Below are 144,179 nucleotides of genomic sequence, written 5' to 3' on the forward strand. Positions count from 1 at the left end.
TCCTGAGCTCAAGAAGTCCTCCTGCCTCAGTTTCTCAAAATGCTCAACAGTTATTAAATAAAGGTGGAGCATCCCTGGCCTGAAAATCCAAAATCTGCAATGCTTCGGAATTTGAAAACTTTTGAGCACCGACATGATGCCACAAGTGGAAATTCCACACATGACCTCACGAGACAGGTAGCACAGATTATTTAAAATATTGTATAAAATTACCTTCAGGCTATGTGTAGAAGATGCAAATGAAACATAAATGAACTTTGTGTTTAGACGTGGGTCCCCTCCCCAAGGTATCTCATTATGCATATTCCAAAATCTGAAAAAATTCCAAAATCTGAAAAAATTCCAAATTCAAAACACTTCAGGCCGGGCAGGGTGGCTCACCCCTGTAATCCCAGCACTTTGGGAGGCCGAGGCGGGCAGATCACCTGAGATCAGGAGTTCGAGACCAGCCCGGCCAATGTGGTGAAACTCCATCTCTACTAAAAATACAAAAATTAGCCAGGTGTGGTAGCACACATCTGTAATCCCAAGTACTCGGGAGGCTGAGGTAGGAGAATAGCTTGAACCTGGGAGGTGGAGGTTGCAGTGAGCTGAGATTGTGCCACTGCATTCCAGCCTGAGTGACAGAGTGAGACTCCATCTCAAAAACAAAAACAAAAACAAAAACAAAAAATCTCCACTCCGGTACCAAGCATTTTGGATAAGGGAATAAGGGACACTCTACCCGTTCCTGTCATGTGTTAGGCACTGTGCTCCCCACTTTTATTTGGTAATATTATTGGCTTTTACAGTTGAGGAAACTGAGGCCCAGAAAGGTGTGACAGCCACAGTCGCAGCAGTGCAGAACCCTGATGTGTCTGATTTTATCCAACACCCTGCTCCGCAGCACTGTCGGGTGAAGGCATGCACAGAGGCTGGAATCCAGCACTCACTGCCTGTTCAGAGTCCCAGGACAGGCAACTCCGAGTCAGCACTGTGAGGGCTGTGAGAAACAGGGCACATTGCCGCCTGTCTTTCAGGACAATGCAGTGTCGCTTCCTCTGGGATCAAGTCCAACAATTATTTCACTTCCCAATCTCCTCTCCCAGTTTATTAACAGACTCAAGTTTTCTTTATCAAAACAAAACAAAACAAAACAAACCCTAAAAAATAAAAAAAATAAAAAACCTTTCCTTGACCTTGCTACACCTAGAAGCAATCCACTTATCTTCAGCTTTTCCTTGCTCAACCTCTCTTAAAAGGGGTTTACACCAAGGCGAGGCACCGTGGCTCACGCCTGTAATCCCAGCATTTTGGGAGGCCAAGGTGGGCAGATTACTTGAGGCCAGGAGTTTGAGACCAGCCTGGCCAACATGGCGAAATGCCATCTCTACTAAAAATACAAGAATGAGCCAGGCATGGTGGCGCACGCTTGTAATCCCAGCTACTAAGGAGGCTGAGGCAGGAGAATCACTTGAACTTGGGTATTGGAGGTTGCACTGCACTCCAGCCTGGGTCACAGAGCAGACTCTGTCTAAAAAAAAAGGTAGGGCTGGGGGCGGGGTGGTTACACCAGCTGCCATGGGTAGGGTGGCCCTGGGTTACCCAGGATATAGGAGTTTCCTGAAATGTGTGACTTTCCGTGCTAAAAAGGGGACAGTCCTAGACGCATTTGGACAGTTGGTGACCATAATACCAAGAGGATCCTCTGCTCACTCTGGGCTTATGTTCAGATTTAACATTAGGAATCTGCCTTTCTTCTCCATCCACTGAAACCACCACTAACACCCAAACTCAGTGGGTTTTGTTGTGTTTTCTTAGTTCTGCAGTATTTGATATTTGACTGGTGAACTTTTCCTTCTTGAAATTCCTTGGTTTCTTTCTTTACCCTCAGTAGCCCCACAACATTATAATTTTATTTCTTCTAGGCCAGGCGTGGTGGCTCACGCCTGTAATCCCAGCATTTTGGGAGGTTGAGGCAGGTGGATCACTTGAGGTCAGAAGTTCAAGACCAGCCTGGCCAACATGGCAAAACCCCGCCTCTACTAAAAATACAAAAATTGGCCGGGTATGGTGGGGTGCTTCTGTAATAGGTATGGTGTACAGTATGGCCAGGTATGGTGGGGTGTTTCTGTGCTACTCAGGAGGCTGAGACACGATAATTACTTGAACTTGGGAGGTGAAGGTTGCAGTAAGCCGAGATCACACCACTGCACTCTAGCCTGGATGAAAAAGTGAGACTCTTATCTCAATAAATAAATAAATAAGCAAATAAAATATATAAGCCAGGTGCGGTGGCTCACGCCTGTAATCTCAGCCCTTTGGGAGGCCGAGGTGGGTGGATCACGAGGTCAGGAGCTCGAGGGCAGCCTGACCAATATGGTGAAACCCGGTCTCTACGAAAAATACAAAAAAAAATTAGACAAGCATGGTGGCACACGCCTGTAGTCCCACCTACTCAAGAGGCTGAGACAGGAGAATCGCTTGAACCCAGGAGAGGGAGGTTGCAGTGAGCCAAGATTGCGCCACTGCATTCCAGCCTGGGCAACAGAGCAAGACTCCGTCTCAAAAAAATAAAAATAAAAATGAAATAAAATAAAAATAAATATATAATTTTCTTTCTCCTAACAATTGCTTCTCCGTCTCTTTCATTGACTCCTTTGACTACCAAATTCTGACATCAAACTACATGGGATCAGGCGGATCTGGGTTCAAGTTCTGGTTCTTTACTTGTGAGTTCTGTGAACACGACAAGTTATTTAATTCCCCTGAACCTTAGCTTTCTGGTCTGCAATACTGAGATAACAACACTTACTTACACTGTACCATAACGACTAGGAGAGAAATATTTAGAATATTTAAGGCAGCTGTTGGAAGAAAGCAAGTCTCATTAAAAGGAAGTTATAGTTACAACTGTGGTTCATCATATCTTAGGGTTTCAACTTTCATTTCCATGCAACTTGACAGACTGCCGCCTCAAGTGCCCTTTCTACTTCTATGGCCTAATTTCTAACTACTGCCTTTCCCAGGTTGTCTTCCAGGTCTATCAGTGAAAAATATTAGGGGACGAGGTGGCTGGCGTCTCTAATCCCAGCACTTTGGGAGGCCAAGGTGGAAGGATCGCTTGAGCTCAGGAGTTTGAGATTAGCCTGGGCAACATAATGAGACCTCATCTCTACAAAAAATTAAAAAATTAGCCAGGCATGGTGGCATACACCTGTTATTCCATGTACTCAGGTGGATAGGAGGATCGCATGAGACCAGTAAGTTGAGGCTGCAGTGGGCTGTGATCATGCCACTGCACTCCAGTATGGGTGACAGAGTGAGTTCCCATCTCAAAAACCAATTTAAAAAATTAAAATTAAAAATATTTAAGGCCAAGCGCAGTGGTTCACACCTGTGATCCCTGTATTTTGGGAGGCCGAGGCGGGTGAATCACTTGAGGTCAGGAGTTCCAGACTAGTCTGGCCAACATGGTGAAACCTCGTCTCTACTAAAAATGCAAAAAATTAGCTGGGTGTGGTGGTGTGCACCTGTAATCTCAGCTACTTGGGAGGCTGAGGCAGGAGAATTGCTTGAACCCAGGAGGTGGAGGTTACAATGAGCCAAGATGGCGCCACTGAACTTCTAGCCTGGGCAACAGAGCAAAACTCTGTCTCAAAAACAAACAAACAAAAAAATAATTTAAGGCCAGGTGCGGTGGCTCACGCCCATAATCCCAGTATTCTGGGAGGCCAAGGTGGGTGGATCACGAGGTCAGGAGTTCGAGATCAGCCTGGTCAACATGGTGAAACCCCGTCTCTACTAAAAATACAAAAAGTTAGCCAGGCATGGTGGTATACGCCTGTAATCCCAGCTACTCAGGAGGCTGAGGCAGGAGAATTGCTTGAACCCAAGAAGTGGAGGTTGCAGTGAGCCGAGATCACGCCATTGAACTCCAGCCCAGGAGACAGAGCAAGACTCCGTCTCGAGAAAAAAACAAAAAACAAAAAAACCCCCAACAATTTAAGACCAAAGCCATCATCTTCCCCTGAAACCAAATCTAAGAAACAGTGTCTCCTGCTAGGTAACAAGATTCTCAGGAATCAGGTTGAAACACTCCTGGCTAGCTTTGACTCATTCTCTGATTCTCCTCTCTCCCCATCCACATCTAATCAAATCTGACTTATTTTCTATGGGATGTTTGTGGATTTTCCTTCCTTTTATTGTGATTCTCAGTGCCACTGTTCTCCCCGCTTCTGCCCACCCCCTAACCCCCGGCTCCCATCTCAGTGTCCCATAAGCTCGTACTTGGGCTATTCCAGTAGTCTTTTTATTGACTCCTCAACCCACAAGATCTTTTGTGCCTGCTTCTGCCAGATTAATTTCCTAAGGCAAGACTCAAAAAGACCTTCAGAAACAAATAAGGCACAAACTCATTAGTCCGACTTTCAAAGCTAAAGGTTCAAGACTTTTGAAAATGACTTAGCCCACATCATTTGATTGCTTAATAAGTGCTTCTTGAGTGTTCAGATTCAAGCAATTCCTTGAGAAATACTATGATTATTTCCTCAGTTCAAATCATGATTGGCTGATCATGCCTGTAATCCCAATACTTTGGGAGGCCAAGACAGGGAGGACTGTTTAAGGCCAGGAGTTCAAGACCAGTCTTGACAACACAGTGAGACCCCCATCTCCATAAACAATAAAAATTAGTCAGGTGTGGTGGTGTACCTATAGACCCTGTTACTCTGGAGGCTGAAGCAGGAGGATAGCTTGAGCCCAAAATTTTGAGGCTACAGTGAGCCATGATTGCACCACTGCACTCCAGCCTTAGTGGCAGACTGTCTCCAAAACATTAAAAAAATCAGGATTTTGTCCCCACCCTCCAACAACATTCCTGTTTGCAAGTTCACCTGTAACCTTTCACTCCCAAATCCAATGCTACTCTTTTTTTTTTTTTTTTTTTTTTTAAGATGGAGCCTCGCTCTGTCACCCAGGCTGGAGTACAGTGGTGTGATCTCAGCTCACTGCAACCTCCGCTTCCCAGGTTCAAGAGATTCTCCTGCCTCAGCCTCCTAAGTAGCTGGGATTACAGGTTGGAGCCACCATGCCTGGCTAATTTTTGTATTTTTAGTACAGATGGGGTTTCAACATGTTGGCCAGACTGGTCAGATGATCCGCATGCCTTGGCCTCTCAAAGTGCTGGGATTACGGCATGAGCCACTGCAGCCAGCCCCAGTGCTACTCTTCTTTGCATTCATGCTATCCCAACTCTTGGCTGTAGGGCCTCACCCTCCTTTACACATTTCCTCTCCTCTGCCACAAGGAATGGATCAAGAATGGTTCCAAAGTATTTGGTCTGAGCAACCAGAAGAATGGCGGTCCGAATATGGGAAGGAATGAGCTGGAAATATAAAAATGGGATGCTTGATTGAGGCTATAGAAAAAGGCTTAAGAAAATGTTAAGAAAGACAAAATCTAGAGAAGGCCATGGGAGTGTATGGTTAAGATAGGGTAGAGACAAAATATTAAAGGTGAGGAGATTAAGAAAATGAGCCACGTGTGGTAGTACATCCTTGCGGTCCCAGCTACTCCAGGGGCTGAGGTAGGAGGATCCCTTGAACCCAGGAGTTCAAACCCAGGAGTGTGAGGCCAGTCTGGACAACATAACCAAGCTTTCACCTCTAAAAAAAAAAAAAAAAGAAAGAAAGAAAGAAAAGAAAAGAAAAGAAAAAATGAGGCTGGAGGCTGGGTCCAGTGGCTCACACCTGTAATCCCAGCAGTCAAGGTTAGGAGTTTGAGACCAGCCTGGCCAACATGGTGAAACTCTCTCTCTACCAAAAAATACAAAAATTAGTTGGGCATGGTGGTATGCACCTGTGGTCCCAGCTACTTGGGAGGCTGAGGCAGGAGGATCACTTGAGCCCAGAGGTGTGCAGTGAGCTGAGATTGCCCTGCTGCACACCAGCCTGGGTGACACAGCAAGACTCCATCTCAAATAAATAAATAGACTGGCTGTGTGGCTCATGTCTGTAACCCCAACACTTTGGGAGGCTGAGCTGGTGGATCACCTGAGGTCAAGAGTTCGAGACCAGCCTTGCTAACATGGAGAAACCCCATGTCTACTAAAAATGCAAAAATTAGCCAGGCATGGTAGCAGGCACCTGTAGTCATAGCTACTCGGAAGACTGAGGCAGGAGAATCAGTTGGACCCAGGAGGCAGAGATTGCAGTGAGCCAAAATCACACCACTACACTCCAGCCTAAGTGACACAGCGAGACTCCATCATCAGAATACTAATAAAAAAAGATGAAATTAATATTAACATTGTTAGTTTCTCATCTTCACACCCCATTCAAGTTTTGCCACTTAGGTCAAAAGGATTCAATTCCAAATCGGCATTATGTTTAGTTTATCATGGTCCTTTAATCTACTCCATTATAGAAAGTTTCCTTGGTCAGTGCCTCTGCCAGGCGGCCAACCGTCTGAGAAGTGAGGAGCACCTCTGCCTGGCCGCCGCCTCATCTGGGAAGTGAGGAGCGCCTCTGCCAGGCCACCCCATATGGGAAGTGAGCAGCACCTCTGCCTGGCCGCCCCACCGGTCTGGGAAGTAAGGAGCGCCTCTGCCTGGCCGCTGTGCAACTTTCCAAGTGTGAAGCGACAGCCTTGCGTGTGAGCATTTCTCTCTTCCCCAAGTTTGCATTTTCGACATTAAAGTTTACTTTTTAATTAAAAGTTTTAAATTGTAGAAAAAATATATATATATTTATAGAATATATATATATTTATAGAATATATATATATATAGGTTCCTTGGTCTTCTATTGACTTTTATGACCCTGATAGTTTTGAAGCTTATAGTTAGCTTATTTTGTAAAATGTCCTTCAAATTTGGGTTTTTCTGATATTTCCTTGTGATTAGATTCATGTAGCAGGATGATCACAGAAGCAATGTCATGTACTTCTCATTGTATGGTATCAGATGGTGCACAATTTCAATTTGTCCCATTACTGATGTCAAAACACAAAATCATTAGTTTAGTTATAGACCTAATTGGCTTTTATTTGGAATTTATGAGTTGAGATAGCCTCTATTCTACAAAATGGAAGAATAGATTGGCAGGGGGCAATAGAAAAGTGGATTTTGTAAGGTGAGAACAAGGAAACAGAACAATAGAAACGAAGCTGATTGGCCAATGTTAAGTTACTTCAGGTTACTTTTTTTCTTTTTTCTTTTCTTTTCTTTTCTCTTTTTTTTTTTTTTTTTTTTTTTTTTTTTTTTTTTTTTGAGACAAAATCTCACTCTATAGCCCAGGCTGGAGTGCAGTGGCATGATCTTGGCTCACTGCAACCTCCTCCTCCTGGGTTCCAGCGATTCTTGTGCCTCAGCCTCCCCAGTAGCTGGGACTACAGGTGTGTGCCACCACACCTGGGTAATTTTTGCATTTTTAGTAGAGATGGGGTTTCGCCATGTTGGCCAGGCTGGTCTCAAACTCCTGGTCTCAAACAATATACCCACCTCAGCTTCCCAAAGTGCTGAAATTACAGGTGTGAGCCACCACACCCGGTCCAGGTTACCTTTTTGCAAGGGTTAAAGCAGAGGGAACTTCCTTATCGTGCTGGATGAAACTGGCCTGTTTAGGGATTTGGCTATTTTTCCTCCTGATTTCTTGGAAGGTCAGATAAACAACTTAGTTTTGGCTTGGTTTAACTCCATTTTGGTCTGTTGGGCCTAGGGTAGGAGCCCGGTCTAAACAATGCCCTCCTATTAAGTTTTATTTAATTAACACTGATGATGTTCATTTTGTATAATTTTTTTAAAACACACTCTAAGAAACCAGAATAATGTTGTTGTTTTAGAGATAAGGTCTTGCTCTGTCACTCAGTCTAGAGTCTAGTGACATGATCGCAGTTCACTGCAGGCTCAAACTCTTGGGCTCAAGCAACGATGGTGTTCAGCTGGATCACATGATTACTGTGGTGTCTGCCAGCTTCTTCACTGTAAAGATACTCTCTTTTCCTTTATAATGAATAACTGTGTAAATCTCCCATCCCTTCAAACTCTTAATTTACTCATGTTTTAATGTACATCTGCATGGGCTCATGATCTTTATTTTAGCAAATAGATTATAATTTGTTACTACCATTATTTATTTAATGTTCAAATCCTGACCACACTGGCCAGGGGAAGCCCATTCAAGTTCACTTCCGTGTCCTTTGACAGACCCTCATCACTGTTGGGATACTGTCTTGATTTCTAGTACAAGATGTTCCAAGCTCATCGTGTGCATTCTCAGTCCTAACTCTAGAATCAGCCAGCTCTCCAAGAAGTCCTCATTCCTTTTAGTGAAAAACAATATTTAGAAACCAGATCTGAGCACTAGGTGTGTTCACTGCTCTTCGGGTATTGCTGCTCTCAGCACACGGAGCTAGGGAATAGAAATATATATGCATATATACACATTTAAAACTATATTATTCATTGATCTCTATGTATGAAAAACTTTAAGTTTTCACCAAAGCATCTAATTCCAGTTCAACAGTTTAGAATTTATCCTAGTTTTCTCCCTTTCCATAGAGACTTGACTATCATTATCCTTATCACATTCATTTATTTGATCAATCTTCTGGAGTACAGCTAATCTCCCATCTCATTCTCCCATGTGACAGGCTTTCTCTCCTGTTTGAGCCCTGACTCCCCATGCCAGAGACTGCCCTGCTCACCTCTCCTGGGCACTGACATTCCACATCTCTTCACCTGGCATCCCACTTATGCGTCCTGCCCAGGCTCTGCTTCCTCATGCTGGACCACTGTGGATTCCTCTCTCTCCCAACTATGGAGGTCTACCATGCTCAATTTACCTAAAAAATAGAGGGAAAGGGAGAAGAGAGAAGGGAGGAAGCAGTGTAAGGAAAGTGAGAAGTGGAAGGCAGATGAAGGAGGGAGGGGAGGGAATAGAAGTGGGGTGCGTAGAAGGAGAAAGGAAGAAAGGAGGAAGAGGAGGGAAAAGAAAGAGAATGAAGAGGGAGGGAAGGGTCAAGAGAAGGGTGGAAGAGAGGAAAGGTGAGGAAAAATGTGTAATTTTTTATCTCTTTAAAAAAGGCAATGGCTAGGCTTGGCGTGGTGGCTCATGCCTGTAATCCCAGTACTTTGGGAGGCCAAGACAGGTGGATCACTTGAAGTTAAGAGTTCGAGTTCAACATGGTGAAACACTGTCTCTACTAAAAATACAAAATTAGCTGGGCGTGGTGGCGCATGCCTGTAGTCCCAGCTACTCGAAAGGCTGAGGGAGGAGTGTCACTTGAACTAGGAAGGTGGAGGTTTCAGTGAGCCGAGATTGGGCCACCGCACTCCAGCCTGGGGGTGACAGAGCTAGACTCTGTCTCAAAAAAAAAAAAAAAAAAAAGGCAATGTCCAAGTGCAGTGGCTCATGCCTATAATCCCAGCACATTGGGAAGTCAAGGTGGGAAGATCATATGAGTTTGAGACCAGCTTGGGCAACATAGTGAGATCCTGTCTCTAAAAAAAAAAAAAATGTTTAATTAGACAAACATGGTGGCATGGGCTTTAGTCCCAGCTAATTGGGAAGCTGAGGTGTGAGGATCCCTTGAGCTCGGGAGGTTGAGGCTGCAGTGAGCCATGTGGGCCACTGTACTCTAGCCTGGGTGATAAAGTGAGAGTCCGTCTCAATCAATCAACCAATCAATAAAAATTAAGGCAAAGGCAAATATGGTAAAATGTTAAAGTTTTTTTTTGAGACTGTTTCTTGCTCTGTCGCCCAGGCTGGAGTGCAGTGGTGCGATCTCGGCTCACTGCAACATGTACCCCCTGGGTTCAAGCAATTTTCCTGCCTCAGCCTCCTGAGTAGCTGGGATTACAGGCACACACCACCATGCCCGGCTAATTTTTTGTATTTTTAGTAGAGACGGGGTTTCACCAAGTTAGCCAGGATGGTCTTGATCTCCTGACCTCGTGATCCGCCCGCCTCGGCCTCCCAAAGTGTTGGGATTACAGGTGTGAGCCACCGTGCCTGGCCAAAATGTTAAGTTTTGACAAAGCCTCAGTAATGGCTACATGAGTGTTTGGTGTTTTTTTTTTTTTTTTTCTTTTTTTCTTTCTTTCTTTCTTTTTTGTATTGTCTGTGGTTTGCTTTTCAAACCGTGTGTGATAAAAGTTTCCTTCTTCTTGAATTATTTCCATTCCATTATGGACTGATATCCTTGTAAATATACTAAAAATGAATAACTAGAAAAGTGAAATAGCAAACCAAAGACATGTAAAACATAGGCTCTCCAATTTTTATTATTAGATTCAACAGACATAAGATTATTCTGTGAAAGTGCTCTGAAATTTTCTAAATGCATTCTCTCAATTTCTTCATTTCTCCATTGACCAATAGTAAGAGTCATGAGAAGCACTGTCTGCTAGCAACCCACAGTTTGAGTAACACTGTAGTCTAGATTTTTTCATGCTCAACATATGACCTTTAAAAATAAGATAAAAAACAGGTCAGGTGTGGTGGCTCACACCTGTAGTCCCAGCACTTTGGGAGGCCGAGGTGAACAGATCACGAGGTCAGGAGTTCAAGACCAGCCTGGCCAAGATGCTGAAATCCCATCTCTACTAAAAATACAAAAATTAGCCAGGGGTGGTGGTGGGTGCCTGTAATCCCACCTACTCAGGAGGCTGAGGCAGGAGAACTGCTTGAACCCCAGAGGCGGAGTTTGCAGTGAGCCAAGATGGTATCACCGCATTCCAGCCTGGGCCATAGAGTGAGACTCTGTCTCAACAACAACAACAACAACAAAAAAAGATAAAAAACAAAGACTAAGAGCCTGGATTCTACTTTGAAAAGTCACACCTATGTTCATGAATTTGTGGGTGACTAGATGAGGCCTTCTGCAGGCATTCATTCCATTGCCAAAGCATCCTGCCAAAATAATGGTGTTTAGGGACTGGTAAGTTGCCCTGACCTTGACTTCCTGGAATCTAGGGATGAAAGAAAGGAGAGACAGAGTAGACTGGGAGAACCAAAGGGACAGAAGCCCAGGCAGACAGAAGCCCATTAGAAGGCTCCTTACAGAATACAAAAACTTCTAAGCAGAGAGAGGAGATGAGCAGGCCGTTGTAAAGAGATTACTTTTAAAAAACTGTGTCTGTGTTTCTGGATCTTCCCCAGACAAGGCAGTCTCCTTTCCAGTCATTCCCGGTCCATGAGCCTGAGTAACTTGGAGTGTTGGCAGCTACTCTGAAAGCCTTTGGCTCCACTTTTTGCAGACAGTGACTACCCCCTGAGAGCCTTGTCTCCTGTCATCCATGTGGAGATTCTGCAGTCCCCGTTGTTCTGGGATCCTGTAAACAAAATCACAGTGGAAGAGGGGAGATAAGGAACAGATGTGACCAGCACATCTGAAATACAAAACAAAGCACAACAGAAAACAAGGGTGCTGCACAGTTTTTTCCACAGTGGGGATCAGGTTTCTACGGGGTTTGACTTTGCTTTGGCACAGGGCGCTCTGAGTGGGTAGTGAGCGTGCTCAGCACAGGAAGAAACGGGCTCTCTGTGGTGTTCATTTTGAAGGTTTATGTTTTTAGAGCAGCCATTTTGATTTGAAAAATGTGTCAGCTTAATGCCCTCTCCCCAGGGGCCTAAAAGGGGCCTAAAAGGCCATTTCTCTAAGTGTGAATTTCCCAGCAAAATATTTACTAGATTTTTGGGCTTTTTTTTTTTTTTTTTTTTAAGTACAGTTAACCTGGAATTTTCCCTAATACTTACAAGTGGTTTTTTCTTTAAATGAACCCTTTAGCTCAGTCGGGTGGAAAATATTATTCTTTATATTTCCTCTGCTGGAAGGCTTTAGGTTGCATTTTCCTTCCCGCGATGGCATTTTTATTCATGCTTGACAAGTCACTTTGACAGGTGGCCCTGGGAATTCTCTAGAGGCCAGGATGAGGTCTGGATACCATTCCTGGGTGGTCTGAGAGCAGGGTATTTAAAGCTAACTTTTCACATTCTGGGTCTGGAATCATTTCTGAATCCATTCCTCAGAGCTCTGCTGCTTGTTCTATGAGACTTCTCCTTCCAGTGCATGAATTGGGATTTGGGCTGCATGTGCTCATTAAGAAAACCCATGTCACTTGTCACAAGCGTAAAAAGAGTGTTTCAAATGTTCCTGGAAAACTTTCAGCTGGTCCACATCCATGCCTAGGTCCTTCTTATAATTTCCCATATTCCTCCCTGCCTGGGTTGTCCTTCGGAGTTATTTCTGAGGCAGAATGACTGCCACGGGTCAGCCAGTCAGACTGGCTGCCTGTAGGTAATGGGTAAAGTCATTGATGTGGATGATTAACTGACATTGGGGAAGGGGCTCGGGGATGAGGGAGGTGTTCCTAGGCTGGATTTCTATTAATATGGCCAAGACACAAGATTTATAACAACCCTTCAAGGATTTAATACCCTTTTGTGAATATGATCCCAGAGGATCTTATTAATACAGAGGCTCATTCTGAAGCGAAGAAACTCAATGGACGTAAAAAAGCAGAGGGGGAAAAAACCTAGCCTTTATTCCCAAACATTTACTTAGGATGGATTTTCTTTTTCTTTTTCTTTTTTTTTTTGAGATGATGTCTCGCTTTTCCACCCAGGCTGGAGTGCAGTGGCATGATCTCAGCTCACTGCAACCTCCGCCTCCCGGGTTCAGGCAATTCTCTGCCTCAGCCTCCAGAGTATCTGGGATTACAGGCACCTGCCACCACGCCTGGCTAAGTTTTATATTTTCAGTAGAGATGGAGTTTCACCATCTTAGCCAGGCTGGTCTCGAACTCCTCACCTCAGGTGATCCGCTCGCCTTGGCCTCCCAAAGTGTTGGGATTATAGGCGTGAGCCATCGCGCCTGGCTAGGATGGAATTTTTTTTTTTTATGAAGCCCCATTCACATGTAATTTCTTAAATGTTTTGAGCTTATTTATCCTAATTATTTTTTATCTTCTATTTTTTAATTGACAAATAAAAATTGTATGTATTTATGGCATACAATATAATGTTTTGAAATTTGGAGTGTCTAAATCAAGCTAATTAGCATATGCATTACATTATGTTATTTATTATAATTTTTAATTACAAAAAAATGTTTGATGTCATCAGTATGGCTATGAACATACATAAGTAAGCACTTTGAGACTGTTCTGAGATCTTCAGGATTTTTTTTCTTTCCTTCCTTCCTTCCTTCCTTCCCTCCCTCTCTCCCTCCCTGATGGAGTCTCACTCTGTTGCCCAGGCTAGAGTGCAATGGTGCAATCTCGGCTCACTGCAACCTCCGTCTCCCAGGTCTGAGTGATTCTCTTGCTTCAGCCTGCCAAGTAGCTGGGACTACAGATACCTGCTGCCATGCCTGGCTGATTTTTGTATTTTTAGTAGAGACAGGGTTTCACCATCTTGGCCAGGCTGGTCTTGAACTCCTGACCTCAAGTGATCCACCCGCCTCAGCCTCCCAAAATGCTGGGATTACAGGCATGAGACACTCTGTTTTTTCCTTTCTCATCTATTTTGTGAAAGAAGGTAGTCTTAAAGCTATGGCACTGGGCAACACCGACCTCAGGGGATTAAGGAATGTTAACCTGCATTCAAAACAATATCACTCTTCTTTAAAATAAATAAATAAATAAATTGAAACAGGGTCTCACTCTGTTGCCCAGTTTGGAGTGCAGTGGCATGATCATGACTCACTGCAGCCTAGACCTCCAGGGCTCAAACAATTCTCCCACCTCAGCCTCCCGAGTAGTTGGGATTACAGGCGTGTGCCACCATGCCCAGACAATTTTTGTTTTTTGTTTTTGTCTTTTTTAATTTTTTTGGTAGAGACAGGGTTTTGCCATGTTGCCAAATGGGTCTTAAACACTTAGGCCTAAGCAATCCACCACCTCGGCCTCCCAAATTGCTGGGATTACAGGCGTGTCTGGCCACAGTATGACTCTTAAGGGAATGAAAAGACAAGACTGGAAGAAATTATTTGTAAAACATGTATCTGATAAAGAATTTAGGCCAGGCTCAGTGGCTCATGCCTGTAATCCCAGCACTTTGGGAGGCCAAGGTGGGTGGATCATGAAGTCAGGAGTTCAAGACCAGCCTGGCCAAGATGCTGAAACCCCATCTCTACTAAAAATACAAAAATTAGCCAGGCATATTGATGGGTGTCTGTAATCCCAGCTACTCAGGAAGCTGAGGCAGGAGAATTGTTTGAACCCGGGAGGTGGAGGTTGCAGTGAGCCTAGATGGTGCCACTGCACTCCAGTCTTGGCGACAGAGCAAGACTCCGTCTCAAAACATATACATATACATACACATACACATACACATACACATATACATATACATATACATATACATAGAATGTAGATACATATACTTAGAATGAGCAAGACTCTGTTTCAAAACATATACATATACATATACATATACATATACATATACATATACTTAGAATGGTAAAAATATATTTAAAAAAACACTGACACCACCAAATGCTGGGTGAGGATGTGGAGCACCAGGAACTCTCATTCATTCCTGGTTGTAAATGCACAATAGTACAACCATTTTGGAGGACAGTCTGGCAGTTTCTTACAAAGTTAAACGTTCTTACTACATGATCTAGCAATTGTGCTCCTGGGTTTTTACCCAAATGAATTAAAAACTTATGTCTACTCAAAAAGTTGCACATTGATATTCATAGCAGCTTTATTCATAATTGCCCCAAACTGGAAACAATCAAGATGTCCTTTTAGAGATCAATGAGTAAATTGTAGTACATCCTTAAAATGGAATGTTATGCGGTGATAAAAAAGAAATGAGCTATCAACTCATGAAAAGACATGAAGGAAACTCAAATGCATATTTCTAAAAGTAGCTAGTCTGTAAAGGTTACTTTATGATTCCACATATACAACATTCTGGAGAAGGAAAATCTTTGAGGCAGTACAAAGATCAGTGGTTGCCAGGGGTTGGGGAGGAGGGAGGGAGGAGTGGATGGGTGAAGCATCACTGTTACAATGGTGGATATGTGATGGTATGCATTTGTCAAAACCCATAGAACTGTACAACACAAAGAGTGAATCCTAATATAAACTATGGCCTTTGCCGAGTGTTGTGGCTCACACCTGTAATTTCAGCATTTTGGGAGGCTGAGGCAGGAGGATTACTTGAGGTCAGGAGTTTGAGACCAGCCTAGCCAACACGGTGAAACCCTGTCTCTACTAAAAATACAAAAATTAGTCAGGCATGGTGGCACACACCTGTAATCCCAGCTACTCGGGAGACTGAGGCAGGAGAATTGCTTGAGCCCGGAGGCGGAGGTTACAGTGAGCCGAGATCGCACCACTACACTCCAGGCTGGGTGACAGAGTGAGACTCCATTTAAAAAAAACAAACAACAACAACAACAAAAAACTATGGCCTTTGTTAATAACAATATGTTCATATTGGTTCATCAATTGTAACAAATGTACCACATTAATTCAAGACATTAATAATAAGGAAAACTAGGGGAGATGGGAGTATATGGAAACTCTTTGTACTATCTGCTCAATTTTTATGTAAACCTAAAACTGCTCTAAAAAGTAAAGTGTAATAATTTTTTTAAAAAGAGACTTAAAATGATCAGCTTTCATGATGAAAGGAAACTCTATCTTCTACTATATCTCATATCTTTGCTGGTTCCTCAAGGGCCCTGGTCTAGCTTGTTCACCATTATATCCGCAATGACACATAGATGCTCAATAAACACTGCTTAATCAGTATATTCAAAAGGCTTAGCCATTAAAACCTGCTCTTGGCTGGGAGCGGTGGCTCATGCCTGTAATCCTAACACTTTGGGAGGCTGAGGTGGGTGGATCGCTTGAGGTCAGGCGTTTAAGACCAGCCTGGCCAACATGGTGAAACACCATCTCTACAAAAAAAATACAGAAATTAGCCAGCAGTCTAATTTCTGGTGGCAGAAATTAGTGGTGGCAGTAACCTGTGGTCCCAGCTATTTGGGAGGCTGAGGTGGGAGGATCGCTTGTACCTGAGAGGTTGAGGCTGCAGTGAGCTGTGATAACACCATGATCAGCCTGGGTGACAAAGTGAGACCCTATCTCAAATAACAACAACACTTTTGTTCTCATCATTTTATACTCTGTTTGAACAGACAGAGCTTGACCAAGCACAAACCACTGTATTAATAGTTATTATGTATGGAACATTTAATGTGTAACAGCCATTTTTCTAGAACCTTGACATGAAGTACTTAATAATTCATTTACTCCTCATAAGAACCCCATGAAATGGTACTTGTTTTCCAGATAAGGAAACTTGGCCATAAAGAGTTTAAATAGGCCGGGTGCAGTGGCTCACACTTGTAATCCCAACACTTTGGGAGTCTGAAGCAGGTTGATCACTTGAGATCCGGAGTTCGAGACCAACCTGGCCAACATGGTGAAACCCCATCTCTACTTAAAAACACACAGACACACATACACAACAAAAATTAGCCAAGTGTGGTAGTGCACGCCTGCAATCCCAGCTACTTGGCAAGCTAAGGCACGAGACTCGCTTGAGCCTGGGAGGCAGAGGTTGCCATGAGCCGAGGTCACGCCACTGCCACTCTAGCCTGGTTGACAGAGCAAGACTCCGTCTCCAAAAAAAAAAAAAAAAAACAAAGAGTTTAAATAACTTGTTCAAGGTTACAGAATCTGTGAGTTACAGAGACAGGATTCAAACCCACAGAGTCTAGCTCCAGAGGCCACACTCTTTGACAACTCACTACAATAAAGCTGTGAGAATAAAGATGTGTACCTCCTCACTTAAGGAGATTTCAGTATAGGATAGTGAGGCATGAAGACTAGACTACTGTGCAGAGGGCTGATCTCTGTCCTCTGAAGGGCTCACTCAGCACAGCTCTAATGGATACACCTCAGCGGGGTGGCTTGTTTATCTACATCCTGAGCCTAGTTTTTCCTTCAGACACTATCACAGTTGACATTACTTACTGATTGTTTCTTCTGTGTTTATCATTTCCCCCAATTAGACTCAAACCCCTTCAGGTCAGGGATGACTTCTTATAATTGGCTCTCTTCCTGCATGGTGAATGGTTGTCTTAGTCAGTTCAGGTTGCTATAATAAAATACCTTAGACAGGGTAATTTATAAACAACAGAAATTTATTTTTCACAGTTCTAGAGGCTGAGAAGTCCAAGATCAAGGCACTGGCAGGATCCTTGTCTGGTGAGGGCTGCTGTCTGCTTCCAAGATGGCGCTTGTTGCTCTGTCCTTACATGGTGGAAGGACAAAAGACCCAGGCAGCTTTCTGAAACCTTTTCTATAAGGGTATTAATCATATTCATGAGGGCTCCATCCTCATGGCCTCCTCACCTCCTAAAGTCTTTAGCTCTTAATACTATCACATTGGCAAATAAGTTTTGACATATGAATTTTGAGGGACATATTCAGACCCTAGTAGTGGTTAATAAATACTTTTGGATTGATTCACTGTTGGAATGACACTGAGTAAGAGAACAAATTCAAGTCCAGTTTTGAATGAAAATAGAATTCAAAAGTTATTGGGTTTGTTTCTTAGGATGTTTGGTAGCAGATTTCCGCTTTATTTACATTTGGTTAACTGTGAAATCATAGTGTTTGATGTTAGCCATACCTTTGATAGCCCATTAGGGGGCAAATGCTTGTGTAAACCATTCATACAAAAGCAGAGAGGGGTCCCGACTGGATCCCAGAGTTAAGGGGTCAGGAATCACCAGACTTAGTAGAAGGGGTCAATCTTCGGGGAGTTGGAGAGCTATGTTTTAGCCTAATATTGTTACTGGCACTGTGTCTGGGGTAGGTCATTTAACTTCTCTAAGCCTGTTTTCCCATCCATGACATGAAAGGTCACTTTTCTGGTGGGGGTGGACAGAGTCTCGCTCTGTCGCTCAGGATGGAGTGCAGTGGCGTGATCTCAGCTCACTGCAACCTCTGCCTCCCTGGTTCAAGCGATTCTCCTGCCTCACCCTCCCGAGTAGCTGGGATTACAGGCACAAGTCATCATACCTGGCTAGTTTTTGTATTTGTGTAGAGATGGGGTTTTACCATGTTGGGCAGGCTGGTCTTGAACTCCTGACCTCAGGTGATCCACCCACCTTGGCTTCCCAGTGTTGGGATTACAGGTGTGAGCCACTGCACCCGGCCAACATGAAGATAATTTTACTTGCCCTTCCTACTTCACAGGCTTTTTGTGTCAACTGAGATTTTGGTAAGTAAAAGATCAGGATGTTATGTAAATTGAGAGAGAACATGATAGTAAAGGATAGTGATTAAATATTTTGTACTTCATTTGACACTAATTCTGCATTAGAAGCTTATTGTTTGAAATGGGGCATTGGCATAAATCATTTTTTTGGTGTTGTAGGATATGTTAAGAGCTTCTGGAAGAGGGTTTTGGTCATCTGGGTTAGTTGTTGAAGAACACCAAGTGAATGTCCTCTTTTCTCTCTAAATAAATTTCCCTCTGCTGGACATGGTGGCTCATGCCTGTAATCCCAGCACTTTGGGAGGCAGAGATGGGAGGATTGCTTGAGGCCAGGAGTTTGAGACCAGCCTGGGCAACATAAGGAGACCCCCATCTCTACAAAAAATGAAAAGAAAAATTAGCTGGGCTTCATAGCACACATCTGTGGTCTTAGCTACTTGGGAAACTGAGGTGGGAGGATCGCTTGAGTCCAGGAGGTCAAGGCTGCAGTGAGCCGTGATTGCACCACTGCACTCCAGCATGGGTGAAGAGGAAGACTTGTCACAAAAAATAAATAAATTAATTAATTAAATTAAATAACATATATAAAACATCTAGCCCAGTGTCTCGCATGTAGTAAGAGTTCGCTGGTTGCTGTTGTTTCACATGACAGCCGTGTTAGGGTTATTTGCATGTATGCCAGTCAGTCCTATTTGGTTATAAGTCCCCTGGGGGCAGGCTCTGAGTGTGCTCATCTTTGTCTTTCTTCTTCTGGAACTGAGAACTCCCTGAAGGCAGAGACCATTTCTTTTCCTTTTTTTTTTTTTTTTTTTTTTTTTTTTTTGAGAAGGAGTCTTGCTCTGTCACCCAGGCTGGAGTACAGTGGCACCATCTCAGCTCACTGCAACCTCCACCTCCCGAGTTCAAGTGATTCTCCTGCCTCAGCCTCCCTAGTAGCTGGGATAACAGGCATTTGCTGACATGCCCGGCTAATTTTTGTATTTTTAGTAGAAACGGGGTTTCACCATGTTGGCCAGGCTTGTCTTGAACACCTGACTTCAAGTGATCTGCCCGCTTCAGCCTCCCAAAGTGCTGGGATTACAGGCATAAACCACTGCACCCAGCCCATTTCTTATTCTTGTAGACATTGTTCTTAGCAAATGGCAGGCACATGATAAGCAACATAGAAACTAGGTTGAAGGAGTGAATGAATGAATGAAGGAGTAAATGAATGGACGGAAACCACACAAAAATAAAGCGAATGGAAACCCAGGAATAGAGTGTGATTCCATATGCCTGTTATTTTTGCTTGAAGTTAATTCTCAGATCTCTGCTGGGATCTTGGCTGACATGCATTTGCTGGAGTTGACTGGATTATATAATTGCTGTTTTCTGTCTCTACTGTGATTATGACTCAAACAGTGGATACATTTACGGTGCTACATAAATAATAATTATTTTAATTATGGTTTGACCTGTACAACATATTCTAGCAATGTAGCTGACTGTGCATTTGTGTATGTGCTCCTCTGAGAGTCCTGGAGAAGACTCCTATTATGAGGGTACAAAGGAATCTCCCCTCTATGCACATGGTAATTTTACAATTATAACATGGAGAAGTACAATACCACTGTAATTATAGCAAGTTTTTAGAACAAAATGGCTTTGAAATAATATATAATCTAACTGTATTGTACATATGTAGTATAAAGTTTAATTTGCTTAACAATGTTTTATTTTTGGTGCCAGGAAAAAATGGGTGTATGGCCATTTTTCAGGCTTCCTATAAGAGTACGAAAGTGACTTATAAATTTTAAGTGAGACTTAAGCAACATAATTTGTGTAACATGCTTAACTAAGTGCCTAGCATGTAGTAAGTGCTCAATAAGTATTAGGTAACTGAACTTAACTGACAACAAGGATAAAAAAAAATAGGTATAATTTGGCCATAGTGTATCTAAGTAAGCGTTCGATATAAATGATGGTGTCTCTGCATTTTAAAAATGATCCCAGGGAACTCGGATTTGGTCCACATGTCACCTGTAGACCCTCATCAATTCAGTGAACTTTTTTTTTTTAATCCCACTTGTAGTGCACAGGGGACCATGCTAGACACTGGAGGGGCTGAAGAATGGTTTAGGCCCATGGGGTCCATGGGTAGGATACAAAGATAAATATGATAATAACTGCTGCTATGAAACTGACAATGTAGTGAAAGAGACAAGACAGTCACGGAATAATAGAACTCTCACTGAGCACTTAGTACATGCCAGGCAGTGCTCTATGATTTTACTCAGGAAAAATCGTTTAATCTTCATACAGATGAGGAAACTGAGGCATAGAGAGTTAAATAGGGTGTTACAGATAAGAAGCAGGTGAGATTCCAACTCAGGCTGTCTGATCAGAGTCTACACTCTTGACTGCTACATTATGGTTTCCCCTTTACACCTCACACCTTTAGTGTGCAAATAGCAGTGATATGAATATAATTTGCAGAGAGGGGTTAGAGAACTACCGTGGGAACATTACAGCCAAGATATTGGGACTACTTCTCCGAGGAGTGGCATTGAGTAAGAAAGAATAGCTGCTTAGAGGTTTTAACTGACAATCCCCATTTCCACCAAGTCTGGGGTAGACTACTCCTATGGGGTCCCACATCAACTATAATTACCCCTATTGGAGCCCTAAGTACATTTTACTGCAATTGCCTGTTTATCTGTCTCTTTGGCCATTAAATATATAAGCTCTTTGACCTGCTTGTACATATTTGTATCCTGAGCATCCAGGAGACCCTCAAGAGTTCACTGAGGGCTGGGCAGAGGGCCTTGCACCTTTAATCCCAGCACTTTGGGAGGCCCAGGTGGGAGGACCTCAAGCCCAGAAGTTTGAGGCTACAGTGAGAAATGATCATGCCACTGTACTCCAGCCTGGATGACATAATGAAACCTTGTCTCTTAAGAAAAAAAATTACTGATATGACCTGTCACCTTTTTTTCCCCTGAAATTAGATATTTTACACAATAAAATGAATACATTTAATTTAAAAGACCATATGCCTTGCAGAAATGCTCATTTTTATAGCGCTAAGATGTGCTGAGCATGTAACTCAGGATTTGAAACAGTTTTGTGGCTAAAAATCAGTAGGATTATTGGAGCAAAAAGTAAACCTTTTAAATGCATACGTCATGGAGGATGAATGTTTCCCAATTATCTGGAAAGTTAATATGGCATTTTAAATGAAAATAACAATAAATCCTGCTCCTGCTGTCATTTGAACGCTCTGTGCTTTGCTATTCTATTCACACATAGAGGATGTTCAGCCTTTCCAGTCCAGTAGGAAATACATAGCCGTAGTTGTCAGATGGGTGCTATTTAATTGAACAGACAATAGAGGGAAACCAGGTTCACACAAGAGAGGATGACCATACTTCAGAAATGAACAAAATTAACAATTTATGATAATTAATGTATTCTCAAATTCCTTCCCAGGAATACTGTTTTTCACATTATCAAATTCTGTCTCCATTGTTATTGAAATGTTAGAATATTAGAAGCATATTCTTTCTCACACCAAAGTTACTGGCTTCAGGATATGAGCCAGCTGGTTTCTAAGGGCTCTGTCTTCTGGAAAACATTAGGGTGCTTTTTGGAGACATGGAGGGCTATTTGTTTATTTTTAAAATTCATTCATTTAAAATTCATTTAAAATTCATTTAAAATTCATTTAAAATTCATTCATTCATTATTTTTAAAATTCATTTCCTAGGCCACGTGTGATGGCTCGCACCTGGAATTGCAGCACTTCGGGAGGCTGACGTGAGTGGATCATCTGACGTCAGGAGTTCGACACCAGCCAGTCTGAAGTGGGAGAATCCCTTGAATTTGGGAGGTGGAGGTTGCAGTGAGCCTTGAGCCCACCACTGCACTCCAGCCCCAGCAACAGGGTTAAGACTCTGTCAAAAACAAACAAACAAACAAACAAACAAACAAACAAAAAATGTATTTCCTAGAAGATCCAAACCCTCCCCCAGGACTTAAGCCACACTCTCCTTCTTCAAGAACCCTCTTTGGGTTCCCCTCTGACGCTTTTTTCTCGAGGCTCCTGGCTCACAGACAAGCTCTGAGCTGCCTGTCTATTCATTGCTTGGTCTGCCACTCAGCCCCTCGCGAAGTCCACTTTCGGCCATGTTTTCCATGTATCTTCAGTGAGTGTCAAAATTCCATACCCAAAGGTGATATTTGACATTATTTTGGCTGGGCATGGTGGCTCATGTAATCCCAGCACTTTAGGAAGGTGAGGAGGAAGGATAGCCTGAGGTCAGGAGTTTGAGACCAGCCTGGATGACATAGTGAGACTCCTGTTTCTACAAAAAAATAAAATTAAAATTAAAATTAAATGGGCATGATCATTCATGCCCATAGTTCCAACTACTAGAGAAGCTAAGGCAAGAGGATCGCCTGAGCCCAGGAGGTCAAGGCTGTAGCAAGCCATGATCACACCATTGCACTCCAGCTTGGGTGACAGAGCAAGACCCTATCTCAAAAAGGGTCAATGTACACATTGTCTGAAATACACTGGATTCATTCATTCTTTCTTTCAAAAAACATTTGTTGAATGCCCAGTATATGCCAAGCACTGTCTGGCAGGCACAGGCATTAGAGTGGCTTATGAAGTAATGAGGCTCCTTGTTTTCATGAACTTTATACTCTAAAAAGAGGAACAAACAAATAAACCAAGAGATCAATATGTACCTATAAACTGTGGGTCAGTGCCATGTGGTAGTCCTATGATGAGAATAAGAACAGGAAGGAGGGGTCAAGGACTTCCCTCCTAAGGACAGATATTAAATCTGAGATAGGAGGGGTAGGGAGGAAGGCTAGTGAAGAGGTGGGAAAGAAGGTGGATGGAGGAAAGTTTTCCAGGCAGAGGAAAGCAGTCTGCAGATCCAGATGTGGGAAAGAGCTTGATAGATCTTAAGAAGGAAAAGACCATTGTAGAAAGGAAAAAGAGTGGTATGAGATGACATTGGAGAAGGTAGGCAGAGCCACATTTAGATGTCTGGGTTTTGTTTTAAATTCAATGGGAAGCCACTGATGGCCACTAAGTAGGAGGTGACATTAATCAGATTTACGAAAGAGCATGCTGCCCATGAGAATGGCTAAGATTAAAAAAACATCAAATCTTGGCAAAATACAGAGCAAATGGAACATTCATATCTTTCCAGTAAGAGTATACATTGGTATAAGTACTTGGGAAATTGGCAATATCTACTTAAGTATGCATACCCCATGCCCAACAATTTCATTCCTAGGTATATTTCAACAGAAATGCATACATACACTCACCAGAAGAAAGGCATGAGAATGCTCATCGCAATATTACTCATAATAGTCAAAAGCTGAAAATTACTCAAGTATCCATCAAGAGTAGAATGGGTAAATAAATTGTGGTAAATTCATACAGTGAAATACTTCCCAGGAATAAGACTAAACAATCTGCAACTATAAGCCACAACATGGATGAATTTCATCAACAAAATGTTGAATAAAAGATGCCAGGTACAGAAGAGGATGCATGGGATGATTCTACTACATAACGTTTTAAAGCAGGAAAAAGCAATCTTATGGTGTTAGAAGTAAAGATAGTGGTTCCCCAACCCAAATGCTCATCAATGACAGACTGAATAAAGAAAATGTGGTACATATACACCATGAAATACTATGCAGCTATAAAAAAGGGTGAGTTCATGTCCTTTGCAGGGACATGGATGAAGCTGGAAATCATCATTCTCAGCAAACTACCACAGGAACAGAAAACCAAACACCGCATGTTCTGAACACATGGACACAGGGAGGGGAACATCACACACCAGGGCCTGTTGGGGTGTGGGGAGCTAGGGGAGGGATAGCATTAGGAGAAATACCCAATGTAGATGACGGGTTGATGGGTGCAGCAAACCACCATGGCACGTGTATACCTATGTAACAAACCTGCACGTTCTGCACATGTATTCCAGAACTTAAAGTATAATAATAATAAAAAGAGAGTGGTTCCCTTGGAAGGAGGTAGCATGGAAGGGGCATGAGTGGATGTCTGGGATGCTGGTCATGTCTTATGTATTGATCTGGCATTGGTGACATGAGTATCCTCTTTTACGTAAAACCACTGAGTTATACAATATACGTTATATTTCAATAACCTACATATAACTTGCATAAAAAATAAGACTTTTTTTTTTTTTTTTTTGAGATGGAGTTTCACTCTTGTTGCCCAGGCTGGAGTGCAATGGCGCAATCTCGGCTCACTGCAACCTCCACCTACTGGGGTCAAGCGATTCTCCTGCCTCAGCCTCCCGAGTAGCTGGTATTACAGGCATGCACCACCACGACCAGATAATTTTTGTATTTTTAGTAGATACAGGGTTTCAACATGTTGGTCAGGCTGGCCTTGAACTCCTGATCTCAGGTGATCCATCCTCCTCGGCCTTCCAAAGTGGTGGGATTACAGGCATGAGCCACCACACCAGGCCAAAAATAAGACTTTATGTTTTAATAAGGGTACCCTGATTGCTGTGTGGAGAATGAATTGACAAAGGCAGGAGTTGATGTAGGTAAGCAATTGGAAGGTGATTCCTGGAGAGAGGAACCTCTTGAGATTAGATTGACGCTGTGGAGCAACAGAGGAGTGGACAGACTTGAGAGACTCTTGGAAGGTAAAAATCAATAAAACTTGCCATTGACCAGGCACGGTGGCTCACGCCTGTAGTCCCAGCACTTTGGGAGGTCAAAGCAGGTGGACTGTTTGAGGTCAGGAGTTCGAGACCAGCCTGACCAACATGGTGAAGCCCAGTCTCTACTAAAAATACAAAACTTAGCCAGGCATGGTGGTGCACACCTGTAATCCCAGCTACTTGGGAGGCTGAGGCAGGAGAATTGCTTGAAGCCAGGAGGTGGCAGTTGCAATGAGCCAAGATCATGCCGTTGTACTCTAGCCTGGGCCACAGAGTGATAATCCACCTCACACAAAAAATTAAAAATTAAAAAAAATTAAAGCTTGCTATTGGCCTGAATGGGAGTTAAGAAAAAAGGAAGAACAAAGTAGACTACTAGATCTGGGGCCTGGGCTACTGAGTGGTGGTGTTATTATTTGAGACAGGAAAGTCTAGGGGAGAATCAAGCTTGGGTGAGAATCTACAGTTCAGGACTCAAGGCTTCCCATCACGTCTATTGGTGCAAGGCTGATTTTAGAGGAAATGGAGAAAATCAAAATGACTCAGGACACCTATAGCTTTGCCAGCTTTGACAAGGACTCTCTGGACAAAAAGAGGGAACATTCACATTCAAAAGAATTTTCTTCCTAGGATTTCACAGTCTCTCCTCCAACTCTTCTCCACTCCTTTAGCTCTGGATCTGACAAGCAAACTCCTGCCACCAGAAAAGTGATGAGGATATCCTTGCATTCCTCTCTCTTGGCCAGAAAGTGGAACATTCCCATGTCTTCTTTTTAGGTCAGGGAGTGTTGCAATTAAAGAAAAGACTTTTCCTAGGATAAGAAGGAAAGGAAACAAAAGTACCAGCCAGAGAACACAAAGTGGACGGAAAACGAAGAGTGTTTTCTGAGCTGCCCAGGTTCTGACCCAAACAACACAATGTTGAAAGAGCTGCGATGCTGGAGCTGCAGGGTGCAGGTGGGGGTGTCTGGGGCAAGGCAGGAGAGGGCATCGGGGATCCTGTATTATATGGTAGGCATGGTAGGCTCTGCAGAGGATTCTGGCACTCAAGCTTATAGTCATTGAACACCTTTGAATAGCACAGTGTGGTTCGCATTTCAGAAGGATCCTTATGGTAGGACTGTGGGGGGTGAGGAGAAGAGGTAAAAGATTGGAGTTGGGAGATGTAGTTAAGAGGCTGTGACCATAGTCTGGACAAGCGAAGGCAAGGACTTGAACTAAGGCCCTGGAGGCAAGAAGGAATGAAAGAAAGACCTGGTGCCAAGAATGATTTGGGAGGTCAGTCTGGAGATTTCCCAGTTTAGGGAACTGGGCAGATTCTCATGGGGAGGGGGATGGGTTAGTCAAGGACAATGTCCAGGCTGAAGGGACCCTTGGAACTGTGACATCAACAACTGAGATAATACAGGACAAGAAGGAGATTTACAGGAGCTTGAATAGGATTTGTTGACTCCTGTGATCTGGTGAGAATCTAAATCCTGTCTCGCAAAAGTTGTCATTGTTCTGGTCAATCGATGCCCCACCCAGGCACTGAGTCACTGGTTCCATGCATTTGTTCATATGCTAATTTGTTCATGAACTTCTGGGAAATTACTTTCTATTTCTTATCTCCTCGCTGTTTCTTCCTGGTCACCAAGTACTCAGCCTTGCATGTAGAAGGTACTGTATCCAAATTACCTTTTGAATTTAGTGGCATTTATACAGTGTGAACCATGATGCTAGGAAAAAGACACAGGAGACCAGTTGTGGTGGCTCACGCCTATAATCCCAGCACTTTGGGAAGTGGAGGCTGGCAGACTGCTTGAGCTCAGGAGCTAGAGACCAGTCTGGGCAACATGGCCAGACCCCATGTTTTCAAAAAACACAAAAATTAACCAGGTGTAGTGGCACACGCCTGTGGTCCAACTACCCAAGAGGCTGAGGTTGGAGGATTGCTTGAGCCCGGGGGTTGAGGCTGCAGTAAACTGTGATTGTGCCACTGCACTCCAGCCTGGGTGACAGAGCGAGACCTGTCTCAAAAAGAAAAAAAAATAAAAAGACAAAGGAACACTAAAAAGACAAAGGAACACTAAAGCCCACCCCATTTAGATGAAAGGAGAAAAAGAATGTTTTCCTTTGAGTTCTTTGGTTAGCAACTCTGTCCCCATTATGTGCACATAAATTATTTCAAATGGCAAAGAGCACAATGATGTTTGAGATATCATTGCTGGGAGCCAGGAGGGTCCCTGTTCTTTCCTTATCTGAGTATGACAGTAGCTTGAGTAAATCAGTGACCTCTCCTACTCAGTTTCTTTTTTTCTTTTTCTTTTCTTTCTTTCTTTCTTTTTTTTTTTTTTTTTTTTTGGAGACAGAGTCTTGCTCCATCACCAGGCTGGAGTGCCCTCTGGGCTCACTGCAACCTCTGCCTCTCAGGTTCAAGCGATTCTCATGCCTCAGTCTCTTGAGTAGCTAGGATTACAGGTGTGCACCACCATGCCTGGCTAATTTTTTTTATTTTTTTATTTTTTAGTAGAGATAGAGTTTCACCATGTTGGCCAAGCTAGTCTTGAACTCCTGGCTTCAAGTGATCTGCCCACCTCAGCCTCCCAAAGTACTGGGACCACAGGCATGAGCCAGTATGCCTGGCCTTCTACTCAGTTTCTGTGTGCAAATGGTGATAAATCACTGCCCTTTCTTTCCGTGGCTGTGAGGATCATCAAATAAGCTCATATATTCAGATATGCTTTGGAAGGAGTAAAATGGCATTGGAAATACCGGGCCATGTAAAATGGAATAGCAAAACTAAACTGAAAGGAAATGACCTGTATACTTCTATTGGTCCATCGGGATTTTGGAAGTATCAGGGTAATTGAAATGTTTATTTTTCATTCAACTTTCAAGTAAAATGTAGACCCAGCGGGTGTTTATCCTCTAGGTGGTGTGTGTGATTGCACGTGTGACACAAGGATGAGGTACTTGTCACACAGCTTTAGAATGAAACTTGAAAAGGTTACAGAGAGGGCTGTGAATTTTAACCTGTGCTCCAAGATGGAGTACTAAGCAGCACCTATCAGAAAAGCTCTTCCTTCGTCCTCCGGGTGGGGTGAAAAGGGAACTCTTGACTCTCCAATCCCACTTTCTCAGGTTCTATTAGTGGCTTTAGTGAAAGCAAACAGGACTCAGACAGGCAGATAAGATAACCACTATCTGAAGTGTGAGCCTGCAGTTTTAAATTGCCTATTATTTGGAAATACTTTCAGTCTCATTTGGATGCTAAGGGCAAAACTTAAATCTATGACACATAGCCCTAGACAACTTGTTTATTAAATGTGCAGAATAAAGATTTGATGCAAACTTCTATGGCAATAAACTAGGTTCATGGGTGGGTATTAGGTTAAACCAAACGAATTGCTGACATTCAAGGGATTTTTGGCTGCAACAGTTACATAGGCCAGAACTGCCTAATCTAATCCAGATTCTGTCACTGGCAAATTCGAATCACCCACAGGAATCTTTGACAGAATTTATATTAGTCATTCCTTACTTTTTGTGTGTGTGATAGTCTGGTATGTCTCTAATTGTCTCAAAGAATATTGAAGTATACCTTAAATCAAGTTTACTTTCATGTATCTTTATAAATAAAAATATGTCATTGCACTCTTATTTAGTACAATGTGTGTTAATGTTAGAGAATAAACACAAATCTTGGAAATCATCATGATCATGCCTGAATTTGACCAGAATAGAGGCAGGCATTAAATCTGAATTAGCAATATCTTGTGTGTATGTGTGTGTGTGTGTGTGTGTGTGTGTGTCTGTGTGTGTGCATGTGTGGTGCTACTGGTGGCTGTAGCAACATAACCACAAATACATGAATCTTGTAGTTGGATAAATCATTTTGATTCAGCCAACCTTTATTTTCTCAAGTGAACAAAATGCGGCTTTCCACAATAACAATAATATCAGGTTTTTCACAGGGCTGCCATAGGATAGTATTTGATAATAAATATTTTCTATAATGAATGCTTGTTTTAGAATGTTGTTTTTATGGAAAAACCTCAGAAAGTTAAATCTTTTAATTCCACGATGAAGACTAGTCTGTCAAAATACTGTTTTTGTGATAATAAATGCAAAACCTACTATGCCATTTCTTACCAGCAGCCAAGTTTTTTTTTTTTTTTTAATGTTTGAGAATTTCAGCAGTTGATGCAAAGTGGACATTATGAGCCACGGATCTATGTTACAGGAGTCAATTTTAGACATTTAATTTGAGTGGAATTTAAGTTTAGCTCCTCCCTTATCTCTTTGAAGTTGCTGGAGCCCTGTTGCATTTTAAATCTACTCAAAAGTGCCTATAGGAGCAAGACCCGCTGGTCGCAGCCACTGATGGAGTTCACCGCCAACCCTCTCCCCACTCCTGTCCCTATGCATTTGTTCATGCAGTTCCCTCTAGAAGAAACACACCTCTGGTCGTTTTTCTCTCTCTCTTTCTCTCTTTTTCTTTCTCTTTCTTTTTTTTTTTTTTTCTTTTTTCTTTTTTTTTTTTTTTTTTGAGACAGTCTCACTCTGTCGCCCAGTCTGGAGTGCAGTGAAAAACGATCTCGGCTCACTGCAACTTCCATCTCTCAGGTTCAAGCGATTCTTGTGCCTCAACCTCCCGAGTAGCTGGGACTACAGGCATGCGACACCACGCCCGGCTAATTTGTATATATTTAGTAGAGACAGGGTTTTTCCATGTTGCCCAGGGTGGTCTCGAACTCCTAGCCTCAAGTGATTCGCCTGCCTCGGCCTCCCAAAGTGGTGGGAATACAGACGTGAGCCACCGCGCCCGGCCCGTTCTTCTTCTTCTTCTTCTTTTTTTTTTTTTTTTCTTTTTTTTTTTGAGACAGAGTCTCTCTCTGTCGCCAGGCTGGAATGCTGTGGCTCGATCTCGGCTCACGGCAACCTCTGATTCTCTGGTTCAAGCGATTCTCCTGCCTCAGCTTCCCGAGTAGCTGGGATTTACAGGCAAGCGCCAGCACGTCCAGTTAATTTTTGTATTTTTAATAGAGACGAGGTTTCACCATGTTGGCCAGGATGGTCTCGAACTTCTGATCTCCTCCCGCCTCGGCCTCGCAAAGTGCTGGGGTAACAGGCACGAGCCACCACGCCAGGCCCGGTTCTTCTTACTCTTAAAGGCAGCCCAGACAGCAGCCCAAGAAGCCCCCCGCCCCGCCCCCCCAAACCTTAGTTTGCGTAAAGCGCCTTGATTCTGTGTGGTCATGGCTTTATATTTGTCCCTCTTCCAGCTGAAATAACTTGTGCGCCTATATAGGGCCTGGCCCGCGGTGGAATGGTCGCGGCTGCAGCTGGAATCGCATCACTTCCTCCTCCCCTCCCCCAGCACTGACACACGAGCCCCAGTGTCCTGAGGATGACTCCAAACAGCGTCGGGCCTTCAAGTGGAACCTCAGGCTTGTTGAGGAGTGGCCTGGAACTGCACCAGATTTCAGGGGTGCCTGGGGAGGCTTAGAGATGGGAGACGCCCTGACTTGGTTCCTTTCCAGAACATTTGGGAACACTTGGCTTGGTTTCAGGCACCAAAATGAGGACTCGCCCATGGTGGACTTAGTTCTGAGGTGGCCTCTTGCTCCCTCTAGTGGTTTAGAAATCACAGCCCTGCAGGAGGGTCAAAAACGGGTCCGGTTTTTCTCCGAGGAGGAATCCTCATTAACCATTTAGACATCTACTGCACAGTGAAGTCAATTCATGAATACGTTTCTGAGCAATCCAATAATTAACCAAATGCACACACAATAAGGACTTTGGACCGTCTTGTGGGATCCTTGGAGGACCTTGGATTCATTTTGTAATGCAAACCTAACATGCTGTTAAGTACCCAAGGAATAATTGAAAATATGCTTTAATCAAAGCCAATCACCCTGTCATTGTCAGCCTGTGAAACATTAGCTCATGGAGCGGGATGACAGCACGCAGTTCTCTTATCGCTCCAAGATAACTCCACCAGGATGACAGAGAAGCATCAGATTTGGAGATGTCACTAGTCTGGAGTCTCAGTTACATTCAAATTTCATGATAGCCTATCCTTGGGGAACTGAATTGTCTCTTTTGAACAAAGACAATTTCCTAGTTGGGTGAGTTCAGTCATTTTGTGATTCAATATCAGATCATTACAGTTCCTTTGGGACATAAAAACTATCGTTTCTAGAGACAGAGGAGTGTACTTTGCTATGTATGTTCCTGTCCTATACATACACTTCTTATGCGACATATATTTTCTGAATGACTTAAAAATAATAGCTGAATGTGGCATCTTTCTTCAGAATTGCACGAAGCTTTAAATATCACCTACTGTGGGGTGCAGCGGCGCATGCCTGTAATCCCAGCACTGGGGAGGTTGTGGTGGGAGAATTAGGCTTGATTTTCAGAGTTTGAAACCAGCCTGGGCGACATAGGGAGACACTGTCTCAATTATAAATAAATAAATCACCTCCTCAAGGAAGATTTCCTGAGGCACCAGACCAGCCTGGGCTTCCCACAGTGACGATGGCCTCCCACAGCACTGGCTGACCACAGAGCACTGGTCGTGCCTGCCATTTAATCAGGGCCTGGTTTGTTTTCCGTCTGCCTCCTCTGTCCAAAGCTGAGCTCCATGGTTGTTTGTCCATGACAGCATCCCAGAGTGTAGCACGGTGCCTGGTATAGGCGGTGCTGAATAAATATTTGTCAACTGATACAATCTAGCGGGGGTAAATGCTGAGGAGACAGACTGCAGAGGTGAGCTGGTGCTGATTTTTTTTTTTTTTTTTTTTTGAGACAGAGTCTCACTCTGTCACCCAGGCTGGAGTGCAGTGGTGCCATCTCAGCTCACTGCAACCTCCGCTTCCCAGGCTCAAGTGATTCTCCTGCCTCAGGCTCCCAAATCGCTGGGATTGCAGGGGGCCACCACACCTGGCTAATTTTTGTATTTTTAGTAGAGATGGGGTTTCCCTATGTTGACCAGGCTGGTCTCGAACTCCTGACCTCAGGTAATCCACCTGCCTCAGCCTCCCAAAGTACTAGGATTACAGGTGTGAGCCACTGTGCCTGGCCTGATTCTTATCTTAGGGCTGTGAGGGAACCCTTCATTCAAATTATCAGCAAAAAGAAATACCTTATTAAAGACTCAGGATAGTGAGGTGCAGGGCTGAGATTAGCACCCAGGTGGCCAGTGCACATCTGCAACCACAGTGCAGCGAGAGAAACCCAGAATTCTCCCACTCAACTCCCAAGTCAAGCAGGAATCACCATCCTCTGGCTCGTGGAGCTGCATTTCTTTGCCAAGGGCCTGATGGAAACTGTCCTAAGCTCTGGGGGATGGTTTACCAGCAGGACTGTCCTATTATCTTAACATGTGTGGGATGTTTACCTTTCCAAAGGCATTTAAAAAAAAAAAAAAACAGACTGGAGTGCAGTGACATGATCTCAGCTCACTGCAGCCTCAGCCTCCCGGGCTCAAGAGATCCTCCTGCCTCAGCCTCCTGGGTAGCAGAGATGGCAGGTACATGCCACCACACCCAGCTAATTTCTCTACTTGTAGGTGAAATGGGGTTTCATCATTTTGGCCAGGCTGGTCTTGAACTCTTGACCTCAAGTGAGCCACCCTCCTTGGCCTCCTAAAGTACTGGGATTACAGGTGTGAGCCACCGCGCCTGGCCTCTAAAGGCATATTTTTAAAGCACTGAAAATTAAACAATAACATAAATACCTGGAAGCTCTGGAGGCAGCAAAGACAGAGGCCAAAAGTGTGCAGACTGTAAGAATAGAATAAAGAGTAAGGGTAAGACTATAAAGAGGAATGAAAATATGAGGCCAGGTGAAAAGATAGGGAAAAGAGAATGAATGTGTTCCTTCTTATGTCCTTCAGTTTTCCTTCAGTATCACTGACTATCCGAAGAGAAATTTAGTTAAACAGGCAGCATGTATGAATTGAATGCTGGGAAAGAAACACATAAATTTAAAATCCCACAGGAAAATTATAAATGTGAGCAGGTCAGCAGGGAGGCACCCAGCCTTGGTAGGCCTCCTGGGATGTCATGTAGCTGAGTGTGTGTTTTCAGCCCCGCTATATCTCAGGTTTCATTTTTGAGTGAGGATGATTGTATCTGGAGTTAGAATGAGTAAACCCTTTTTGACTTTATTAGGTAGGATTGTTAAGGTTGGCTGTAAATAATAGAAAAAAAAATCAAAATAAGTGGCTTAACAAGAGAGAGAGAGAAGGTAGAATTTTAGGCCAGGCACTGGCCTACATTTGTGGCTCATGCCTGTTATCCAAGCACTTTGGGAGGCCAGTGCAGGAGACCAGGAGGTCGAGGCTGCAGTGAACCATGATTTCACCAAGGCACTTCAGCCTGGGCAACAGAGTGAAACCTGGTCTCAAAAAAAAAAAAAAAAAAAAAAAAAAAAGAGGCTGGGTGCAGTCGCTCACACCTGTAATCCCACCACTTTGGGAGGCCAAGGTGGGTGGATCACCTGAGGTCAGGTGTTCGAGACCAGCCTGACCAACGTGGAGAAACCCCATCTCTACTAAAAATACGAAAAAAAAAAAAAAAAAAAAAAAATTAGCCAGGCATGGTGACGCATGCCTGTAATCTCAGCTACTCGGGAGGCTGAGGCAGGAGACTCGCTTGAACCCAGAAGGCGGAGGTTGCAGTGAGCCGAGATTGCGCCATTGTACTCCAGCCTGGGCGACAAGAGCAAAACTCCATCTCAAAAAAAAGAGAGAGACAGTTTTCTCTCTGCTCGCGTGGCTGACTCGCAAGGGTGCCGCAGAAAGACAAGAAGCCCAAGAAGTCAACCTGGAAGTTTCATTTGGACCTTACTCATCCAGTAGAAGATGGAATTTTTGATTCTGGAAATTTTGAACAATTTCTATGGGAGAAGGTTAAAGTCAATGACAAAACTGGATATCTCGGGAATGTTGTTCACACTGAATGCTTCAAGAATAAAATCACATTCTTTCTCAGAAACAGTTCTCTAAAAGGTATTTGAAATACCTTACCAAGAAATACCTTAAGAAGAGCAATCTTCATGATTGGCTTCGAGTGGTTGCATCTGACAGAAGACTTACGAACTTCATTACTTCCAGATTAGTCAAGAAGATGAATCAGAGTTGGAGGACTAGGCAAAGGCTTCCCTTGTAGGGCTTTGCTTATTAACAAAATAAATGAAGTATATGTGAGAAATACCAAGAAATTGGCTTTTAGTTTATCACTGAATAAGAAAAAAATTGCACTCTTTAAAAAAAAGAGACAATTTTCTTTCTGCTACATTTTCAAGAAAGCAGGAGGAAGATTATCAGGCTTTGTTTGGTGCTTAAGGGTGAGGGATCTTCTACTTGATAGTACCACAGTGCACAGTTTCCCTTTTCAAGGTGGCCTCGTAGTCTAAGTTGGCTGCTGAGGCCCCACTCACACACCTGCTTTCTATTCAGCACAAAAGACCAGACTGAGAAGGATGCATCCTTTATTTTAAAAGCGCTTTTTAGCAGTTGTACTCACAACTCGTGCTTACGTCCTGTTGGCTGGAACTTTTCTTCATGACACATTGACCTGCAAAAAAGTTGGTGAAAGGAAAACTTCTGTTCCAGGGCCGGGGCGGGGGTGGGGTGGGGAATAAACTGAAATTAAAAATCAAGGACTCTATTACTGAGAAGGAAAGGAGAATGATTATTGGAGGACAATATGCAATATGCAGTCTTCATCACTGGAATCGAACATATATTTTTTTGTTCCTGAAAATGAGTCCTGCCTCACTCTCTCCAGGGCATGGTGAGGGGCGGGAGTGGTAGCTGGTAGAAAGCTAGTGTCCTTAAGACAAGGATTGGCTTTAATCCTGCTTTGGGTTTTTGGGTGATCTGAAATCCAAATGTGGACACAAATGTCTATTTTTGTGTTTGTCTTTGAGACAGGGTCTCACTCTGTCACCCAGGCTGGAGTGCAGTGGCGCGATCTTGGCTCACTGCAGCCTTGACCTTCTGGGCTTGGGTGATTCTCCCACCTCAGCCACCCAGGTAGCTAGGACTACAGGCGCCCGTCACCATGCCCAGCTAATTTTTTGTATTTTTAGTAGAGATGTGGTTTCACTATGTCACCCAGGCTGGTCTCGAACGCCTGGACTCAAGCAATCCACTCGCCTCAGCCTCCCAGAGTGCTGAGATTACAGGCATGAGCCACTGCACCCGGCCAAAAGTCTATTTAAGAGCACAAATGAGGGAAAAATAATCTAGCTTTGCCAATTATATTATCACTAAAGCTCTTACGTTGTTGTAAAAAGTCACCAGACATGTTGTATAATGTCACTTCTTCCTTCCTTCCTTTTTCTTTCTTCTTTCCTTTCTTTTTTTCTTTCCTCCCTCCTTCCTTCCCTCCTTCCTTCTCTCTGTCTCTCTCTCTCTCTCTCTCTCTCTCTCCCCCCCTCTCTCTCTCTCTTTAGAGACAGGGTCTTACTCTGTCACCCAGAGCTGGAGTGCAGTGGTATGATCATAGCTTACTGCAGCCTTGAACTCCTGGGCTTAAGCCTCCTCCCACTTCAGCTTCCCAAATAATATTGAATTTAGACGATAAGTTTACACAAGTCTTTAAATTCAACAACTCTCATCCTGTGGATTCAGAGACAACAGCTGACTATCCAGGAGATAAAGATTCCTGGCTGTTCCTTTTCACTATCTTCTTTGCTTATTGGAAAATGCTGGAGTTACCCCAAATTCTGTCCTGTTTTTTTTTTTCTCTCATTTTAATCCTTCTTGAGTTTTTTCCAATTTGTCATGTTTAAAAGTGGACTCATCTTTTCTTTTCTTTTCTTTTTTTTTTTTTTTTGGAGACAAAGTTTCGCTTTCATTGCCCAGGCTGGAGTGCAAAGGCGCGATTTTGGCTCACCGCAACCTCTGCCTCCAGGGTTCAAGATATTCTCCTGCCTCAGCCTCCCAAGTAACTGGGATTACAGGCTACTGGCTGATTTTGTATTTTTAGTAGAGACGGGGTTTCTCCATGTTGGTCAGGCTGGTCCAACTCCCGACCTCAGGTCATCCGCCTGCCTTGGTCTCCCAAAGTGCTGGGATTACAGGCGTGAGCCACCATGCCCGGCCGATCCTTTCCTTTCTAACCTTGTTCCTGGTTGTCCACCTACTGAGTAGACAGCACCAGCCATGGCCTCAGCCAGGTACCCCACTCTCCCTCACAGTTCACATTTAGCCAGTGAGTGCTAGGCTTTCTACTTCTTTCTCTCTAATTCACTTTTCACTTTCTCCAAGCTCCTGCCATCCGCCAGGAACAGGGAAGCATCCTCTCTTGTTTGATTACAGCAGGAGCCTCCCTATCTCCTCAGATCATCCAGGCTGATCTCGCTAAAAGTTCAACTCTGCTCCTGTCTTGCCCCTCTTTAAACCAGATTCTTCCATAGAATTAAGCCCAGGTTCTTTTGTCAATTGTTTTCCTTTTTATTAATAATAATAATAATTATTATTATTATTATTATTTTTGAGATTGAGTCTCACTCTGCTGCCCAGGCTGGAGTGCAGTGGTGCGATCTCGGCTCACCGCAGCCTCTGCCTCCTGGATTCAAGTGATTCTCCTGCCTCAGCCTCCTGAGTAGCTGGGACTACGGGCACACGCCACCATGCCTGATGAATTTTTGTATTTTTAGTAAAGACATGGTTTCACTGTTGGCCAGGCTGGTCTTGAACTCTTGACCTCGTGATCTCCCCACCTCAGACTCCCAAAGTGCTGGGATTACAGGTGTGAGCCACCATCCAGCCTTATTAATTTATTTTTTAGAGATGGTGTCTTGCTCTGTCTCCCAGGGTGGAGCGCAGTGGTGTGATCATAGCTTACCTCAGCCTCGAACTCTTGGGCTCATGCAATCCTCCTGCCTCAGCCTCTGGACCAGCTGGGAATACAGGTGTGTACCACCACACCTGGTCAATTTTTAATTTTTTTGTAGAGATGGAGTCTCACTATGTTGTCCAGGCTGGTTTTGAACTCCTGACCTGCAGAGATGTGAGGATCGATGGAGCCTTCCATCTCTGACTTTTAACATGGTCTAGAAGGCCTCCATGAGCTCCATCTCACCTCTTTTTTGCTCCTTCCCCGCGGACCTTTACAAGGTGCAGCCATTCCAAACTCCTTTCACTTCTGATTATCTCATATTCTCTCTCACCTCCCGGCCCATGCAATGAGGTTGCTCCCCAACTACATTCTTACTCTTCTTAGATTTGCAGAGAAGCCTTCCCTGAAAGAAGCCCTCTCCCACCTCCCAGATTGGGTTAGGCTCCTCCTGTGGCTGACTTCATTGTCTCCCTCCAACATTGCTTAGAACGCTAAGTTGCAACTTTATGTCTAATTGATTGCTCCACTAGTCCATAAAATCTAGGAGGAAAGGGCTGTATCCTCAGCCCTTGACACACGGCCTTGTACATCTTAAGTTTGCATATGAACCACTAGGACAACCCTATAGGTTGTGCATGATTATTCCAATTGTTGTCATTGCTGTTATTTTAAATAAAGATGGGGGCTCACTATGTTGCCCAGGCTGGTCTTAAACTCCTGGGCTCAGGTGATCCTCCCACCTTGGCCTCCTAAAGTGTTAGGGTTACAGTCGTGAGTCACCTTGCCTGGTCAATTATCCCCCTTTTAATGGATGCGCAAAGAGTCGAGGTTCCACTGGTTTTCCACTGCAGTGTCTCTGCTGAAGAGTTAAAAATAAAAAAAATAAAAAAAAATCACAGGGCTGTGCTGGACTGCTGGGACTTCCAGAGGACAAGGCCCTCTCTTCAGTGAGGCTGATCTCCACAGAGCCAGCCCTCCTTCCCCTCCCAGCCACAGCTGTGTGTTGGAAAGCTGGAGGCCTGGGCCCCTAATAAAGAGCAGACCTCCCAATCTCCTCGTTCCCTCCCCCTCCCCTCACATGGTTTTTCAAATTAAAAGCAACTAAAAGGAAAGACCTAAGGAGCAGGAGAGGGCGGAGGCACAACAACATGTTTAAACCGAGGAAGGGGGCTCTCTCGCGAGGGAAGGGGTATCCAAAAGCCAGATCCAGAGGGTTCCAGTCCTACCAGTCTGTCCCAGCCTCTAAGGAGTGTATGGCCCACCGGGCTGGACTGGACCAGGAAACAAGTTCTTGTCCTCAGGTCCGTAAACAAGCTGTGGTGTTAGGAACCCTCTGCTTCTACTTCTCCTTGGAGAGCGAGCCCCTCAAACCCAGAAGAGAGGCTGCACCTTGAGATCCAGCCAACAACCACAGAGAAGAGGAGGTGGGTGCGGAGTCCTGGGGAGGGTAACTTTCACCTCAAGCTGCACAGACCCATCTCGATCTTTTTGTAGAATTCCTCCTTTTTCAAGACTTGTGCCGTTCTGAATTCTGAGCGTGCAAAGAGACTCCTTAGAGCTAGCTTACAAGCCTCAGCTGGGGCAGACCCGAGGCCAGGGCGTCCCTCTCTCTGCGAGGATCCCTCACATCTGCGCGTCGCCTCCACTACCTCCGGGCAAAGGACCCTTCCGCGCTGGACCCAGGGAGGGGGCTATTCCAGATGCAGCCAAGGGTTAAAGGGGGTGAGGGAAGGAGCAGTTCGCACCATTTTCTTTTGCAAACCACCAAACGGGCCCTTCGTTTTCAAACTGTGAAGCCAGAAACATCCCCTGTTCCCTTGCCCCGCCCATCACCATTTGAAAAAAATAATTCACAAGTTTAAACGTGATTTTCACAACTAACGGCTTTGATAACTGTTACATTCGTAAGGCTTCTAGAGCAAACGGACTTGAATTCTTCGAGGAAAGTACAATTGGGGGTGGGGCTGGGGAGCAGTGGAGGAGAAGACACAAAAAGCCAACTCAGCGGGAAGCGCCCTCAAAGCCAAAGGTGTGGCCCTCGGAGCTGCGGCCGCCCTCGCCCGGGAGTTGGGGCCGGGAGAACGGGCCCTGGAGGCAGGGCAAGGCACGGCGAGATTTTGCTTTTGTTTATAGTGACCGTTTTGATCTGGTTGTAAAAAGTTTACGAGGCCCTCTTTTTGAAGGTGAGCTCATCGACTGCACCTTTTTATGCCCTTGCTCCCAATTTCATGTCGCCTGCTGGCGTAGATGCGCAAGGCCGAGGACAGAACTGTCACAGTCCCTACCCTTTTCTCCTAACTTCCCGGCCCGGCTCAATTCGGGAGTTGAGCCTCCTTCCTCTCCGCACGCAGCCTCCCCGACTCCCCGTTTGGGGAGAAAACCCACATTCTTAACCCCTTGATAATCCCTTAAGGAAAAAACAAAACAAAAAACCCCAAGAGGCTGAAAATTAGAATCCGGGCGCGGGTTGAGATCTGCGCAGAGCTGCCCAGGCCGGTACAGGTCGCTCCTCTCCGGGTACACGTGATGGCCTGGTACCCTCCTCCCACCTCCCGCACGGCGCCCAGTCAGAAGCACAGGAAGGGGAGAAAAGACCCGCAGCCCGCCTCAGGAGGGCAAGCTTTCTGGCCCCCTGCGGTTCCGGGGCCATCCCGGACCCAGGGCGTCGAGGGACCAATCTGGAAGGATCTTAGAACAAACACTGGGAGAACGCGGCAAGAACTCGCCCCGCCTTCACCCGACGCTCCGGACTGACTGCCGGGCGCAGACCCGACTTCTCCCGAACCAGCCTCGTACCAGCCTTAGAAGGCGGAAAACAGGATTCAAACCCGCCTATGAGCAGTGGTAGGGGCGGGGGCTGTAGGGGCAGGACTCGGTTTAAGGAACCAACCGCCTCGGTTCGAGGGTCTCCTGTCCGGAGGTTGCTCCTGACCACTGGGTTTATTTTGTTTTGCAGAGGAGGCAGATGTTGACCTCTCTTCTTTGCACAGTCTCTCCGCGAAATCTTCCCCCAACCATTTGCTTTCTTGCGCCACCCCCCACCGGGGCACTATCCCCGGAGTCAGCTCCTCAGGCCTTTAAACCTTCCAGAATGTCACACATGGAAACCTTTAACAAATGTTTGTTAATGGTCATAACAAAGGCATCATTCAAATTAGGCAGGTAATTACTACCAGAAGGACAACTGGGTGCTCGCTTGCTCATCCATTGCTTTCTGCTTTAAACTCCTGAGGAGTCGCTGCCTGGAGCCACTCCCGCCCGGGCTGCTTTTCGGGCCCCATTAAACGGCTCTGAAATGAACTGTGAAGTTACCATTTGTGGGCGGAGAGCGCTGGGGCCCTGCGGACGGAAGACCCTGGCTTGACCGGGCTAGCAGTGTCGCCGAAACAAAGCAGTCCTTCTGGGTAGGCTCTCTGTCTCGCCTCCTACCCTCTGGGGCAACTCGCCTAAAAACCCAGTTCTCAACTTAACGGCAAGAAGCCCAGCAGCCGCGTTTGCCTTTTATTCCGCACTCTGATTTTTGGGGGGAATCGTTTGTCCCGCTCATTTTCTACAAACATTACGGTATCCTGTTAGCATTCTGAACAAGGGGCTGTTCATATATTTGCCTTCAATGATTTCCTGAAGGAACATGTGGAAGTAATAGCGAGCTGTGCAGTCACCCGAGCTGAAGATGCACGAGAGCAGGTCGCGTAGAAGAGCTGGGGGCAATGGGGCCCCCAGCGCAGCCCCAGGCGCCCTATTTCCGAGGCTGATACCCCAAGATCCTGTCCTAATTAGACACAGCACCGCGCCCGTTGGAGTACTTCTCTGTGACTCTCCTCTGTCCACTGCACTGTGTCCACTCCTCGTGAAGGAGGAGACGGCTGTTGGACGTGCCAGTCCCAACCTGGCCACCTTGGCCATTTTCAGAGTGCTTGTGTGGGGGTGGGGTTGAGGGAGAAGGATGAAGGATGACCCCCAACCCCAACAAGAGAATTCAAAAATCAGAGAGCGAGAAAGGTGAACACGCTCCCATCCCCCGCTGTCGCTGGGAAGCCCCACTCTGCCCAGGTCTGGTTTCTGGAGCATCAGCGCCCCCTTTCCCTCGCCGGCAGGATCGTTTCCTCCCGACACTGGCCTCGCGCCTTGGGCGCAGGGTTTGGGGCTCAGCTGTCAACTCCGAAGCATTCGTAGGGTTCGACCCACTCGGCGGGAGGGAACGGAGGGAGAATCAAAAGGCACCCTCTCCCACGACGCGGAGGCGGCGGGACGATTCCCCAAACGCCCAAGCTTGAACTTTTTTGTATGCGAGTTAGAAGCCAAGGCAACCTCGCCCAGATAACCCCCAAAACAAAGGCACGACCAGATAAGTGACTTAAAGGGAGTAAAGGTCGTTCTATCGGAGAACGTTCCAAACCTACACAGACCCTCTTTTCTTTGTACCCTATTTCAGACTCCACCCAGTCTTGCACACACACACACACACACACACACACACACACACCACACACAAAACAAAAACTCATCGTTGTCATATTGGACTCAACAGTTTGCCTAATCCCGTTAAAGAACTAGCAACTATATAGCCCTTAGCCCTTCCCCTAAAAGACCCTTAGTTCAAAACCGCGCAACCGCTTGGAGATTTCTCCCGAGGGCCCTATTTCTAGTTGGGCCGAGTTTGTAGAAGGGACGTTTCTTGATTCTAGATTTATATTCTCTCTGGGTATTAAATGCAATTTTGTATGTTCCTTTTCTTGTTTTCAAAGAGAACACAAAACTATAGCAGTCTAAGAAAATAACCCCAAAATGGGGAGGCAAACTCATTCTGGAAATGATGGGCTGTTTGTAGTTTCACAAAACCGCTTTCCCGGCAGAGCACCAACACCTCCCCCTTCCACCCCCCCATCCCATCTGGTCGGCTTCTCCCCGCCCCCCAGTTGTTGTCGAAGTCTGGGGGTTGGGACTGGACCCCCTGATTGCGTAAGAGCAAAAAGCGAAGGCGCAATCTGGAGACTGGGAGCTTCGGAGCGCAGGGGAGTTTGAGCGAAACTTTTATTTTGAAGAGACCAAGGTTCGGGGGGGGGCTTATTTCCTGACAGCTATTTACTTAGAGCAAATGATTAGTTTTAGAAGGATGGACTATAACATTGAATCAATTACAAAACGCGGTTTTTGAGCCCGTTACTGTTGGAGCTACAGGGAGAGATTAACAGAGGAGGAGACTACAACAGATCATTGGAGGCCGTGGACACGCTCTTTACTCCATGTGTGGGACATTCATTGCGGAATAACATAGGAGAAGGTAAGGAAGAAGAAAAAATGATTTTTTGTTTATAAGAGAAGTCCCTGATCAGACTCTGGGACTGGAGAAAGGGAAGTAACTTCAAACTTTGGGCGACAAGAAAAAAAAATGGAGCTGGATTCCAAATGTGTGTCCAGAGAGCAATTTTTTTTTTTTTTTTTTTTTTTTCGGAATAAACTTCACTTGGGGATGGGTGGGAGATAACCATAGAATTAGAAAGTCTAGGGATTTTTTTTTAAACACACATTTTCCAGACCTATTTTTAAAAAACAATGTTTTTCTAACAACCCTATGGCCTCCCAAAGAAATTGTTTAGGCTTACATTTTTGAGGTTTCTTTTGGGAGTGGGGGTGGTGTTCATGAATACTGGGCCGAACACCAAGGAACTGGGGGTGGAGGCAGAGGTGTTTGCCCTCTTCTTGGCAGTGGGTCCTGGAAGGCGACAGGTTTTAAATGAGTGTTTTCATTCCTCGCCTGCGGTTTGGCGGGACAGCGCTGCAGCCCGTGGTGTGGAGCGCGGCTGGGGGACCAGGGGAGGTGGGGAGAGGGGAGCGCGGAGGGGGGCGCGGGAAGGGGTTGCTGGTCGCAGGAGGCGGGCAGGGCTCGGCTGGAGACCGGACCTCCGTGCTGGCCTGCAGCACATGGAGCCGGTCGAATGCGCGTAATTACTGGACGGCGCTGCTCTGGGTGAGAGTCCGGGCCAGATTTGGCGCAGCGGTGACGCGGCTGCGGGACAAGCAGAGGGGCGCGGGCGTGGGCAAGGGTTTGGGGCGCTCTGGAGGGGTTTGTCGGGTCAGTGAGGTGCTAGGGAGAGCGGGTGCCTGCTCGGCTGTACGCTCGGGTTGCACGCCCTAGCGCGGGGGCGACAGCGGCGGCGCGGGCGGGCGGTCTGGAATAATGACAAACACATTTGGCCCTGAGTGAAGAAGTCGATGTCTCCTCGCATTCCAGCAACTGGGATTTGAGGAATTTCGAACCGCACACCAAGGGGTCCTCATTGTGCGCCGTGGCCCCCGCCCCCGCCCGTCTCCCTGCGCCCCCTCCTCGGTGGAACCGTTTCTGCATTGCCCGGGGCTCTGCTGCCGCTCAGTTCTGGCCTCAGGCAGGAAGAGAGGAAAGGTCTCCAGGAAAGTGTCGAACTTCTTGTAAGTTAGGGACCACTTGGAACTGGGGAAATTTGTTTGCAGGTAAGAGAAAGGTGGGAGGTAAACCACATTCTCCCCCCGGGCAACTGAGCCCTGGGCACCCCCTACCCGGCGCCCCTCTCCGCGCGGGGGTGCACGGCACTTGCCGTCTGCGCTCGCCCAGCGCTGCTCGGTCCTCTCTAGTCGCCCTTTTTCTCCATTCTTCTCCCTGCCGGGTTCAGAGCCGTCTGTGCGTACTTCTCCTTCCTCTGCTGTCTACCCCCATGGAAACAAGGTTTATACACGATTAACTCCGCCCGGCTGCGTCCGGGGAGCGGGCTGCGTCCGTTTGACTCTGAATATGTGGGATCAGCTGTTCTATTCCGAGAGGGTGACGGCCAGGTCGGAGCGACAAGGAGTGTGGCCCGACCCGAGTCCGGTTGCCGGAGGAAGCCAGGAGCCGGGGCCGGGCCAGGTGTGCGGGAACTGCCGGTGACCTGGCCTCGAGTCTTGGTCGGGAGGGACTTGCTGCCCAGGCCGGCTGTCCGTTGTGCATCCCTCCTGCAGCCAGAGGGCCGGTCCCGCACTTCGCTCCCCCAGTTCTGCTAAGACCTCAGGATGTGCGCAAAGAGTGCCTGGAAGAACTTGTCACTCACTCCATCTCCCTGGGTGGGAGGCAAGCATGGATGGGACCCCTATCAGGTCCCGACCGCCCCACGTCCGAAAAGCCCCGGGCTGGGCGGTGTGGGAAATGGCTTTTTGGCTCCGAGGCCGAATTGCTCAATGTTTTGGACCGACTCGCCTCGCCGCGGTCGCTCCTGACCAGAACTAGACAGATTTTTGGAGCAGGGAGAGGCATCCAGGGCAAACGAGGCACGACAATCCTCCGCAGTGCATCTCACCCAACAAACATCCCGCAGCCACAGAAGGGGAGGAAGGGGTCCCGGGCGTGCGCACCTCACCAGCCGCCGCGCTGTCCCACCCCCGACCCCTAATCTGGTCAATCTGGACCCCCGCACTGCCGAATTGCATCCCCTCCCTCTTCTCCCTCTCTCCTCGGCCTCCTCCTTTCCACAATCCTCACTATGAGGAGGCCCTGCCTCGCCTTCCCGACAGGCGCGAGGCCGAGCAGCCTCGCTTTGACGCACAGGTCAGGCCCTACTTCGGAGCTTGCACAGTTTTGGGTTGAGCCAAGTGCAGCTGGACCTCGTTCACAAGAGTGAGGAGGAACGAGAGTGGGGGGACGCCAAGAATGAACCCGTCGTTAGCCCCCGGTGCCCTGGCTCTTGTTTAAATCCTTAGATCGAGAGGGACTTGAAGGAGAGCCCAGGCTCCCAGCTCTCCGCCCCTGGGCCAGTTTCCTCTCGGGACGCGGACTGAGGAGGGATGCAGGGGGAGGGGCATTGGGCTGGGCTTTCCAGCTGCAAACACGTCTGGCGCCGAGGCGGGCCCATTTTGTGCCTCCTGGGGACAGACCGTGGGCGGCGCGCAGCGGCGGGACGCATTTTGGGGACGTGGTGGCCAGCGCCTTCCTGCAGACCCCGCAGGGAAGGACTCCCTCTGACCTCCGGGGAGCTGCGACCAGGTTATACGTTGCTGGTGGAAAAGTGGCAATTCTAGGAAAAGAGCTAAAAGCCTGATCAGTGACCGAAAGGTGTGGGTCTCAGGGTCCCCCTGGTCTAACTCGCCGGGTCCACCCGCAGCATCAGCCTTGGGGCGGCAGATAATCTTTCGGTCTCGCCTGGGGCGCAAGATACAGGATCGGGGCAAATGGCTTCTCCCAACTTCGCCCTAGTTCAGTTTCTGCCAGATGGTTGTCGTTTGCTGAAGTGGCTCGGCGGCATTTCCTTTTGTTTTAAACTGATCAGTGAGCGAACCCGGGATGGGCTGAAAAAGTAGATTGTAGGAGGGAATAATGGGAACCCCGACTTGGGGCGCCTCCTTCCCTGCCTCCTGCTGCAGTTTCTCGGCCCCCGCGAAAGGGTAGCTACAAGCGCGGGTGGGCGCGGACTTGTCAGGGGGCAGAGGCGGCTAAGGCGCGTGTCGGGCAAGCTGGCACCAGAGGGCACTTTTTTTTTTTTTTGGACAGAGTCTCACTCTGTCGCCCAGGCTGGAGTGCAGTGGTGCGATCTCGGCTCACTGCAACCTCCGCCTCCCGGGTTCAAGCGATTCTCCTGCTTCAGCCTCCCAAGTAACTGGGATTACAGGTGCCCGCCACCACGCCAGGCTAATTTTTGTATTTTTAGTAGAGACGGTATCACCATGTTGGCCAGGCTGGTGTCGAACTCCTGACCTCAGGTGATCCGCCCACCTCAGCCTCCCAAAGTGTTGGGATTACAGGCGTGAGCCACCGCGCCGGGCCAGGAACAGTTCTTAAATGCCGAGAGGGCGCAGGCTAGCTCTCTCCAGCATTCCATGTGAGCCGATACCCACTGCCGGGCGGCTCTCGTGCCCATAGGAGGCGCTGGCGAGCGCCTGTAACCCTAAACCCCTCGGCCCCTTTTCCCCCACCCGCCCGGCCTCTCTTCCCGCTCTCCCCCCTCTCCCCACACCCTGCCCGGCCCCCTCTCGGGTCTCAGTTGAAAACAATGCAAACGCCGAGCTTTGTGCCTGGGGCGCGGCGGCCTTTGCAGCTCTAGGATACAGAGTGCGGCGCGCACGGACGCAGGTCCCGGGAGCGGCTGGGCATCGCCACCAACCCCAGGACAACCGAGCCGCCGAGGGCGTGGTGGAGGCGGGAGGGCGAGCCGACCGCGCAGTGTTCCTCTGGATCCCGGGGTCAGAAACCGGACGGTGGCTGGGGCTGGACTGTCCGAGCGCAGAGTCTCCCGGGTGAAGTCTGCGCGCAGCACTCCCGGCAGCGCTGTCGGGGACCAGGAGCCTGTGCTGTGGGCTAGCGGGCCGGCGAGCCGGGTAAGATTCGCGGGGCTGTCGCGCCCTCTAGTGGGCTCTGGGGGCGCATCCCGCTTTCCCCAGCCCCGGGCGGTCGGCGCCCGGATCTCAGTGGAGCGCGGCGCTGGAACCCCGGGGGCCCGGAGCGGAGGCTAACCTGGGTCACCTTTCCTTTCCTCCGGGCCGCCAGTGGACGCCTCGCAGGCTCTGTGTGGGCCCAGAAAGCGCCGGGTGGACGAGAGGGGGCCGAGGTCGCTGGGTTTGGATTGAGAATGGAGCGTCCTTTTAGTTCAATGTGGGAGAAGCAGGGGAGGATGGAGGAGGATGGGTCCCGTGCGTTCTCGGGGGACAGGCGCCGTCTTCTGCGTTCCAGCCCCTCGCCAGCTCCCTTTCCCCTCGGGCGGCCTGTTGCTGTTTGTTTGTTATACGACCCTGCGTTATTGTGCAACGGGAACAGTCGTTTCTAATGCGCCCGCGGTTCCCGGGCTGCGCGGCCGTCGCGGCCTTCGCCAGGCTGGTTTATGAGGGGCAGTGGTGTCGCGCGGACAGATAGGGCAGCGCAGCCCGGGAACGGCGTCGCGGCCAAGGCGGTCCCCCGCCCCGAGGGGGCGGAAATGCTGAGGTGTCGAGAGCGTGGGTTTTACAGAACCCGAGTAGCGAGTCCGGCTGAGTCTCTGCGGCCTGGCCCGGCAGCGTCGTGTTCCCGGCTCCTGAAGCCCCGCTGTCCCAGCGCACCCGCTCCCAGTGATGGGGATGGTGATGGGGACGATGGGGAGATGTCCGCCTACCCCGAATTCTTCTGGGGTCCCGAGGAGATTTAGCCATTTTCAACAGCAGTTTTCGTATTTCTGCTCAAACCCCGCGGGCTTTCAACCGAGGTCGCCACGAAAGCTAAAAGTACAGCCTAAGGAAGGGGGAGACTGGAAGTTAAGATTTGGGATAGTGGAGCTCAGAATTCCTGGCAGACGCGTCTGTGTCGCAACCCCTGGACGCACGTCCTTCGACCAACACTGCCATCTGCTGGCCGCTGGCAAGAACTACCGCGATCCGCTGTGAGAATGGGCTTTGCGGAGACTCCAAGCTAGTACTGGCATTAGGAGGTGCTTTTTTTTTGATTGATTGATTGATTGATTTTTTGCTCTGTAGGACCGTAATACGTGACTGATTTTCTTTTCCTGTGAGGCTACAAGAATTGCTGGAAGACAGCATTTTTATTTCGTGGAAATTTGTGTTGTGTTTCGCCTTGGTTATTAATGCTTTGCATTTACATAGTGAACATATTATCAGAGCAGGCCTGTGAGGAAGGTAGTGGGGGGTATTGGTGTTCCCGTTTCTGAGTGAGGAGACCTATGTCGGGGCCTTGGTGACCTCAAGATAAGGTTGTGCCATTAGGAGTCACACCCGTTTGGTGACATTCAAAAGGATATGTCATTTTATTCTCCCGTGGTTAAATATCTGGTGAAAGGAGAGCACCCATGTTTATGAGCCCAGATTGTCCCATAAAACGCTCCTGTGTAAAAACACTCCAGCCTCCTCCCCTTACTGGAATGTCTGATGGAGCTCCGGGAGATCAAAACAACAAAACAGGCTCTGGTAGGGTGCAGAGGTCCTGGTAAACACACCCTCTGCTGGAAAACAGGGAGAAGTTTCCATCAGTGTAGACCTGCACTTGGGTTGCCTGGGCTGAAGTTAGGAGACTGCGTAGAAAAAGGAAGATGTGTAATTTTCACAGTTAGAATTAACTTAGGAGAGCTGAAATTAGCTGAACCTCGGAAATCTGAATCTTGAAGTCACCAGTGGCTTTGGGATTATGAGAGAGTCTCCTGTGGTCTTTAATCATGTGAGGGTGGGGTGAAATTAAATATTCAGTGGTTCTGCAATGGGATGCACTGTGCAATTGGTGATTGAGAAGCAAGCTCTCTGGCTTTAGGAGAAGAATGTCTTGCTCTTAGTCCTTCTGGAAATAGAGCCTTGCATTGCCTGCTGTCTCTTTACACTGCCTTGGGTTATACAGTCGTGTTCAATGGCTCTTTAGTGCTGTTTTAAGGGCAGGAGATGGCACCCTGTTAAAGAGAAAGGATAGTAGCTGCAAAAGCATTTGTTTCTCTGTTTCTGTGACTGTATATGTTGGCTCATCTTTGAATGGTCTTTATAGCTACACCAGACTGTAGGTAACAGGGTCATGGGAGTGGACTGCTGGTGTGGGCTGAATCACAGTTCAGATCCATGTCTCCAGGAGGCAGGAGGTACAGGGCAAGTCATGTCGCTTCTGGGGCATCCGTCACTTTCTTAGTTAAGGAGAAGTTGAAGGAGCTGATCTAAAATATCTTGGGAGTCTGCAGAAAAAGTTTTGAAAATTAAAGCACTTTCAATTAAAACTCTATAATTTAGTCCTTAAAATAATGCCACAAGGCAAGCAACCAGTCAGGCCTTACTAGTGCTTCCTAGAAGAAGAGACTGAGGCTCAGAGAATTTGAAAGAGTGTCAGATTTGGGATCAGTGGCTAGTCCAATGTGATTTCCATCCTTTCTTCTGAGAGAAAGCATAAGAAGGCCAAGAGGATGGGGGAAAAGCACAAGTCACCTGCCTTGGAGTCAACAGAGCAGGGATCTCTTTCTCAGTTTGTTTCTCTAAGTTATGGCAAATGCTTTTTGAGCTGTGATTATTGAAGATGGGGGCCGAAGTTCAACATGTAGTTGGCATGAGGGAAGTAATCATGATTGAAAAAAAGATTTGGTTGAAATCTATTGTTCTTCTCTGCAAAGGAGGCTGTTCTCATGGATTCTTAGTAGTGCCATGTTTCTCAGAATTTGTGGCTTCAATTACTTATATTTGCACACCTGACTTTAGATGAGCACTGGAATAGCAGTTACTAATTAAGGACGAGCATTTAGAGTAGAAAAAGTGGCAGGAACAGCCAGATTCACTCCCAGAGAGCCTCACTACAGGTCTGATAGGTGAGGAAAGTCCCCATTTTTCCCATTTTTCTTCATTACCTCCCTGTGGGGCAAGCACTGCCATTATTCGTGAGTCACCTGTCTGAGTTATAGATAAGTAATGACATGAAACTTCACAAACACGCTGAGCACAGTGGCTCACGCCTGTAATCCCCGCACTTTGGGAAGCCGAGGCGGGTGAATTGTTAATGATTTGCATTTACATAGTGAACATATTATCAGAGCAGGCCTGTGAGGAAGGTAGTGGGGGGTATTGGTGTTCTCGTTTCTGAGTGAGGACACCTATGTCAGGGTCTTGGTGACCTCAAGCCGAAAGCTCAAACTGCTACTGCTACTCCTAAGGTTGTGCCATTAGGAGTCACACTCGTATGCTGACATTCAAAAGGATATGTCATTTTATTCTCCCGTGGTTAAATATCTGGTGAAAGGAGAGCAGACATCTGGTGAAAGAAGACCAACATTACAGTCACAGAAACAGAGAAAAATGCTTTTGCAGCTAGTATCCTTTCTCTTTAACAGGGTGCCATCGAGACCAGCCTGGCCAACATGGTGAAACCCTGTCTATACTAAAAATACAATAAATTAGCTGGCCATGGTGGTGGGCACCTGTAGTACCAGCTACTCGGGAGGCTGAGACAGGAGAATCGCTTGAACTTGGGAGGCAGATGTTGCAATGAGCTGAGATCACGCCACTGCACTCCAGCCCAGGCGACAGTGCGAGACTCTATCTAAAAAAAAGAAAAAAAAGAAACTTCGCAAACAGGCCTAGATTTCTACCCAGGGAACCACTGTTATTGGAGAAGGGAGTTTGGAATCTTTTTTTTTTTTTTTTTTTTTTGAGGCGGAGTCTCGCTCTGTCGCCCAGGCTGGAGTGCAGTGGCGCGATCTCGGCTCACTGCAAGCTCCGCCTCCCGGGTTCCCGCCATTCTCCTGCCTCAGCCTCCCGAGTAGCTGGGACTACAGGCGCCGCCACCACGCCCGGCTAATTTTTTTGTATTTTTAGTGGAGACGGGGTTTCATTGTGTTAGCCAGGATGGTCTCGATCTCCTGACCTCGTGATTCGCCCGTCTCGGCCTCCCAAAGTGCTGGGATTACAGGCTTGAGCCACCGCGCCCGGCCTGGAGTTTGGAATCTTAAGCAACAAACGTGTTTATTCTCTTGCTTCCTGATGGCTTGCTCAGAGGGCCTGTTTCCATTGCCTACTTTTTTTGAGACGGAATCTTGCTCTGTCACCTAGGCTAGAGTGCAGTGGCAAGATCTTGGCTCACTGCAACCTCTGCCTACTGGGTTGAAGCCATTCTCCTGCCTCAGCCTCCTGAGTAGCTGGCATTATAGGTACCTGCCTCCATGCCTGGCTCCTTTTTTTAAATTTTTAGTAGAGATGGGATTTCACCTTGTTGGCCAGGATGGTCTCGAACTCCTGGCCTCAAGGGATCTGCCCGCCTCAGCCTTCCAAAGTGTTGGGATTACAGGCGTGAGCCAATACGCCTGGCCTCATTGGCCACTTTATATGTCAGTAAATAATCTTTCTTGGCAGAGGGTCCACTGTATCTGGAGGCACTGAAGGAAATCTGGGAGTGTCTGGCGAGGGCAAAGCACTGCTTAGAGCTTGCACAGGAAAAGCAGTGAGCCCTTCTTTTAAGCTCAAGAATGCTTTAAAGATGCATCTTTGGCAAGTCTTGCCAAAGAAATATGGGATCTAAATGTGATAAAACCAAAGACATCAAGCTGGCTCTGGAGGCCTTCTTTGAAGTTTGCTGAGTGGATTGTCAGTGGGAGGCTGGTATTTACATGTACAAACACACAAGCGTGCGTTACTGCTAATTGTGGTAAATCAGGCTGGTCAGCCTGGCTCTGGGGCCCACTGTGCCTGCCACCGCAGCAGTATGGAAGCCCTGCATCCCAGACACATGTCAGCATCCTCAGAGGCCATCAGCCAGTCAGCATTGTGTGAATTGCATTTGGGTTCACAGCACTGTAATTGTGTTTCTCTTGCTATGGTGAGCAAAGGAGGAAAATGGAAGGAGGAAGTGTAATTTGCCCTAGGAAATAGTCAGGCAGGCGGCACACAGGGGTGGGATATGGCTAAAACACTGACCTTCCCTTGAGAGAGACCATATGGTGAAGTGGAGAGGGCATAGCCTTTGTATCACACAGACCTTGTGTTTGAATCCTGGCTCTGTCACTGGCTGTGTGACTTTGGGTCATTTGCAAAACCTCTCTGAGCCTCAACTGCCACTTCTTAAAATCAACTCTAAGTAATCTCTAAGGGTTATTCTTCACAAACACAGCATGTACATGCAAACTTTGGCTTAGTAAATAATGGTTTCTCATTCTCTTATTTTGTTTTCTACGTACCCCACTCCCCTTCCTGTTAGGAGCCTTCCACCTTTTACTCTGTGTTTTCTTCCTCTCTTATTTTCCTGGTGGCATTCAATAAAGCAGAAATCTGATTTCTGCAAAGCAGGCCACCTTACAGGAGAAATGCATGATTAGGCACCACCAAAAACTTTGTTTAGGCTATTATCTTCTGGATCCTCTCCAACCAAACTAAACTCAACTAGGGATAAACACAGCAATACAGGAATACATTGAATTTCTCTCTTACTCTCTCTTTTTTTAAACTAGTTTACTCAGGAATCACATGCACATATATTTTAGCTTCCAAAGTCAATGATGGAACACATTGAGTCCCATTAGGCTCACTCCATTGTATGAGTTAGCATCAGAGGAGTTCTTACCAGAGTGTCTTCATCTTGAATAGGGCCTAGGTAAGAAGAGGATGAGACCTGCTGGGCTGCATTCCCAGGAGGTTAGGCATTTGTAGTCACAGGAGAGATAGGAGTTGGAACAGGAGTTGATAGATACAGGTCATAAAGACCCCAGTAATAAAACAGGTTGCAGGCCAGGTCTGATGGCTCATTCCAGTAATCCCAGTACTTTGGGAGGCCAAGGCAGGAAGATTGCTTAAGCCCAGGATTTCAAGACGAGCCTGGACAACGTAGTGAGACCTTGTCTCTACAAACAATAATTTTAAAAACATGAGCTGGGCATGATGGTGCAGGCCTATAGTCCCAGCTACTGGTCTGAGGGGTGGTTGGGGGTGCAGACTGAGGTGGGAGGATGGAGGCTGCAGAGAGCTGAGATCAGGCCACTGCACTCCAGCCTGGGTGATAGAATGATACCCTGTCTCAAAAATAAATAAATAAGCCAGCAAAACCAGGATGCAGTGAAGAAGCTGGCCAAAACCCGCCAAAACGAAGATGGTGATGAAAGTGACCTCTGGTCATCCCTACTGCTTATTATACACTAATTATAATGCATTGCCATGTTAAAAGACACTCCCACCGGTGCCATGGCCGTTTACAAATGCCATAGCAATGACCAAAGATACTCTGTACGGTCTAAAAAGGGGAGGAACCCTCAGTCCTGGGAATTAGCTGCCCCTTTCAGGGAAAACTCGTGAGTCTTCTACTGCTTGTTGAGCATACAATCAAGAAATAACTATAGGTATACTCACTCAAGCAGCCATGCAGTTGCTGTGCCCATGGAGTAGCCACTTTTTTATTCCTTTACTTTCTTAATATATTTGCTGTTATTTTACTCTTTGGCTTGCTCTTGAATTCCTTCCTGCATGAAGCCAAGAACCTTTGTGACCTCCCAGCTCGAACCCCAATTTTGAGGTTCACCCTATGACATCTTTTCTGGTGACCAATGACAGGACAATGGTGACCTCCCATTGACTTTAAATTAAGACTGATTGGCATTGTGTGGGCTTCACTAGTGGGTGAGTCTCTCCTTGCCCAGATTCAGCTTGCTAACATTTTTTTCCCTTCAAATTGGCTCCTTTGTCCTTTCTAATGTTCTTTATTTTGGACAGATGAGAAAGTGGCTGTGAGGCCTCTGGCTTAGCAGCCTGATAGCGGCCTCCTGTTGTCTGGTTGCCCCAGATGGGAGCATGCCTGGCTGGTCACATCTTTTGCAACCCACCTTGTCATCCCTTCTCTGAGACCTTTTATCTTTAGTTTCTTTTAAAAAATTTTTTTAAATTAATTAATTAATTAATTAATTAATTTTTAGAGATAGCATCTTGCTCTATTGCCCAGGCTGGAGTGCAGTGGCATAATCATGGCTCACTGCAGCCTGGACCTCACAGGCTCAAGTGATCCTTCCACCTCAGCTCCTGAGTAGCTGGGACTATAAGGCATGCACCACCACACCTGGCTAAATTTTGTGGGTTTTGTTTGTAGAGACAGGGTTTTGCCATGCTGCCCAGACTGGTCTTGAACTCCTGGGCTCAAACGATCTGCCTGCCTCAGCTTCTCAAAGTACTGGGATTATAGGCATGAGCCACTACACCTGGCCTGTCTTTAGTTTCTAATGACTGGCTGTTTGACTTCTCTGCTCTTCGGGCTGATATGCTTATTTCATGTTTGTTGTCTTTGCCTTGGCTATTTGGCAATTGTTTAAGGCAGGACACTTGTTTGTGAGAGTTCTCCTGTTGTGTTGACCCTGGGACACCAGAGTCATCGTTCTGTAGCTCCAGTTATGTTAGGTCTCATACTTTTGGGGTTCACTACTGGCCATCCCCCAGATGCTCTGGGGTTTTTGGCATTTGGTGTGGGGACCCTTGTTAGCTGATTCTCCAGGTTTTGTGGCATTTGGATGCTCCAGGGTGTTTGGCAGTGGCATTCCCCTCTAGCATTGTGGATTAGAGTCCCACCCAAGGGGAATCTTAGTCTTGCCTTTTCTTGTTTTCTACTCTAAAATTATCATTTTCTGTAAAAGCATTTTCTTATTGTCACTTCATTTAATTTTTTGTTCCAGGAGGTGGGAATTTGCAGGGGAAAATAATTGGACTCTCCCTACACTTAGAAAAACTTCTGTGTCTAGTAGAGATCCTTGTTAGACAAAGGGACAGTGGTGAGTCCCAAAGGACTCATCACTAGGGTGCCTTTTAGGCAATTGGAGCAAATTCAAATTAGCAAACAAAGTTTAGCTATTTGGATAAGTCCCAGTTTTGTCAGGGAAATAATTTGGGTCCAGCTATCTTTTATAAAATAGTGCATTTGCGTTTCTACATTATGGCTAGAGCTGAAAGATAAAAGCTATTGGATCTATGTTTATGTGTGTATATAAATGTCTAGATGTGTTTATGTGTATGTACATTTATTTTGTTATATATTGTGTCTACAGGGTACCAAATTGGCTTATAAATTAAAGAGTGCTCATAAAAAAAGTAAATAAGTCCAAGCATTTCTCAAGCTCATGTAACTTAAGTTTGCTAAAATTTAGAGTTACTAAAAATTCATATATAACTCTGTATAAATGTGCCAAAGAAGATATGCTCTTAGCGAAAATAAATTCTTTTTGGCCAATTCAGATGTCATTTATATGTGGGGTTTAAAATACGAGTTTAGAAAGAAAATAAAAACAAGTAGAAAGAAATAAAAAACAATAAGTAGTGGAGAGAGATGTGAGGAGAGTTATGAATATGAAGATGTATTTTGGTCAGGAAGGTTATAAATAAATTTTATGAGAAAGGATCTTATATGATAAATTCTTGTCCTAAGGTAGAATGACTGATTGTTTAGAGAAGAAGGAAATATAGGACAAATCAGAAAGTCCAAGCATGTTGTAGATGACCTGTGTAAGTCACGGTAAAGTTTATAAAAGAGAATTAATTAAAATTTAGACATAATTAGCCATAACTGAAAGGAAATTAATTAATTAATTAATTAATTTTGAGAAGAAGTTTTGCTCTTGTTGCCCATGCTGGATGCAATGGCATGATCTTGGTTCACTGCAACCTCTGCCTTCTGGATTCAAGTGATTCTCCTGTCTCAGCCTCCTGAGTAGCCAGGATTACAGGCATGCACCACCATGCTTGGCTAATTGTGTATTTTCAGTAGAGATGGGGTTTCATCATGTTGGTCAGGCTGGTCTTGAACTCCTGACCTCAAGTGATCCACCCACCTCGGCCTCCCAAAGTGCTGGGATTACAGGCGTGAGCCAACTCATATGCCCAGCCAGGAAATTTATTTATAATAGTCTATCTAAATTTTGGTGCCCTATGTTAAAACAAGTTTGTCTTAAAGTATTGGTTGGCTTTCAGTAAGATTGCAAGAAATACTGACTTTTAATTCTAGAATCTGTTTCCTTTGAAGGCCTCTCAGATTTATATCTGTTCCTTTTCCCTTCAAAAAGTATATCCTTTGTAAGCTCAAAACTGACTTCCCTAGACTCCTTTTACGAAAAGCAATACAGTGCTTGTTTCAGGCTGTGGCTCAATAGCTAAGCCTTTGTTCTTTCATGGTGGTGGCCTGGGTTCAGTTCCTGGCTTAGGGAATGAGAGGTTTCCAGTTTGCTACTTCTGGGACTTTTGTCATTTATTCTTTTTGTCTGCACTGACAGCTTCTGATTTTTTCATTTGAATTTTTTTTTTTTCTGTGAGCTACCTTAGGGGTAATGCTGGGTCTTGTAAAAATTGCTTGTCATCTTTTTGGAGACACCTCTTGTGTCCATGGTTAAGTTATAACCTTGGTTAAGGCCTGTTGGTTTCACTGGGGAAAATACCTTTAAAAAAAGGCTGAAAAGCCAGAGATGTTGGCTATTTGTCCTGGCTAGAGTGTGGTATTAAGGGATTTAAAAGGATTTTTTAAAAGGACCTCTATAATTAAAAGTCAGCTTAATTAAAAATGGATATTCCATATTCATATATATATACACACACATATATGTGTGTGTATATATATATTTAAAAGAGCTTTATGATTTTTTTCTTCTTGGATCTTATTTTTTTAAGAGAAAGTTTTTTTTGTATGTTTGTTATTTGTTTTTCTTCTCAGTGGTCTGAATTATTTCTCCATTCTGTCTTTTTGCCCCCTTTAATGCCCATATTAGAGGACCTAAGATAATTTCTGACAGCCTGGGACTCCTTGGGAGGAAACAGAAGGTGTCACAGACCTCATTTTGGGAGAAACCTCTGTTTTCTTCATGGAACCCCCAGAACTGTAAGCAGACAAGACCCCTCAGAATCCAAGGCTCTGCTCTGTTTTACCTCACATTACCTGACCTTTGTGACTTTTGGGGGCATCAGAAATTACTTTGCATTGTGAGAGAACCTTTAGCATTGGTGTGTATTACCTAGGTAGGATGTATACTTTTAGGGATGGCAGTTACTTACATGAGTGGTTATTACTACAGGCCAATACTTACTTCTTTTCACATTTAAATGAAAAAAAAGCATGCTCTTGGGCATCCACCTGTGAATGGAGGGTGGGCTGATTTGCTTTAGGTTGGCCACCAGCCTTTGGGGAACATCCTTGCAGTGAAATGCTTGGTGAAAGCATTGCACTGTCTGGTCGCATAGTGTTCCATTTTGGGGGATCCAGTATTTGGTATAAATATGGGATTCTTGATTTTTGGAGATCTGTTTGGCCTTCCAGCTGTGCCTCCTTATTTGGACCTAGAAGCTGCATGCTTGAAGGAAAAACTTAAAAACTGACAAATGAAAAAAAAATCCTACAACTACTGGATATTTATATGTGTTCTGTGTATTTAAATGTGTTCTGTGTGTGATATTTATATAAAAGAGCTCTAATTCATTGGTTTAAAGAAAAATAAGTGCTTAAATCAAATATATTGTCAGAAAAATGGCAACTTTAAAGCCTTTGAGTTCAAGTGACTTTAGTAATCTTTGGGAAATAAAGATAGTGTTAAAGATCATTGATAAAATAAAAAATGTCTTCAAAATTTCGACATGTGGTCTAAATTAGGCAGGTTTGATACTGTTTTCTACTAAACAACATAAACTGCTTCTCGGAGTTTTGGTAATTGTTCAATTTACCTGCTTTGGAACATTAGATGCTAGGTAAGGCCTGGGGACATGGGGAGTTAACCATGTCAGGTTTTTAATCAAAAATAAAAGTTACTAAGAGTTAGCACTGTAACATATGTACCTGAGATTACCAGAGAAACAGTTTTATATACAAGATATGTAAGGAAAGTAAAATGTGTTTTTGGTAAAAGATTATAGGAAGGCATGGGAGTACAGTTTTGTTTCTGTTTTGTTTTTGTTTTTGTTTTGCTTACTTTAGTGGATTAAAGGATTGTTTTAAGTTGAATAGGAAAAAGCTGAAGTATGAGCAAGTTGTGAAAGGTATATGAAAGATTAACATTGTAAAAGAAATTCTGTGTGTAAACATTGGCTAAAGTTAAAGGGATATTATTATTATTATTTTTGTAAGTTAAACATTAGGATTAAAAAGCACGGCAGAGTTTTCTAGAGCACTGATCTGCTCTGTAACAGAAAATTGTAAAGGGTTATAAAAGGTTTATGAGAATCTTACCTTATGGTCAAACTGATTAAGATTGGGAAGATTTGTCTATAAAGTTTTATTAAGAATTGGGTTTAATATTAACAGTACACTAATGCAAAGGTGAAATTTGGCTTTCTCTCTTGAATAAGATTTTCATGTAATATTACAAGATAATGAAAGATTTTTGTTTGATTTTTAAATAAACTATAGGAAAACTAAGGGTGAAAAAATGTGACAGATCATTTGGAAACCCAAGTCTGCCCTATATCAATGAGTAAACGTTTTTACCTTTTTGAACTCTTTGAGTTATCATTTTGGTTAAATAAATGCTTTATGGTAACCTGGGATTCTATTTTGTAATATCAACTGTTTAAACCTTTTATATTTGATGAACGTTCCAAAATGAAATTCTAAAGTAAGTCTTTTTCTGATCTGATTAGTCTTTTTAGATATCAGGTCCCCTAAAATCCAAAAGTGACATATTTGGCTTATTTGGTGTATTAAAATCATACAAGAAGCACTGTCAAATATAAAATACTATTTGGCTTTCTTTGGGCTATACTTATATAAATTGGTATGTGTTCCAAAATTATGCAAAACTCCTATAATTCTGATATGACTTAGTGTACATTATCAGTTATAATTATAGTTCTTATGTTACATTATTGTGTGCTACAGAGGTAACCAAATTTCTTTGTCAATTGCATATTTAATTGGCTGTCCTAAGACTTTTGTCACCCACAGACAATTGTTGTCTTGTTTTTAATCCTTTTCAAAAGGTGGTTTATAATCAGCTATAGGACTCTGATGGGTACTCTAAAATTCAAGCCTCTGATAACTTTGAAAATTGTGCCATTGGCTGGGCATGGTGGCTCACACCTGTAATCCCAGAACTTTGGGAGGCCAAGGCAGGTAGATCACTTGAGGTCAGGAGTTCGAGACCAGCCTGGCCAGCATGGTGAACTGCCATCTCTACTGAAAATACAAAAGTCAGCCAGGCATGGTGTCATGCACCTGCAATCCCAGTTACTTGGGAGGCTGAGGCAGGAGAATCGCTTGAACCTGGGAGGCAGAGGTTGCAGTGAGCCAAGATCGCACCATTGCACTCCAGCCTGGGCAACAAGAGGGAAACTCCATCTCAGTGGGGAAAAAAAAAAGAAAAAGAAAAAGAAAATTGTGCCATTGAAATAGAAAAGAAAACACAAAAAACTTCCAGGATTCTCATAGAAACTTAACATATTCATAAGGAATGTGGCCCAATATCAGGCAAAACAAGAGTTAATAGCATGGACTAAATTAATAAAAGATCAAAACAATCTTTTTATGACTTTTTGCTTAAAACATTGCTGATCCTTTCTGTTTTGGTTTTCAGAGTCAAGAACACTTTTCCTTTGGAAAGTATTAACTACTTTTAACAATTGAATAAAGTATATTACTGTAGACAAAATTTGGAGCATGTCTTTCTTTTTACCTGATTTCTCCAGAATTTGAAAAACTATTTGGGAGTATTCTTAACTAATATCAATACAGTTATTTACATAAGTGCAGTAAGAATCTTTTCTTTTGTAACAGGACACAATTAAAGAAACTGCTTATTTTTTGAAGGCTTTGACTAGAATGGTGTGCTTTCAGATACAAACAGACTGCTTTAAAGGATCAAAGTTGACTTACAGAGCCAATGAAAGCTACTTGGGAAAACTGACCTCATTCCTTGTCTATGCAGTCTCTGTATGGGGTTCCTGACCTGTGGTAAGTGAAAATGTCACTTTCTGACAGGCCCAGGAGCCCCAAGTTATCTTGGGACATCAAGAAGAAAGGAATACACCCAACTTATACAGACATTTTCAGGCACAGATAAATCTGTGGCTGACTCAAGGCTTTAAGAAGCCTAATTTGAGATTCTTTATAAATTAAAGTTCCATCAAAACCAATTTTAAAAAGAGCCTATGTGGCAAATAATTATTTTTGCTGCACTTTATATAAATAATCAGGCCAAATATAATAAGATTAAAACTTTATGGCAAACAAATTGGTCCCACTGTGATTTGTCTTTGGTAAAAATGGAAGCTAGAGAGAGACGTTGTTTCAAAAACTGTGATACACCAGTTATTAGATTCTAGTCTCATCTGTTGTTTTTGAGTTTCTTCTGCAATTTAGACAGACCCTGCTTATTCCTGAGAATCAACCAGTGATGTATGGCTGTTGCTCAGAAGAAATAAGAGGGATGGCTAATGTAAAGATCTGGATCAGTATTCTAATTCTAGGCATGTATTGGAATTGGCTAGTGACCACATATCAGCTTGCTTTTAACAATTACCCAGTTCATGGAAAGCCTTCTTATTTAGTTTACTTGGGATAATTGTGCTGATTTTGCTTTACTGTTGTGGAATATATTGCTGTTGTCCTCTTTGTGTGGGAATGCAGGATAAACTTACTTAACATTTTCTTAAATTGAACACTTATTAATCTTCCAGATTTCACTTTTGTCAGAACTCAGAGTTATGATTTGCCCTCACTATACTGACAACAGGCTCTGGTAGGGTGCAGAGATCCTGGTAAACACACCCTCTGCTGGAAAACAGGGAGAAGTTTCCATCAGTGTAAACCTGCACTTGGGTTGCCTGGGCTGCAGTTAGGAGACTGAGTAGAACATTTGCTGCAGAGAAAAAAGAAGATGTGTAATTTTCACAGTTAGAATTAACTTAGGAGAGCTGAAATTAACTGAGTCTTGGAAATCTGAATCTTGAAGTCACCAGTGACTTTTGGGACTGTAAGAGAGTCTTCTGTGATCTTTAATCATGTGAGGGTGGGGTGAAATTAAATATTCAGTGGTTCTGCAATGGGATGCACTGTGCAATTGGTGATTGAGAAGCAAGCTCTCTGGCTTTAGGAGAAGAATGTCTTGCTCTTAGTCCTTCTGGAAATGGAGCCTTGCATCGCCTGCTGTCTGTTTATACTACCTTTGCACATTGCCTTTGGTTATAGAGTCATGCCCAATGGCTCTTTACTTCTGTTTTAAGGGCAGGAGATGGCACCCTGTTAAAGAGAAAGGATAGTAGCTGCCAAAGCATTTGTTTCTCTGTTTCTGTGACTGTTTATATTGGCTTATCTTTGAATGGTCTTTATAGCCACACCAGGCTGGAGGTAACAGGGTCATGGGAGTGGACTGCTGATGTGGGCTGAATCACAGTTCAGATCCATGTCTCCAGGAGGTAGGAAGTGCAGGGTAAGTCATATGGCTTCTGGGGCATCTGTCACTTTCTTAGTTAAGGAGAAGTTGAAGGAGCTGATCTAAAATATCTTGGGAGTCTGCAGAAGAAGTAGTGAAAACCAAAGCACTTTACATTAAACTCCGTACTTTAGTCCTTACAGTAATGCCACAGCGCAAGCAACCAGTCAGGCCTTACTAGTTGTGCTTCCTAGAAGAAGAGACTGAGGTTCAGAGAGTTGGACAGGGTGTCAGATTTGGGATCAGTGGCTAGTCCAATGTGATTTCCATCCTTTCTTCTGAGAGAAAGCATAAGAAGGCCAAGAGGATGGGGGAAAAGCACAAGTCACCTGCCTGAGTCAACAGGGCAGGGATCTCTTTCTCAGTTTGCTTCTCTAAGTTATGGCAAATGCTTTTTGAGCTGTGATTATTGAAGATGGGGGCCGAAGTTCAACACGTAGTTGGCGTGAGAGAAGTAATTATGATTGAAGAAAAGATTTAGATGAAATCCATTGTTCTTTCCTGTAAAGGGGTTGTTATCTCTGATTCTTCTTTTTTTCCTCTCTCTCTTTTTTCGATGGAGTCTTGCTCTGTCGCCCAGGCTGGAGTGCAGTGGTGTGATCTTGGCTCACTGCAACCTCTGCCTCCTGGGTTCAAGTGATTCTCATGCCGCAGCCTTTCCAGTAGCTGGGACTACAGGAGTGTGCCACCACGCCTGGCTAATGTTTGTATTTTTAGTAGAGACGGGGTTTCACCATGTTGGCCAGGCTGGTCTTGAACTCCTGATCTCAAGTGATTCACCTACCTTGGCCTCCCAAAGTGCTGGAATTACAGGAGTGAGCCATTGCACCTGGCCTATTCTCACTGATTGTTATAGTGCCATGTTTCGCAGAATTTGTAGCTTCAATTACTTATATTTGTGCACCTGACTTTTAGGTGAGCTCCGGAATAGCAGTTACTAATTAAGAATGAGCATTTAGAGTAGAAAAAGTGGCAGGAACAGCAAGACTCACTCCCAGAGAGCCTCACTACAGGTCTGATAGGTGAGGAAAGTCCCCATCTTTCCCATTTTTCTTCATTACCTCCTTGTGGGGCAAGCACTGCCATTATTCGTGAGTCAACTGTCTGAGTTATAGATAAGTAATGACATGAAACTTCACAAACAGGTCTAGATTTCTACCCAGGGAACCACCGTTATCAGAGAAGGGAGTTTGGGATCTTAAGCAGCAAACACATGTTGATTCTAAGTATTTGCCTCCCGATGGCTTGCTCAGAGGGCCTGTTTTCATTGCCCACTTTATATGTCAGTAAATAATCTTCCCTGGCAGTGGGTCCACCGTGTCTGGATGCACACAAGGAAATCTGGTGGGGTCTGGCTGGGGAAAAACACTCCTCAGAAGTTTTGCAGGAAAAGCAGTGAGCCCTTCTTTTAAGCTTGAGAATGCTTTAAAGATGCATCATTGGCAAGACTTGCCAAAGAAATACGGGATCTAAATGTGATAAAACCCACGACATCAAGCTGGCTCTGGAGGTCTCCTCTGAAGTTTGCTGAGTGGATTGTCAGTGGGAGGCTGATATTTTCATGTACAAGCACACAAGCGTTACTGCTAATTGTGGTAAATCAGGCTGGCCAGCCTGGCTCTGGGGCTGCCACCGCAGCAGTGTGAAAGCCCTGCGTCCCAGGCACAAGCCAGGCTCCTCAGAAGTGATCAGCCAGCCAGCATTGTGTGAATTGCATTTGGGTTCACAGTACTATAATTGTGCTTCTCCTGCTATGAGGTGCAGAGAAGGAAAATGGGAGGGAGGGATGTCTAATTTGCCCTAGGAAGTTGTGGGGGAGGGACACGCACGGGGGCGGGACATGGCTAAAACACCGACCTTCCCTTGAGAGAGACCATATGGTGAAGTGGAGAGGACGCAGCTTTTGCATCAGACAGGTCTTGTATTAGAATTTTGGCTCTGACACCAGCTGTGTGACCTTGGGTCATTTGCAAAACCTCTCTGAGCCTCAACTGCCACTTCTTAAAATCAACTCTAAGTAACCACGGGGTTATTCTTCACAAACACAGCATGCACATGCAAACTTTGGCTTATTAAATAATGGTTTCTTTTTGTTCTATCTACTCCACCCCCCTTCCCATTAGAAGCTTGCTACCTTTCACTGTTTTCTTCCTCTTGTATTTTCCTGGTGGCATTCAATAAAGCGGGATTCTGATTCCTGCAATGTAGGCCACCTTAGAGCGAAATACACGATCAGGCACCACCAAATTAGGCTATTATGTACTGGATCCTGTCTAACCAAACCAAACCCACCTCAGGCTAAATACAGGAATACATGAAAGCATTGAATTTCTCCCCTTTACTTTTTTTTTTTTTTTTTTTGAGACGGAGTCTCGCTGTGTGGCCCAGACTGGAGTGCAGTGGCGCCATCTCGGCTCACTGCAAGCTATGCCTCCTGGGTTCATGCCATTCTCCTGCCTCAGCCTCCCGCCACCACGCCCAGCTAATTTTTTATATTTTTAGTAGAGACAGGGTTTCACCGTGTTAGCCAGGATGGTCTCGAGCTCTTGACCTCGTGATCTGCCCGCCTCGGCCTCCTAAGTGCTGGGATTATAGGCGTGAGCCACCACTCCTGGCCCTCCTTTTTTTTTAAAAAACAAAAAAAAACAAAAAAAAACAGGAGGTTGAGGCAGGAGGATGGCGTGAACCTGGGAGGCAGAGCTTGCAGTGAGTCGAGATCCTGTCACTGCACTCCAACCTGGGCGACAGAGTGATACTCCGTCTTAAAAAAAAAAAAAACAAAACAACAACAACAACAACAACAATAAACAGTTTATTCAGTAATTACGTATACGTATTTTAGCTTCCAAAGTCAGTGATGGAACAAACTGAGTCCCATTAGGCCCACTCCATTGCATGAGTTAGCATCAGAGGAGGTCAAACCAGAGTGACATCATCTTGAATATGGGCTAGGTGAGAAGAGGATGAGGCCTTCTGGGCTGCATTCCCAGGAGGTTAGGCATTCGTAGTCACAAGATGAGATAGGAGGTGGGTAGGAATGGTTTCACAAGATACAGGTCATAAAGACCAGGATGCAGGCTGGGTGTGGTGCCTTATGCCTATAATGCCAGTACTTTGGGAGGCCAAAGCAGGAGGATTGCTTAATCCTAGGAGTTCAAGAGCAGCCTGGGCAACATAGTGAGACCTTATCTCTACAAATAATTTTTATTTTTTGAAATGGAGTCTTGCTCTGTCACCCAGGGTGGAGTGCATGTTGGCTCACTGCAACCTCCACTTCGTGGGTTCAAGCAATTCTCCTGTCTCAGCCTCCTGAGTAGCTGGAATTACAGGCGCACACCACCACACCCGGCTAATTTTTTTGTATTTTTAGTAGAGATGGGGTTTCACCATGTTGGCCAGGCTGGTCTTGAACTCACCTCAGGTGATCTGCCTGCCTTGGCCTCCCAAAGTGCTGGGATTACAGGCATGAGCCACCATGCCCAGCCTCTACAAATAATTTTTTTTTTTTTGTGAGATGGAGTCTCAGTCTGTCGCCCAGACTGGAGTGCAATGGCACAATCTCCGCTCACTGCAGCCTCTGCCTCCCTGGTTCAAGCACTTTTCCTTACAAGTAATTTTTTAAAAATGAGCCGGGTGTGGTGGTTTCACAAGATACAAGTCATAAAGACCCCAGGATGTGGGCCAGGTGTGGTGGCTTATGCCTGTAATCCCAGTACTTTGGGAGGCCAAGGCAGGAGGATTGCTTAAGCCTAGGAGTTCAAGACCAGCCTGGACAACATAGTGAGACCTCATCTCTACAAATAATTTTTTAAAAATGAGCTGAGTGTGGTGGTGCAGGCCTGTAGTCCCAGCTCTTGGGCTGGGCGTAGGGGTCAACTCAGGTGGGAGGATTGCTTGAGCCCAAGAGTTCAAGGATACAAATGAGCTATGATTGTGCCAGTACACTCCAGCCTGGACAACAGTGCAAGACCCTGTTTCATAAATAAATTAAAAAACCCCCAAAACCCAGGATGCAATGAAGAAGGAAGCCCAAACCCACCAAAACCAAGATGGCGATGAAGGTGACCTCTGGTCATCCTCACTACCCATTATATGCTAATTATAATGCATTAGCATGTTAAAAGATACCATCAGCACCATGACAGTTTGCAAATGTCATATCAATGACAGGAAGTTACCATATATGGTGGAAAAAGGAAGGAACCTTCAGTTCTGGGAATTTCCTCCCTGTTTCTGGGAAAACTCATGAATAATGCACCCTTTGTTTAGCATAAAATCAAGAAATAACCATAAGTATACTCAGTTAAGCAGCTCGTGTGGCTGCTCTGCCTATGGAGTAGCCACCCTTTTTGATTCCTTTACTTTCGTAATAAATTTGCTTGAATTCCTTCCTGGGTAAAGCCAAGAACCCATGTGGCCTCCCACGGGGATCTTCAATTTTGGGATTCACCCTGTGACTTTAGGAGCAACTTAGGGATCCAGTACATCCCAGGCCAAGACTAACGTGGTGATTTTCGGGGGGCTATGTTAAAACTAGGGGCTCTGCCCAGGACCCTTACTGTGGCTTCTTCAGTCAAGAACTTACTGGCCCCAGCCCCTACAAGTTCATTCACAGTTCCTTCTCACTGACTTCACCAGTGACCACTACCAGTGACTTCAAAGGAGAAATGACGGGGGAGATAAAATAAAGTGAATGGGGAAGAGAGAAAGAAGAGAGGTCTTTTCACAGTGTGCCAGAATAGTCCCTTACAGTGGTTTTACCGTAGGGCAGCGGGGGCCCCCTTTTAATTTCTTTCTCTCTTTTAATTTTCTTTTCCCTTCCCTCCTTTCTTCTTTCCCACTTTTTGCCTTATTTGTGTCTTATGGACGGTCAATTTCCATCCTTTCTCTACTTCTTCATTCCCAGATTTGGCTGTAGAAAATTAGAAAGTTCTTGAACTTGGTTTGCACAGGTGCTTTTACCTTAACATGAAAATGAATGATCAGCCTCCTGTTAATTTTATCCTAGAGTCTACTGCATCCCTCCTACCCCCTGCACAGGAATTTAGTCACACTTATCTCTCCCACTTTCTCTCCCTTCTTCACTTTCTGTATTCCTCCTCCTTTCATGCCTGTACCTGGTTTTCCATGCCCTGTTTAGCCTGGCTTGGGATCCAGCAGGTTCTCCGAGGGTTCCTGCGAGAACCCGGGCTGGGTGCCCAGGTCTGAGCCTGGTATGTGCCTCAGTATCACAAAGGCCTCTTGTAAATGACCTCCATTGTTGAAAGTTTCAGAAATTCTAGGTCAAAATGGCACTTAAATATTAAGGTATTTACTCCAACCCAAGTAACTTTTCTAAAAGTTGTAGAGGGTGTTACCTCTTTATTAATCGAAACGTGAAAATCAGCTCTAGTTTGGAAACTGAGAAAATATATATATATATGTATTTATTTCTTTGTTGTTCTAATTCTTGATATAAAGGTTGAAAGGACCCTTGAAAGCTGCATGCAATCACAGAAGGTTTTGGCTTTAGGCAGCTCCCGCCATGATCTTGGGGCTCCATTGATTCTTTCATCTTTCAGGTGTCTTACTGTTTGAACCTTGAATTTTAACCTGGGACATGTTTGACTAAAATGATGCTGTTAGTATTTTCTATTGTGCAAAACACAAAGAGAACTAGGCTCCAGGATTATTTCTATTTGCTAATGCTGTTTCTGTTGACTTTTGACTTTTCCAGTTTCCCAGAGCTATGGGGACTTCCCATCCGGCGTTCCTGGTCTTAGGCTGTCTTCTCACAGGTACGGAGCCCAGTCCTCTCTGAGTTCCTTGTTTGGGTGTCTTGTTTTCTAAGCTTTGTGCTCCATGGGTTTATTACCAGTACTCCACATGCACAGTCCAAAAGAATGAAATGAAATAGAAAACTACAGGACGTTATCCAGAATGACCACAAACCTTCAGTTCCCTTTGCTGTATTGCACTTACTCCATTTCAAAAGGAATGCTCTCTAGTGGCAGTTTTAGTAATATATATAATGTTGGCATTGAAATGTTGTTAGTAATAATGTCTAAATTTACTTACTACTCTCTTCCTTTTCCTAGGACAAGTCTTCTATTAGAGCTAGATTAGATAAATTCAGGAATGGTCAACTGTGGGAGGCAGCACATCTGTTGTCCCAGCTCCTTGAGCAGCCGAGGTGGGAGGATCCCTTAAGGCAAGGAGTTCCAGGTTGCAGTGCACTGTGATTATGCCTGTGACTAGCCACCACACTCCAGCCTGGGCACCATAGCAAGACCTCATTTAAAAAAATGTTTAAAGAAAATAAATAATAGAAAATTCTTGCCCAAGAAATCATACCTGTCTTAAATCATAACTCTCCTGATGAAAGATGCTTACATTGCTTCCAAATCTCAGAGTCACCTTTATCTTCTCTAGGAATCAAATTGATAGATAAATGTTTGGTTCTTGGAAAATCTTAAAAACTTTCCCACCAAAAGGATGCCATTGGGGTAATTTGTTGATGTACTGGACTTTCTTAGTTTTCCTCCAGATATTTATGCACTGCAGATGTTTGCCATGGAACCAGTGCTCTTCTATTCTGAGGAGTTAGCTCAGCCCGTTAGTGTCTTTGTCTTACTCATTTGGATATGGTAGAATTGAGCAAGACCAGAGATTTAACAGATGTAAGCTCCACTAAGTATACCCCATCTACAGAGTAACAGGTGATCCAGATGTGCTTACAAATCCTACCTTAACAAGCTTCAGGAATTATGGTGGTCATATATTGAAGTTGGGTGGGAGTCTCACATCAGGCTCCAAGGGAGATTACAAATCATTAATTAATAATTAAGTCAATATATCTCTTCTATCAGTCTTGGGTTTCTTGTTTTCTAAGTTCTGTGCTCCATGGGTTTATTATCTGTACTCTGCATACACAGTCCAAAAGAGTGAAAAGAAGTAGAAAACTGCAGGACGTTATCCAGAATGACCGCAAACCTTCAATTCCTTTGCTATATCACATTTACTCTATTTCAAAAGGAGTAAGTTCAGTTTCAGTCTAAATAAGCGAGACTGAAATTTGAGGTTCAAAGATGAACTGAGAGTTTTCACTCGGGTTTTACTTACTAATTGTGAATTAAAATCCATATCATCTGGCACCACTGCACTCCAGCCTGGGTGACAGAGCAAGACTCCATCTCATAAAAACAAATAAATATATAAACAAATAAATAAATCCACATCATCCTGCTTTGGCCCTGGAAGTCATGAGGGAGAGACAGCATGCCCAAGGGCTATAAGAAATGGAAAATGTGGAATTCTTGAGCACAGATGTGCTTTGTGTTTTGTTCAGTCCATATCCTTGCCTCTGTTCTCATTCCATGTGTTTTGTTTTGTTTTGTTTTTTTGAGACAAGGTCTCTTGCTCTATTGCCCAGGCTGGAGTGCAGAGGCTCATTGCAGCCTCAATCTCCTGGGCTCCAGTGATCCTCTTACCTCAGCCTCTGGAGTAGCTGGGACTACAGGTGTGCACCAGCACACCTGGCTAATTTTTTTATTTTTTTATTTTTTTATTTTTTTTAATTAATTTTTTTTTTTGAGACGGAGTCTTGCTCTGTGCCCCAGGCTGGAGTGCAGTGGCGCGATCTTGGCTCACTGCAAGCTCCGCCTCCCGGGTTCACGCCATTCTCCTGCCTCAGCCTCCCGAGTAGCTGGGACTACAGGCGCCCGCCGCCTCGCCCGGCTAATTTTCTTGTATTTTTAGTAGAGACGGGGTTTCACCGTGTTAGCCAGGATGGTCTCGATCTCCTGACCTCGTGATCCGCCCGTCTCGGCCTCCCAAAGTGCTGGGATTACAGGCTTGAGCCACCGCGCCCGGCCTAATTTTTTTATTTTTTATTTTTTGTGGAGACCAGGTCTCACTATGTTGCCCAGGCTGGTCTCAAACTCCTGAACTCAAGCGATCCTCCCACTTCCACCTCCCAAAGTGCAGGGATTACAGACATGAGCTGCTGCACCCCAGCCTCATCTCATTTTAACTAAGGGAAACCTCTGCAGTGACTGTGAACCATAAAGAACCCATATGTGCCTGAGCCTGTGCCATCTTGGGATATTTTATGGTTACACATAAGAGTCTGAAATATGGAATTGGAATCAGACATCCTCTGTCCATTTGAGTGTTTGGAGGAGTGAATCTAGTGGGGCTTGGTGGAGCTATCTGGAACATTTGCTGCTCTCAGCAGATGCAGTGGCTGTTATAATGGGGGACCTTTCATGGGCATCCAGGCTAACGGATTTTTGTGTAGAAATGGTCATTGTTCATCTAAGCTGCTACTGTTGCTTCTCTCGGTTCTCGGGATGAGACCGTCCTTTCTGGTTGCATCCTATTCAGAGTGTGTTTCCTTTTGCAGGGCTGAGCCTAATCCTCTGCCAGCTTTCGTTACCCTCTATCCTTCCAAATGAAAATGAAAAGGTTGTGCAGCTGAATTCATCCTTTTCTCTGAGATGCTTTGGGGAGAGTGAAGTGAGCTGGCAGTACCCCATGTCTGAAGAAGAGAACTCTGATGTGGAAATCAGAAATGAAGAAAACAACAGTGGCCTTTTTGTGACAGTCTTGGAAGTGAGCAGTGCCTCGGCGGCCCACACAGGGCTGTACACTTGCTATTACAACCACACTCAGACAGAAGAGAATGAGCTTGAAGGCAGGCACATTTACATCTATGTGCCAGGTGAGTGGGATGGGTCCCCAGGACCGAGCTTCTTCTCTTCCTGTCTTTCCTGTTAAATGTACTAAGGTTTTAAACATATATATAAATAATTAATATTTATTGCAGGAAGTTTGAAAGATGTAAGCGAACACACAGAAATAAAAATCATGTGTAATATTATCAAGAAATATTCATTGTTAGCATTTCAGAGCTGTATTAAGTTTGGAAAGTCATCTTTGTTATGACATGTCCTGTATTGGTACTGTATAAACAATCTGAAATATACTCATCTCTATTCAGTTCATTCAAGTTGCACACATACTCACAGTGTGTCCAGCACTGGGCTACGTGTTGAGTATACAAAAATTAATAGGTAAGCCCGGTCTTGGAGTTGCTGATAGTTCATTATAATATCTTCCAAATAAACACTCGATTTTTCAGATTTACTATCAATATACATTTATTCTGAGAGTTGGAAGGTATTTTCTTTTTCCTTTTAAAAAGTTATATATATATATATATATATATATATATATATATATATATATATTTTGAAACAGGGTCTCACTCTGTTGCCCAGGCTGGAATGCAGTGGCATGATCATGGCTTACTGCAACCTCAACTCCCCTGGTTCAAGCGATCCTCCCACTTCAGCCTCCCAAGTAGCTGGGATTACAGGCATGCACCACCACGCCTGGCTAATTTTTATATTTAAAAAATTTTTGTGTGTGTGTATTTTCATTTGAGACAGGGGTTTCACCATATTGACCAGGCTGGTCTTGAACTCCTGACCTTAAGTAATCTATCTGCTTCGGCCTCCCAAAATGCTGGGATTACAGGCGTGAGCCACTATGCCGAAATTTTTGTATTTTTTTTGTAGAGATAGGGTTTCACTGTGTGGCCCAGGCTGGTCTCGAACTCCTGGGCTCAAGTGAGCCCCACCCACCTCAGCCTTCCAAAGTTCTGGGGTTACAGGCGTGAGCCACTGGGCCCGGCCTACTCCTACATTTTAATTAAAAGGACAAAGGATTGAACACAAGTGGTGGCAATTTCAGTATGCAGTTGGGTAAATTAAAAAGGACTGTGGCTAGAATCCTTGGTTTTAGAACAAAACAGAAACCGCTTAGGATTCTTGCCATCCTTGCTGTTTTGGCATAGGTCGAGGAAGGGGGTTCTCACAGAAGTGTGTCTTCTTACCTTTCTGCCTTTTCTTTTTCAGTTTTTAATGGGCTCCTCTTCCTACCCTCTGTAACTATGGGTGTCCCCAGGGACCTAGACCCTCTTTACTTCTTTCATGATACTCTTATTCATATGAGCCTTCCTTCTTAACAATTAAGGAAAAAATAAACAACTTTGTTTTGAAAAGGTAAGACATTTAGAATGTCACCCCAACTTCATTCACACTTAGATTCCTTCAGGAAAATCCTCTAGGTGTGGAGGGATTTTCCCCTGCTGTGAAGAGAATGGTAGGATCGTGAATATGTTAAAGGCACACAAGTCCCTGAAGTTTTAATCCGTGTAAGATTGTCCAAAAATTCTTCTTGTTCCCTATCTTTTTCCAGCACAGACGCCATCCAAGTAGCCCCTGCATCGCTGTCTGACAGAGATCTTTTGATTTCACAATAATGGAGATTTAGGGGCCTTTTCTGCAGCTGATGTTTGAGACTCTTAGAACTTCTTACCACCGTAGCTTAAGTAGTTGTTTTTCTTTTGGAAAGGAAATTCTCAGGCTCCTTCTCCTTCTCCTTCTTTAAATTTTATGTATTTCTCAAAGGATTACTTTTTAACAAACACATTTCTGTGCTACTTTTCAATCGTACTGACTACAGGTGATAAGAGTTTTTTGAAAGTATTTCATAATAAAACTAGAAATATTTTTTCCTGTTTTGAACAGAGTTGGACTCTATTAAATATTTTATTGTTCATTTTTGTTTTTAGTTGTTTAAATTTTGATTTAGATTCCTGGTTAGTATTTATTTATTTATTTGTAGAGACAGGGTCTCTCTATGTTGCCCAGCCTGGTCTCAAACTCCTGAACACAAGCAACCCTCCCACCTTGGCTTCCCAAAGTGCTGGGATTAAAGGCATGAGCCACAACTCTTATCCAGTATTAATATTTATCATCAGTATTATCCATCAGGAGACAGGCAATTTGATATTATTCACACTTAAAAATCACTTTGTAGCTGTCATGATAACTAATGCCAGTGGGGCAATTCTTCTGGATATATGTGTAAAGGTGAACTTCATACCTAATATCAATACTGCCAGTGGGATAGTGTTTCTGGATTTATGTGTAAAGGTGAAATTAATGTCTAATGGAGTCTTCATTCTTTTTTAAACCACAGACCCAGATGTAGCCTTTGTACCTCTAGGAATGACGGATTATTTAGTCATCGTGGAGGACGATGATTCTGCCATCATACCTTGTCGCACAACTGATCCTGAGACTCCTGTAACTTTACACAACAGTGAGGGGGTGGTACCTGCCTCCTACAACAGCAGACAGGGCTTTAATGGGACCTTCACTGTAGGGCCCTATATCTGTGAGGCCACCGTCAAAGGAAAGAAGTTCCAGACCATCCCATTTAACGTTTATGCTTTAAAAGGTACTCGTATCATCTCCTTCCTTCTTTAAATAAGAGTAACAGGCATAATCATCAGGTGCATGTATGATTTTTTTTTTAAATCATCACCACTGGTGATCCTAAATTCTGATTTGGGGATTTAGGACCCCAGCTAATACAGTGTCAGGGTGACCTCTATGGCTATAATAATAAGCTTAACATTACTAAAGGCTAAAGCTTGATTACTCATGCAAGATTTCATGTTTCATCAGTTGACTTCAAAATACTGTAAGGAATTCTTTTCTTACATAAGCCTCTTACTTTCATTCACATTCCTGACTACGGAGGCCCTAAAACAAGCATACACCTCGGGGGTTAGATTCCTAGATTAATTTAGTAACTTAAGGAAAATGATTTCAATTCTGAAGAAAGTAGTTGTAGACTTCAACCCTTTGATGTCCACAGTTAGTACGCTTGGGGAAGTATAATACATGCTGAGGTCAACAGATATTTCCTGACCACTATTCTATGTGGAGGAATGGGTAGCAGCAAGAGTACACTGTTTTAAAATCAGAGCACAGCTAATTTTGTGCCAGGCACTGTGCTGGGTTCTGGGAAAGTACTGAGAATAACTGAGGAGCAGAGTGGAAGAGAAGAAGAGAAGAAAAAATTGGATAGAAACAAAGTGTCTAGAGCAGTGTGGATCATCAAAGGTTGGTTGATTAAATGAATAAGTATGTCAGTCAAGGTGATTGTAGACGAGTATAACCATAACTAACGCACTGCTGAGGAATGCAGTGATTGGAATTTATTTTTATTGTTATTATTTTATAATTCTGTATTATAACTATACACCTAATTGTTGTACACCATCTCAAAATCAAACCTTGTGAGATTTTCTAAATTTTATCTTGATCAGGGCTTTTATTCATAATTGGTTCACAAATTATTTTTCAGGGTTTTCTTAAAACAAAAAACAACACCACCACCCAAACTTTATAAGATCCTTACTATCCTATGGATTTTTAGGCCCTTGTATTTGTTCTTTTTTATAGCAACATCAGAGCTGGATCTAGAAATGGAAGCTCTTAAAACCGTGTATAAGTCAGGGGAAACGATTGTGGTCACCTGTGCTGTTTTTAACAATGAGGTGGTTGACCTTCAGTGGACTTACCCTGGAGAAGTGGTAGGTACCCTCAAAATGTGCAATGGCTTGGAGCAGAGCAGCAGGGCTCAGAAGACCTGCATTTGTGCTGGGTCTGTCACTGATGGGCACATCACTGAGTTTCTCTAGACCTTAGCTTCCCACCTCTATGATGAACACATTTGATTAAAAAGCCTTTAGGGCTCCTTGATCAATGGGCGAGTTTGAAACGACAGTTGCTGGATCAGGGCTTTCAGAATACATAAAGAGTGTGCACTAAGCCTTCTTTCTCAGAAGTCAGACAGAAATAGGAAGGTTCTCTGGCTACAAAATATCAACCAAAAAATTAGAAGAGCAAAAAACCGCTGGATTTTACTATTGCGGAGAGTCATTAATTGTCATTGTCTTGGCTTCTGTGCTTCTGACGGTTGATTCATTTGATAGTGTTTATTGCCTGCACTCCTTCCTGTTCTGCCTTGTTGACACTGAGGACAGTGTGTCTTCCTGTTCCACCTCCTATGTGCCTGACCTTTGCATGGCTCACGTTCAGTGAACAGTCACTATGTAATAATTCAACAAAGGTTTAATGATGTTTTACTCAATCTCAAGCACCGTACCAGAAGCTGGTCCAATATTGCCGGATGAAGGGAGGACGGGAGATGGAAGTGGGGAAAGGGAGCCACCATGCTGCCTCTTGGTCACTGGAGATTTACACAGAGTCTCAGTCATTCGAATGCATTGTCACTAAGTAAGAGAGGCATTTGTAAGAGGCTATGAATGCCCAAATGCAGGAATGACTAACATTCTTATGGAGAACAAAAACCAGATATATATATTTCTTCCCTCTTCTCCTGACTTGTAAATTTCTGCTCCCTGTTCTTTTAGGCATTTGACAGCTTTCTGTCCTTCTATCCATTGATCTCCCTCCTTATATACATTTCTCTCTCCCATGCATTTGCCACTGCTTTTCATTCGTCCTGGAACATCTGATTGGAAGGTGGGCATTTTCACTATTGCCTCATAAACTTCACATGGTAAAGGGACATTTACAGTCCAACAAATGTACATCTTCCCTGAAATATGGAGTGATTTGGTTCTTCTGTTCACACTTGATTGCCATTAATCCCTAACACATAAACACTGCTTTTTATTTATAGGATACAGTATTTTTTTCCCAAACCAAAGTACATGCTATTTGGCTTACAAATATATAATCAAAGTATTGTTTCATACAATATGTTTTTTTCTGATTGTAAAAGTAATGCAGGTTTAATGCAGATACTTTGTAAAATACGGAGAGACAAAGGAAAGGCTACTTCCCAGAGCATCGCTGTTTATATTTTAGGGAGATAAAACTTTTATTTTTTATTTGTCTTTCTTTCGGTTTTTTTTTTTCTTCTTCTTCTTTTTTTTTTTTTTTTTTTGTAGAGATGAGGGTCTCACTACATTGCCCAGGCTGGTCTCGAATTCCTGGACTTAAGTGATCCTCCTACCTTGGCCTTTCAAAGTGTTGGGATTACACATGTGAGCCTCTGAGATTGACTGAGATAAAGTTTTTAAATATTTCTTATCCATAGATAAACATTGAATAATTAATAGGTGTTATTCTTTAAACAGTAGTTTGTTACATTCTTTATCCTTCAGCAGTATAGCACAAACACCTTATATGTGTCATTAACTATCCTTTTAAAAAATTGGCTGGGTGTGGTAGCTCATGCCTGTAATCCCAATACTTTGGGAGGCCGAGGCAGGAGGGTCACTTGAGGCCAGGAGTTTGAGATCAGCCTGGGCAATGTATCGAGACTCCGTCTCTACAAAAATGTTTTAAAAATTAGCCAGGCGTGGTGGCATGAGCCTGTAGCCTCCGCTACTCTGGAGACCAAGGTAGGAGGATCGCTTGAGCTCAGGAGGTTGAGGCTTCAGTGAGCCATGATTGTGCCACTGCACTCTAGCCTGGGCAGCAGAGCGAGATTCTGTCTCTAGAAAAATTAAAAACAAAATAAAAAATCTCATGATTTTCTAAGCAGCTAGCTTTTTTTCTTTAGGTTTTATCTTTTAGAGCAGTTTTAGGTTTACAGCAAAATTGAGTGAGAGGTACAGAGATTTCCCACGTGTTTCCTGCTCCCACACATGCATAGCCTCCCCGCTTGTCAACATCCCTGCCATCCATTTGCTACAACTGATGAACCTCCATTGACACATCGTATCACCCAGAGTCCATAGTCTACCTCAGAGTTCACTCCTAGGAGCGAGCTTTTTAAAAGTCGGTTTTCTTCCCCTTTTGCTGTAGAAAGGCAAAGGCATCACAATGCTGGAAGAAATCAAAGTCCCATCCATCAAATTGGTGTACACTTTGACGGTCCCCGAGGCCACGGTGAAAGACAGTGGAGATTACGAATGTGCTGCCCGCCAGGCTACCAGGGAGGTCAAAGAAATGAAGAGAGTCACTATTTCTGTCCATGGTACATTCCGCTTTCTAAAATGTCAGTCGTCCATGCTGCTCGGGATCCATATGTGGTAATCTTTATTTAATGGAAACTCTTCCCTGTACAGAGAAAGGGTTCATTGAAATCAAACCCACCTTTAGCCAGTTGGAAGCTGTCAACCTGCATGAAGTCAAACATTTTGTCGTAGAGGTGCAGGCCTACCCACCTCCCAGGATATCCTGGCTGAAAAACAATCTGACTCTGATTGAAAACCTCACGGAGATCACCACTGATGTGGAAAAGATTCAGGAAATAAGGTAAAGAAACACTCTGCCCAAGTATGCCTTTTTTTAGTGTGCATCAGAGGTGGACTGAGATTTGTGTGTGTCTTACAACCCAGACCCAAAGTCATTCTAGAAAATGTAGCAATCTGAGTTCAGAGATGCTTGAAATCACATCCCTTTAATGATAACATTGCAATATGGTATTAGTATGCTGGTAAGTATTTAATGAGAAGATGAGAAGAAAGAACTAAAAGCTCTGGCTCCTGGGGAAAAGACAGGTCACTGTATTCAGCTAGGGTGGAAGAAAGGAAGTAAAATCGGACTCACCAGGATTGAATAGATTGAATACATTCCCTGATGTTCATCATCCATATTGCAAGTAGACATGTATGGTGATTACACCCATGAGGTAGTTATCACATCACCTTACGTGAAAGTTAACATCGTAGGCTTAATCTGGAACCCATTTGCCCTAACTGAGGACTCCACAGGAAAGAAGAGTAGAGCCTGGCTGACTTTAGTCAGGAAAGAGATGTGCAGTGAATCACTTGGATCCCTGCCTTTTAATCAGAATGGTCGATTGCTCTCATCTCTTAACTGGTGGTGGTGTTTTGAGTGAGTCACCCTCAGCCACAGTTTCCTGATCTACAATGTAGGGTAAACAATACCTTATGTCCTTCGAGGCAAGGAATTGGATCAGATGATATCATGGGGCTTCTTGAGGTTTTAAGCTGTGATTAGAATCCAAGAGTCAGAAGGTGCATCCTGCAGCACCCAGCTAACCAGCCCTATACTTTTGTCAGAAATCATCTCAGAAAGACAAAGTCAGTCCTCTATTTCAAGCCTTCAGGAGGAGGAAGAACAGAGCCTTTCTCATCAGTTCAGTTCACCTCATGATTTGCTTTCTTCTTTCTGAACTAAATTCCACGTGTAATTGAGAAGCAGTCTGAGAAAATGGAATTTTACAATCTCTATAGAATAGTAAAGGAAAAATGAAGTGGGGTACTGAATCTGGTAGGCTTTCTGTTGACACAAAATGAAGGTGCACAACAAGGAGGGCAGCTTTCCATAAGGAACTTCCATGAGGCTGTGCAGCCAGAGAGGAGTAGGGTAACACTGGTACAGCTAACACCTCCAACACATGTGTGAGCATTGTCTGCAAGCCATAATCCACAGCAATGGCAGGACAGGCTTGCCAACTGAGTGGTTCTGGAAAGCTGCATTTTCCTTTCAGTGATTCAAGGATCCTTCGGTGTGTATTTTTTAGTTCCTATTATGAACCAGTGAATATAAAGATGAACATGGTAGGTGGGGGATCTGGCTTCCTGGAGCTTAAAACTAGTGGACCCACTGGTTTTCTTGGCTGAAGAAGTGTAGACAACAAACAGCAGAGGATAATTTGGTAATCAGCATCCCAGTGTGCCTTAGGGGACTCTCTAAGGAAATCCAGTCCTGGAGCACGCCCAGTATGGTTCAGCCTGCTCTCTTCATAGGTCTGAGTGCCCCAGCATTTGCAAAGTGTTTTGCAGCCTATGAAATCCTTTCACACATACAATCTCCTTTAATTAACTCTCACAACGACTCTGTGCTATGTGTACAATTATCACGTTTTACACACAAGGAAACTGAGGCATGGAGAATTGTAATAATGCCTGAGATCTTCTCACTCCGTGACCAGTGCTTTTCTTTTCCATTCCAGTTGCTTTTTCACACTGTGATGATTTATAAAGGACAATCCAATGGGCACATACTATGTTTATGCACACGCATGCACGTGCACACACACACACAAAACCAGATGTCATTTATAATCCATGTAAAATATTTTTGGGGAAGCTTCTCTTTAATAAAATTTGAAGAGGCATATTTTTTCTAACTTTTTTTTTTTTTTTTTTTTGAGATGGAGTCTTGCAAGCTCTGTCACCCAGGCTGGAGAGTGCAGTGGTACGATCATAGCTCACTGCAACCTCTGCCTCCTGGGTTCAAGCAATTCTTTAGCCTCAGCCTCCTGAGTAGCTGGGATTACAGGTGTGTGCCACCATGCCTGGCTAATTTTTTTTTTTTTTTTTTTGTATTTTTAGTAGAGATAGGGGTTTCACCATGTTGGTCAGGCTGGTCTTGAACTCCTGACCTCAAGTGATCCACCCGCCTTGGCCTCCCAAAGTGCTGGGATTACAATGTGAGTCATCACACCCAGCCTATAACTTTTTTTTTTAATAGGTGATAGAATCCCATGCTTGAAAAATAATCAAACATAAAGAGAGTGCATTGTAAGAAGCCTTACTGTACTCCTGTCCCCAACTGCCCAATTCTCCCCTCCTTCCCACAGGGAAACACCTTTATTAGTTTAATTAGGTTCTTAGGAAACCTTCCAGAGTTTCTTTAAGCAAAATACAAGCAAGTAGGAATGTCATATTCTGTGGACCTCTCCATACCAATATGTAGAAAGTGTCCTTATTCTGTCCTCCAATGGTATTCCATTGTTTTACTGAACCACCTAAATGATGGATATTTAGGGGAAGCAAATATTTTTTTAAAAAGGTAAAAATCAAAGGGTTTGTTTTGTTTTGTTTTGTTTTTTTAAAGAAAAGCTGGTAGGCTGTGTTTATTCTTTCAGAAGTCAGACCCTGGCTGAACTGATAGCTCTTGGAGATGACCACTGCTCATCTCTGAATGTCTGATTTTCTCTTGTAAGAATTGTGTGTATGATCCAGACCTTCAGTACGTGCACTGAATATTGAGAATTCCAGAAGAGATGATATGGACAAGGAAAAAAAGATGACTTTAGTTTTTACAGTAAAAATAAAACTTAAATTGAATAGTACAATTGCTTAAACAATTGGAACTTACTTAGCTACTGCTTGTTGAAACAAAATCCTTTTTTTAAAAGGTATCGAAGCAAATTAAAGCTTATCCGTGCTAAGGAAGAAGACAGTGGCCATTATACTATTGTAGCTCAAAATGAAGATGATGTGAAGAGCTATACTTTTGAACTGTTAACTCAAGGTATGTAAAGGGAGTATAAAGATAATGCTAGCTCTGTAGATGAGTGTCTTCCAAGGAAAGCCTAGCACCTTCCTCCTGGGTCATGGAAGAAAAGCAACACTTAGGGGAGAAGCAGTGTCTGCAGATGTCACATATTAGGGATACCTCTGCTGGACTTAGGAATTCAGGTATTTCTTGGAGGTTCTGGGTTACTCTAGAGTTGGCGGGGAATCCCTAGGCTCCACTAGCTTTCTTTATTTTTGTAGAGATGGGCTCTTGCCATGTTGCCCAGGCTGGTCTCCTGAGTTCAAGCTGTCTTCCCACTTTGGCCTCTTAAAGTACTGGGATTACAGGTGTGAGCCACTGCACCTGGCCTCCACCAGCTTGCTTAGCACCTGCTTCTCAATCTGAGAAGACAGAAGTTATACTTTTTGGTCCAGATGATCTTAGATTGTTCTGGAGAGTTTTGCTACAAGTTTTCCTTATAGACATTGTACACCAGTCCCTACCAGAATGGAGTGCCCAAGTCTGTTTACATTCAGGCTCAGCACCTATCCCCAGTCCCAGCCATGTGCCAGGTGCCGTCTGAGGTGCATTCATGTGATCCTCACAGTAAAACCTGTGATACAAGCATCACCGTATACCTAATTTATTTGACCACAGATTTAGGAATGAATCTTTAAAACCTAATAACATACCACAGATGCATTTTGGTAAATGCTGCTTTAGATTATACTTTAGCCGAATCCATTAGTTGAATCCTAAGCTATAATATAATTTTAAGAACTTCCTTGCCTTTCAAGCCAAATAACCAAGGGACTTTCTCCCTCCCTCCCTCTCTCCCTCCCTCCCTTCCTTCCTTGCTTGCTTCCTTCCTTCCTTCCTTCCTTCCTTCCTTCCTTCCTTCCTTCCTTCCTTCCTTCCTTCCTTCCCTTCCTTCCTTCCTTCCTTCCTTCCTTCCTTCCTTCCTTCTTCCCTCCCTCCCTTGTTCTCTCTTTTCCTTTCCTTTCTCTCCTTCCTTCCCTCTTCCCTGACTCTCTCTTTTCTTTTCCCTTCCTTCCTTCCTTCCTTCCTTCCTTCCTTCCTTCCTTCCTTCCTTCCTTCTTTCTTTCCTTCCTTCCTCCCTCACTCTCTCTTTTCTTTTCCTTTCTCTCCTTCCTTCCTTCTTTCCTCCCTCCCTTGTTCTCTCTTTTCCTTTCTTTTTCCTTCCTTCCTTCCTTCCTTCCTTCCTTTCCTTCCTTCCTTCCTTCCTTCCTTCCTTCCTTCCTTCCTTCCTTCCTTCCTTCCTTCCTTCCTTCCTTCCTTCCTTCCTTCCTTCTCCTCTCCCTTTCCCTCCCCTCCCCTCCCCTTCCTTTCCCTTCTCATCTTTCTTCTCACCATGTTGCCCAGGCTTGCCTCAAACTCCTGGGCTCAAGTGACTCTCTTCTACCTCAGCCTACCAAGTAGCTGGGGTTACATGTGTGAGACATCACAACCATGGACTCTTCACTTTCTTCACTCCAGGTTAAAAACATCACAGGGATAAATCTCAAAACGCCAAAACTGTGAAAATGCTGCTAATCATGTGGGTCTGTCTAAATTGGAGTGTTACTTGTACAACTGGTTTCAGCCCCTCTGGAGTGGTTTGAATGCCACATGAATATGAGTTGTGAACTCATATTCCACTTTGTAGTCCCATATGTTCTGGGACACGAACTCTTCCATTCTGACTTCTTTCTGCCTCTTGCAGTTCCTTCATCCATTCTGGACTTGGTCGATGATCACCATGGCTCAACTGGGGGACAGACGGTGAGGTGCACAGCTGAAGGCATGCCCCTTCCTGATATTGAGTGGATGATATGCAAGGATATTAAGAAGTATGGAAAACAGATGTATCTTCTTCCTTTGTGGTCAGAAGCTTTCTCCCTTGACACAAATGATGTCAAATACATTTTACTTATTGACTATAAGATAGGGTTGGGGGTGTGATAGCTTCAGGGTGTGTATCTTTTGTCACAAATAGCTGTAAGGAGAAGGTCCATGGCTTTCATTAGACCTTCAAAGTGTCTCCAATCTAAAAAAAAGAGTGAATTTTAAGAACCACTGTCCTAAGAAGATTTTTACTACCCTGGCTCACATACCTTATTTGGTGAACTTTGTTTGGTGGTCGGACTGCATGTAAACATAAATGTGACTGCTTAGTCCCTTATCTGCCCACCTGCTGTTTGGTGGGTTAATTTGCCAGTGCCTCCTCCTTCCTCCCAGTTCTCAGCCTTCTTAAATGGGCACGTGAGCGGTGTGTTTACACTTCATCCCTGGTAACTGGTTGTGTTCAGAAGCCTCAGTTGTTTCTTCCTCTAGACAGAGACTCCTCATCTAACTTCTCCTAGGGCTAAGGATGGACTTGGATGTTGACTGGAGTTTCTAGTAGATTCCAGTGTGGAGCAGGAATCTAGCTCTTATAACCCAATCAGAGGATCATCGCAACCCTAGTGACACCTTAGGGGCTCTTCCCAGAGTGGGTGTTGAGAAGGAAGGGTTCCAGGCCTTTTTGAAGGTGTGGGAGATTGAGATCATTAAATATGGTTGAAATTGAACTGTTCACTTTGCTCATGGTTCAAGATTGGGGAATGGTAGTCATATTTTATTAAACTTGTTTATCTCTGCCTGCTATGTAAACACTTTCAGTTCATGTGTGAATTATGCCCTCTTTAGCACATGCAGACAAGTTTTAATGTTCATCTGCATGTAAAATAAATCAGTGTGTAGTGCCCCAAAATGTAGACAAGATCCCAACACCTTGCCATCTTAGAGTGTTCCCTTGGCTCCACTCATTGCCATGACTCTCAGGAATTGGCCCTATACTTAGGCCCTTTTTCTCTCTAGATGTAATAATGAAACTTCCTGGACGATTTTGGCCAACAATGTCTCAAACATCATCACGGAGATCCACCCCCGAGACAGGAGTACCGTGGAGGGCCTTGTGACTTTTGCCAAAGTGGAAGAGACCATTGCGGTGAGATGCCTGGCTAAGAATCTCCTTGGAGCTGAGAACCGAGAGCTGAAGCTGGTGGCTCCCAGTGAGTTCCTCAACAGTCAGGACAACTCATCAGCTGAGCCCCGTTTCCCCCAGGCAGAACTTTGAATCCCAAATAGGAGTCATATAGAAATGAAGGTCCCAAGGCAGAAATTCAGTTATGAATGCTCTTAAAGGCAGGCATGTGGACTTTGCTTTATTTTGTTTTGTGTTTTGAGACAGAGTCTTGCTCTGTTGCCCAGGCTGGAGTGCAGTGGCACAATATTGGCTCACTGCAACCTCTACCTATGACTTTGTTTTAGATTCAGATCCAAAACAGCATTTTGCAGAGGCTCCTCAACATTTTGCTTGTCTAATAATATAGCTACAGTTTCTACTTTGAATGTCTGTGTATGTGGATGCAGTGTGGGGAAGAAGGATCTTCTGTCTCATTGCTCCTTAAAAGATGGATGAAGCCAAAAGCAATATAAGCAAAATGCAATTTACAAAATAAGCTTTATAATAAAGCATATGAAGTAGAAGTGTCTGCCCATATAGTAGCTGTCAATTGCATTTATCCATCTTTATTTTTCCTATTCAAATTCTGTCCACAAGGTTACTGTTGGAGCAACTTTGGAGAAAATACTGAGTTCTCCTGATTGAATTTTGTCCCCTTCTTGTATAAGGAAAGAGTTGATGTAGTTTCCTGGGTGTAGATAGTTTGAGAGATGGTACTTCCTATCCCTAAAATGAACCAGACAGCCCTCACATTTCCCCACCAGCAGTGAGAGATTCCTGGCTCAGACACAGCCACACTACCTTGCTGCCCCCATGCATGTCTGCCAGGAAACTTTTCATTGTACCTCTCTCTCTTGTCACGTAGCCCTGCGTTCTGAACTCACGGTGGCTGCCGCAGTCCTGGTGCTGCTGGTGATTGTGATCATCTCACTCATTGTCCTGGTTGTCATTTGGAAACAGGTAGATATTTTCTCATAAAACTAAAGATCTTTGAAGCCAGTGAGAACAAGAACAGCAACCTGGCTCAGTGCTTGGCACAGAGAAGGAGCTTAGTAATTATATGTGGAGTGAACGTTGTTGGACTCTACTGTGTCCAGTCACTGTGCAGCTTCATTGAAGCTCTGGTGCACTGGGACTTTGGTAATTCACCAGTTACCTGTCCTGGTCATTTATAGAAACCGAGGTATGAAATTCGCTGGAGGGTCATTGAATCAATCAGCCCAGATGGACATGAATATATTTATGTGGACCCAATGCAGCTGCCTTATGACTCGAGATGGGAGTTTCCAAGAGATGGACTAGTGCTTGGTAAGTTCCATGGGGTGACCTCCCAAGACTCCCTTTTCCCTTGCACACAGCTTTACAATTTATAGGCCTTGGCAGAATAGAGACCTGAGCTTGTGCTTAGTAAGAACTAGGCAATAGAAATTTGCTTTCAGAAATACATTTCTGTCTTGACAATGAGTTAATTGGATCACTGCAATGATTTTTTAAAATCTCGTTCCATAACAAATTATAGTTAAGGAAAATTTTACAAAGGGAGAAGAGAATATGAAGAGGGCTGGCAAGGATACCCACCAAAATTGCTTTGCTTTAGAAATGACACGAATTGAAAATGAGATGAATTTCTGTGACTAAAAATGAGCAGATGAGAAATGAATGAGGACAACCACAAAATGTGTTTTGATTCAGTACGTTTTAAAGATGCATTAGATACTCCTTTTTATATATTTGGAATATGGAATATAAAAATATAGGTGCATTTTAAGGCAAAATATGTAAAAATAAGCAAGCCAACTTACCACAAGCATTTCAAATATTTCAATCCTGGGCTAAGACCAAGAATATGAAGCTTTAGTCCAAGGCAGTATTTCTTTTTTTAAATCACACTCCTAATGAATGAAAGCAAGACAAAGGCAAATGAAAGTATAGGTAGAGGCTGTGTTATGATGAATGATCTAACAGTATATATGTTAAAGAATGCCAAATGCAGGTTTTAATTACTTACCTGTCTCATTCCAAAATACAGAAGTCTGCTTGGGGAGTTACTTAAACTGAAATCAAGCAAGGCAGCAGAGTGAAATCACCTTTCCAAAAGTTGCAACTGAGGAAATTATGACAGTGAATGAGATATGATCTAACCAACTCCATTTTGCTTTAGCCTCCGAGTTGTCCTTGTTCCTTCCTGGGCATAGGCCAAACTAACTTTGAGAGGAACTTATTTTATAGTTTGACTTTGAAAAAAAGACAATAATAGCCCTTTGCCAAACCCTCTTCTTGCCTGGGAACTAGACTGCCTTTGTGGGACTAACAAATTAGCTACAAGATTAGAAAGCACGGTTTAGGGGTCACTGTTGTGAAACCTGAGGTCAGTGCTTGAGATATTTTGGAGATCCTGTATTTTGACGCATCAGCTGACACCACCCAGGTCAATACAATAAACTGGCTCATCTGATCTTGTGGCCCCTACCTAGGAACTGACTCAGTGCAAGAGGACAGCGTCAGCTCATGATTTCATCTTTGACCCAACCAATCAGCACTCCCCATTTCACCCCCTACCCACCAAATCATCCTAAAAACCCCATTCCCCCAGTTTCAGAGACACTGATTTGAGTAATAGTAGAATAGTAGAAATTCCCCAGTTTCAGAGACACTGATTTGAGTAATAGCAGAATAGTAGAATAGTAGAAATTCCCCAGTTTCAGAGACACTGATTTGAGTAATAGTAGAATAGTAGAAATTCCCCAGTTTCAGAGACACTGATTTGAGTAATAGCAGTAATAGTGGAATAGGTCTCCTGTACAGCCACCTCTGTGTGAATTAAACCCTTTCTCTATTGCAATTCCCCTGCCTTGATAAATTGGCTCTGTCTAGGCAGCGGGCAAGGAGAACTCATGGGGCGGTTATAAGAGCTGCTCCCAATTTCATATATTTATATCTGAGCTTTCTTTATTTTCCTGCCTATTTCCCAAAAAGGGATGAGGAGCTTAGGGAGTTAAAAAGTAGTAAAATAAGGGGAAAGGGGCATAATTCCCATTATACTGAGAGGCATTGCTGGTGAAGCAATACCCTTCCAGGTACAATTTCCAGTAACACAGACATGCAGTAAGAGTCAGTGTTGGCTGTTAGTGTCTTTCATGAGCCAAGTCTTTCCTGGGCTTGGCTATCCGCGGTGAGACTGACACCCTGGGAAATGTTTCTCTCAGACTGTGAGCCCTTTCAGGGTGGGACAACAGCTTCAGTGTCTTTACGTAAATCTCCTCCCCAACATGAAGCTAATTGCTGTGCTCTCGGGCGTGCTTAGCTCTTGGTGGAGTGGCTTTCCTAATAAATAGGGAGCAGTGAGCCCAGCCTGAAGTTTTTACTTAGTCACTCCTTGGAATCAGTGATATTTTGAATCCTGAAGTATTTCCAGTGGCTAATAATTTATTAAGACAAAAGATGCCCCTGTTTGCATATGGAAAACAGAAGGGGAGAGAACCAGGGGGTATGGGTGAGAGCCTCCAAAGGCAGAGGATCCCAGGGGCTGGCCCAGCATGGAGCTGGTAGACAGCATGCTCACACCAGGGCGTGCACCCTCCTTTCTCCCGTCTGTGTTTTCTTTCCCCTGCAAATGTTATTCGACAAAAGCAATTATGCTAATTTCCTTCCCTGTGGGCTCAAGTCCGTTTTTGACATGATGACTTGGAGGAGTCATTATGCTTATTCCAAACAGGAAAGACACCCGCCCAGCTGTCCACCCACAGAGAGCTGGCTACGGTGCAGAAAGCTGAGGAGGCGGCTGGAGTTTTTGGGTATTAATGATTCTGCCTGCCCACAGGTCGGGTCTTGGGGTCTGGAGCGTTTGGGAAGGTGGTTGAAGGAACAGCCTATGGATTAAGCCGGTCCCAACCTGTCATGAAAGTTGCAGTGAAGATGCTAAAACGTAAGTGCTCCTTCCTGGGGATTTTTTGAGCACGGGGATATTAAAGGAATTTCTCAAAATCATACAGCTAGTAAATAAGACATTTAGGACTAGGTCCTGATTCTTTTGACTCCAGGTTTTATGTGTATTTAGACAATTTTGTCAATTAGGTTTATTTAGATTGCTCTTGCTGCCCATATGTTGGAAAATTAAGAGCTTGTTATTTCCAGACTTCATTTTGCTAGAAAGACCAGGAATTAGTTATTAGCATTGAGGCCAAGTAGCCGTCTACTTCATTTAGACGTTTGGTAAATAGAATGATATCCAATCACAGGATTAGCCATGTTCTTGGTTTTTTTCTGAGCACGGGAAGTTGGTAGCTCAGCTGGACTGATGTGTGATTTATTCCTTCAACAGCCACGGCCAGATCCAGTGAAAAACAAGCTCTCATGTCTGAACTGAAGATAATGACTCACCTGGGGCCACATTTGAACATTGTAAACTTGCTGGGAGCCTGCACCAAGTCAGGTGGGCTCACTGACCTGGAGTGAGGGTTTTCATTGGACACATGTGGTTCTGAAAACTGTTCATTCAGGCTTAAATCCTCCACTCTCCATCCCCACACATGCCAGGGAATAGAAGTCCCTTGAATGGAGCTGACCGGTCCCTTGAATTGATGGAAGCTCATTGTTTTTTGAGCGAAATCTGTTGCCAGTCCAGTCATAGCCATTCATGGCTCTTTTTTTAAAAAAACAAACAAACAAACAAAAAAACCCCACTTATTTGGTATCTTGTTTTTTTCTGCCCCATATGGTCTGCAGGATAATTCATGACTTTTCTGTTCTTCATTTTCATACCCATCTCCTAACGATTTTTGTCTCCATAGGCCCCATTTACATCATCACAGAGTACTGCTTCTACGGAGATTTGGTCAACTATTTGCATAAGAATAGGGATAGCTTCCTGAGCCGCCACCCAGAGAAGCCAAAGAAAGAGCTGGATATCTTTGGGTTGAGCCCTGCTGATGACAGCACACGGAGGTGGGTGCAAAGAGAGACGCTGCTGTCTATCATTATCTTACAGGCATCACAAATGGAAAGACCCATGTCCTGATAGATTCCATGTCTGCAGGTTCAGTGCCCAAGGTAGCAAGACTTAGAGTCAAACCATCCTGCCCAGTTGACTATTCCATGATCATGCAGAGAGATTCATGATGTCTACAGGTGTTTTGGACATGGGAAGGCTTTGCTGATAGGTTTGAATGAGAGTGAGAGTCAGAATGATTCTGGGAGCTCTTCTGCTATTTACATGTGATCCATTTAGACCTATAAAATGCAACTCTGGCCAGGGATGCTTGAGTTCTGGAACCTTGCGAGAACCGTCTGTGGATCTCCAAGCTCGAGGTCCTTGCTGAACCTGGACCTATAAATGACGCCAATGATAGTGATCCCTACTGCAGAAACCTACAAGTGGCTGTAAAGAGGCTCTGTAGATAGGAAGTTCTGTAATATCACAATAAATCACTACTTAGTGGACACCAAATGGGTGCTAAATTGATTGGGTAGAAGGAATTATATGCCCAAGCCACATGGCCACATGGCTCCCGTTCCAAGGCCTGTGAGTTGAAAAACTGAGAAAGAATAATGACAGACTTAATGTAGTGAATTCTTCAAACTTTAAGTGTAATGGACTTACAGATCCATGGGAGCACAGCCCCACTGTCTTAGATGAGGCTCTACAGGATGTGCGGGCTCCTGCTAAAGATGTGCAGGGAACTGGCTGTGAAACCAAGTGGACAGTAATCATCATGGCAACTGACATTTGTGGAGTCCTTTGTATGTGCCAGGTGCCATGACAAATATTCCTCCAGTCTTTCCCATCTTTGTCAGTGGGATTCATTCTATGTCTTCTGAAAAGTGCTTTCGTGATCCCCCAGATCAAGTCATTTTCCTTACAGGCTATTGAAACCATTCTTCCTTCACAGCACATCGGAGTTTGAGTTGATCTGTGTATTTATTTTGTTTGTTATGTTTCTTTTTTCCCCTGTTTAAAAAAATTTTTATTTCCATAGGTTTTGGGGGAACAAGTGGTATTTGGTTACATGAGTAAATTCTTTCGTGGTGATTTGTGAGATTTTGGTGCACCCATCACTGGAGCAGTATACACTGAACCCAATATGTAGTCTTTTATCCCTCACCCACCTCTCTTTTCCCGAGTCCCCAAGCCCATTGTGTCCTTCTTACACCTTTGTGTCCTCATAGCTTAGCTCCCACTTATGAGTGAGAACATACGATGTTTGGTTTTCCATTTCTGAGTTACTTCACTTAGAATAATAGTCTCCAGTCCCATCCAGGTTGCTGTTTAGAATAATAGTCTCCAGTCCCATCCAGGTTGCTGTGAATGCCATTAATTCATTCCTTTTAATAGCTGAGTAGTATATATATATACACACACCTATACATACATATGTATAGATACACTGCAGTTTCTTTATCCACTCCTTGATTGATGGGCATTTGGGGTTAGTTCCACATTTTTTCAATTGTGAATTGTGCTGCTATAAACATGTGTGTGCAAGTATCTTTTTCGTATGACTTCCTTTCCTCTGGTAGACATCCAGTAGTGGAATTGCTGTGGTGCATGTATTTCTGTGACTATTTGATTAATGCTCATCTCCTTGACTAGATCACCTCATGTGAAGGGTGTGGATTGGTTTTGCTTTTACCTGGTTAGCTCCCATGCCTACCTCAGTACCTGGCACGTTGTAGGTCCCCCAAAATCATCATCTACTGAAAGTGGAATGACCACTTCAGAAGGGCACCCTGGGTAAGATTTCTCTTTCTGTTTTTACAGCTATGTTATTTTATCTTTTGAAAACAATGGTGACTACATGGACATGAAGCAGGCTGATACTACACAGTATGTCCCTATGCTAGAAAGGAAAGAGGTTTCTAAATATTCCGACATCCAGAGATCACTGTATGATCGTCCAGCCTCATATAAGAAGAAATCTATGTTAGGTAAAAGTGTCTATACTCACTCTGGGTATTGGGACTGTCCAGTGGTTTATTATGATACTTAAAGTATTTAGGGGGGAAGTGTATAGGGATGGTAAGTGAACCTGGCAGCCCACGTGGTCTCTAAATTCAGGTCTGCACAGCCAGTTCTGTGACATATTTCCAGGTTTGTGGCCTGTAAACTGAAAAGAATAAAAGCCGACAATGTAACAAATTTTTTAAACTTTAAATGTAATAGTTTTAAAGAATTTTCCTGGTATGTTCCTGCAGTAAATATGTTTTAAAAAATAATTACTTATTCTGATATAATGAACTTCCTTTTTTGTTGCTAGCATGTCTTTCTTTTTTAATGAAAATATGGTGACTGATATTGTTTTTAATGCCCTTACTTGGCAGTAATGTAATACCCCTACAAGTTGGCAGTCTTATGTTGGTTCCTCACACCGTTTTTTTCCCTTAAGTTTTAGAAGTGTCTGATGTCTGTGAGTTCAGTAACCCTTGCTTTTACTTTTCCTAACATTCAATTTGTGATAGGGACTCTAGAGTAGATAATTTGCAGTTACATTTTCTGGACAAGTGTTTCTGGTGAATGTTTTTTGAAGGTGGGTCTATCTGTGTTTGAAGCACACGAATATATGGCAGGGTTAAATTGATTTATAAACTCCAGGGAGTCTAGCTGATGCCCAGACCAGATGGACCACTTCACATCTGCTCAGGGTGGTTCCTCCAGAGCCCTGGACTGGTCAGAGACATGAGGTTGGAAGTCTGACATTGGCTTGTCCTGTGAGCTTGTCTTTTTGGGTCTGAGCCCTCCCATTAGTCAATGCAAAAAAGTGTTGAGCTGCCATGGACACTGTTTTGGAAATTATTGATGTGCTCTGAATGTTTTCAGGGTTCTTAAGTGAAAGGTACAATCCATTAAAAAAAGGAATTTGTTTGTTTTGCAAAGCTCAGTACACAATATTTTCCATTTCTGCAGTTCCAAGTTCCATTCACTTCTCATTGCCAAATGGGTGAACTTCCAAGCGCTTTTAAAAGATTAGCCAGTGAGAGTTATCGGAACCAGTACTTCCTCTCCCCTCCCATATTGTTAAAAATAGTTTACATTGCTTCCCAGGCTGGGCTGGTGGAGTTGGCACAAAATGTCAGAGGAACCTGAGTCACGCTCAGGCCCAAGCCCTTTTGGCAGGCAGACCACTGCTTTCTGGCCTTCCGTGGCTATCTGAAAAAAATGTGAATGGCTAGAGCTACTCTTCACTTGCCTGAACATTTTCAAAAAGAATTGAGAACTTCTGGATTAAATTGCCTTCTTCCTCGAAAACCCTGGGACCCTTCCAGATGGGACTAACTGGGGAAAGTGGACAAGTTACAAACAAAGAAACTCAAAGCAAAGTCATTGGCACTGATCTCTAAGATGCTATCACATGTGATTGGTGTTTGATTTTATTAACAAACTATAAGCAAAGTACTACAAAGGTGGCTTTAAAAAGAAAATAAAGCAATTCCCAGAAGCTACTTTTTCATGTAGCTTGTATATGTGCTCCTTGTATTTCATCATGGAAGATTTTAGTATGTGTGTTTTAAAGGTAGCTGAGATGATTTGCTAACTATGGTTGAAAAAAAGAAATTTAGGAGGCAAACAAAATAATTGTGTGAGATTTGTCTTTGTGGCTATCTGTGTGTGTGTTTTGTGTGTGTGTGTGTGTATGTCTGTGTGTGTTTTAGGCTGTTCTTTTATTGCTATAAAGAAATCCTAGAGACTGGGTAATTTATAAGGGAAATAAGTTTAATTAGTTCATGATTCTGCGGCCTTTACAGGAATCATGATGCTGGTAGATCTGCTCGGTTTCTGGGGAGGCCTCATGAAGCTTCCAGTCATGGCAGAAGGCAAAGTGGTACAGGCACATCACATGGCCAGAGCAAGAGCAAGTGAGACAGAGACAGAGAGAGGCGCCACACACTTTTAAACAGTCAGATCTTACAAGAAGTCACTTACTATTTGCAAGGACAGCACCAAAAGGATGGTGCTAAATCGTTCATAAGAAATCTGTCCCCATGATCCATTCATCTCCCACCAGTCCCTACCTCCAATACTGGAGATTACAATTCAACATAAGATTTGGGCGGGGACACATATTCAAACTATATCATATTGACCCTGGACCCTCCCAAATCTCATGTCCTTCTCACATTTCAAAATACAACATCCTTCCTCAATAGTCCCCTCAAGCCTTAACTCATTCCAGCATCAACTCAAAGTCCAAAGTCTTATCTGACCAAGGCAAGTCCCTTCCACCTATGAGCCTGTAAAATAAAAAACAAGTTATTTACTTCTAAGATACAATGGGGTTATAGGCCTTGGGTCAACATTCCCATTCCCAAAGGGAGAAATCGGCCAAAAGAAAAGGGCTACAAGCCCCACAGAAGTTCAAAACTCAGCAGTGCTGAAAGCTCCAAATAAACTCCATTGACTCCGTATCCCATATCCAGAGCACACTGGTGCAAAGGGTGGAGCTCTTGGGAGGGGTGGAACTCCCTGTGGCTTTACAGGGTTCAGCCCCTGCAGCTGCTCTCAGGGGCTGGTGTCAAGTGCTTGGGGTTTTTCCAGGTGCAGAGTGCAAGTTGTTGGTGGATATATTATTCATGGAGGATGGTGGCGCTCTCTTCATAGCTCCATTAGGCAGTGCCCCAGTGGAGACTCTGTGTGGGGTCTTCAACCCCACATTTCCCCTCTGCACTGACTTAGTAGAAGTTCTCTATGAGGGCTCCACTCCTGCAGCATGCTTCTGTCTGGGCACCCTGGTTTTTTTTAATATATCCTCTGAAATCTAGGCAGAGGCTCCCAAGCCTCAACTTTTGCACTCTGTGCACCCACAGACTAACACCACATGGGAGCTGCCAAGGTTTATGGCTGTCACAAGCTGAAGCAGCAGCCCAAGCTGCACTTGGACTCCTTTGACCCATGGCTGGAGCTGGCATCACAGGGATGCAGGGAGCAGTGTGTCAAGGCTGCACAGGGCAGTGGACCCTGGGCCAGGCCTATGAAACCATTTTTCTCTCCTAGGCCTCTGGGCCTGTGATGCGAGGGGCTGCCATGAAGGTCTCTGAAATGCCTTCAAGGCCCTTTTTTCATTGTTTTGGCAATCAGCCTTTGCCTCCTTTTTAGTTATGCAAATTTCTGTAGCAAGTGGTTGCCCAGCATCCCTCTTTAATTCTCTCCCAAAAAAGCTTTTACTTTCTCTGTCACATGGCCAAGCTACAGTTTCCAACCTTTTGTGCTCTGCTTCCCTTTTATTTTTTTTATTTTTTATTTTTTTAAGAGATGGGGTCTCGCTGTGTTGTCTGGGCTAGTTCAAACTCCTGGACTCAAGCAATTCTCTCACCTCAGTCTCCCAAAGTGTTGGGATTACAGGTGTGAGCCACTGCGCCTAGCTTCTGCTTCTTTGTAAATGTAAGTTTCAACTTCAAGTCGTTTCTTTGCTTTTGCATCTGAGTGTAGGCTATTGGAAGCAGGCAGGCCATGTCTTGAATACTGCTGCTTAGAAATTTCTTCCACCAGATATCCTAGGTCGTCACTCTCAAGCTCAAAATTCCACATATTCCTAGGGCATGGACATAATGTGGCCAAGTTCTTTGCTGAGGCCTAACAAGGGTGACCTTTACTCCAGTTCCCGATAAATTCTTCATTTTCATCCGAGACCTTGGCAGCCTGGATTTAATTGTCCACATCATTTTCAGCATTTTGGTCACAAGCATTTAACCAGTCTCTAGGAAGTTCCAAACTTTCCTTCATCTTCCTGTCTTTTTCTGAGCCCTCTAAACTCTTCAAATCTCTGCCTGTTACCCAGTTATCTTTATAGCAATTTCCCATTCCTTGATCCCAATTTTCTCTATTAGGCTGTTTTTGCATTGCTATAGAGAAATACCTGAGACTGAGTAATTTATAAAGAAAAGAGGTTTCATTGGCACATGGTTCTGCAGGCTATACAGGCATTTGCTTCTGGGGAGGCCTCAGGAAGCTTCCAATCATGGTGGAAGGTAAAGGGGGAGCAGGCATATCACATGGCCAGAGCAGGAGCAAATAGAGAGAGAGAGTGAGAGAGAGGGGGAGAGAGACAGAGAGACAGAGAGAGAGAGAGAGAGAGAGGTGCCACACAGTTTTAAACAGGCAGATCGTGCAAAAAGTCACTCACTTTTGCAAGGATATCACCAAGGGGATGGTGCTAAACCATTCATGAGAAATTCACCCCTGTGATCCAGTCACCTTCCACCAGGCGCCACCTCCAATACTGGGGATTACACTTCAACATGAGATTTGGGTGGGGAAACATATCCAAACTATATCATTTTGTGTGTGTGTGTATAATTTTTAAACCAGATATGTGTTTCTGCATATCTCCTTCTTTCCTTCCTTCCTTCCTTCCTTCCTTCCTTCTTTCCTTCCTTCCTTCCTTCCTTCCTTCCTTCCCTCCCTCCCTACCTCTCTCTCTTTCTTTCTTTCTTTCTTTCTTTCTTTCTTTCTTTCTTTCTTTCTTTCTTTCTTTCTTTCTTTCTTTCTTTCTTTCTTTCTTTTCTTTTCTTTTCTTTTCTTTCTTTCTTTCTTTTCTTTCTTTCTTTCTTTCTTTCTTTCTTTCTTTCTTTCTTTCTTTCTTTCTTTCTTTCTTTTTCTTTCCTTTCTTTTTCTTTCCTTTCTTTCCTTTCTTTCTCTTTCTTTCTCTTTCTTTTCTTTCTTTTTTCTTGACAGAGTCTCACTCTGTCACCCAGGCTGGAGTGCAGTGGTGTGATCTTGGCTGACTGCAACTCACTGCAACCTCCTCCTCCCTGGTTCAAGCAATTCCCCTGCCTCAGCCTCTCTAGTAGCTGGGATTACAGGTACATGCCACCATGCCTAGCTACTTTTTTTGTATTATTAGCAGAGACAGAGTTTTCACCACGTAGGCCAGACTGGTCTCGAACTTCTGACCTCAGGCAATCCACCCTCCTCGGCCTCCAAAAGTGCTGGGATTATAGGCATGAGCCACCATGCCTGGCCTATATATCTATTTTCTAAGATAGAACCTTCGCATAGTGATATTCACCTGTGAGATCTAAACATTCTACAAGAAAATTAAGAAAATACTTTTGGATGTGTTCTTTGGGCATGCCTCTGCAACCTGATGATTTCCTGCTGCCTGCCAGCACCAATACATTTAATTTCTTTTCTGCAGACTCAGAAGTCAAAAACCTCCTTTCAGATGATAACTCAGAAGGCCTTACTTTGTTGGATTTGTTGAGCTTCACCTATCAAGTTGCCCGAGGAATGGAGTTTTTGGCTTCAAAAAATGTAAGTTCAAGGAACAGAGACCTTTTCAGACCCAGCCACAGATTTCAGAGTGAGTGGAGTGTGGAAGGAGATGCTAGGAGATAGATCTTGGAAAGGCCATTAATAACAGGGGCCTCTTACTTACCTGTCTCTCTCCTTCATCCCCTACACAGGGCAGGGAGTCCGAAATCAGACATCTACTCTTCTCTAGAGCTTTCTCTCTGTTGGGAGTGGGTGGAGTGAGAACCTGGGAGAAGGCCAGCCCTTTATATCCAGGCAGGCAGCTCCAAGTACCACCATGGATCGGGGATTGGCCAGTCTTGCAGGGGTGATGCTGGTTCAGCCACAGATGGCTTGACCCTGAGTCATTTCTTCCTTTTCCGTGCAGTGTGTCCACCGGGATCTGGCTGCTCGCAACGTCCTCCTGGCACAAGGAAAAATTGTGAAGATCTGTGACTTTGGCCTGGCCAGAGACATCATGCATGATTCGAACTATGTGTCGAAAGGCAGTGTACGTCCTCACTTCCCTCAGTGGGCATGCTCACCGTCCTTCACTTTAATCTCTGAAGTCAGGTGTTGCTTCTAGAGATTCGGTGCCTGTTTTTTAAAACATCAGTACACTACAAGGGGTCAGTACACAGCCTCGACAGCAGATTGCCCAGGTGTGAGTGCCAGCTCCACCACTTACTTGATTTGGATTCGGGGCTAGATACTTGACTGTTCTGCCCCTCTATCTCCCTGACTGTAGTGGGAGGTGATAATAGTACCTATTTGCTGAGTTGCTATGGGGATTAAATCAATGAATTCATGTAAAGTGCTTAGGACAGTGCCTGGCATATAGAAACAACATTCAATAACTGTTAGCTATTTTATTTATTTATTTTCTTTTTTTTTTTTTTTTGGAGACAGAGTCTCACTCTATCACCCAGGCTGGAGAACAGTGGTGCAATCTTGGCTCACTGCAAACTTCTGCCTCCCAGGTTGAAGCGATTCTCCTGCCTCAGCCTCCTGAGTAGCTGGGATTACAGGCATGCACCACCATGCTCAGCTAATTTTTGTATTTTTAGTAGAGACAGGGTTTTGCCATGTTTGCCAGGCTGGTCTCGAACTCCTGGCCTCAAGTGATCTGCCTGCCTCAGCTTCCCAAAGTGTTGGGATGACAGGTGTGAGCCACTGCACCTGGCAAGTGTTAGCTATTAATATGTCAATTCCGTGTATGCATGGACAAGCATGCATTCCCAAGAATGATGTCTCTATATTTTAAGCTTTTATCAGATTTTCAAAAGCCATCTGTGACCCCTAAAATATTGAAACCATTTGGGTTTATATATCTTGGAGGCACAGTTTCCTTAAAGATATTCATTTTGTTGTCTACTTGGACCACTCTCCCCATTCCTTCCGCTTCTCAGCAGATGACACAGCTCCCTGTAGGGATACATCTGCTCCCTGTAGGTACAATTCCAAATCACCTCAGTGCACTGGACGTGAGACAGCTCATGGCAGCTGCTGCTTCCACCTAGGGAAAGACATGGCCTGCATCCATGCTGTGTGTGATTCATGTACTCATGTGGCCATGATAGCTGTAATCGGCTCATAGATCACTGGATCTGTTCTTAATTTTGTTCCCAGGAATATCTAAATAGAGGAAACAGGTCCCTTCAGGGCTTACACCTTTTGGGTGAAAATTCAGGATTAGTGTTTTTGGATATTATTCCTTTGGAGGACATAAAAGGCAATATTGATCATTCATCATTCATCTAGTATTTGTTGAACACCTACTATGTGCTAGGCACTGAGAGTTCAGCAATGAACAAAACACATATAAGAGACACTCAAATGGGACAAGATAATTAGCACAAGTTATTAAGAGCCCAAAGGGAACCCTTTTCCATTTCCACTGCTGTAGATCATCAGTGAGTAGACATGGGTTTAACTCTCTCCCTCCTTCCTTGCAGACCTTTCTGCCCGTGAAGTGGATGGCTCCTGAGAGCATCTTTGACAACCTCTACACCACACTGAGTGATGTCTGGTCTTACGGCATTCTGCTCTGGGAGATCTTTTCCCTTGGTATGGGCCTGACATTGCTGCTTGTTTGGGCTGTTCTGAAACACCACTGGAAGGCAAATGTGTTCTTTCAAGCCCCAGCATGTATACAGTGTTAAGATAACCTGGTGTGAGGCCAGTACCCTTCAGCTGCCTCATACCACACGTTGTGCCTTATTGTGTCTGAGATAGGCCCATGAAGGTGGAAATGGGGTCTTTGTTGGGGGTTGCATCTCACTCCTGACCTCTGCCCCTCCTCTCCTTTGGGCTATGCCAGAGTGACTTCCTCCCATTGGAAGTGGTCCCAATGATATTTGCATCCCAGCTGCTTTTTCATTTTGGGCTTTGGGTCACATGGGTACACCCTTGGAGAGTGAGCCCTCCGTCACCTGGTGGTGATTGATGATTAAGTGAAAAGGGATATGTGGAGGGAAGGGCAGGGCTCTCATTCCTGGTTGTCATTGGCCAGTCTTGACAACCCAGGTGGTGAACAACCCAGGTGCCCTGGGCTGCCCGGTGAGGTCCCTAAGAGAAGGATCAGCCATAACCCTGACATCTGGATGGTTCATCTGGGGAGATGAGACTTACACACTTAGGATAAACAGTGTGGTACTGATTTAAAATTGCAATTCGAATCTTGAGTAAAGAGAAAGGAGTCCTGGAATAGTGTGGGAAGGCTTCAGAGAGGGAACTTAACTTGACCTGGCCTTGGCTTTGAATATGTGAAATGTTTCATGGATTTATCTGTGATCAGGATGTAATAGGAAAGTGTGTCTTCCTGCCCCGTCTCCCTTTTCATCCTAGTTCTCCCTCCATGGATGATCACAATGGATCATCCCCCAGTGGTTTAATGGAGTCTCGTACTCCCTTAAAAGCAGAGAGGCCCCCACTTTGATTTTTGCTTTAGCGATTTGAACATACCTGGTGAAAAAGATTCTCTGAGTTTTAATGATTCAGAATTTCTCCTTGCTTTTCTAGTTCATTTTGTCTGTGTTGATCCAATAGTCATACACATTGAAAAACACTTGAATGCTTGTTTCTAAAGATGTAGAATTTTTTTGATGGTACTTGGACTTGACCAACCTGGAGTCCTAATTAAATTTAAGATTTGAGCTGGTCTCTGAAGTCAAGGAGATGATGACACTGAATTTTCTTGAAAAAAAAAACAGTGTTTCAAGGCTATAGGATCTGAAAGGTGTTCTAACGGTGTTCTATCATGCCAAGTGTTTCAACAATGCACTGAGCATTTGTTAGTCCTGGTGTTTATTGTTTGGCTTGTAGGTGGTACTCCTTACCCTGGCATGATGGTGGATTCTACTTTCTACAATAAGATCAAGAGTGGGTACCGGATGGCCAAGCCTGACCATGCTACCAGTGAAGTGTGAGCTTCTTCCCCATCCCGGGGGCCTGTGTTCACACTCTGTGGGTCTAGGGGGAGGGAGGGACCCTGAGACTTCCCCCTTGTGCCCACTCTTGAGTTCTGTCCCTCAGCTACGAGATCATGGTGAAATGCTGGAACAGTGAGCCAGAGAAGAGACCCTCCTTTTACCACCTGAGTGAGATTGTGGAGAATCTGCTGCCTGGACAATATAAAAAGGTGTGTTTGGATCTGTGGGTGGAAAGGTCTGGAGAAAGCTGAAAGTTATACCAGTGAACTGTGCTGTTTGGCATTTCTAGAGGAGCATTTTCAAGAGAGGCAAAAGATTGTGTGATCCAGTTGCTGGGCTTCATGGCGGTGCTCCACACGACCCTAGTAGCAATGATGAATGAAAACCCTCTCCTTCCCGCGGGCCTTTCCTTTCATCTTAACTGTGCAGCACCTACTCTTCTCCAGATGTTTGAGTATCAGAAGTTAGTGTGCAGTTAGAAGACTCAGGGAATCCATGGCCATTACATCGCTAATTTGAATGCGCTTAGATCCATGCAAAATTGGCTTTTACCAGCTAACTGGAAAGAAGAACCTCAGCTGTTATCTGTGGCACCAGCTGGTTTTTGTGGAATAGGAAGCATTGTTCAGAGGAACAAATGTAATTTCATGGAACCAAGCACGATATGTAAATGAATAAAACAACTTTCTGCTGACGTGTTGAGAGGAAAACTCAGACATAACCTCAGTTTCTTAGATTCAGATTAGTCCCTGTGTAGACTTTTTATACTTATCATTGTTCTTCATTTTTCTCAAGGAGGAACAGCATTAGGAGATTGTGTGCTAAACTGCAAATTAAACACTTCTGTCTGTTAATTATCTCACTGCCCACTACAACTTTCGCAGTTGAGGCAGTGAGGCAGTGAGGCAGTGAGGCAGGAGGCAGAAGGAAATTAACCCTCATTTGGTCAAAGAGACTGATTGGTGGAAATGTGTTGGTGGGAAGAGATTGAAGCTATTGTTGAAAATAGGGTCTGTTCACATCCAATGTTAGACCTCTCCAATGTTTAAGGATCATGAAGGCTTTGGGTATTATCCCCCCAATAGAAGTCCTCACTGCCTCTCTGTGGGACCCATCCAAGCCCTGGAAAGGCAATGTGATGAGGACCAGAAGGGTTCTCGGTTGTAGCTACTGACTTGGAGAAGGGGCCACTGGTATCTTAGCACCTACTGGCAGAAGCTCTTTACCGTTGGTGGCCACTTCTTCATGTTCTACGTCTCTGGGGGTAGTTGACATGACTCTCCTTCAACTAAGTCCCACATCTTCTAGATAGTTTGGAAATATGTACAGTTAAATAATAGTAAGTTCTGAGTGTCTCTATTCATTTTTGAGGTTTGGTCATTAAAACTTGATTAAATATGTTCAATGAATGTTTATAGAGTTATGAAAAAATTCACCTGGACTTCCTGAAGAGTGACCATCCTGCTGTGGCACGCATGCGTGTGGACTCAGACAATGCGTACATTGGTGTCACCTACAAAAATGAGGAAGACAAGCTGAAGGACTGGGAGGGTGGTCTGGATGAGCAGAGACTGAGCGCTGACAGCGGCTACATCATTCCTCTGCCTGACATTGACCCTGTCCCTGAGGAGGAGGACCTGGGCAAGAGGAACAGACACAGGTAGCTGTGGGGGCAGCGTCAGTGTCTCACCTTTCCCCTCCCCCACAGGCCATGAAGGAGAGGACCTGATAATGGTGCACTCCTGGGTAGTAAATCTGTACTTGGGGGCAAGTTGCAGAATCCTCAGGAGGTCGGTGTGGTTTTGAAAATGCTTCCCAGATGATTCTAATATATTCCCCCTGGGGCTGGGAGAGGGGTGTGCATGTTGTGGGGAGAGGGTCATGCTTCTCTGGTGGAGAATCTTTGAGCTAAGTTCTCAGGTAATTTGATCAAATTGATACAGAACTGTGATTATTGAGATCATATAAGCCTCTCCTGCCATTGTCTTAAATAGTCATTGAACTAGGGAAAAAGTGGAGAGAGGCGGGACTGGGTCCTTTGATGCTATACCCTACCTGTGAATTGGAATCACCTGCAGAGATTTAAAAACTATTGATATACAAGCCTCACCCAAAACAACAAATTAGAATCCCTGGGGGTGGTGGCCAACTGCTCCCTGGCTAATTTGATTCTTCTTTCTTTTAAATTTTATACTCTGGAAGATTTCTAACATGTGCACAATTCACATAGTATAGTGAGCTGTTCAGTATCCATCACCCAGTTTCAATGACTATGCACTCTGCCAGCCTGGATGCATTCATGGCCATGTCTGTCTCTCCTCAGCCTCCTCTGGATTGTTTGGAAGCAAATCCTAGACACCATATCATTTCACCCATAAATATTCTAGTGTGTGTCTCTTAAAGATAAGGGCTGTATTTTAAAGAATAGCAACAGTTATTAAAAAGTTATTAAAAATAACTACAATGCCATTATCTCACCCAAAACAGGGACAATAAATCGTTAAGGCATCAGACAGCCAGTTAAAGTTCAAATTATCTCACAAATATTATCGTACTCCATTAAAAAGTGGGCAGAGGACATGAGCAGACACTTTTCAAAAGAAGACATACATGCAGCCAACAAGTATACGAAAAAATGCTCAACATCACTGATCACTAGAGAAATGCAAATCAGAACCATGATGAGATACCATCTCACACCAGTCAGAATGGTTATTATTAAAAAGTCAAAAAATAACAGATGCTGGTGAAGTTGTGGAGAAAAGGGGATGCTTATACACTGCTCTCTGGAGTGCAGATTTCTCAAAGAACTTTTTTTTTGTTTTTTTTTTTGAGATGGAGTCAAAGAACTTTTTTTTTTTTTTTTTTTTTTTGAGATGGAGTCTTGCTTTGTCACCCAGGCTGGAGTGGATTGGTGAGATCTCCGCTCACTGCAAGCTCCACCTCCCGGGTTCACACCATTCTCCTGCCTCAGCCTCCCGAGTAGCTGGAACTACAGGTGCCTGCTACCACGCCTGGCCAATTTTTTGTATTTTTAGTAGAGACGGGGTTTCACCGTGTTGGCCAGGATGGTCTGGATCTCCTGACCTTGTGATCCACCCGCCTTGGCCTCCCAAAGTGCTGGGATTACAGGCTTGAGCTACTGCGTCCGGCCTCAAAGAACTTTTAGCAGAATTACCTTTCGACGCAGCAATCCCATTATTGGGTGTATAACCAAAGGAATATAAATCATTCTACCATAAAGACATGCATACGTATGTTCAGTGCAACACTGTTCACAATAGCAAAGACATGTAATTATCCTAAATGCCCATTGACAGTAGATTAGATAAAGAACATCTGGCACATATACACCATGGAATACTGTGCATCGATGAAAAAGAACAAGATCTGAGATACCATCTCCCACCAGTCAGAATGACTATTATTTAAAAGTCAAAAATCAACCAATGGTGGTGAGGTTGTGGAGAAAAAGAAACACTTTTACAATGTTAGTTGGAGTGTAAATTAGTTCAACCACTGTGGAACACAGTGTGGCAATTCCCCCAAAGACCTAGAGGCAGAAATACTATTTGACCCATCAATCCCGTTACTGGGTATATACCCAGAGGTGACAGAGGTATATAAATCATTCTATTACAAGGACACGTGCACGTATATGTTCACTGCTGCACTGTTCACAATAGCAAAATCGTGGAATCAACCTAATGCCCATCAGTGATAGACTGGGTAAAGAAAATATGGTACATATACACCATGGAACACTATGCAGTCATAAAAAGGAATGAGATCATGTCCTTTGCAGATGGAGCTGGAAGCCGTTATCCTCAGCAAACTAATACAGGAACAGAAAACCAAACACCGCATGTTCTCGCTTATCAGTGGGAGCTGAACAATGAGGACACATGGACACATGGAGGGAAACAACACACACTGGGGCCTTTCAGGGGTTGGGGGTTAGGTGGAGCATCAGGAAGAATAGCTAAAGGATGGGTGATGGGATGATCTGTGCAGCAAACCACCATGACACATGTTTACCTATGTAACAAACCTGCACAAACTGCACATGTACTCTTGAACTTAAGAAGTGGAAAATACAAAAATGAAATAAAAAAAAGAACAAGATCATGTCCTTTGCAGCAACATGTACGGAGCCGGAGGTCATTATCCTGATTACATCCTTGTAGTGTCCTTCTCAGGTGCTTCTGTCCTCTCTATGTGTTGCAAACTGGTAGTTAGTCTAGGAACTTAACCTGACTCAGGTTAGATCTTTGGCAAACATGCTTCAAAGATGGTTCTGTGTGCTTCTGTCAGGAGGTTTGCACTGTCCAGTTGTCTGCCTTTTGTAACATTAGCAGTCATTGGATGATCATTACCTAGATTTTCTTTCTTTCTTTTTTTTTTTTTTTTTTTTTTTTGAGAATCTCGCTCTGTCACCCAGGCTGGAGTACAGTGGTGCAATCTTGGCTGACTGCAACTTCTGCCTCCTGGGTTCAAGCCATTCTTGTACCTCCACCTCCTAAGTAGCTGGGATTACAGGCACATGCCACCATGCCCAGCTACTTTTTGTATTTTTAGTAGAGATGGGGTTTCACCATGTTGGCCAGGCTAGTTTTGAACTCCTGACCTCGAGAGATCCACTGGCCTCGGCCTCCCAAAGTGCTAGCATTATAGGCATGAACCACCTCGCCTGGCCTAGATTCTTTAACTCAGCACCAAGGTGGAGCTAATGCCCAGGCAGGACTGAGAATCACTAGTTCACGTGGTTGGATGGAGGAGACTATGCCCCAGTTCTCTGCTCTCTTTGCATGGCCCTTGGACAGAGGTAGGAGAAGGTGATGATAGTGGCCCCTCGTTCAAGGTCCAAGTTGCTTGTGTGTGTGTGTGTTTTTCCCTCTTCTTTCCCATAAGAGCATTATTTTGAAGGCTTATGACTATGACCTTTGTTAACCAATTTAGGTATAATATGTAGACAGCCCTTGTTTATTTGTATGAACTGGGTAATTTTAAAAGTATGGCTTTTCTATTTTGTTTTAGAATATGTTATGTGATTTGAAGATGGGACAAAGTGGCCTATCAGTCTTTGGTTTTTTATTATGCTTTGCTCAGGCCAGTTTTTATAATGTGTTTATATCCCTTGAGCAAACGGTGTTCCTCCAAGTTTTAGGGGTCCGTGGTGGAACTTCACAGGGGTCGGGGAAGGCTGAGCAGGGAATCTAGGGCTCTCTGTCTCAGATCTTTTCTCAATTTGGTTACTTTGTATTTGTGGGCTCCGAATAATATTTGAGTTGTAAGAGGGTTCTGCTTTTATATAAAGTTAGAAAGTCACATTGAAATAAATAACATGAGAAAGGTGCCCAGAAATTTTCTAGGGCTACACCAGGCTGAGCTGCAGAATTTGACACACCAGGAATTGAACTTTCCCAGTTGAAGTTCAAGTTCAAGTTAAGTAACTTGTGTAGCATCACACAGCTAGTAAGTGGGGGGACCATTCCAGACCTAAGGCTTTCTGACTCCAGGACTCCCCTTTCAGCCACTGCTCCAGTACGTAAGGAGCCATCACCTGGGCCTTCAAGATGGGATGGGGGCTGCGGGCATTGGATGTCAAGAGAGAGGGGAAGAGGGCATTCCAGGCAAGTGGCATGAGATCCTGAGAACACAGTTTGGATGCCCAGGAGGCTTCCGGGAGAGCACCTGATGGGCCTGGCTGCAGCTTGCAGCTGACTTCACCCCCTGCTCTACCTTCCCGGGCCTTTGGATCAGGCATTGCTTATTTTCTCTTCCATTAGGATTGAGTAGGGCAAGTAGAAATTGTTGCAGCTTGTCAGCAACTTTGATGAAAGACCTGGCAGAAAAGCAGGAAAGCTGAAGTGTAAAAATGATGGGTGGACCTTGGTTTTCTATGTGGCCTACCACAGCATGTCAGGCCTGGGGGCAGAATCTTGCCATACCGTACAGCCCAGATTTGAATGCCAAAGGCTTTCCTTTGTCTCTAGGGGGCCCCAGTCGAGTTCTAGTTCTTTGCAGGAGTTGTAATCTTTGCTCTTCTCTCCCTCCTCCAGCTCGCAGACCTCTGAAGAGAGTGCCATTGAGACGGGTTCCAGCAGTTCCACCTTCATCAAGAGAGAGGACGAGACCATTGAAGACATCGACATGATGGACGACATCGGCATAGACTCTTCAGACCTGGTGGAAGACAGCTTCCTGTAACTGGCAGATTCGAGGGGTTCCTTCCACTTCTGGGGCCACCTCTGGATCCCGTTCAGAAAACCACTTTATTGCAATGCGGAGGTTGAGAGGAGGACTTGGTTGATGTCTAAAGAGAAGTTCCCAGCCAAGGGCCTCAGGGGGCTTTCTAAATATGAATGAATGGGATATTTTGAAATGAACTTTTTCAGTAGCATCTCAGCGGTGTGTGAAGTTTGGAGATAGATGGACAGGGGAATAATAGGCCACGGAAGGTGAACTTTGTGCTTCAAGAACATTGGTGAGAGTCCAATGGACACAATTTATACTGCGACAAAACTTCAGCATTGTAATTATGTAAATAACTCTAACCAAGGCTATGTTTAGATTGTATTAACTATCTTCTTTGGACTTCTGAAGAGACCACTCAATCCATCCATGTACTTCCCTCTTGAAACCTGATATCAGCTGCTGTTGAACTTTTTAAAGAAGTGCATGAAAAACCACTTTTGAACCTTAAAGGGTACTGGTACTATAACATTTTGCTATTTTTTTTAGTGTTAAAGAGATAAAGAATAACAATTAACCAACTATGTTTAATAGATTTGGGGCATTTAGAAGCCTGGCAACTCATTTTCATATTGTAATCTACATTTATAATAATACTACTGTTATCAGTAATGCTAAATGTGTAATATGTAACATGATTTCCCTCCAGAGAAAGCACAATTTAAAACAATCCTTACTAAGTAGGTGACAAGTTTGACAGTTTTTGACATTTATATTAAATAACATGTTTCTCTATAAAGTATGGTAATAGCTGTAGTGAATTAAATTTAGTTGAGCATAGAGAACAAAGTAAAAGTAGTATTGTCCAGGAAGTCAGAATTTTTAACTGTACTGAATAGGTTCCCCAATCCATTGTATTAAAAACAATTAACTGCCCTCTGAAATAATGGGATTAGAAGCAAACAAAACTCTTTTTTTTTTTTTTTTTTTTTTTTTTTGAGACAGAGTCTTGCTCAGTCACCCAGGCTGGAGTGCGGTGTCGCGATCTTGGCTCACTGCAAGCTCCGCCTCCCGGGATTCACGCCATTCTCCTGCCTCAACCTCCCAAGTAGCTGGGACTACAGGCGTCCGCCACCACGCCCGGCTAATTTTTTTCTATTTTTAGTAGAGATGGGGTTTCACCATGTCAGCCAGGATGGTCTTGATCTCCTGACCTCGTGATCCACCCATCTCGGCCTCCCAAAGTGCTGGGATTACAGGAAACAAGACTCTTAAGTCTTAAAAGTTCTCAATGTAGAGGCATAAACCTGTGCTGAACATAACTTCTCATGTATATTACCCAATGGAAAATATAATGATCAGCAAAAAGACTGGATTTGCAGACGTTTTTTGTTTTTTCTTTATGCCTGGTGAAAGCTTTGATGACCCCAATATATGCATTTTTTGAATCTATGAACCTGAAAAGGGTCAGAAGGATGCCCAGACATCAGCCTCCTTCTTTCACCCCTTACCCTAAAGAGAAAGAGTTTGAAACTCGAGACCATAAAGGTATTCTTTAGTGGAGGCTGGATGTGCATTAGCCTGGATCCTCAGTTCTCAAATGTGCATGGCAGCCGGGATGACTGGATCCTGGGTTTCCATCCCTGAGATTCTGAAGTATGAAGTCTGAGGGAAACCAGAATCTGTATTTTTCTAAACTCCCTGGCTGTTCTGATCTGCCAGTTTTCAGAAACACTGACTTAGGTTTCAGGAAGTTGCCATGGGAAACAAATAATTTGAACTTTGGAACAGGGTTGGAATTCAACCATGCAGGAAGCCTACTATTTAAATCCTTGGCTTCAGGTTAGTGACATTTAATGCCATCTAGCTAGCAATTGCGATCTTAATTTAACTTTCCAGTCTTAGCTGAGGCTGAGAAAGCTAAAGTTTGGTTTTGACAGGTTTTCCAAAAGTAAAGACGCTACTTCCTACCGTATGGGGGAGATGAACTTGCCCCGTCTCCCATCTTCTGCCTCCCACTCCATTCCCCGCCAAGGAAAGGCATGTACAACAATTATGCAATTCAGTGTTCCAAGTCTCTGTGTAACCAGCTCAGTGTTTTGGTGGAAAAAACATTTTAAGTTTTACTGATAATTTGAGGTTAGATGGGAGGATCAATTGTCACATCTATCCACACTGTCAAACAGGTTGGTGTGAGTTCATTGGCATTCTTTGCAATACTGCTTAATTGCTGATACCATATGAATGAAACATGGGCTGTGATTACTGCAATCACTGTATGTGCTATTGGCAGGTGATGTTTTGGAAGATGTAGAAGCAATAACAAAGTACTTGACTACCTACTGGTGTAATCTCAATGCAAGTCCCAACTTTCTTATCCACCTATTTCATAGTAAGTGCCAAGACTGAGCCAGATTGGCCAATTAAAAACGAAAACCTGACTAGGTTCTGTAGAGCCAATTAGACTTGAAATACATTTGTGTTTCTAGAATCACAGCTCAAGCATTCTGTTTATCGCTCACTCTCCCTTGTACAGCCTTATTTTGTTGGTGCTTTGCATTTTGATATTGCCGTGAGCCTTGCATGACATCATGAGACCGGATGAAACTTCTCAGTCCAGCAGTTTCCAGTCCTAACAAATGCTCCCACCTGAATTTGTATATGACTGCATTTTTGTGTGTGTGTGTTTTCAACAAATTCCAGATTTGTTTCCTTTTTGGCCCCCTGCAAAGTCTCCAGAAGAAAATTTGCCAATCTTTCCTACTTTCTATTTTTATGATGACAATCAAAGCTGGCCTGAGAAACGCAATTTGTGACTTTTTAAATGATCAGTGATGTCCTTAAAATGTGGTCTGCCAATCTGTACAAAATGGTCCTATTTTTGTGAAGAGGGACGTAAGATAAAATGATGTTATACATCAATATGTATATATGTATTTCTATATAGACTTGGAGAATACTGCCAAAACATTTATGACAAGCTGTATCACTGCCTTTGTTTATATTTTTTTAACTGTGATAATCCCCACAGGCACATTAACTGTTGCACTTTTGAATGTCCAAAATTTATATTTTAGAAATAAAGAGAAAGATACTTACATGTTCCCAAAACAACAGTGTGGTGAATGTGTGAGAAGAACTAACTTGATAGGGCCTACCAATACAAAATGTATTATGAATGCCCCTGTTCATGTTTTTGTTTTAAAACGTGTAAATGAAGATCTTTATATTTCAATAAATGATATATAATTTAAAGTTATGCTAAGGTTCCAGCATTTTTGTTTTTAGTTTAATCATAAGAATTAAAGCAATCCTGTTCAATTTACTTTCTTAGCAACATTTGTAGGACTCTATATTAGGCCTTTTTTTTTTTTTTTTTTTCTGAGATGGAGTTTTGCTCTTTTCATCTAGGCTGGAGTGCAGTGGTGCAATCTCAGGTCACTGCAACTTCTGCCTCCTGAGTTTAAGCAGTTCTCCTGCCTCAGCCTCCCCAGTAGCTGGTATTATAGGTGCCTGCCACCATGACCGGCTTATTTTTGTATTTTTAGTAGGGACGAGCTTTCATCATGTTGGCCAGGCTGGTCTCAAACTCCTGACCTTAGGTGATCTGCCTGCCTCGGCCTCCCAAAGTGCTGGGATTACAGCCGTGAACCACCATGCCTGGCCTATGTTAGGCTTTTGATGAACCAATAGAACATCTAAGGTTTAAGACATTATATGAGCTAGATTGTTCTACAACACAGTATTTGACTTAAAGATGATTGTAACTTGACTCATCTTTGGTCTCATCATTTTTTTTGATTGTTTGTCTTTATCCTGTGGTGTTTTCTTCCCCTGCATGAGGAATACAGGACTGCATTTACTCTGTACAACATTCAACTTTCGTAAACGCGTAGGAGGTAAAATGTTAATTTTTTCACCGTGTCTTCTTCCGTCTCCCTGTCCTGTTTCCAAGAGGCAGTGCTGTACCACTTGGTGTGTCTTTTAACCTTCTAGTTCCCTTTCTATGCATCTGTGTATATATATTCCTCCAATACACACATCTCTACGTTTGCTTCATATCTACCTAAATGGGATCTCACTTCATGTAATCCTTTGTAATGTTCTTTTTTCCTTTTCTTTTTAAAACTATTTATCAAAGCAGTTTTAGATGTGCAGCAAAATTGAGTAGAAGGTACAGAGATTTCCCATGTGTCCCCTGCCCCCACACCCACAAAGCCTCCCCATCACTAACATTCTCCACATTTGCTACAGCTGATGAACCTACATTGCCACATCATCACCCATAGCACAGTCCACAGTTCTGTTTTTTTTTTAATGCTGTTTTAGGGATCTCTGTGAAAAGTATATAGAGGCAGACTGCCCTCATTTTTATTAGCTTCATAGGATCCCATTATGTAAATGTACCATAATTTATGCAATCATGTTCCTATAAAATGGATTTATAGTTTCCAGTTCTTTGCTATTAAAATGATTTCATGAACATCTTCGCAACATACATATTTGCACACAGTATGTGTTTTGTAGAATGGATTTCTACAAATGAAATTGCTAGGCCAAAGGGTGTGCAGAAATAAATTGATGTTGAGCTCAAGTCTTCAGACAGGATTGCTACGTAAGTTCTTGAGCGTCTGCACATGAATCACTGGCTTTGCACATTACATGCAGTTTTCTAGTCTCCTCTGCCCCACATTGCCCAGGAATCATGGTCTTATGGTCTTCAAAACAGGATTGGAAGAAACACAATGTGGTAACTATGAGAGAATGTGGGTTTTGAGTTCTGAAGCATACTGAAGCAAGTGACTTTAGGAATTTTAAAAATGGTACAACTCACCTTATTTTGAGCTCACGGACAACGAAAATTGATTATGTTGTTAATAATCAGAATATAGCACCCTATTCCAACATAACTCCTTATCCAAATTCAAATAGCCTGCAGCTGGAAGCATACTTCTTTGGAGTTAAACCTCCAAGGAGGGATTCAGAAGATCATAGCGTATGAGACGCAGGACTAGATTGCAGCTCAGGACAGAGCAGCATGCAGAGGCTTACATTGTGAATTTTAGCTCCAGATTGATTGCAAGGACAAACCAGCAATCCTGAGAGGACCCATAGACCCTCTGATGGAAGTGGACTTCTCCTGCAGGACCGGGGAGACACCCCAAATACTGTGAGTGCCCCAACTGCCTAACTGGGATAGGGAGACCCTCCTTTACCAAATGCACAGTCCCACTGGAGAAGCTGAAGGTTTGCTTGCAGAAGTTTCCTACTTTACCTGGAGCTGAGTCAAGTTAGAGAGCCAAGCAAAATACAGGGGTAGAGGAAGCAGCAGAAAGGCCCTGGGAGCTTGCTGGGTCCCCAAGCAGCCCATTCCTGCCCGGCACCACAGGGATCCATAGGGAGGGTGGACAGAGGAGCAGGGGGTAAAACTCTACAGGGAGAAGGAAATCTCTAACTGAACTTTGCAACAATTTGAACGGGGCAAGAAGGCTCCTGGCCGGAATTCAGGGGAGGGTGCAAATCGGTGTGTGCAGACTTCACAGGCAGGGGAATAGCTAAAGCCCTTTTCTCTCCCAGCTGGGTGGAGGATAGCCTCAGGCAAGTTTTCAAGCCCATCTTGCCCTCTGCCTGGAAACAGACTCAGGGCTGTGGGGGGAGGGGCATGGTGGGAGTGAGACAAGCCCTTTGGTTTGCTGGGGAGCTGGGTGAGGCTTGTGGCTGCCGGCTTTCCCCCACTTCTGTGACAACCTGCATGACTCAGCGGAAACAGCCATAATCCTCCTAGGTATACAACTCCAGTGACCTGGGAATCTTACCCCCATCCCCCAACAGCAGCCTCAGCAAGACCTGCCCAAGGAGAGTGTGAGCTCAGACATGCCTAGCCCCGCCCCCATCTGATGGTCCTTCCCTATCCACCCTGGTAGCATAAGACAAAGGGCGTATAATCTTGGGAGTTCTAGGGCTCCGCCCTCCGCTGGTTCCTCTCCACACTACTATAGCTGATGCTTCCTGGAAAGTACCGCCTTCTGGCAGGAGGTCAAGCAGCACAAAGATAAAGCATTGAACCACCAAAACTAAGGACCCTCATGAGTCCATTGCACTGTCCACGACCTCCACCAAAACAAGAACCGGTATCCATGGCTGAGAGACCTACAGACAGTTCACATCACAGGACTCTGTGCAGACAACCCCCAGTACCAGTCCGGAGCTGGGTAGACTAACTGGGTGGCTAGACCCAGAAGAAAGAAAACAATCACACAATCACTGCAGTTTAGCTCATAGGAAGCCACATCCATAGGAAAAGTGGGAGAGTACTACATCGAAGGAATACCCCGTGGGACAAAAGAATCTGAACAACAGCCTTTAGCCCTATACCTTCCTGCTGACAGAGCCTACCCAAATGAGAAGAAATCAGAAAACCAACCCTGGTAATATGACAACACAAGGCTCTTCAACACCCTCCGAAAATCACACTAGTTCACCAGCAATGGATCCAAACCAAGAAGAAATCCCTGATTTACTTGAAAAAGAATTCAAGAAGTTAGTTATTAAGCTTATCAGGGAGGGACCAGAAGAAGGTGAAGCCCAATGCAAAGAAATCTAAACAATTATATAAGAAGTGAAGAGAGAAATACTCATGGAAATAGATAGCTTAAGGAAAAAACAATAAAAAAATTCAGGAAACTTTGGACACACTTTTAGAAATGTGAAATGCTCTGGAAAGTCTCAGCAATAGAATTGAACAACTAGAAGAAAGAATTTTAGGGCTCAAAGACAAGGTCTTCGGATTAACCCAATCCAACAAACACAAAGAAAAAAGAATAAGATGCAACCGTAAAAAAGGATGAGTTCATGTCCTTTGCAGGCTCATGGATGAAGCCGGAAACCATCATTTTAAGCAAATATCATGAGGACAGAAAACTAAACACTACATGTTCTCACTCACAGATGGGAGTTGAATAACAAGAGCACATGGACACAGGGCGGGGAACATCACACACTGGGGCCTGTCAGGGTGTTAGGGGCCAGGGAAGGGATAGCATTAGGAGAAACACCTAATGTAAATGATGAGTTGATGGGTGCAGCAAACCAACATGGCACATGTATACCTATGTAACAAACCTGCATGTTGTGCACATGTACCCTAGAACTTAAAGTGTAATAATAAAAAAAAGAAAAAAGAATAAGAAAATATGAACAAAGCCTCCAAAAAATCTGGGATTGTGTTAAACAACCAAATCTAAGAATAATTGGTGTTCCTGAGGAAGAAGACAATTCTAAAAGCTTAGAAAACATATTTGGGGGAATAATGGAGGAAAACATCCCTGGCCTTGTGAGATACTAGACAGCCATATACAAGAAGCACAAAGAACACCTGGGAAATTCACTGCAAAAAGATCTTCACCTAGGCACATTATCATCAGGTTATCCAAAATTAAGACCAAGGAAAGAATCTTAATAGCAGTGAGACAGAAGCACAGAGGAAAACCTATCAGATTAACAGCAGATTTCTCAGCAGAAGCCCTACAAGCTAGAAGGGATTGGGGCCATATCTTCAGCCTCCTCAAACAAAACATTTTATCAGCCAAGAATTTTGGATCCAGCAAAACCAAGCATCATATATGAAGGGAAGATACAGTTGTTTTCAGACAAATAAATGCTGAGAGAATTCACCATTATCAAACTACCACTACAAGAACTGCTAAAAGGAGCCCTAAATTTTGAAACAAATCCTGGAAACACATCAAAACAGAACGTCTTTAAATAATAAATCACATAGGACCTGTAAAACAAAAATACAATTTAAAAAGCAAAAACAACAAACAAAAAACCAAAGCACACAGGCAACAAACAGCATGATGAAAGCAACAGTACCTCACATTTCAATACTAACATTGAATGTAAATGGCCTAAATGCTCTACTTAAAAGATACAGAACCACAGAGTGGATAAGAACTCACCAACTAACTATCTACTGCCTTCAAGAGACTCCCCTGACACATAAGGACTTACGCAGAATTAAAGTAAAAGGATGGAAAGAGGCATTTTGTGCAAATGGACACCAAAAGCAAGGAGGGTTATCTATTCTTATATCAGAAAAAAAAAAAATAAACAACACACTTTAAAGCAACAGCAGTTAAAAGAGACAAAGAGGGGCGTTATATAATGGTAAAAGGCCTTGTCCAACAGGAAAATATCACAATTCTAAACATATGCACCTAACACTGGAGATCCCAAACTTACAAAACAATTACTAACAGACCTAAGAAATGAGAGAGACAGCAACACAATAATAGTGGGGGACTTCAATACTCCACTGACAGCACTCGACAGGTCATTAAGACAGAAAGTCAACAAAGAAACAATGGATTTAAACTATACTTTGGAACAAATGGATCTAAGAGATATGTAGAAAACATTTCATCCAACAGCCACAGAATACACATTTTATTCAACAGTGCATGAAACTTTCTCCAAGATAGACCATATGATAGGCCATAAAAAAAGCCTCAATATATTTAAGAAAATTGAAATTATATCAAGTACTCTCTCAGACCACAGTGGAATAAAACTGGAAATCAACTCTAAAAGGAACATTCAAAACCATTCAAATACATGGAAATTAAATAACCTGCTCCTGAACGAGCATTGGGTCAAAAATAAAATCAAGATGGAAATTTTAAAAATTATTTGAACTGAACGCCAATAATGACACAACCTATCAAAACCTCTAGGATACAGCAAAGGTGGTGCTAAGAGGAAAGTTCATAGCTATAAATGCCTATATCAAAAAGTTTGAAAGAGCACAAATAGACAATCTAAAGCCACACCTCAAGGAACCAGAGAAAAAGGAACAAACCAAACCTAAACTCAGTATAAGAAGGAAATAACCAAGATCAGAGCAGAACTAAATGAAATTATAACAAAAAAGGATAAATGAAACAAAAAGCTGATCCTTTGAGAAGATAAATGAAATACACCATTAGCAAGATTAACCAAGAACAGAAGAGAGAAAATCCAAATAACCTCACTAAGCAACAAAACAGGAGATATTATAACTGACACCACTGAAATACAAAAGATCATCTGAGGCTACTATGAGCACCTTTATGCACGTAAACTAGAAAACCTAGAAAAGATGGATAAATTCCTGGAAAAATACAACCCTTCTGGCTTAAATGAGGAAGAATTAGATACCCTGAACAGACCAATAACAAGTAGCGAGATTGAAATGGTAATTAAGAAATTATAAACCAAAAAAAGTCCAGGACCAGACGGATTCACAGCAGAATTCTACCAGACATTCAAAGAAGAATTGGTATCAATCCTTTTGACATTATTCCACAAGATAGAGAAAGAAGGAACTGGAACCTTCCCTAATTCATTTTATGAAGTCAACATCACCCTAATACCAAAACCAGGGAGGACGCAACAACAACAACACCACCAAAAAAAAAAAAAAAAAAACTACAGACTGATATCCTTGATGAACACAGATGCTAAAATCCTTAACAAAATACTAGCTAACTGAATCCAACAACATAAAAAAGATAATCCACCATGATCAAGTGGGTTTCACACCAGGGATGCAGGGATGGTTTAACATATGCAAGTCAATAAATGTGATACACCACATAAACAGAATTAAAAACAAAAATCACATCATCCTTTCAATACATGCAGAAAAAGCATTTGAGAAAATCCAATATTGCTTTATGATGAACTCTCAGCAAAATTGGCATACAGGGGACACACCGTAATGTAATAAAAGCCATCTATGACAAACCCATATCCAACATAATACTGAATGAGGAAAAGTTGAAAGCATTCCCTCTGAGTACTGGAAAAAGACAAGGATGCCCACTCTCACCACTCCTTTTCAACATAGTTCTAGAAGTCCTAGCCAGAGCAGTAAGATAAGAGAAAAAAATAAAGGGCATCCAAACAGGTAAAGAGGAAGTCAAACTGTTACTCTTTGCTGATGATATGATTATTTACCTGGAAAACCCTAAGTAAGGACTCCTCCAAAAAGCTCCTAGAACTGATAAAATAATTCAGCAAAGTTTCTGGATACAAGATTAATGTACACAAATCAGTAACTCTTCCATACACCAACAGTGACCAAGTGGAGAATCACATCAAGAACTCAATCCCTTTTATAATAGCTGAAAAAAAGTACTCAGGAATATACCTAATAAGTAGCCAAAAGGCTTCACAAGGAAAACTACAAAACACTGCTGGGAAAGAAATCATAGATGACACAAACAAATGGAAACACATCCCATGCTCATGGATGGGCAGAATCAATATTGTGAAAATGACCATACTGCCAAAAGCAATCTACAAATTCAAAGCAACCCCCATCATAATACCACCATCATTCTTCACAGAATTAGAAAAAACAATTCTAAAAATCATATGGAACAAAAAAGAGCCCACATAGCCAAAGCAAGACCAAGCAAAAAACAAATCTGGAGGCATAACACTACTTGATTTCCAACTACCCTATAAGGCCATAGTCACCAAAACGGTGTGGTACTGTTATAAAAATAGGCACATAGACCAATGGAACAGAATAGAGAACCCAGAAATAAACCCAAATACTTACAGCCAATTGATCTTTGACAAAGCAAACAAAAATATAAAGTGGGGAAAGGACACCCTTTTCAACAAATGGTGCTGTGATAATTGGCTAGTCACATGTAGAAGAATAAAACTGGATCCTCATCTCTCACCTTATACAAAAATCAACTCAAGATGGATTAAGGACTTAAACCTAAGAGCTGAAACTATAAAAATTCTAGAAGATAACATTGGAAAATCCCTCCAGACATTGGCTTAGGCAAGGATTTCATGACCAAGAACCGAAAAGCAAATGCAATAAAAACAAAGATAAATAGCTGGGACCTAATTAAACTAAAGAGCTTTTGCATGGCAAAAAGAACAGTCAGCAGAATAAACAGACAACCCGCAGACTGGGAGAAAATCTTCACAAGCTATACATCTGGCAAAGGACTAATATCCAGAATCTACAACCAACTCAAAGAAATCAGTAAGAAAAAAATCAAAAAGTGGGCTGAGGGCATGAAGAGACAATTCTCGAAAGAAGATACACAAATGGCCAACAAACATATGAAAAAATGCTCAGAATCACTAATGATCAGGGAAATGCAAATCAAAACCACAATGCGATACCATTTTACTCCTGAAAGAATGGCTATAATAAAAAAATCAGAAAATAGTAGATGTTGGCGTGAATCCCATGAACAGGGAACACTTCAACACTGCTGGCAGGAATATAAACTAGTACAGCCACCATGGAAAACAGTGTGGAGATTTTTTTTTTTTTTTTGAGACAGAGTCTCACTCTGTCACCCAGGCTGGAGTGCAGTGGTGTGATCATGGCTCACTGCAACCTCTGCCTCCTGGATTCAAGTGATTCCCCTGCTTCAGCCTCCTGAGTAGCTGGGACCACAGGCGCCTGCTGCCATGCCCAAGTAATTTTTGTATTCTTAGTAGAGATGAGTTTCATCATGTTGGCCAGACTGGTCTCAAACTTCCTGACCTCAGGTGTTCCACCCACCTTGGCCTCCCAAAGTGTTGTCATTACAAGTGTGAGCCACTGTACCCAGCTGAGATTCCCTAAAGAACTAAAAGCAGAACTACCATTTGATCCCACAATCCCACTAGTGGGTGTCTATTCAGGGGAAAAGAAGTCATTATTCAAAAAAGATACTTGCATATACATGTTTATAGCAGCAAAATTTACAGTTGCAGAATTGTGGAACCAACCCAAATGCCCACCAATCAATGAGTGGATAAAGAAACTGATATATGTATATATATGCATATATATATATTTTATATATATATATATGAAGGAATACTACACAGCCATAAAAAGGAATGAATTAACAGCATTTGCAGTGACCTGGATGAGATTGGAGACTATTATTCTAAGTGATGTAACTCAAGAATGGAAAACCAAACATCATGTGTTCTCACTGATATGTGGGAGCTAAGCTATGAGAATGCAAAGGCGTAAGAACTTTGGGGACTTTGGGGGAGGTGTGGGAGGGGCCGAGGGATAAAAGACTATAAATACGGTGCAGTGTATACTTCTTGGGTGATGGATACACCAAAATCTCACAAATCACTACTAAAGAACTTAATCATGTAATAAAATACCACTGGTACCCCAATAACTTACAGAAAAATAAAAAATAAAATAAAATAAAATAAAAACCTCCAAGGAACTGGCTGTAGGTGGGATATTGGCTATATCTCAGTTCCAGCTCCAGGAAGAAGACAGATCATTGGGAGCAAGAACCATGCTGATTAAACAATAGCTGCTTAATATGGTAGCAACACAGGTTACTCCAAACTTGCTTGGATAGTTTTGTCCTTTTAAAATGTACAATTCTACTTCTTAATACAATGCAGACAACTCCATCTACTTTATACTTTAGTCATAATAAAATAGAAATGACTTTTACTCTTAGAATATTTAAAACTTGTTCAAAGATTCTTTCACATTTACTTCTTTTGATTCTTAAAATGGCTTAATAGCTTTTTTTTTATTATTCTTACAAAAGAAGGGAAGACATTTTATAGACGAGGAAACCAAGATAGCACAAGACAAATGACTTTTTAAAAATCATATAACTGAATACTGACAGCACTAGGATTAGAAACTGCAAATATACCAATGCCTGTGTCATTTACACTACAACAAACCATGGGAAAAGGAAGAGGTACAGAAAAATATCTGCCCTCAGAAGTAGGTTGCTTGCTTCTTGAGATATTTCAAAAGACAAGTGATGAGCTAGTCAGCCTGTGGAACTATTCTACATGTTTATAATCAGAACAATTTCTTTTCTGAAATACACCAGTTCTAATAATGGATATTATGATTTTAATAGCTATGTGCTTCACAAAATGCAGTTCAGGAAAATGGCTGAGAATATCTGAATCCATCATAAACTAGGCAATTTTCCCTGGGATAACAGTGATAGAAATGCTTCATTATCTCTCATTCTAAATACATGTAAGGATTAAATCCAACTACATTGTTATAGCAAAATTAATATACTGCATTTAGAACAGACACAATTTTTCACTCCCTCCCATTAAGATATATGTGAAAATACATATGTGGCTTTAATTAACAGATTATAACATTCTGTTCCACGCAGTTAGATTCATAGCACCTGTGTCCTAAAGAATAATGAATATATTCTCCAAAATCTATTCGTCTGTGAGTAAGGTTTCCATCACCCACACTTTCGTTTACATATAAGTGATGGAGACATCAAGGACACATGGTCTCACATGGCAGAGGGAGCATATTTGCTCCCTGTTTCTGGTTTATAGGCTAATTGGAATTTTAAAAAGATTTGCCACATTATGCTGGCAGATGGTATTTTGCTTTATCATTATTCATGGGTATTAATGACTTCCCTCTGGAGCATGTGTATCCTGTCTATTTTGAATTTCATTACATTTCATGCTGACTGCTTCGAATAGAATCGGATCCAGTGTTTTCTGTGTGGTGTTTGAGCTGTAGATTGTGTGATTGGTCAAAGTTTTAGACTTGATTAAGAATTAAGTAACTCTTTGAAATAAAGAAATCCTTTTTGGTCACTTTCCTGAGTGTTCCATCAGACTTCTCATTTTGTTCAGCTTGCTATCCCACAGGGTTGCATATAATATCAGATGTATATGAAGGCAATTCCAGAGTAGATGCATCTTTCATTAGCCTGAGATTATTAGACATCCTTTCTTTCTTCCTAGAAAGACTAGGATTTGGTTTCCTAAAAGGAGAAAATGCATGAGAACGTGCTGTCATAATCCAGCCACAGAAAGTCACTTTTAATTAATTCCTTCAACAAATATTTATTAGAGAACAGCCTCCTCTTCGTTTAGTTGATCTCTGAAATGCCTAAATGTGACAGCTGGTACAGTTGATTTCAACCAGCTAATTACCTGAGGGAAACACTACACCATAGAGAAGAAAATTGTGGTAGGTGGAGGCCACAGTCCTTCCTTAGAGTGAAAAACAAGAAAGCCAATGCAGTAGGATAAAGAATAAAGCTTACTGGAGCCTTCTGATAAAACTGAAGCATTCCTGCAACCAGAGAACACAAAGTATGGTTGCAGAATTTGAGAACAGGGAACTAAGTAAGGCTGGTGTAACCAGACCTGGTAGCTTTACTTCTGCAGTCTCTGTCTTTGCTTTAATTCCAGACACTTTCATGGCCACCTTCACATCCATCCTCCCCAACTATTCTTCCATGTTATTGAGCTCGGCACTGTTTTAGGTCCTGAGGTTTGGTAATTCACACAACAGACAAGATTCCTTTCTATCATGGAAGAAAGAGAGAGTCTCTCTCTAGAGCAGAGGGCAGATTTGCTTGGTGTGCAATATAATAAAGACGATGTCTCCCTCTGGGACTAACGTTTGTCAGGTTTGCTTGCAGCTCATTATAAAAGATTGGGGTTTCCTAAATGTTGCAGTTTTTAGTGCATATATATATATATATACACACACACACACATATATATAGAGAGAGAGTTAACTTATTTATAAGTATTTCATGTTTTTAGCTGATGCTATTGTAAATGGTATTTTTAAAATTTCTATTTCTATCCAATTTATAGAAATGCAATTGACCTTATCTTCTGCAACCTTGTATATTCCTTAGAATTTTAGATGTAGACAATGATGTTAACTGCAAGTAAAGACAATTTTGCTTCTTTCTTCCCAACATGGATGTATTTTATTTCTTCTGCTTACCGTATTGCACTGGCTAGGAACTCCAGCACAAAGTGGAATGGAAATGGCAAAAGCCACATCCTTGCTTGATTCCTGATATTAAGGGGAAAGTAGTCAGTCTTTCACCATTAAATATGATGTTAGTTATAGAGTTTTCATGGACATTGTTCATCAGTTTAAATACGTTTCTTTCTGTTCCTAGTTTGGTGAGAGGTTTTTAACTAGAATGGATGTTGGGATCTGTGGGAAGCGTTTTCTGCATCTATTGAGATTATCACATAGTTTTCTTTTTTTCATTTCTTAATACAGTCAGCCTTTCAATCTGCAGGTTTCACATCTCTGGATTCAACAAACTGTGGATGAAAAATATTTTTTAAAAACCTATGAAAAATAATAATGCAGCAATACAAATAATACAAATAAAAAAATCTAGGATAACAATTATTTGCATGGCATTTACGTTGTATTAGGTGATATAAATAATGTAGAGATTTTTAAAGTATATAGGAGGATGTGCATAGGTTTTATGCAACACCACACCATTTTATATAAGGGACTCGAACATCCTCAGATTTTGATATCTGCAGAGGGGTCGCAGAACCAATCCTTCACAGATACTGAGGGATGACTGTATGGTAAATTATATTGACTGGTTTCCAAATGCTAAAGCAATTTTGCATTCTCCAGTTTATACCATCTTAATTATGATATGTTTATATATTGCTAGATTCAACTTGCTAATGTTTTGGTAAGGAGTTTTAACTCTATGTTTATGACTGATATTGACCAGTAGTTTTCTATTCTCATCACGTTTTTGCCTTCATTTGATAACAGAGTAATAATGGCATCACAGAATGGGTTTGTGTAGAATTGGTATTTCTTCCTTAAATGTTTGATGTAATTTACCATTGGATCCACCTGGACCTGGTAATTTTTTGTTGAAAGTTTATAAATTACTAATCCAATTTCCTTAATAGACATAAGGCTATTCAGGATAATTAATTAATTAATTAATTACTTTTTAGTGATGAGCTCTCCCTCTCTCACTCAGGCTGGAGTGCAGTGGCACAATCATAGCTCCCTACAGCCTCCACCTCCTGGGTTCAAGCAATCCTCCTGCCTCAGCCTCTCATCAGTAGCTGGGACTACAGGCATGTGCCACCATGGTCAGCTAATTTTTAATTTTTTGGAGAAACAGGGTCTCGTTCTGTTGCCAGGGCTGGTCTGAAACTCCTGGCCTCAAGCAATCCTCCCACCTTGGCCTCCCAAAGTGCTGGAATTACAGGCATGAGCCATCATGTCCGGCCAGGATATTTACTTATTCATGAGTAAGATGGGATAGTTTATGTTTTTCAAGGAATTTGTTGATTTCATATGTTATTGAATTTACTAGCATGAAGTTGTTGATAACATTATTACTCATTAATATTGTAGAATCTGCAGTGTCCCTTCATTCATTCATGATACTGATAATTTGTGTGGTCTTTCTTTTCCTTTTGACGATTTTGCCTAGAGGTTTATTAACTTTAGCAATAATTTCAACAAATCAGCTTTTGGTTTCATTGTTTGTCTACTCCCTATTATTCGTCCCATTTTATATCATTGATTTCTACTCATTATTACCTCTTTCCTTCTGCCTACTTAGGTTTAATTTGTTATTTTTCCTTTACTTTCCTATGGTAGAAGCTTATATGATTTATATGAAATCATAATTTTTCTTTTTTTCTCTTTTTTTGAGACAGTCTCACTCTGTCATCCAGGCTGGAGGGTGGTGAGCGATCTCGGCTCACTGCAACTTCCAGCCAAGTTCAAGCGGATCTCCTGCCTGAGCCTCTCAAGTAGCTGGGATTACAGATGTGTGCTACCACTCCTGGCTAAATTTTGTATTTTTAATAGAGATGGGATTTCACCACGTTAGCCAGGCAGGTCTCAAACTCTTGACCTCATGTAATCTACTCGCCTCAGCCTCCCAAAGTACTGGGATTAGAGGTGTGAGCCACCGTACCTGGCCCATTCTTTCTAATATAAGGATTTAATGCTATGTTTCCGTTTAAGCATTATTTTAGTTGCCTTCTACAAATTTTGATTAAATGAAGTATGGTAAGTAATTCAAAGTATAATCAGACTACAAAGGAAAGAGCTTTTAGTCAGGCTAGAAGTTGAAGAGAAGCATTTGAGTTGAGGTTTTTTTGTTTGTTTTCTTTTTTTTTTGAGACAGAGTCTCGCTCTGTCGCCCAGGCTGGAGTGCAATGGTGCCATCTGGGCTCATTGCAAGCTCCACCTCCCGGGTTCACACCATTCTTCTGCCTCAGCCTCCCAAGTAGCTGGGACTACAGGCACCTGCCACCATGCCTGGCTAATACTTTGTATTTTTAGTAGAGATGGGGTTTCACCGTGTTAGCCAGGATGGTCTCGATCTCCTGACCTCGTGATCTGCCCGCCTTGGCCTCCCAAAGTGCTGGGATTACAGGCGTGAGCCACCGTGCCTGGCTGAGTTGAGTTTTGAAGGATTTTTTTTTTCTAGTCAGAGAAGAAGGTAAGAGTATTCTAAGCCAAAAGAACAATAAGCCATAATTCATTAATTGATATTTCTATTATAAAGTGGGCTCATGAATATTTAATAACTATAATCTACAGACAGAACATCTCTTTGAAAGGCAGGGACAGAGCCAGTCATTCCCATAAACCAAAAGTGATGATGGAGCTGCAAGGTGTTTGACTCTTGAAGTCATCCTCTTGAACTGATCTCATTTTAAATGAGAATGGTATTGGTCCAATATAGAGTTAAAACAAAAGTTCTCACATGTGAAATTCTTGGATGTTGATCAGAATAAAAACAAAATGAGGTTCAAATGGAAGCAATAGGGTAGTGGTCTGGTTATAAGTCTCAGATACAGGTACAAAGTCTTTTAGATACATTTATTTATCAGAGAGATATTACCTTGGACACTCCAGCTTTCTATTTATTTCTACAGCCATAAGATCCTTGTTGTATCATTTCTTACCCTTTGCTGCAGATGCTGTATACATGACCGAGTAGATTGGCTCACTAAACATATGTTCTAAACATTGCCATTGTTACTTTTTTCTAATACAAGTGTTGGAAAGCAACATACTCAAATTCCCTTGCAGATGGAATTTTATTCTGGCCAGTAAGATGTAGGTGCAATTTCTTGGGAGGACTTCCTCAGTGCATTGAAAAAGTAAAAGCTTGAGGAAAAGGTTCTGTCTTTCTCATTTTGCTCTTTCCATTTCTTTCTGCCTGGAACTTAGAATCACTGCCTGGAGTTGCAGCAATCATCTTTTGACCATGAAGTTAAAAATTACATACTAAAAGTGGCAGTCCGGGAGACAGAAGACAGGCTTTTAAATGACATTCTTGCATAGTTGTATTAGCCCTGACCTATATACCTCCAGATTCTTTTTTGCATGAGAAAAATACTTCTTTAGGTGGCTCTTTTCAGTTATCCATCCTTTGTAACAAATAACATTTATAAGCATAAGGGATACAACTTTTTTGCAACAAACTAAAAAGTTGTATAGGGATGTCTGTCATTTTAATCTTTAATGCAAGCTTTCTTCATTGGGCTTCCAAGACATCAAACTCTTGTTATTTCTTCTGCATTACAGGTTGCTTTTTACTCAGTTGCTTTGCTGACCCTTTTTTTTTCCTGGCCTCTATTCATGTTAGAGTGCCCCAGGTCGCTAGGTTAGGTGCCGCAGACTCTCTAAGAGTCTTTGAGACTCTTTTTGTCTGTTTGTTTTTCTGGTCTCATCTAACTTCAGGGCTTCAAATACTATCTATATGCTGGCAGATCCTAGATGTATATTTGTAACCCAGGCCTCTCTCTCTCTCTCTCTCTCTCTCTCTCTCTCTGTGTGTGTGTGTCTCGAGTTGTGTGTCCAATTGCCTACTCAACGTCTTCATTTGGATGTCAAAAAGTTGATCTATCTATCTATCTATCTATCTATCTATCTATCTATCTATCTATCTATCTATCATCTATCTATCTATCATCTATGTATCTGTTTTAGAGATGGGGTCTCACTACATTGCCCAGGCTGGACTCAAAGAGATCCTGTGCTCAAGAGATCATTCTACTTCAGCTTCCCAGTAGCTGGGACTGCAGGTATGCCAGGATATAAAGTAGTTGACCACTTATCTTCAAAACAATTTCCATCACTTGAGCCCAGGAGTTTGAGACCAGCCTGGGCAATGTGGCAGAACCCTGTCTCTACTAAAAATGCAAAAAATTAGCCAGGCATAGTGGTCTATGCCTGCAGTTCCAGCTACTCAGGAGACTGAGGTGGGAGAATCACCTGAGCCCAGGAAGTCAAGGCTGCAGTGAGCTGTGATCACGCCACTGTGCTCCAACCTGGGTGATTAGAGTGAGACCCTGTCTCAAAATGAAACAAACGAAAAAATTAACTTCCGAGCCAAACGTGGTGACTCACGCCTGTAATCCCAGCACTTTGGGAGGCTGAGGCAGGCTGATCACGAGGTCAGGAGTTTGAGACCAGCCTGATTAACATGGTGAAACCTCATCTCTACTAAATACAAAAATTAGCTGGACATGATGGTGTGCACCTGTAATCCCAGCTACTTGAGAGGACGAGGCAGGAGAATCACTTGAATCCAGGAGGCAGATGTTACAATGAGCTGAGATTGTGCCATGCACTCCAGCCTGGGCGACAGAACAAGATCCCATCTCAAAAAACAAAACAAAACAAAACAAAATCCCAAAAAACAAGAAACTTAACTTCTTCCTTCTCTCAAGCTTGATCCACCATCAGTGTCCATCATCTCAGTTGATGGTGACTCTAATTTTCCAGTTGCTCATGCCCCAAATCTTGGAGTCATCCTTGGCAATTCTCTTTCTCATGTTCGGCGTCTAATCTGCCGAGATTCTGGTTCTACCTTAAAAGCATACCTGAAATGCATTCAGAATCTGACCACTCTCACTCTCTCTAGTGCTACCATCCTGGGCCACGCCACCATCACCTTTCACCTGTTTGACTGCAGTAGGCTCCTCAAAAGTCTCCCCACTTTGCTCTTTTCCCTCCCATAACAGACTACTTTCAAAGCAGCGGCTAGAGGAATCCTTTTAAAGCGAAGTCATGATCACTCTTCTGCTCAAAACCTTGCAATGTCTTTCCATCTTACCTAGGGTAAGATTAAAGTCTTTAAATTACTTGTCAAGGTCTGTCACGATCTGGCCTTCATCACCTCTTCAAAGTTCTCTTCTGTTCTCTTTGTTTACTTCCTTTCAACCTCACTGGTCTCATTGCAGTTTCTAGAGCACAACAAGAACACGCCCCTGTTATGGCCTTTGAACTGGCTGTTCCCTTTGTATGGAATGCTCTTTCCCTAGATGTCTTTGGATAATTCTCTCACTTCCTTAAAGTGTCTCCTTAATTTTATTTTTTCCAAGAGGCTGACTTTGACTGTACTATTTAACCTGCCATCGGCACCATCCCACCATGTCCACCTCTATGCTGCCCCCTGTCCCCAGCACATCCCATCCCACCTACCCTGCTCAACTTTCTCTTTCTTCCCCTATGACGTATAATCTTCTAACTTACTGTATAGTTTATTGATGTGCTCTTGGTTATTTTCTGTCTCCCCTTCTAGAACGTAAGCTATGTGATGACAGAATTTGCATGTTTTGTTCACTGATACATCCCTGGTGCTTGGAACAGTACTGGTTCAGAGTAAGTGCTCAGTAAATATTTGTTGCAGGATTGAATAAATTACCCATTCACAGAAGGATTTATGGGGGAGCTTCAGGGCAGCAGACTAATTGAGAAACCAACACTCAAATCTGGCAACTCCTGAAGCCAAATTGAATGTTGACCCCAAAGTTCCTTCCCATGCGCATCAACTCAGAATGCTTACAGCACGATGACTGTGGCCTTCTCTAGTGAAAAAAGAACAACAGTCATGAGAGTGACTGTATGGGAAGCTTTTAGTAGGGACACAGCTGAAAAGCACCCTTTGCAGTTAATTAGAGCTTCTCTTAAATCTAGAAAAACCAAACACTCCATAGAATGCACTCATTTGCCATCAGACTTATGGGAATAATTGTATTGCAGATTTTAAACAAAACCCAGAGTTTTACTGGCAACCTGTCCGAGCCTGGAGTGAGTGAGGCTAAAGGAAGAAGAACTAGATATAGGAAATTTTTGATTCCAAGCACTACTGGAATTAAATACATGTGTGATCCTGGGTGATGGCTACTTTCATAAAATGTGTTTTTGTAGAACTTGTGAATTTCTCAGAAACACTGACTTGCTAAGGTTGAGAATTTGTTCTACTTCTGGTCTGAATAAGCAAACGTTGTTTAGTTTCAGTTCCTCTTCAAATCCAAGACTCTCGTTAGATTTCTATGAAAGCTGCTTGGCAAAGGACCCAGTCCATCCATAGAGGCCTGCTTCAGCGTGGAGTACAGCACACAATAGTCTGTATTTAGATTATGCTACAGCTGAGGGCTAGCCACTTGATAGAGCTTCTCTATGTTAATGGCGTTAGAATGGAAATTCTTTATCCTTGTAGCTGTAACACAGGGTGGGGACCAGGGACACTCAACAGAGTTGGGAGTCCGTGTGCCTCCTTACATTTTGCACCTCGGGCATCTCACATGCCTCATCCTGGTTGTGATCCTGCTGTAATCTGTTCTCACTCTGAACCACATGGAGTTAGCATTAAATGCTATGGGAAATCTAGAAATTTTCTCATGCTGAGTTCCTTTAAAGAGAGTCACCATCTTGGTTCTGATACTCTCTGACTGGTCTTGGACAAGCCTTTCTTTGTTAGCAACTTGAAACTGTGGGAGGCTCTCTGTGGAATTACTGTTATGTTTTGGAATAACAATAACAGTATTTTGCTGCTGGAAAAGGCCATTTTCCTTCTGTTTACTTTTTTTTTCATGTATTGCCTTTCTTTTCTTTGTAAAACATCTTTTGTTTCATTTTTGTTCTCAAATCATTGTGTTTAGAACAACAATAATTGAGAGTCTAGCGGGAAGTTTTTATAAACTAACAATTGGGTTTAAACAAAGGCTTAATAGTCAAGTTCTGAAGAGTTGGACTCCTGAAAAGTTCTAGCTAGAATGATCATAAAGATAGCCTTTTTAAAAAGTATACTAGGGGAGTCCTTTTTACTAATTTTTCTTTTTTAAGTGAAGAGTTTTGTATGCATTAGTTTTGTATGCAATCCAGTTTCTCATAGCTCTATATCTGTTGCTTGGTCAGATCACAGTGAATTTACCTGGGTTATAGGATACCCTGCACCTGGACAGGGGTGAAGTTTCATGAACATGGATTCATTGACTATATGGTGCGTGTAAGAGGCTGAGTTTGCTGGGAAAAAGGCACTAGCAGATCACATTCTTGAGAGTTAGTGATAATAATGAACATGATTATGTTCATGATTAATGTGCAAAGACTGTTATCACTTTTTTTTTTTTAAGAGATGGGGGCTGGGTGTGATGGTTCACACCTGTAATCCCAGCACTTTGGGAAGCCAAGGTGGGTGGATCACAAGGTCAGAAGTTTGAGACCAGCCTGGCCAATGTGGTGAAACCCCATCTCTACTAAAAATACCAAAGTTAGTCGGGCATGGTGGTGCGTGCCTGTAGTCCCAGCTACTCAGGAGGCTGAGGCAGAAGAATTGCTTGAACTTGGGAGGCGGAGGTTGCAGTGAGCCAAGATCATGCTACTGCACTCCAGCCTAGGTGACAGAGCAAGACTCTGTCTCAAAAGAAAAAAAAAAAAAAAAGAAAAGAAAAGGAAAAAAAAAAAAGAGATGGGTGTCTCTTTATGTTGACCAGGCTGGTCTCAAACTCCTGGTCTTAAGTGATCCTTTCATTTTGGCCTTCCAAAGTGCTGAGATTACAGGCATGAGCCACTACAACCGTCCTGTATTGTATATTTTAAATAAGCCTCATGACAATCAAATAAATTCTTTTTATTACTCATATATTTTAGGTGAGCAAAAGAAAATTCAACGAAGGTAGTAACACATCTAGAATTACAAAGGAAAAGGTGTGATTTGTGCTCAGGTCTTACTTTTTAAAGCAAATTGAGGCCAAGCATGGTGGCTCAAGCCTGTAATCCCAATGACTTGGGAGGCTGAGGCAGGAGGATTGCTTGAGGTCAGGCGTTCCAGACCAGCCTGAGCTGGTGAGACCCACGTCTTTACAAAAAAAAAAAAAAAAAAAAAATTAACTAGTTTTGGTGTTGTTGGTGCATACCTATAGTCCCAGCTACTTAGGAGGTTGAGGCAAGAGGAGCGCTTGAGTCTGGGAGGTTGAGGCTGCAGTGAGCTGTGATAGCACGACTGCATTTCAGCATAGGTGACAGACTGAGACCTTGTCTATAAAAACAAGATAAACAAAAGGAATTGAGTGGTGTCACACAGAAGTTAATGCCATTGAAAGATTTTTATTACATTTCCCAAGAGGAGAAGGCATGTCATGTCACACAGGGTCACATGGGGAAGTATTAGAGGTCAAGAGGTAGAAGGGGAAAGCATAGGCCACAGCCTGGACTGGGATTTCTGCAGGAAAGGCAAGACAGGGCAGGGTAAATAGTGTAGGACTGGCTAGTCTGCAACCTTCTAGCAGGCTTTGGGGCACTGGGACCGTCCCTAGTCATCTGGTGCTTGGCCCTTGGGTGTGTGAGTTTGATAGGGGAAGTGATTTGGGGTAGGAACTGAGGACTGGTTGGAAGGTTTGTAAATGATTTTCATGCACCTGTGAAAACTGGATTTCTGGGGAGATGTTAACAACTTTGGTCATTAGTTTGGCCCTCTGATTAATGGATGCCAAATAGAAAACAGAACAAAATGGCATCAGGGCAGGAGCCTTACTCCAGAGGCAAAGCTCTTTCCAAGAAACCATCTAAACTCATCCAATTCCAACTAAAGCCACTGAGTTGCTTTAGTTGGAAATCTGGCCATTTGCTAAGCCCTTCAGTTCTCATCACACTTGTCTCTTCAAGCTCTCTTTTTCTTTTTTTATGCCTCCCTCCTTGCCTTGGGTCAGACTGTCTTGACATCACAGTGTCCTAATCCATCCTTCTCCTCCAGCGCAACCAAGCTGCACCCTGTTTCCAGGAAGATCTTTTGTAAGTGATAGGTTTGATCGTGTCACCTCCTTCCTTACATCTTACATACCTCCCTATTGCCTTGAAATTTCTCAGCAGAACACAAAGAGCCCTTCATGAGCTGACCTTTGCCTACTTCCTGACTGTCTATCTTACAAAACTGTGGTATTGTGTCCATTGATTTACCTGAGTACAGATTTTATGAAACGTTTGGAGAACCGGGGAGACAGAGATTCTTAACTCAGTTGGTTCTCTTACAGAATGAGCTTCACTGCTGTGCAGAAAATGGATGCATTGCTAGTTTCTTTTTGGCTACTGTGAACTTTTTCTTGAAAGCTCTATGAGATTCTTGTGCCTAGAAGAGGGATTCTAATGCATCTGAGGTATCAGTTTCTTAGCGTTCAAACCTCTTGCAGCTAAGAGCGGGCCCTGGAAGAGGCACTAGGCTGCAGATTGTTTCAAGTACCACAAGGGGCTGCTAGAGAGCAACAGAAGCGCCAGAGAAATTTCTTTAAAATTTCCCCTTTTGGTCACATCCTCATTTCCTTAGTCTTGGTAGGAAGTAAATTGCTTTCCTCTTTTTGGAGTTATATTAGTGGCTACAGCTCTGTCACAGGTTACCCATACCTGTCTACTTGTAATAAATTTCTGTATGCCAATCCCTCAAAGTGCTCATCTGCCTTCTTGGCTGTTTGGAGGGACTCTTGATAAGCCTTCCCATGCCTCAGCTCGAATGGATATGCCTTCCCATGTCTCAGCTCCTTGAATGCCATTTAGAGGAGCAAGATGAGTGCATGTATCTACCAGGGGACTTACTAGCGTATTAGCATCTCAGTGTCAATTGCCAAAGGATGCCTCTTAAGGGGGACAAATTGTAAAAAGTACTGCTGCCTCCAGGCCAAACTGGCCCTACCCCTAGGTAGTCTTCCGGCAGAAAGACCCGGTTGGATTTTGGCCTTCACTTACTTCTTTTGTCAGGTAACCTGGAGACCAACTTCTAGAAGAATTAGTGGACTAACAGGAACTGAGAATCACATATATATACACACATATATACACAAAATATATATATATATACACACACACATATTTATATATATATACACATAATTTTCTGGAAATATTGCAAGCAAACTTTGTACAGAATGGGTATGCATCCCAAGCAGTTGAGATACCTGCACTTTCTAAATTGTCTGAAACAAACTTTGCAATTATTCAATTATAGTTGTTAGGTCTTAATCACATTGAGCACAATTTTTGTATTTGCTTTCAGTATATGGAATGGACATGCCCTTGTGATTTCAAAGATGCAGTTACTAATAGACTCCCAAGGGGAGGTACTTGGGACCTTCTGCTTTGGTTGTTGCACTCCCAGTTCAAGACATTGAAAGAAATGGGGAAAATTTCCCTGATGATATAAGACAGAACATTTTCTTCTTTCATGCAGCAACCCAATCTGTGTTATCTTTTCTTGTGTATTCCTATACAGTCTCTTGAATTCATGTCATGTTTGATTATTGTACCTATCAGTTAGATTAAGTTTGACTGCATAAATCACACAATCCAAATATCAGTGGCTTATACAATGCAGAAACTTATTTTTAATTTCATGTCACAGAAACCTGGAAGTCACCCAGACTGGTAAGGTAACTTCACAGTCATCAGAGACCCAGAAACTATTTTTCTGCTCATTCTTCCACCCTTAGTGTGTAGCTTCCATCCTCAAGTTTACTTCATGGTCCAAGACGGCCAGTGGAGCCCCAGCTGTCAGGTCCAAGTTCCAGGGAGAAAATAAAGAAAAATAGAAGAGCCAAAGGTTATATGCCTCCTTGCTGAGTCAGCCCCCTTAGGACATTTTTTAAAAGTCTCATTCAACAATTTCCATTATACCCCACTAGCCATTCCTATCTGCAAAGGATGCCAGGAGGCCTAGTTTTCTAGCTGGGCACATTGAGACCTTTGACAATAGAGGAGTCTGTTGCTAAGGCAGAGGAGAGAATAGGTATGGGGTAAGCAACCATAGCCTCTACCACATATGAGAATTTAATTATCTGATGCCCAGGAAAATGCAGACTAGAAAACAAAATGCAGGAGGAGTTGCCACACAGAGTTGCTGCATTGCCCTAGACAGTCATGGCGGCCTAGCCACTGGCCGGTCGGTGGACTCCCTCAAGATCCTCTTACCTGGACCCGTCCTGTTCATTTACCATTCACGCTCTCTCTATTTCCAGCACTACCCTCTTTCAATCTCCAGACTCACATAGCAATTACTGACCATATGGCACCTCACAGGACACTAAATTCAAGATGTTCCCAAATGAGCAAGGAACTGGCTCATTCTCTTAGCGCCCATGCATCAGCTGCCCAAACCACAAACCTGGGTGTTATCCCTGACTCCTTCTTCTGACTCATATACTTTACAAGTTCTTCCTAAATTACTCCCGGATCCTCCCTGTCCTCCTCATTTCTAGGACTGCCACCAAAATCAAGCTTGCATCACCTTTCACCTGGACTGCCACCACAGCCTCTTGACGGTCGCGCCTTCTTTATTTTTCCCTCTCGCCAATCCATTCTCCACACAGCAGTCAGAGAAATTAATATTTTTTTAAAAAAGAACAAACTTGATTATGTCACTGCATGGCTTACTACGCATCAATGGCTTCTTACTACCCTTAGAGAAAAGCCCAGCTCAGTAAGGACTGAAGGCCCTGTGTGATCTGGCCCCTGCCCCCTCACTCCATGCCCTTCTCCCCTTTTCTCTGGCCCAGCCACAGTGATTTTCTTTCTCTCTTGCTAATGAGCTAATCCCTTCCCTGCCTCGGGCCTTGGCATACACAGTTCTGTCTGCCTGGCACTCATTTTCCTCAGATCTCCATCTCTTTGTTCAGTGCATTAAACAAAGCATTTTTTGAGGCATTAAGTTCATGTACCCCCAAAACCATGCCAGGTTGCTAGAGACTCTCATAGGTCACTGCCCTTGTGCCTTGAAGCATTCCTCAGCCTTCTAATTACTTGCCCCACTGTAAGATCCTTGAGGCCAGGCATCCTCTGTCTATTCCTCTCTGGATCCCCTGTGCCCAATACAGCCACTGAACACCTATTCATTCAGTAATACAGCCCTTCATTCAATCACTCATTCACTCAAAGACATTTATTGTCATCTCTGTCCGCATTTCTGGTTTGGTACTGGAGAAAGACTTGGTAAAATAATTACCAAAATAGTTTCTTTATTAGAGTCAAAATCAGGACTGCAAGCAGAAAGAGAAGGCATTATGAAAGATGTAAACAGGACACAGGAGGTGCAAGGAGGGTGGAAGGTGGATTTTCTATCAAGAACATGAATGGGTAGATTTCCTGCCATCTCAACTCTAATTTTCATCTCCATTTTCACCCCGAACCTTACGCTAGACCAAGTTACATAAACCCAGTGTGAGACAAGTTTAGTTGAAATATTTTTTTAACCAATTAATTGCCATTAGTGCTGCCTCCTTGGAGCTTCTGACTTCAGAAAAATAATCTAGGAAGGTTCTGCCACTAATTCTTCTACCTTGCCCACCACCATTTTTCTGATTATTTTCCTACTCTCAGACACTGTGTCCATCATAGGCTGGCTCTGTTCATCTTGGAGTCAGTGTAGAACAGGACTCCATGTGCCAAGCTAAATCTACCCTGCTTCATCATCGCTCAGACTCCCAAATTGGGTCAATATAGTTTTAGAATGTAAAAGTATATTTCTATTCAGTATATATATTATATATATAAAATATGTATTTATATATTCCAGTATATATACACTAAAATACATATTTATATATTCTAGTGTGTGTATATATATATATACTGAAATATACATATGAAATTTATAAATTGTATTTATACATACGAAAGGAAAGAATAGGAACACCAAGGAAGGCCTGAGGGCAGCTTTGATGAAGATTATAGGATGGTTAACCACCCATATTGTCCAGTCATCCTGGACAATTGGCCATTGCTTTCAGTCTATTAACACCCTCAAGATGCACTGAACATATATTGACAGTCAAGCACTGATGTGTCTTAGAGCATCAGCCGGTGAACAATGTTAAGTTTCCTGGCTGGAATTTGGAGATCAGAGACTATTTTGGGGGCCCTAATCTTCAAACACCCAGATTTCTTGTGGGCCAATCTGTCCTCCACCTGCCTTGCCCACGAAGAAGTAGAGAGTGGATGAAGAAGCTAGATTTCTTCAGGTGAAATCTCTGAGCCTGGGGCATGGGAGAGCCCACCCAGGCTCAGGCCCCAGCCCAGGCATCTTACCTGCCTAGATGGTAATCCCTGAAATGGGAAGACCTTCTGGAGAATTCTTTACTTCCTGTCCAAAGCGGCAAGTTGGCCACAAGGGGGAAGCATCACACAGAGAGAGTGTTCTGACCGATCTGCTGTTTGCTCTGACTTTCCTATTGTTATCTGGGCCAGGAAGGCAGGTGAGGAGGGGCCACTGCAGACGGCTGTGGTTCAGCTGAGACCATGCCCACCTGGTGTCTTGAATACAGCCATGAAACCAATGAACACTCGATGAATAGTAATCGACATGTGATGAATATTCAGGATTTAAATTATTAATGAAATTAAGCAAAGCACTGGAAAAGATAAGTGTAAGTGGCAAAATTCTTAGATCTGAAGATTCATCATATGCTGAAAACTGGGAATTGAACAGTCTGGTTCCAACATGGGCCCTGTGATGCAGTCACTGGTCGTGCACTTTTCAGGTCATCTTTTGGCCTCATCTGTCACATGGTAGCATTCACTTTTCTGTCTTTATCACAGTGCTGCTGTGAGGATGAAGCAAGAGAATATGAAACTGGTGATGAGGTATTGCAAATGTACAAGACCTACTACTCAGGCAAGCAAAAAAAAAAAAAAAAAAAAATGCAGCTGACTATTACTGTAAACGGTCATGACCTTCCTGAGGTGGGGTGCATGTGTGTGTGTACATGTGAGATTCAGCCTGGCATAACTTAGTTTAAATCTTGGCTCAACTTAATAATTGAAATAGCCTTTTAAGGCTATGGTGCCAACCTTCCTGTTTTCCAGGACTTTTCCAGTTTTAATACCCAAAGTCCTGGGCCCTGGAACCTCCCTCAGTCCCAGGCAAACCAAGACTCAACTCAAGTCTCCTCAGGCTCTCTGATCCCCTCCCCATGTTCATTTCTTCTCTAAAAAGACTAGGTGTAATGGCGGAAAGGCGTGGCTCCCGGACTCTCAGCAGGAAAGAAGAGCCCAGACTTTGGGTCCTTGTGCAATACGCTGAACCCTTTCTGCCTCTCTTGAGGGTGGCAGGACTGGCTTTGCAGACTTCATGAGCTCCCATGCTGGGACCCACTGCTAGAGTCTGTGGCTTTTGCTCTTTGATCTCAGTCTCCACCAACTCCATCCCCTTAACTCTGCCCTCTGGCCAGGCCAGCAGCCCTCATGCCCACCAGGGCCGCTCCCTCCACCTGTGCACTTCTGAATCATCTGCTCACCATGGGGAGGCCTTGGGCAGCTGGAAGTGCTGCCTGTGGCTCATTTGATTATCCACCTCCACGACAATGCCCATAACTGCTCTGTCCCATTACAAGCTGCTGTGGCAGACAAGGGCTTTTCCCGAAGGCTTGCGGCCTCCCCAGAATGCCTGGGGCCATGAGCACTACAAACATGTCTCCAGCCTTCCCCACACATCACTGGGTACAAGTGATGGCTTGTGCTGGGCAGAACTTGAAGATGACCCCCAGGATTCCAGGCCCTTGGTGCACACACCTTCTCCCAGTATTCAAACACTCATGTAGGTGCTGTGTGTGGTGAAGGGCTTTTGTGGATGTGATTAAAATCCCAAATCAGTTGATCCTAAAAGAAGGAGATTACCCAGGTGGCACAGACCCAGTCACATGTGCCCTTTAAATACATGTTCAGAGGTTAGGAACAGATAAGTCAGAGAGATTGGAAGTGTGAAACAGCCAGAGGGAGGGGCCACATGGCAAGGAGCTGAGGGCATCCTCTAGCAGTCGAGAGCCGTCCCTGCACAAAAGCCAGCAAGACATCGGTCCCACAATGGCCAGGAAAGGAATTCCAGAATTCTGCTAACAACTGGAATGTACTTGAAAGTGAACCTTTCTCTACTTGGTCCACCAGATGGAAATACAGCCTGTTGACACCATCTTCTGCCTTCTTCCCTTGGCTGAGGGTCCAACTGAAACATGCAGTCTCCTGACCCATGGAAACTGTGAGATAATAAACGTGTGTTGTGTTAAGCCACTAAGTTTATGATAATTTGTTACATGGTATAGAAAACAAACACATTGCCCCTCCTTTGGGTAGATGGGAAGAAGAAGCACCTTTACATCTTTCTTTCTCCCCAACTCCTTTCTCTCTTCTCCTTCCCTACAATCCTTCCAATTGGACAGGCAGACTTTTCCTTCCTTAGTACAGCCAGACCTGTCGTCTTACTGCCATGTGGGAAGAGTCTTTTCTCAACAATTCCAAGGAGGTACATGATTTGAGACCTCCAGGTGTAAAATGACTGTGCTCTGAGTACGCTAGCATGACTTGGAATTGAAGACAACTGAGGATTAATATGGTGGTTTACCATTCCCCAGATACTATCCCCCTTACACGTTATGAAGATGCAAATGTTATTTATGATAACAGCAAATGCTGCAAGCTGGTGGTCTGAACAAGTAGCAAAACAAATTTTACTCCTTGACATTTTCTGAGTAGGTGTTCAAACCTACTATTCCAAATTTATTTATTTCACTAATATTGTCTATTCCAAATTAATTTACTTCACAAATATTGTCTCGACTTTCTGTTACTGGTTGTCAACACAGACTTAGTATTGGCAAATCATCTACTCATATTTGTGAAATGTGTGTCCATTACCAGGGGCCACTAGGCTATGTGTTAAGGCCAGTTAGAAGCAACAGAATCAAAGCAACACTTTAAACCGGAGGGTCAATTTTATTTGAAGATTGTTAGAAAAAGTTAAGTACTTTTGATTTGTAATTCATTTTATTATTTTTTTGAGATGGGATCTTGCTCTGTTGCCCAGGCTACGGTACAGTACAGTACAGTGGCATGATCATGGCTCACTGCAGCCTCAACCTCCCAGGCTCAAGCAATCATCTCACATCAGCCTCTTAAATAGCTGGGATTACAGGTGTACCACCACACCCGACTAATTTTTTTTTTTTTTTTTTTTTTTTCAGAAACAGTTTCACCGTGTTGCTCAGGCTGGTCTCGAACTCCTGGGCTCATGCGATTCTCCACCTCTGCCCCCCAAAGTGCTGGGATTACAGGTATGAGTCACCACTCCTGGCTTGATTTCTAATTTAAAGCTTATTTGTTACATTTAAAAGGAACAGTGATCAGTTGTGGAGGTGAATGGAACCACGTATGAAATTTCAAGACAAAAACAAATGTTTTCAGAGAATGTATAGGCTTGATTTAGCCTGTGCCACAGAACTCAGGGGCCATGTGACCATTCTCTTCTATCATTGGCAATCCACTGGGAGATTAGAAGACCATTACCTAACCACACGTAGAAAATGGATAGGGGAGAGAGAAAGGAGAAAGAAGTATCAGGGTGTATGAGAAGAATGAAAAAAGATGGTGGTGGTAGGGGTCTACTCCCATGGTAGGAATACCAAAGACCCAAGGCTGGTTAGATTAAAGTCATAGAATCATAGCACATTTGAACTAGAAAGCTTTAGTTAGTCAGTTTTTAGATGTGTAAATGGTACTATGTTTTTATTTGTACATTATTTTCACATATTCAACCAGAGGTACAGTCCCTCAAGGAGGACTGGGATTTTTACAGTTGGGATACAAAGAGAATTAAGAAGTTAATGTTAAAATTTTGACAACCAGAATTCACTCTCAATGCCCATTTCAGGAATAGTAGTTGGGAAAGCCACACATTGAATTGCAAGAGCCAGATACTTGAGAGAAAAAATAGCATATTTTTCAAATTTCAACAGCTTTTCTTTAAATATTTAGTAACAGAGCTTGGAGGACCAAGCATAAATTTTTTACTATAAACCAAAAAGCTAGAAGAATGTAGGATATGACAAATTCAATTTCCTGCCACACAGGAAGGCAATTTTAAACTTTCTGAAGTGGAAAGAAGAGCTTGTGGGGAGAGGAGAGGAGAGAGCAAGAAAAGGCAAATGACCCTGGGAGAAGGTGAGCATTGGACACTCCCTAGGCAGGTTTGAGGGTGAGAGGAGTGAGGAAATGTCTATGCCATATCCTGACTGAAACTATGAGGATGGAGCTCATTAAACACCCTGAGCCTATGCAATAAGATAATTAAATTAACATTTAAAATTTTGTGTGATCTTTCAGCCCTGAATTCTATGATGATAAATCTTCCTATGCAGATTGGATGCATATTTTGGAAATCCAGATTACTGGCTTTACTGAAATTTTTTTGAGTTTCTTCTGATTGTGAAATGTTTGTTAGATTATGGTTACAGCACTTTAGAGAAGTGTGAGGTAGGGATGAGTATTCCTCTGCTCACAACCCCTTTTTCTACTGTGGGCTGAGGGTGGGTCGTCAGCTTTCGCAGATGACTTCTGTGAACTTCTGTGAACTTCTGTGAGAACTCTGACAGCATGAGCCTTTGGGTTTCCTTCTTCGTGCTGAGAAAGTAACTAGGAAGAAAAACCAGTGACCAATAGAAGACAATCCCAAAGGGGAGACCCATATGAACTGCTGCTCATTGCCTCATCTTATACTTCATTTTTAAAAAGGGTCTTATTGCAATATAATTCACATACCATACAATTCACCCAAAGGGTACAATTCAATGCTTTTTAGTATATTCATAGATGTGCAGTTATCACTTCAGAACGTTTTCATAACACCCAGAGGGAGCCCTGTAATGCTTTAGCTATAATTTTTTTCCTCTCTTTGACCCACCTCCCCCAACCCTAGGCAACTAATAATCTACTTTATTTATTTAAATTGAATTTTATTTATTTATTTATTTATTTAATTTATTTATTTTTTAGAAACGGGGTCTTCCTCTGTTGCCCAGGCTGGAGTGCAGTGGTGCAATCACAGCTCCCTGTAGCTTCAAACTCCTGGACTCAAGTGATTCTCTTGCCTCAGTCTCCTGAGCAGCTGGGACTCCAGGTCCATGCCCAGCTAATTTTTAAAAATATTATAGAGATGGGGTCTTGTTATATTGCCCAGGCTAGCCTCAGGCTCCTTGGCTCAAGCAATCCTTTCACATTGGCATCTCAAAGCACTGGGATTATAGGCATGAGCCATTATGCCTGGCCTACTTTCTGTCTCTATAGATTTTTCTGTTCTGGACAATTTATATTTAGGAATCATACAATGTATACCCTTTTGTGACTGGATTCTTTCACTTAGCATAATATTTCAATGTTGTAGCATCCAACAGAACTTTATTCCTTTTTATGAACAAATAATATTCCATTGTATAAATATGGCACATTTTGTTTATCCATTTATCAGATATGAACGTTTGGATTGTTTCCTCCTATACTACATTTTGTGTGTCCCCTAGTGTCTGGGGTTTACTACTAAGCTCCTAACAACGATCTACTTCCCTTTTCTGAAAACGTAGGTGGACTAAGAAACCCTGTTCCCTCTGGAATTTAGACAAATCAAATTATATATGTGTTGAGTGACACTTGCGGTGATGCCAAAGAGAGAGACTTAGAGAGTACCTTGTAGTGGTTTGTAATGATGGTGATCCAGGCAGAACCTGAGTGGTTCAGAGTCTTACATTCCCTCAGAGGTGATCAGGCTCAGGAGGCCTGACTCACATCAAACTCAACTGAAACCCCAACCTAAAGCCAAACCACTTTATAAACCAGGACGCTAATTTATGATTTTACAATATTTCCAAACAGACCTGGAGGCCAGAGTTGGCTGATTTACATATGACCTTCCTGTAGGAAAGAGTACAGGAGATGTCAGGTTACTATCAGATAGTTGCCTCGCAGTGCAGGCATAGGGGACTGGATAACTTTAAATAATTGACATTTAAGCCATAACATTTGAACATGCTTCCATATATGCCTGATAAGCTTTCTTCTGGTCATGACACTGCTTCTCAATAGTATTGGGTAAACACTGACCACCTCTTGCCATTTTCACCATCTCCTTCTTCTCATTCCAAGTTGAACACTAGCCTTTTATGTAGGCTGAAATTTTAGAATGCAATTATTTAGAACAGTAATAGCCAAAAACATTTTGGGGAGTGCTAATCCCATATATATTTATTTATGAATTATATACATGCACTAAAATTTATTTGTATATTAATTTATATGTTAAATATTTTTCCAAAAGTCAACAAATGATGGATATTTCTACAAATAAATAAAAAAACAAATTGTCTTGTCCTCCCCATTTAAGGATCCCTGTTTTGCATTTTGTTGTTGTTGTTGTTCTTGCATTAAATCCATCTCAGGTCTACAGTTATATTTTAACCATCTGATCTTTTGGTTGGGTTTACTTTCATTTGTACCAGCCTTAGAAGCCTATCTTTTAAGGGAGGTTATTTAGAAGAGAGCAGAAAGGCTATCTCATCTGTTTTATATTGATTCCGTTAGTCTCAATTTTAGCTGAGGTGACATTTTTTGTTTACCTCCCAAGATTCCAGAGAGAAACCCTCTGCAGCCTTCTAAGCACTGACTGAAACCTTGCATGAGAGTTATGTTATGGACTTAGGCTTCTCTGAGAAGAGAAATGGTAGGAGATGAGTGTCTGGAGTGGGCAGGGAGAGTTACTCCTAGCCTAGCAGAAATGTGCGTTAATGGTACCAAGATGGTGAAATTGGGGGTAGTAGAAGAACATGGGAATTGGCAAGAATGATTGAGAGCCAATGCTCATTAGCAGTTAGCCTGTTGGAAGTAGGCACTGTGTTCTGCCTTTGAACTACACACAGTAATGTATCGATTGGACTGTGGAGATACTCAGAGAAATTGAAGTGAGACTGGATCCCCTAGAGCACAGAACATGATGATTCCAGAAAATTATCTGGTGGCAAATAAGAGACACCATAATTGAGAGATACCAGTAAATTAGAATTTGGGTTCTCTGGAGGGAAGAGTTTTGGCTTAAAAAAAGAATGAGTTGGGTTTCAGATGAAAAGGAACCTGCTTCCTGGGAGATCAATGTTGCTAAATGAGAGAATTCTATCCTTGAACTGTCAGTGGTTTTTAAAGTTGCAAATTGGAATAACCTGGGAAGCCATAAAAATGCTGGTGCCTGAGTCTCACTTCTAGACTTTCTGATTTCATTCATTTGAGATGAGGTTTGGCCATTGAGATTTAAAAAACCACACACAGAAAACCTCCAGATAATTCTAATGTGCAGCCAAGGTTGGGAACCACTGCACTAGAGGGTGAAAGAATGGAGTGGCTTAAGGAAATTAGAGAAGGAAGCTTGGGGAGGAAGTGGAGGGGCCTGGAACAGCCTAAGTAATCCTAGAAGGCTGAACCTCAGAGGCTTTGTGAGTTCATCCGCCTCACTCCCATAGACACTGTGGAGAAGGGATTCACAAGGAAAAGGAAACAGGAAAAGCCTGGGATTTCTATTGCATGTCAGGAAGGTGACCACGAAACTGAATCGTGCAGCCTTCTGTTTAAGAGCTGACCTCCATCTTGGTTACAACAGCAGCTGTTACTCAATAACTCCCTCAAAAGTCCAGTGCTGGAAGCAGCAAAAGTGCTCTGTAATTGGTGTCTCTCATTGGATCCTTTGCCTTCTCTCCCTTCCCTGCACCAAGCTCCCCACCCCCACCCTTGCCTCTCTGTACAGGGAGCCCTCCAGCCCAACCATGGGTTTCCCTTCAATTCTACCACTCTCCAGGCATGAGAAGGAAGGGGAGGGAATGACTTCCTTTGGCCTAGAAATATCTGGGAGAACCTCCTATATGGTCCTTGAGCAGACACAAAAGGAGAATATTCTGGAGCTGCATTTTCCAAAGTGTGTTTCTTAGATGCTGGATCCTCAAGGTGTTTTCCCTGTACCCACGCAAGCTTGGGAAATGCAGCAGGCTTCTGTGCCCTCGTTGAGATTCACACCACCTGTGAGTAGAGTAAATGCTTTGAGATCTGGAGAAAGAAACCTGTTTGTTTTTCTTTAACCCTCACATCCCCAACTCATCTGGCCATGGAATTGTTTTTTTCTGCTTAGCACATTAACATCTTGCCTCTTTCTCATGACACACTTTTGGGAAACTGCCTCAGAAGCTACAATCAGTGGCTTCATTCACAAAGGACAAAGAAGGCAGCTGCATCCTGCACACATGAAACGGGGCAAGAACCCCAGTTAGGCCCTGGCCTCTCTTGGTAATTGTGCCCTTTTTCCACCCCCTCTGTAGCCCCCCTCCCGTTGCCATGGCAACGCCCCAGCGAGTAAGGACTAGGTCTTCTATTTCTTTCCTGCATCCCTTCTCCCCACCCTGCTCTGTGTCTAGAAGAGAGCTGAACACGCAGTAGGTAATGTTTGGAAAATTTGATTGATTGAGGGTTTGGGGGGTTTCATTTGGACCATCTGCAGGTGGGCTGGGTAGCAGAAGAAGGCCTCCCACAGTTTGCTTCTATGTATCTGGGTAGAGGAGTCGGAAAAGACGGTGGGAGAGTGCAGGTCTGGGAGCTCACACAGCTTTGGCACTGCCTGTTTTGTTTTTGTTTGTGTTTAATGCTACAATCATAAATATTTCACAAATTAGGAATGGTGAAGGGCATGACAAAAAAGAAAACATTTTGATTTCTTGGTATGTCAGGGTTCAGGGTTAAATTTTTCTTTCCATAAAATGTCAGGTCATGTTGCTTGTTATAATGTTGTTTTTGTAAAACATGATTTCCTTTTAAGTTGGAGGGAAAAAAAGAATGTCTTACTTTTGCCTGTATCTTTAAATGGTGACCATATGTTCAAAGCCCCAAGGCAAGACACAGAGCCTAATACACAGCCTTACAGGACATTTGAAATAGGGGGACTGCCAGGACAGAGTATTCGGAGTGGAGGTATCTGGCCTCCTAACTGCTGCGCCCAATGCCTTAGGAGTAACATCATTTCTAAATTACAGATGCAGTGAGGCCAATTTGGATATCCATTGGGGAAACCTGGGGACAATATATGTTCTCAATTGATATCTGCTTCTCTCTCTCTCTCTCTCTCTCTCTCTCTCTCTCTCTCTCTCTCTATCATCTTCTATCTATCTATATTTCTCTATTTATTGCCAGAAAGTCAAGAGCAGCCTTCCCAGAGGACAAAACAACAATAAAACCTACAGAAATTCTCTCTAGAGTCTCAGTACATGCAAGACCCAGCTCTTTGCTGCCTGTGCGGCTGCCCAGCCCCAGCCTCAGCAATCTCTGAATGAAGGGTTTGTGGGCATCTGCATGATGCAAGCCATGTGCTGGGGAGCCTCACAGTGCGGATTCTGTCTTCTGGCTGGCTGAGAAGGCTTCCCGGGCTCTGAAAGTATCAATTCTTCAGGCGAGAGCGTTGGTGGAGGATTATCTTTTAAATCAGTTGGTTCTTATTTTCTTAAGTGTGAAAGAAGGAGGGTGGTCAGGACTGTGTGTGCATATGTGTGTGTGTGATGGGCCAACATTTGTATAGTATCTGCCATATGCTGAGAACTTTATGCAAATCTTGTATATAATTGCCATCTATCTATAGATATGTATGTATATATGGATGTATATATATGTTTGTGGATATAGATATATCTATAGATAGATAGCAATTTATATATGTTTTATGTATATCAGATATATAGCTATATATATTTCAGATATATATCTGAATGTATATCAATATATCTATACACATCAAGTTGTTTTATTTTTACAACACTCTTTTAACGCTGATAAACAGAAAAGAAAATGGGCTGGGCACAGTGGCTCATGTCTGTAATCCCAGCACTTTGGGAGGCCCAGGCAGGAGGATTACCTAAGGCCAGGAGTTTGAGACCAGCCTGGGCAAAATGGTGAGACCCCCATCTCTACAACCGTTTTATTTGTTAAAGAGAGAGAGAAAAGAGAATAGAGGCTGAAAGTGGGAAAACAGAAGGCTTACCTTGGTCACACAGTGGGAGAGCAGCTGAGCCTTGTTCCCAGGTCAGGGCTGTCTGATCCAGAGAGTTCTCTCCATGTCACCATTTTCCCTACCATTTCAACCTTTAGAATACTGTGGACTAAGGCAGGAATGAGACTGAAAATATGGGCCAGGGATAGTGCAGCAATCCCAATGCCTGCCTGAAATTTCCAATTGAAAATTCTACTCTCCAGGTGCTGCGGCTCATGCCTGTTGTCTTGACAGTGTGGGAGACAGAGGCAGAAGGATCAGTTGGGGTCAGGAGTTCCAATACCAGCCTGGGCAACAGTGAGACCCTGTCTCTACAAAAAAGAAAAAAGGAAAAACAAATCCTACCTTCCTTCCACACCACACTTCCTGTCCCTTCCTTCCTTCCTTCCTTCCTTCCTTCCTTCCTTCCTTCCTTCCTTCCTTCCTTCCTTCCTTCCTTCCTTCCTTCCTTCCTTCCTTTTTCCTGAGTCTTCCTCATAGCATAATCCTGGACCTGGACTCTCCTATCTTTCTCCACAATCACTTCCTAGATTATTTTACCCATTTCTAAGGCTCTACACACCATCTCTACAGTCTGATAACTTGGAAATTTTTATTTCTTGCAAAGATCTCTGTCTTCCGAACTTCAAATCTATATATCAAAGCATCTACTCAACATTTGCCCTTGGATTACTCATAGTCATTTACCCAAATATGGCCCAGATGGAACTTATGACCCATTCCTCCGCCTGCTTCTTTCGAGTTTCCTATCAGCAAATGAACTTCATGCCCCAAGTTTCTCACACCGGAAACCTTAGGGATCTTCTTGATGGCAGCCTCCTTCTCATTCCCACATTCAGTGAGTCCCCAGATACTGTCTGCTTTACCTCCTAAATCTGTCCAGAACCTGTATTCTTTTTTTTTTTTTTTTTTAATGCAATGACTTATTTACTGGGCAACTAATGTGAGCTAGGTACAGCTTTGGTAAAGGTATTTGAACTGCCTAAAAGCCCAAGCAGGTATGGATGGTTTTCTCTATTTTCAGGTGAGAAAACAGAGGCTCAGAGAGGTCTGTTACTCTCCTAGCATCACATAGCTATTCTTTTAAGCCTCTTGTTCTTTTCAGCACATTTTGATATCTACCCTTGAAGGCCCTCCATAAAGAACTCAGGGTCCCAGGTTCTCAAGAAGGTCCTAGTAGTTCACAAAGACGTTTCTGGAAGCTTCTGGATTAGAAGTAAATGCCAGAGCTGTGCAGGAACTCTAAAAGGAGGGGACAGGAGGTGGGTGAACAATGGAGCCTGGAGAATCATCCAGGCAATTCTGACAGTAGTTATTCCATGAAAGAAGGAGAAAATCAGGCTCTGAAGATATTGCAAATATGGAGAATTACTAACATTGGCCTGGGCAGCGATGGTTGTCACCCTGTAGAGCAAGACCCGGCAACTGACATGCTGGACAAGGTTCCTAGGAGGAAGAGCGGGGAAGGAAGTACCTCGACATTCCTTGGAATGCCTTCTGGTGTGCGAAGCCAGCTAGTCGACAAAAACTAGGGAGCCTGTGAGAGCTGTTTCCATTTTAATTGCCCTGTGTGGCGATAGTCACCCAATGTCTCTGTTTAAATATTTTTTTCTTATGCTTTGACAGTTTATAGCCTTTGTAGATCAATCCTTATATTTCATGCAGGGGAGAGAGACAGAGAGAAAAAAGCAAGGTTATTGATGACCTAAACTGGATTAACAGAACCTGTATTCTTATGCCCACATCAGCAGCCTAGTCTAGGCCACTATTATTTTTCACCTTGTCGAGTATAATAACCTCCTAACTAGCCTCTTAGCATTTATTTTTGCCCTCTTTCCAATATATTCAGCATACAGTAGTCAAAGTAATCCTATAAAATATACATTTGATGATGTCAGGCCACTGTCTACAATCTTCTAGTGGCCTCTCATTGGATTTAGAATCAAGTCTAAAATTATTTCCTTATTCTACAGGGGGATGATATTCAAAATATTTACTCCTCTATACAGCAGAAGCACAAACAAATTAGAACTGATGTTAATTTCAGCGCTGGAGCAAGATTTGGAGATGGGTGCCTGTGGTGCTGCTGTCACCTCTTTAATCCCAGGGATTCCAGGGGGTTTCTGAGAAGGGCCACAGCAGCAGGGAGTGGGGAAGTGTCATCCTATTTGTTGTCAGCATTCAGTTTAGCAAACCGAATGTGTTGAAACACCCTAGGTATTTCAAACACAGGAGTAATCAGGAAATTTGTCACACAGATGCCCGGATATGAATAACTTCGGGAAGCAGCTACCATTCCTAGGACTGAAGCAATTAAAAGGGAAGAGGTGGGGCCAGAAAGTAGCAACTCAGAGAAAGGACTCCTGCCTGCTGGTCCTGGCACCTCAGGAAGGACATGGTGGGGCTGGTGATGGGTGTGACAAGAGTGGCGCAAGGCTGGAGGAGCTGACCTGTGTTGTGGGAGTGACAGGAACTGATATTTTTGCATGGTATACATCCAGCCCATTGTATATTAGCTGACTGGTAGACTGCCTCCAAGGATGCCTTGGTCTGCCTGCTCCAGCCCCTTCTGTCTCCTTTTACTCCACACCCTGCCTTGCTCATTGTGCTCCAGTCACACTGGCTTCTTTTCATGTCCTTGGACAGGTGAAGCTCT

General features: G+C 43.3%; 1 protein-coding gene across 3 annotated transcripts; it reads left to right on the forward strand.

Annotated features, from left to right (window-relative positions):
- The first annotated feature begins 41,839 nt into the window (after nt 1-41,839).
- LOC105463522 (platelet derived growth factor receptor alpha) lies at nt 41,840-106,803 on the forward strand. 3 transcript variants are annotated; one of them, XM_011710668.3, is made up of 23 exons: nt 41,840-42,073; nt 66,313-66,373; nt 68,980-69,297; nt 71,625-71,885; nt 72,899-73,029; nt 75,278-75,449; nt 75,541-75,730; nt 78,588-78,703; nt 80,412-80,538; nt 81,548-81,741; nt 82,561-82,655; nt 82,871-83,003; nt 85,516-85,620; nt 86,017-86,127; nt 86,486-86,639; nt 88,453-88,619; nt 93,824-93,939; nt 94,307-94,429; nt 95,874-95,985; nt 97,243-97,342; nt 97,453-97,558; nt 98,768-99,009; nt 103,412-106,803. In XM_011710668.3, the coding sequence occupies exons 2-23, from the start codon at nt 66,325-66,327 to the stop codon at nt 103,557-103,559; spliced, it is 3,270 nt and encodes a 1,089-aa protein (XP_011708970.1). In that variant the 5' UTR covers nt 41,840-42,073; nt 66,313-66,324; the 3' UTR covers nt 103,560-106,803. The 3 variants fall into 3 exon arrangements, with proteins under 3 accessions (XP_011708970.1, XP_011708971.1, XP_070949465.1); XM_011710669.3 differs by lacking the exon at nt 41,840-42,073 and adding an exon at nt 44,692-44,851; XM_071093364.1 differs by lacking the exon at nt 41,840-42,073 and adding an exon at nt 45,976-46,110.
- Nucleotides 106,804-144,179: the final 37,376 nt, after the last annotated feature.

Source organism: Macaca nemestrina, chromosome 3 (genome assembly GCF_043159975.1).
Source record: "Macaca nemestrina isolate mMacNem1 chromosome 3, mMacNem.hap1, whole genome shotgun sequence".
Taxonomy (NCBI): domain Eukaryota; kingdom Metazoa; phylum Chordata; class Mammalia; order Primates; family Cercopithecidae; genus Macaca; species Macaca nemestrina.

Coding starts and splice junctions, on each gene's coding strand:
- LOC105463522 (XM_011710668.3), top strand. CDS start 66,325: ATGGGGACTTCCCATCCGGCGTTCCTGGTCTTAGGCTGTCTTCTCACA. Junction 71,886..72,898: donor TAACGTTTATGCTTTAAAAG/GTACTCGTATCA, acceptor TCTTTTTTATAG/CAACATCAGAGCTGGATCTA. Junction 88,620..93,823: donor TAAGAAGAAATCTATGTTAG/GTAAAAGTGTCT, acceptor TCTTTTCTGCAG/ACTCAGAAGTCAAAAACCTC.